The sequence below is a fragment of the Notolepis coatsorum genome (assembly GCF_963971535.1).
Source record: "Notolepis coatsorum genome assembly, chromosome: 17".
Lineage (NCBI taxonomy): Eukaryota > Metazoa > Chordata > Actinopteri > Aulopiformes > Paralepididae > Notolepis > Notolepis coatsorum.
Genome location: NC_140181.1, coordinates 71,397,620 through 71,522,187, shown reverse-complemented (window position 1 = coordinate 71,522,187; position 124,568 = coordinate 71,397,620). Strand labels below are relative to the sequence as shown.

Here is a 124,568-nt window from a genome sequence, read left to right as displayed (position 1 = left end):
CACATTTGAATGAACTGTTACTTTAACGGGAAACACAACGAGCAGAGTAAGCTATTCCACTATACATTAGAGAAAGATCATATAGCTATAACATAGAATCATTGAGAAGATACATTAAGTGTATTTCAATATAAGTTTAATTGATTAATGATATATTCGAAGGAATGCAGGTTTATAGCTATATCAACCCCCTCCAATGTACAGTAAATGACCAAGTATGGCTTTGTCAATGTACAGTTTTGCTTGTAAGTCTATCCCCCACCCACCCCTCCTACCCAACCTCCTCCAACAGTTTCTACGTCAAATGTACTCTCTTTTCTGGACTCTTTTTGTATCACAAACAGTACTGTATTTGCAAATCTGGTATGTCATAAATGTATAGATGTAGCAGTACTGTCTATCTGTGTCGTGTGTGTCATATATGTTATGATGAATTGAAAATGGGGGACCCTGATGTAAACAAAACGAAATTCTTTCTCTGGTCTGCATCCCCTTATGTAATTGAGCTGTACTGTACTGTACCCATTCTGCAATCTGTTAATAAAGTTTTCAATCAATCAATCAATCAATCAATCAAACAAAGGTCTGTCCCATTGTATACCAATCAATGGGATACATTGCATGTTGACCTGCATTCTTTCAAATGTATATAATTAATCATTAAAACAGATGTGTAACAAATAAGAAATACAAATTCCACAGAAGGCATTAAATTATTATTATTTTCAATCATTTCACAATAATTGCATAATTGTGTTTGAATATCTGAGTAATTAAAGTAATTATACATTTGTCCAAAATAGCTGGTTCAGATATGGTTAATCCAGCTGCCCTGTGATCAGAAGAATCCATATTATTTATTTTTCCGACATCAAATGCGTAATTTCTTATCGTACAAATATTGTCATATTTATTTTAATTATGATTAAGTAATTAATTCCAAGGAGGCCTGTAGCGTTGACGTGAAGGAATCACTATGAGAACACAGTCTGTCAAGTTATAATAACATTTTAAATTAGTCAATCAATCATGAGATTTGATCGTGGGCTGAGAGCATATTTAAGTGTGCTCCTCAGCACTCTTAAATCTGCTCTCAACCACGATCAAATAAGATCTCAGGAAAGTTTGGGGACTCCCACTCCCAGCCCTAATATGTCTTAAATGGGCCGAAATCTGGCTAAGATGAAATATTTTGTCGTAACTTCGTTCGGGAATGAGACCCAGTGTCCTTTTGAAAGAGAGGGAGGTTCTACAACGAATGCCATCTAACACCACACTTCCCGCGATTTATATTGTTTCACAATGAGTCATGACCAACCAATTACATAATCCAACATTGTGTAAGCAACTAACACATTTCACGTGACAGAATCGTTTTTGAATGAGTCGTTATGACGATATCAATACATCCATTCATAAAGATTATTGTCCGCCATCTTGGTTTCATTCCTAAAAATACGAACGGCGGAGTGATTCGGAAACAAAGTAATTCGGTTGTGGGTGGGTTCTGGGATCACGTGGAGTGTGTTATGAGAAATAACCGTCTGAAAGAAGTGTTTCAGCCAATCAGAATCAAGAAATTTGCATGCCATTGTATAAAAGACTCTTGACTATGAGGTTATAGGGTTGTCACTTTTCCTGTATAGGGGTGCAAGATGGCCATTATAAGACCGGGTCAAGGATCAACTCTCCAGCCTTCCAGTAGAGACCAAAATAATGTTTCACACCTCAATGTCACTTCTCCTCTTAAGCCCGGAGCCCTATTTTCTGAAAATCCACATAAAATACATACCTAAGTGGCCCATTTGCATGTTCTTGGTATCTAGTGACATCTATGGACCTCAGTGAATACATTCCCAGTGTCAGAAATATTGTGTCTATTACTAGGCCTGCTTAAATTGTGATGAAACAAAGGAGAATATGAATTATGCTTTTTCTTTGCGTCTTTGACGGTGAATAACACCATGCTAAAAATGACCAGACATAAGAAACTGCCATTGAGCTCATTCAGTACCTTCTTGAGATCATGTGTACAAAAGATCTAAGGAAATGAATAAAGGGAAGATGATTAAACAGAAGGTTTTGTAGATACAGTACTGAATTCTGCCATCCGGACCCATGCAATTTGAAATATTATTATAGAATATAGAATATGAGGCCTATAAATGACCTTATTATAGCCAACTTGCACACTATGGATCGGGCCAAAACTACTCTTTCCAATGGCAGATTTCAATTTGGATTTAGTATCACCAGGCGTGCATGAAGAACAGAGAATGAAATCTATTGTATGTACAGTAGGATGTTTATTCTTGCAACAGCTCCGCCATTTTAAACTGATTTCAAATCGGATGGTTGCTAAATGTTCACAATAGGGGAGACAAACTAAATGCACTCCTATACCAATAACGTTCAGTTTTGTGGTATATATAATCCCGAGTAATAAGAGAAATAAAAAAAAATCATAAACTAGTCATTTGCTTGAAGGCAGCTAGAAGCCTTTGGGAAGTGTAGTTTAAAAAAATTCCAACACTCATTGACTCTGTATGACAACTATTAAAGAAACTTGAACTTGAGAGCTCTGGATGTCCTCTTCTCAAAATTGCAATAGTCATCATTCAGCGACTGTCGCAAATTCAAAATGGCGGATCTCCGCGATCAAAACCACATTTCAAAAACTAAAATCTCACTAACACTTTAACCTATTGGTAAACAAACGTATTGCTGAAAATATACATTATGTCTGCTGTTGTGACATGGTTAGGATGTTTACTCTTGAATACGTTTGGGGGAAAAACGATTATGTCAGACAGTAGAGAGACTGATTTATGACGTGATGTCGGACCGCACAGGCGGAAGAGGTTAAATACAAGGCTTGGTACCGATATTAATCCTCTGTGTTGATAAGTAGTGCAGAGGCCCTTGATAAGAAATAAAACAATGCAAGACTAAAAGGAGGAAGCTGTCAACAACAAAGACACCAGTAAGAAAAAAATTGTATTTATTGTATATCATCTATGTACACATTTTGAACTAATCCTGAAAAGATTTGCATGACATGATTTAAAAATTTAAGTATGAACAGGACATCCGATGGTAAAATACCCATGGCAACAACCCAAAACATGGACAGGAGGATTTGACATCTGGTTCCCCTGACAACAGTCCAACCCCCGCCCCCAGCGTCTTTTGCACCACCATGCTCCACCTGCTCCACTTCTCAAAACCCAAGTTCCAGGAGCAGCTACATTACTGGGGTATTACAGGCCCGACAAAGACAAACCAGAAAGGAGAAAACAGACCAGCAGAGACGAGTCTAAGTTATACTGTAATTCACCACCTCAGCAGAGACTGAGGTCCCAGTGTTTGAGACATCATGCATAACAAAGTTCTACCATAACACATTTTATTCTGCTTGTACAAACCCCCCCCGGTTCAAGTGTTAATAACTGTTACATAATGCTATGATAACATTACCCCCCCCGGTCCGTGTGGACAGAGCCGCGCTGAGCCCAAGGCTGACAAACTGCCGCTGTGATGACATTCATCTCGTCTACAAACAAGACTCGTATCACAAGCAGCCATGGCTGCAGACCACAGCGTAGCACGAGAATACGCGTTTCACTTTGCAGCGTGTCGCTCAGACAGCGGCTCCGAATCACGGTTCACATCCCAAGATTATGCTCGCCCTGATTGTAACATTTATCTGACAATCTTACTTTTTTTTTCCTGAATAAATAGCCATTGGTGAGATTAGAGTTTTAAGGTTACATTACACTCCTAACTATTCCAGTGTCAACAAAGGGGACATAGCTACCACCCAGATGACATACAAACGGATTTGGTTTACAGAGCCCTGAAAAGAACTTGGGCAATTAAAAACATTTATAAAAGTAGTTGCAGCAAAGGGAACGGGGGAGATCAGTAGTACCGTCAAACTGCAAGAGAAGTAGCAACTGAAGAAAAGAAAAAAATAATTGTTTAAATCCAGCAGATGACAGACCCACTTCCGAGCACGGTTAAGAAACCATGCTTACAGACCAAACGACAGATTTCTGACAAGTACCATTCAAACAAAGTCACTGGAAAAACAATCAAACTGGTGCTTGTGGCAAAAGAAATGCAACTTTTATATACAAATATATGTACCCATTACTATCAGTAGTGTTTAAAATGAAAGGAAAAGTCCAAACAAAACCATCATGTTGTCTTTACACAAAACACAAAATTATTATATTTAAAAACAAAAAAACAAAGTATTTCTCATTTCATATGCCTCTCATTTGCTCAGTGTAGAGGATGTCGTCTCATCAAGACCTATAAGGTTACATCCATGATTAAATTAAGTATCTTATTGAATGAATGTAATCCATAGTCTTAACTTTTTAATAGACTGTATAATAAAAACATTAAATTCTGATATCAGACACTGGCTCGTAACATCTAGTTTCATCTCACAGTGTGTTCATCAATATGAAGTAATAACTATCGACAAATAAATAAAAAACTAAAATCAAATCCCAAATACTATCCCTGCCACGTCTCAAATTTAAAACGTCAGAGCTGGACCGCATCCAGCATGTGATACTTGCTGGAGTCACATGAACATGAAGAAGCTACAATTGAGTGCAACTTGTTTCCGTTTCGTGGGCTATTCCAAGTGGCGGGAAGCCATCTCGTCTGTTAATGTTCTGATTATCAAAGTAGCCAAAGAAAATACATCAAAATGAAAGATGCGCGCAGAGAGAGAGAGGGGACATCTTGTACTCTCTGGAGAGAGAGAGAGCGAGAGAGCACATCTTGTAGTCTCTTTGGGACATGGTGGTAGCTGTCGAGGCATTGCTTCGTTTTTTTTTTTTTTTTTTTTTAACATACTACAGTAGAAATTCCAGGAAAACAGTGCTTCAGCCATTCACCCGCGCCCCCCCCCCCTCCCACAAACACTCACTCTCAACAACAGCAACAGAAAGAGATGTTGCCTGGACAACAGAGGAGTAATAAGCCATCGTTATATACTTTAGCTCGACACAAAACCCACAACACATTTTGTTTTAGGAGGAGTCTTCCAGACGCAGATAGTCCGTCGTGGGACAATTTCAGAGGTAAAAAAATTATCAAAGAAAAAAATAAAATGATCCTGTCACTGTACAATAGTAATAATTCCTGCTCAGGAAATGAGGAGAAAAAAGGGGTTGGTGTGTGTGATGATATTAACAGTGGTAATAGTGCTGTAGTGTTGTGGCCCATGAGGGAGGAAGAGAAGGAGGTGAAGTTCGGGGGAGGTGGTGTGGAAACACGAGGAGGGGAGGAAGGAGAGAGGGAGGGAGGTTCTCAGTAGTTTTGGCTAAAAAGGTGAGGTAGGCCTCGTCACAACTTGGAGTGTGGCTTTAAAACTGGCAGGGTTTTTGTTTTACAGTCTGTCTTATAGTGTTCGTTTTGCTGTGGGAGTGTGGTCTGGTTGTGCGTCTCCACCGGCGCGGCCTGGCCGCCCGGCTCCGCCCGCTGCCCCCCGCCCCGCTCACATCTTGACATCCTCCTCCACGCTGAGCTGAGACAGGGTCTTCTTGATGCGCAGCGCCGTGAGCCGCGCCGCTCCGTTGGCGTACCAGCACTCCCTCATGATCTTCCCCATCACACGCAGCGCCTGCGGGGGACACAGGGAGACCGTGTTGGAATGACAGGAGAATAGTAGTGCAGTTAAGCTGACTGATATCTTTCAAATGTACAACCATCTACCAGGTAGAGTTCTTTTAGGTTTGTATTCTTGTTAACCCCTATGATGTTGACATGGTGTATCGCCAAATGTGCTGGCCTGATGAGGTGTAATAAAGTGAAAAAAAAATTATAAAGCAGATTTCTGACAAGTCCCTTTCACAATCGTTAGCATCTAAAGTAAACATCTGTATGAAAACAACCTTCATGTTGTCTTTTACACAAATCTGGATGTTCTGTTTAAAACCCTGTTTAGGTGCGGCCGGGTAGCGCAGCGGACTAAGCATCTGTCTACCACCACAGAGCCAGTGGGATCGAATCCGGCTGTGGTGCCTCCGGTTTGGCCACCGGGGTGGGAAGCCGGCGTAGGTGGGTCCTGGTCGTTGTAAACAGCGACTCCTACAGTTCGGTCGGGGCGCCTGCACAGCAAGGGAAAGATCTGGGAGAGGTAGTGTGACCTTCCACACGTTACACGGACAGTGAGAGTCCGCGCTGCCAGGTGAAAAGAAGCGGTGGGCTGGGTACACATGTGTCGGAGGAAGCATGTGAGTGTCTCCGCCCTCCCAGACCGACTGTAGGGGGTAGAGTGTGCAACGACCAGGAAGGGGGTTGGGAATTGGCATACCGACTAACATTGGGATGGGAGAAAAACGGAAAAAGATAATACAAAAAAATAAAACCTGCTTAAAACCCTGTTCAGTGTAGTACAGCTACTGTACCTCATAGCTCTGTTTAAAACCCTGTTCAGTGTAGTACAGCTACTGTACCTCATAGCTCTGTTTAAAACCCTGTTCAGTGTAGTACAGCTACTGTACCTCATAGCTCTGTTTAGTGTAGTACAGCTACTGTACCTCATAGCTGTTTAAAACGCTGCTCAGTGTAGTACAGCTACTGTACCTCATAGCTCTGCCACCAGTTGGGCATGTTGGGCCTCAGCCTCTGGTCACACACCACCTTTCTCATCTCCTCTATGGACGGGTCAGAGGGCACCAGGTCAAAGTAGGGTAACTGGTAGTCCTCGTGGATACCTGGAGGACACAATGGACAGCCTGCTCAATCACTGGACTCGATACACATTCTGTCAAAGCTGTTCACCGATTAATCTTCGAGATCACACTAACCTTCCGTTTTGAAAGAATCAAACTTTGAAATTCACTGACCTGGTTATATTCAAAACAGCGCAAATTATGTTTAAAGTAATCAATAATACAGTGCCTAGTAACATTCAGAAAATGTTCACACAGGCAGAGATGGTATCTACGGGTCAAGAGGGAAACTGCTCCTAAAAACACCCTAGGTAGAGGTACGACCTTGAAGCAAATGGGCATCTCGGTCTGTGGGGTGTCACTATGGAACAGCCTTCATGAGACGTTAAAAATGTGTAGAAATATTTGAAAATGTAAAAGCAGTTATAAAACTAACATTCTTAAACAAATACATGAAAGAGGAAAATCTAGAGGTAGTAATGTTACTTCTTATGATATATTCTATTCCTTGCAAATACTGCTTTCTTTTCTTCTCAGTTTTTTCTTCTTTTCTTATCATTTACTATAGATAGAGCAATAATCTGTAAATTGTGTGAAGGGGCAGGACTAGATAAGCACTGCTTCTTTCTGCCCCTTCTCAAACCAAATTCTATGTTTTGGTTTATTTTTATTTGTATGTAGAGTGTGTATGTAGATATATGCATGTATATTGTTTTAGCTTTTTATAAATTTTTTGTGATAGTTATGCGTGTTGGTTCAAGATTAATAAAGATCAATCAATCTTTCAGCTCTGTTTGTGGTAGGGCTCCTTTAAATTTTTTATTCAATAACATAATGTAATTTCCATGATCAATATGAATATGTGTGCATCAATATTCTAACCGTGCATGTATACATGTAATAATAATATTATTTCCAGGGTATTTGAGTGCTACCTCCAGTGTTGCCGCGGCGTGCAATCTCCCAGTACACCAGGCCCAGCGCGTAGATGTCGGCACACTTGAAGGCGTCAAAGTGTTTCATGTTGATGGTCTCGTCGAGCACCTCTGGGGCCATGTACCTGGAGAGTGGCACGACAAGGTCAGGGATGAGGAATGACACAGTGAGAATGACCGTGTCCTTCAGAGTTGCCTCCATACTTTCCCTTAAAAACGTTTACACGTGATAGATTATGGTGTAGAATAACTACTTTCCAAATAATGGATTGACCAAACGTCGGGTTATAATACGAAAGTGTCCTTTATATAGAAGTTTACCGGTGCATGTTACATTACATTTCTCCAGTTCATACGGTCTCTTCAGTCTGCAACTTCAATCACTATAAATGTACACAGCCGGTTACTAGGCGCAAGGCATTCTGGGACTTTTATTTCTACTAACTAATGTGGCGACTAAAGTAAATAATAGTATCTCTGACTATAATAAACAAACACTCTTCCAACCTTGCTTTCAAATGTAAATAATAATAATCAATATTAACATATATATAACAACATTAATCATGTAACCTGACCTATTAAGTTACAACATACGAGTCATCTCACTGCTTCTCCGTGGTGGATTTCCTTTTAAGAGTTTGCTTTTAATATTCATTATCTTTTAATTGTTCAAGCTTTTCAAGGTCTGAAACGTGTCTAAACCAGCCCTGTGTAAGGAAACATGACTATTGAGACATGTGTAGGTGTGAGTGAGAGAGAGAGAGAAAGAGGTGAGAGTGAGATAACTCGGGAAGCACATACCTCTTAGTGCCCACGCGTTGGTTAGGCGCTATATCGATTGTGTCTGTGATGGACTCATGGCGCACCGCCAGGCCCAGGTCAGCGATGGCACACATGCCATTCTTCTTCACCAGGATATTTTTGGACTTGAGGTCACGGTGGGCGATGCCAGGCTTACCTACACAAAAACACATCAAGTTAGGCTCACATCACAAAAAAGGAAGAGGTAGCATCTAAAAATGCTGAGCTGAAAATGAACAAGCGTGTTTTGTGTTCATTCGTGTGTGTGTGTGTGTTAGATTAGATTAAATGCGATGGGCGGCACACAGATACAGATACATGCAATTTTTTTTTATCTTTTTTGTGTGCGTGTGTGTAATTATGCACTTTTCCACTAAATAATCGTCCTTGTCTATATTACTACCTACCTACTATACTAATAAGTCTTTACTACTATGCACCCAAGACTAGCACCAAAGTTTCAACACAGTTTGACGAACATTGTCACTCAGCATGAAAGAGTTGCACCCTTCCTGCTTCCTGTTGTACAGAACTTGTAAGTCCCTTTGGATAAAAGAGTCAGCTAAATGACTAAATGTAAATATGTAATCATATCCACACTGCGTGTGTTCATTTGCTTCTTGTAATTGCCCCGTCTGAAGACCAGTTGGGAAGCAACCGTTGCGATTGGAGGATCAAGAGAAGAGGGCAGGGGTGATTTGCTAGGCCTGCTGGACTCACCCTGAGTGCCCAGGATCTCCATGTGCAGATGTGCCAGGCCACTGGCGGCAGACAGAGCCAACTTGATCATGCCCTCGATGGTGACAGAGTAGTGGTTCAGGTAGTCGAACAGAGAGCCGTGCTCGTGGTAGTCTGACACCAGCCACAGCTGGGTCCATGTGCCATTATCTGACAGAGAAAGACAAAAGAGTGGGGTGTTAATAGGATTAACAAAAGGAAATGCAGTAAGAAAGAAAACGACAATACCAGAGCATTAAAAGCTCTAATACAGGCGGTTAGGTGGCGTAGCGGAGATTGCGTTAGTCACCAACCCCGGAGCTGTGAGCTGGATTCGCCTGTTCGTTGTAAACAGCGACTCCTACAGTTCGGTCGGGGCGCCTGCTAAGCGCGGATAGGACCTGAGTGGGATAGTGTGATCCTTCCACACGCTACGCCCTCTCAGGGAGGATCCGCGCTGCCAGGTGAAAAGAAGCGGTTGATTGGCTGGACGTGTGTCGGAGGAAGCACGTGATAGCCTCCACTCTCCCAGATGATCTGACTGTAAGTGCGCAGCGACCAGGAAGGGGATTGGGAATTGGCATACGACTAACATTGGGATGGGAGGAAAAAGATTTATAAAAAAAAAAAAAAAAAAAAAAAAAAAAAAAAAAAAGCTCTAATACTATAATACTAGTAATACTAGAGAACCCATTTGTTTAAAGGGATTAGTTTGAACATTAGGGACTGAGTCCAATCATTGAAGTTCTGCCTGGGTTCAGAGCAAATTTGCTGCCTGCCATTTGCTGCCCGTCTATACAAATAAAGTTTATTAAAGCTTCCCAGCATGCTGGGAACCAATCCAGAACTCGCACCACGGGACTCAGTAAGTGAGCAAATAGCTTTGCATCAACTACAATACTGGCAAATAGCTCGGAGCCCACATCAACAACAAACTGAACGGGTCAAAACATGGCGGGCGCCTTCTTCTATGCTGCGACCTGCTGGGGCAGCGGACAGAGCGGGGGACGCAAACAGGCTAGAAAAGCTGGTCAGGAAGACCAGTAACGTGGTGGGGGTGGAGCTGGACTCTCTAGCGGTGGTGGCGGAGAGGAGGAGCCTTGCTATGCTCCACGCCATCATGGACAATACCTCCCACCCACTACACACAGACTTGGCTGATAGAAGGAGCACGTTCAGTGTTAGACCAAGACTCCCTAGATGCAACACTGAATGGCACAGGAAGTCCTTCATTCCGACAGCCATTAGACTCTATAGCACATCACTGTGCCTCACTGAGCACAGGGTGGCGAAATCTTCCTGGACACTTTACTGTATAGTTTATATTTAAGATTTTAGAATGTATATACATACCAGATTATATTCTTATTTTAGTCCCATTGACTACCTAAATGTTTATTGTTCAATGAGAGTGATCTGTAGTGCCAAATTTCCCTCTGGATAAATAAAGGATTTGTATTCTATATTTCATAAAACTTAATGTCCAATAATCAGAACTATCCCTTTAGAATCATATTTCAGCTTTTTGCACACATTTGTAAACCGTGTCCAGTCCAGTCGCACTCGTTCCATCACTCCCATTTCAAATGCTAGTAGTTGAACACTCTTGATTCTTCTACGTTTAAGTTGGCGCCTGGGGACCAACTCCAGTTGTAATACCAGTACCTTGGTCAAGAACAATGGCATGCATGTCTTTTGGTGTGGGAGGAAACCCACGAAAACACAAGGAGAACATGCAAACTCCACACAGAAAGGCCCCCTGCTGGGATTTGAACCCAGGACCTTCTTGTTGTGAGGCAACAGTGCCAACCACTGCGCCACCGGAATGTCTGGTAAACAGCTATTAACTTCTACATTCGAACGTCTCAGGTAAACAGCTGTTAAAACTCTCATCAAAATCTTATCCAGGCTTCAAATGCTATTGTTCTTTGTACCTTTTGTTTATCTAATTTTTCTTTCAACATGTCAAACACCCCCAGAGAGAAGATAACTTGCTCTACGCACGTGAACCGAATTGAAAGTGAAGTGGAAAAATCAACAACACACACACACACTTCCATCAGGGAAACCCTGACAATACAGCAGGAAGTATCGTCTGCATAACTGCAAGCTCCCGAAGGGATCCATTCATTAACGCTAGAGACGCAGTGACGTAAAGAGCGGTGGACTTGAAACAACATTTTTGTGGGGTTAATAAATGAATTGCGCTGGCAGCTCCCAGTGTGCAGACTCCACTTCCTACTCGCTCCAGACGTTCTTTTTTACACGTGTATTGTTGTTAAACTGGGACGCCCCCTGATGCGGGTACTAGTGTTAGATATCAATACCGATCCAGTATCGATACCAAGAGTTAAGATAAGATAGACCTTTATTTATCCCCGTGGGGAGATTCGGGTGTCGTAGTGGCAACAGCTGTGGCAGTGAAGAGGAGAGTTGGGGGGTAATGTGACAAATCAAAAAGGCACTTAATTTTCTGATAGATCTCTCAAATGGTCTTTCCTGTTCAGTAAAACCAACAGATTTTAACTCTGTATCGGCTAATGCTTAAAGTCTAGATTAGTATGCGTCCCACTCCCTAGTTACCAATATGACGGTCCGGGTGATGTCAGGACTGACCTTTATTGTCCGCTGCGATGAAGCCCAGGATGTTCTCGTGCCGCAGCATGATTGTCTGGTAGATCTCCGCCTCCCGGAACCAGGAGCGCTCCTCTCTGGAGGAGAAGATCTTCACCGCCACGTCTCCTCCTCTCCACTTCCCCCGCCACACCTCCCCGAAGCGCCCCTTCCCTATGATCTCCTGCAGCACGATGGTCCTGGCCACCGTCCGTTGCACAAAGAGGGGCAGGCCTGCAGGGGGCAGCAGAGACACAACTCAATTGGCAACTCTTGGCAGTGATACACAGAAAAATACTGTATTGGCTCGAATATGAGACAATGGATTTGGGTCTAGGGGGTTTGTTGTGATTATAATAAGATTACAATCAGAGGGTGTTATGGGTACTGACCAGAGCCTGATCCTGAGGTGGACATGTCGTAGATGAGGTCCTGCAGGGTCTTGTCCTTGGCCAGGTACAGGTGGTCACAGGAGGGGTCCTCCATCCCCAGCCGCTGCCTGTGGCTGTAGGCTCTCTGGTGATACTGGAACAGGAACACGGCCACCATCAGCAGCACACACAGCAGGAACACCGGCCCCGCGATTACCGCCACCAGCTCCACGGGGCCCCAGGTGCCGCTGGAGCCCAGCCACCCCAGCTTTGTTGGGACTGGGGGAGAGAGAGAGAGATTTAAAAGGAGTTGGTTCACCTCCAATACAGATTTAACATAGTCCACATCGGTCCTGTCATATTGACTCATCTCAAACCCCTCCCTCTTTTCCTGATCCTTCAAAATCACAACCGTTGGCTCGTCTTCGTTTTTACCAAGGAGAAGCAATGGTAGCAAATAATTGGAGGATCAGGAAAAGAGGGCGGGGTTTGAGACGGATCACTGGAGGTGTTTGCATGGAGCCTCACCCGGGACCTTGAGGTCCACACTGTTGCAGTAGTCCTGGTAGCAGCAGTGTGTGTTGAGCAGCCCCTCGGCGTCCAGGCAGAAGAAGGGCTTGCCGGGGGGCATCAGGGCCTCCTGGCCGATACAGATCCTCACATGCTGCTCCTTGCCCTGGTTGTAGTAGGTGGAGGCCATGCAGGCCCCGTCCGTCTCGCACTCATAGCCCGTCTTCTCGCAGGTGGTGCAGTTGCACCTTAGAGCTGAGGGAGAGAGAGAGAGATATGGTCAAATGAGTGCAGCTTAATCATATACAGCGGTGAATGGAAGCGGACAGTGCCGGTTAGCCTAGGCATTGTCCAACTAACACCTCTCCCGAAGGCACTGTCCGCTTCCATTTATTGTGCTAAACTAGGCTAACGTGCAGCCAGATAGCTTTCTACTGAACGCACAGAGAGGAAACTGGTATCCATCTTATTGTCTCTCTCTGGAGACTGTAAGCTAAAATGTTGGCGTGTTCCTTTAAAGACACTGTCACAAAAACGATTTACTATTTTCAATTTTGTATGTTCATATACACCCCCCCCCCCCAACTCCCTAATTTATAGCGGATTACAATGGAGGCTAAATCTTGCATGAGGCTGACAAACCACTGTAGTCAATTTACATCATAAAAACACGAGGCTGACAAAACCACTGTAGTCAATTTACATCATAAAAACATGAGGCTGACAAAACCACTGTAGTCAATTTACATCATAAAAACATGAGGCTGACAAAACCACTGTAGTCAATTTACATCATAAGAACACACGGATGACAGACTAGTGTATTCCATTTACATCATGAGAACGATTCGCTTACGGTCTACAACTCCCGGCTGAGCTCCCATTTTACAAATCAAGTGGCATTTAATCTGCATTACATTACCGGTCTGGATAATACAGTGCATTAATTTATAGCATGATATAACAATAGCAACCTACTTTCTGAAATCCTTACAAAACACGCAGTTCTATATTCCGTCCAGCGGGGGGCAGGCGAGCCCCAGTTTCACCCCCCCCCCCCCCCCGGGCCAGCATGCAAACAACCCTGGCTCAGTGGCATCCGTGGCGTGCAGACCAGGGTGCAGACAGAGCCCTGGTGTTCGGCAGCCAGACAGCCCTGAAATCAGATCCTTCACTGCAGATGAACCCAAACACTCTGGGTGGAGATAGACCGGCCCCGCGGGACCGACACGCTGAAACCCAACGAGGGGAGAGGAGGCTCCTGCCAAATCCCCCAATGCAGCATTCTGCTGCCGCTCTCTCCCTCTATCAGGCCGACGGAGAGAGCACTGCCACTGTTGAAGCTAATGAGAGCGTTTTAATAAAACGCACCACGCTCCTGCATGGGGGGGACCTATTAGAGCTGACACAATGAGACTCCCGCCGTCCCCATAATAAACTACGGCGGTCCGCCTACGCGCTCAAAACGAGGTTAGAGTGAGAAAAGTCGGCATGATTCTGGCAGTGGCTTAAAGTCGCAAAACCAGAGCGAGTTGAGGAACTCGGGACAAGGCACACATGGCATGGCAAACTCATTAGATTTGGAGCGAAATGTGATTTTGAGTCATAGTGCTGCATATCATATGCTTCTGATTTAGATTAAGGTCAACACAAAGACTTCTCCAGTCCTTAGGTTCTCCACACACACACACACACACCCCCACAGTAGAGCTCAGACCAGGGTCCGACACCGGTTACGGCGAGACACATTTTCACACGAGATGTGGGTTAGCTCAGCTGAACCCAAGACGGTGCTTTATAGCCCCCATTTTACCCCTTTCACTACCACACTACCAAAGGGTTAACCCTTTCACTACCACACTACATAAGGTTAACCCTTTCACTGCCACACTACAGACAGTGTGGTAGTGAAAGGGTTAAAACAAGAGACCCCACAATATCAGTGTAAAGAAGACCCCTCGTTATGCCGGCTTCACTTTTCACACGGAACCAAACGAATGGGGCAAAGTGCCAACGCCGTGTGACTTCAGACAGCATGGCGGTAGAGTCAGAGGTGTGACGTGCAGAGCCGTCCCGGTTCAGATCCAGATTCGCAACGAGACTGAATGCAACTTGCAGATGAATTCCTCAACGTCCGATTGTAAACGTTCTAAAGACACTGTTGTTCTCTCCTTAATTAGTTTGGTGAAGAAACACAGATTTTGTATCTCAACTCCTTCAGACATTGTAGGCTTGTAGCCTTAAAATACAACGTTTTATATGACTGGAGTTGGGTACCGACCGAACTACATTCACGCTAGACAGGGGTTCTCAAACTTTTTTTATACCACGAACGACCCCATTTTATTTAGGACTTTTTTGGAGACCCCACACTTAACACTTTCAGTGCCAGCAGGGGGCGCACGATTTAGTGCTTGAATGCCCACCATCCACTTCAATGTTAGCGTTAATAACGCCTAATCTATGTTTTAAATTATGGCTATGTGTCTAATCTGCCCGTCGCTTATCAATGACTCGTTTTCCAGTCAACATTGACGAAGCGGATTGTTTTTTTATCGGTTCATTTTCGTGTTATAGCATTTTGAAAAGCCCTCGTTTTCAAGGGAAATAAAAAGATTCCATGATAAACGCCCTGTACTGGAATATTCTAGAATACAAAAACGTTGTAATTTTTCGGCCTATTTATGAATAGTTTTCAAATTAACGCTAGATTATCGATAGTATATGTGTACGTATGCAGGCTATATAGGCGATCTGAAAAATCGATTCTCTGATTTCCTCAAAGCCATCGCCCACACACACACACAGGGCGAACGCTGAGATCTCAGCGAATACAACTCTGATTATCCCAAGACTTGTAAAATAGATTCCTTACCTCAGATGTTCTCCAAAAAGATCATTCCAATTCCTGATCGCCATTCCAAAAATCGATCGCTTTTATTGATCCAACGCTGGGTACTGGAAACACATATTCCACGCTGTTCTGAGGGACCAGAATGACTGCAATCGGCTCGGGTTACATGCCTGAGAAGTAAAATTTGGATTCCGGATTTCTCTTTTCTCATCCATTTTCATTGAGTCCATTCCAAACGGGTGCATTACCATCTGGGAGACGATAGGGGGCGCTTTTTTCACATCTGAGCTCCTGATGGGGCTGGTTTACCAACGAGAGACTCGGTTGATGAAATATGAATTCAGATCGCTAATAAAAAAATAACACGCCAATTGTCATGGTGGGCATTCAGGGGGCGGGCTGATAACACGTGTTATGTCGTGGTGGGCACTGAAAGTGTTAATGTATCGTGTAATTTCAACGTGGAATTAAGGAATATCAAAATAAAAGCACACGTTGTTGAACTTGATCATGCATATTTATTAGTGGTGGGAGTCCTAGGGGTGGACGGTATCAACGGTATACGGTATAAACGGTATGAATTTGCGCTACGGTATGGATTTTGACTATACCTTCATACCTTGTGACCGGTAGACTAGAGCAGCTAGTCACAGCAGTAGCAATGACATTAACGTTACTTGGCGATTCACTCAACGTTTGCAGTGGTCGTTGCAGTGTTTAATTGTACTGAGTTTTTCTCCACTTGTTCATGGACCTTGCCATATAGTTTTGGCATTTCAATTTGGCTAAGGAGGCCGAGAGACTTGCTTTAAAAGCACAGCAAGTCTCAACGTGACTCCGCGGCACCAGTTCCATTAGTGAGGAGGGGGGGGGGGGTTATATTGATGAGGCTTGACCGAGGTTCAAAGATAACTTCACATTTATTCGCTATTCGTTTCTTTAAAGATTTATTTTTTTGGCGTTTTATCGCTTTATTTCTACTGGGCAGTCCAGTAGGGAGAGACAGAGGAGGAATGGGAGACAGAGTGGGGGGAAGACATTCGGGAAATAACGACGGGTTCGGGAATCGAACCCGGGTCGCCCGTGTCGCGGCTGAGCGCGCTATGTGGTTCGCCACTGGGGCGCCCCACACTATCCGTTTCTTATATCACGTTATCCATCTGGCTGCTCCCATTTCCAACTCGGTGTGTTGACAATGACATCCTGGTGTGACATCATCAACTACGGCAACTTAGGACGCTCAAACATCACGCTCTCTCTCTCTCTACGTTGTCAAACATGTACACTAAAGTTAAGTTATGTTGGAGTTTTATTGTGTTTGAGTTGTTTGAGGGAAATAAACATCCTGTCCTGCTGTAGTTTTTATTTACACTTTGTGCTGCTTGATTTGATTGTATTTCATGAAAAAAGTGTTTCAGAGATTGAAGTAACTCGAGAAAAGGTTTTGCATTTTTCTATTGCAGTTTTGCACAATAAATGTTCTTAAAATACCTCTGTACCATGTGAAATATGTCCTAGTAATACAAGAGTACAGTAATAGCTGCCATATACCAGTGTCTTACCCCTTCAGAAGCCTTTATATAGAAATTTTAAGATAAATGAATATACCGTGATATATACCGTTACCATCTATGCTTCAAATTATACCGTGATATACATTTTAGACCATACCGTTCAGCCCTAGGTGGGACTTGATTTAAAAAAAATTAAGTAAAGACTTTATAGTTAATCGAAATTAATCACATTTGAATTGCATATCAATATTTGATGCGAAAAGCAAAATGTTTCAATTCAAATGAATTTTGGTATACGAGTGAATCAATGAATAATATACATTATACATACGTTTAAGCAGAAAAATCCTGTATTAGCTACTACACAGACCAACAGATCAATGCAATTTTTAACAAAGTGCAGCGATTTTAGGAATATATATAGCGCAAAGGACCTTTTGTAAACTCAAGCACTTTCGAGGTAAAAGTAAAACGCAGTACTTTCAAGTACATTCCAGAACAGTTGACCATTGAAAAAAAATATAACTCTTGATTGATCAATAAATTTTTTTATGAGCAAACCAGACTAAGAAAAAAAGTTATTTGCGATTTATTATACTTTATACTTATAGCACATGCATGAGTCTGGTCTCCTTTGAAAGGTAACATTCTTACACAATAAAGAAATATCATCATACGATTAAATGCATGATTTTTTTTATTACTTTTAATACTTTCTGTAGTTAATTAATCTAAATTAATGCGATAAAGTCACAGCCCTAATATTTATTAGACAATTTAATTACAGCACTATGTTATCAATAGTTATAAAAGGAGGCATATTTAGCCAAAATATGTTGCCAGAAAAAATGCCAATGCACAACCCTACTGTCACCTACCTGCGACCCCACTTTGGGTCGCGACCCATAGTTTGAGAACCACTGCGCTAGATCAATCTGTACTAGGGATGTCCGATATTATCAGCCTACCGATATTATCGGCCGATATTGGCATTAAAATGTAATATCGGAAAATATCTGTATCTGTTTTAATAAAAAAAAAAATTATTTAACACATTCTGCGCCACGCAGTATGCCCATCTTATACCACTCTCTGCCAGTGCTGTAACCCTATGGAGTGGCTCACCTTCTTTGCAGGGCTATAACTTTTTAAATATTATAGCTATATCGACATTACTATGGCCTATTAAACATCGGGTATCTATCGTTCCTGATGTGGGAACGTTATATTTTTCCATTCATACATTGTCGTGTTAGTACCGTCGTGAATATAAGTATGTTTTTAGAGTGTATAGCAGTAATTCCTAGAACGCGCATTATAGGCCCCGACGCGTATTATACATAATCAATGCGTTTCGTTCCTATACACGCTATATTAAAAAATTAAAATGCATATGATCGCCATTTTATTTAACCTTTATTTATCCAGGCAAGCAATTAAGAACAAATTCTTAATTCTCCATCATGTGTGAAGGAAAGGGGGGGGGGGTCGTTTATGATTCCTTGATTGTCACTAACGGCTTTCTTTAGTACGACACCATACGTTGATCGGATAGATTGCAATGAAATAAATGGACAATCAAGTAGGGCTGGACGGTATGGTCTAAAATTTATATCACGGTATAATTTGAAGCATAGACGATAACGGTATATATCACGGTATATTCATTTATCTTAAAATGTCTATATAAATGCTTCTGAAGGGTTAAAACACTGGTATGGCAGCTATTGCTGTACTCTTGTATTCAGGGAGCGAAATTAACTTTGACTCACCGGCCAGTGGCGGGTAGATGGGAAGAATCTACCGGCCAAGTATATTTCTTACCTGCCAAATTTTTTTTGATTAAAAAAATATGTATATATATTTTATATACATTTTTTTTTAAATAAAATATATACGGTATTATATAATCATACTTGTAGTTGTATTATCTGCGAGACATCGCCACCACGCAATAAGTCAAAATGCTCGCTATCTGCAAACAGCTCCACTGTCTGTGTGTATACTTGAGTAGCCTCCAGCTCCAGCAAGGATTCTCCGGCCCTGCAGCTAGACCCTATATTCAGCTAGACCCTACATTCAGCATGCAAGGATTCTCCGGCGATGCAGCTGGACCCTATTGGTATAACGTTACGGTTCTTTTGTCAAATCACATTCAACATGCCCTCAGCTAGAATACGCATTCAATCATTGATATCAGGAGCTATCTGTAGCTACTGCTAGCCCGGTAGATAACGTTAAGACAATTTAGTTTACTGGGACAGATGGATCTAACGTGAGCTAGCTAAGCTAGCTAACGAGGGAACGGAGGTATTATGCACTCGAGTCGACTATTGCTGGAGCATTTGTTGATATCAGTAGCTAGCCAGCTAGATACCGTTAGACAATGCCTCGTCATGTATTAAACTAAGTGAATAGTTGACTGGGTCATTGTTTAAACAGTAACGGTAGCTCATGGAGGTCCGATATAGACTAGAGCAGACTGCCCGCATATCGCAATGGTGGCGTTTCAGGAAGTAAACAAGCCAAATGAGAGCTTCCGATTGGTCATTTGCTTTCTTTCTCATGAAACCAGTCACGTCACTCTACTGTGATTGGACCGTTGACTTGAGTGCAATGTGGGACTTGTAGTTTTTTAACGATCTCGCGGCGGAGAAAAAAAAGACGAGAGGCTATAATCTGTACTCGCACAATCAAAATAAGAGTAACGTTATGAACTACACGTCTACACGCCACACGGCGGGCAGCCCTCTAAGTGTCAAGCGCCAAAGGTAAAAACTGAGCGCACCTGGCGGGCGGCGGGCTTTAGTTTCGGTCCCTGCCTCTAAGTGTCAAGCGCCAAAGGTAAAAACTGAGCGCCCCTGGCGGGCGGCGGGCTTTAGTTTCGGTCCCTGCTTGTATTACTACTACTATTACTGTATTACATATTTCACATAGTACAGAGTAGGGCTGGGCGATATAACGATAACGATAAATATCGCGATATATTTTAATAATCGATATCGAATATCGAAATTAAAAAAATATCGAAAAATCGTTTTTTTTTTTTTTTTACCTGCAACAGGGCAGTTTTAAAACCAGAGACAGTGGACAGACTTGTCTTTCTTGCCTGCAACTTAAAGTAATGGCTTTGCTTGTCCAAATGACAATACTGACCAAATTCAGATTTCTTTTTCTCTTGTCCATTTATTTTGTTTGCTTTCTAATTTAAAATACATTTTGAAACCGTCTGTACACAGTAGGCTATGTGTGCTAGCAGAACTAAACTCCAGTCACGAGTCACAGTGCACATGTGCGGTGGTTTGTCCACCAAAAAAGCGCCAAAAGATCGAAAATAAACTAGCAGAGCCAGAACTGTTCAACTCCTCTGGAGCCACAGCCAGCAGAGAAGCCGGTTTACTTTAGCTTTTAAACCAGCTGCAGCCTGAGAACTGGAGTGTGAGGGGATGTAACACTAAAGATGGCGGCAATGACAAAGAATTGCTGCAAAATAAACATACATCTGTTGTTAAAAAAAAAAAAAAAAAAAAAAAAAATTAAATTTTTTTTATACTTATAACAATTCGATAATTATCGATATCGAGAAATAAAATAAAATTATCATATCGTTATCGCGATATGATTTTTTTCCATATCGCCCAGCCCTAGTACAGAGGTATTTTAAGAACATTTATTGTGCAAAACTGCAATAGAAAAATGCAAAACCTTTTCTCAAGTTACTTCCATCTCTGAAAATCACTTTTTTCATGAAATCAAATCAAATCAAGCGGCACAAAGTGAAAATAAAAACGACAGCAGGACAGGACGTTTCTTTCCCTCAAACAACTCCAACATAACTTAACTTTAGTGTACATGTTTGACAACGTAGAGAGAGAGAGAGCGCGAGCAAGCGAGAGAGCGTGATGTAATAGGTTGAGTTTGAGGTAGGAATTCCCCATCGATCGGCCACCGATAGTTATCGGCCGATAATCAGTATAAATATGCGATCGGTGAATTCCGATGAGTCATATTCGCTGATCGCGGAAACCGATCAAGCGGAGATCTCACTCGCTGTCTGTCTCAGACACACAGGACCTGCAAACTGCCGCTCCTCCTCCCTTGCCCCGCCCGCACCCATGTAAAGTTTGTAAACACAGAGGCGGCTCCTCTGCTTGAGTCTATAGTGCATTCGACCATGAGCTAACGTTAGCTACCTAGCTATCGTTACTGTTTAAACAAAATTACCCAGTCAACTATTCACTTTTAGTAGGCATCGTCCAACGGTATTTAGCCGGCTAGCTACCGATATCAACAAATGCTCCAGCAAGTCTAGTAGTGCATGTCGATACCTCTGTTAGCTCACGTTAGTGCACGTTAGTTCACTGTTCAAAACGAAATGTCCCATTGAACTAAATAGTTCACTGAGGCGGTGTCTTAACGTTATATATGTAGTCTCGCGAGAGGTGCAGAAATGGGATTTGACGTCAGAGGAGACGCTCCAGGCTGCGTTTGACTGCACAGACTGGATCGTTTTCCGCGACACAGATAACATTAATGTCTACACGGAGACAGTGCTGGACTATGTTTGTACTTTGGTGGAAGAAACAATCCCCACTACCAAAATGAGAGTTTACCCAAATCAAAAACCCTGGGTAGACAAATCCGTCCGTGAAGCTCTGAGAGAGCGCACCAAAGCATACAACGACGGCCTAGTGGCAGGCAACATGAATGACCACAAGGTGGCGCGATACAACGTAAGGAGGACAGTGTCAGAGGCCAAACGGCGCTACAGGGATAAAATTGAACTCCAGTTTGAACAAGCTGACTCTAGAGCTATGTGGCAGGGGCTCAAAACGATGACAGACTACAAAGGCGCCTCCCTCAAACTGAACAGTGACATCTCCTTAGCAAATGACCTCAATACCTTCTATGCGAGGTTTGATGCTGGTAATAACAACACCAGCTCACAAGCCACGGCAATGGGGGGGGGGGGGGGGGGTCGGCTGCTGATGGAGACGCAGTGTTCAGGGTAACAGAGCATGAGGTGAGGCGGACCTTTAAAAAAGTGAATATCAGGAAGGCAGCAGGTACGGACGGCATCCCCGGCCGCGTCCTAAAAGTCTGTGCCGACCAACTGGCCCCAGTATTTACTGACATATTTAACCTGTCCTTAGAACAGGCTGTCATCCCCACCTGCCTGAAGAAGTCCACTATTATCCCTGTACCCAAAAAATCCAAGCCTGCTTGCCTCAACGACTACCGCCCTGTAGCTCTCACCTCCATAGCCATGAAGTGCTTTGAGAAGCTAGTAAAGGGCTACATCTGCTCCTCCCTCCCCATCAACATGGACCCCCTGCAATTTGCATACCGCCCCAACAGGTCCACGGAGGACGCCATAGCCCATGTGCTGCACACAGCAGCATCACACCTGGACAAGAGGCAGGGGAACTATGTGAGAATGCTATTCATCGACTACAGCTCGGCATTCAATACCATAGTCCCCTCCATACTCATAGCCAAGCTCAGGGACCTGGGCTTGAACTATGACCTCTGCCAGTGGGTCTTGGACTTCCTGACTGGCAGACCCCAGGTGGTGAGAGCAGGCAACTGCACCTCCTCATCCATCACCCTCAACATAGGGGCCCCCCAGGGCTGTGTTCTGAGTCCCCTCCTCTACTCCCTGTACACACACGACTGTGTGGCTCAGCGGAGTAGCAATACAATCATCAAATTTGCTGACGACACAGTGGTGGTGGGCCTGATCTCTGCCAACGACGAGAGGGCCTACCTGGAAGAGGTCAAGGTCCTGGCGGGATGGTGCCAGGAAAACAGCCTCTCCCTGAACGTCAGCAAAACAAAGGAGATGATTGTGGACTTCAGGAGGTCGGGGGTCAAGGACTACAGCCCCCTCAGCATCGACGGGGCACCGGTTGAGAGAGTCAACAGCTTTAAGTACCTCGGAGCCTACATATCCGAGGACTTGACATGGACCACACACATTGACAGTGTTGTGAAGAAGGCACGACAACGCCTCTACTTCCTCAGGCGCCTAAGGAAGTTCCAAGTCAGTCAGAAGATCCTTAAGAACTTCTACTCATGTACAATAGAGAGCATCTTGACCGGCAACATCACCTCCTGGTTTGGGAATAGAATCATTAAAGACTCCAGTCACCCGAACAACTGCCTCTTTGAACTGCTGCGGTCAGGCAAGCGATACCGGAGTCTCAAGGCGAGCACAGAAAGACTCAGAAGAAGCTTCTATCCCCAGGCCATCAGGCTGCTAAACGAACAATGAACACTACACAACAACAACCACCAAACGCACATAGCACACACATCCACACGCACACACTCACTTTAAACAAACACACTGTAGCACCCACTCCACACACTTTATAGCACACACCCACTTTAAACAAACACACTGTAGCACCCACTCCCCACACTTTATATTTATTGATGAAGGATTGCACTACAACTCGTACACCTTACTGTAAATTGTACCTCATCCCATTTCTGCTTTGCACTATATAGTACTGTACATTAGTACACTGCATAGTATTGTATATTATATGGTAACTCAGAACATTGTACATATGTCTATACCGAACACTGTGACCTGATTTGATTTGAAGTCTTTATTTCGAACATGCAATGAATACAACAAACAATAACAAAAAAGAAAAACAACTCAATCTGCATGTTCGAAAAGGAGTAGGAAGAAGTATACACTTATTTAATCCTACCCCTTTTCCACTACTCAAATGAGTGTACTATTTTAAACATAAAAAAGAAAAGAAAAGAAAAAAAAAATATATATATATATATATATATATGCAAAACAAAAAACAAAAACTATATATGTATAAAATAAAATAGAAACAAAATAAAAATGTAAACACCTGTGAATATCAAGTCCCTTCTTCATCCCTGTACCTTGTGAACATAATTTCCTTATACATCAGTTTGAATTGTCTCATGTTTAGACATTGCTTTAACACCACATTAAGACTGTTCCACAGTTTCACTCCACATATTGAGATGCAGTGTTTTCTCATGGTAGTGCGTACGTTTAGCACCTTTAAATTGTGTTCTCCCCTCAGATTATAACCCCCCTCCCTATCAAAGAACAATTCTTGAATGTTTCTTGGAAGTGCATGACTTTTTGCTTTATACATTAATTGTGCCGTTTTAAATTCCACAAGATCATTTAACTTCAATGTCTTTGACTCCAGAAACAATATGTTAGTGTGATCACGATAACCTGCAATGTGAACTATCCTTATGGCCCTTTTTTGGAGTATAAAAAGTGGTTGTAGTGTAGACTTATAATTGTTTCCCCAGACTTCAGCACAGTAATTTAAATATGGTAAAACTAGTGAACAGTAGAGAATGTAGAGTGATTTTCTATCCAGGATGTGCTTTACTTTACTCATGACTGAAATGCTTCGTGAGAGTTTAGATTGAACATGTTTTATGTGAGGTTTCCAACAGATTTTATGGTCTATTATTACACCTAGGAATTTATTTTCATAAACTCTTTCAATAATCACATCATTTATTTTAACTTGTACCTGAGTATCCAATCTACAGTTTCCAAACAACATAATTTTAGTTTTGCTCAAGTTCAATGATAATTTGTTTCTATCAAACCATTCCTTCAATTTCTTCATTTCAGATGTGATGACCTCTAAAAGCTGCTGGACATTCTCACCAGAAAAAAAAAGATTAGTGTCATCCGCAAATAAAATACATTTAAATATATTGGATACTTTACATATCTCGTTAATGTACAAGATGAACAGTTTTGGACCCAACACTGACCCCTGGGGGACACCACAAGCAATGTCCAAACATTCAGATTTATAATCTCTCATTGTCACAAATTGTTGTCTTTTATTTAGATAGCTTCTTACCCAGTCCAATACTACCCCCCTGATCCCATATCTCTCCAATTTCCTGATTAATATATCATGATTAATAGTATCAAATGCTTTTTTTAGGTCAATGAATACTCCAGCTACATGGTTTTTTTGATCTATGGAATTTGTGATTTTTTCAATGAGTTCTATTAACGCTAGTGATGTTGACCGGTGTGTTCTGAATCCATACTGGCTATCGGTGAGTAAATTATGTTTATCAATGAATTTATCTAATCTGTTGTTGAAGAGTTTTTCTAATATTTTTGAAAACTGAGGAAGTAGAGAAACAGGCCTATAATTTGTGAAGTGGTGTTTATCTCCAGTCTTGAACAGAGGTATGACTTTTGCTATTTTCATTTTATTCGGAAATCGACCAGTTTTGAATGATAAATTGCAGATGTGCGTGAGTGGTTTTGAAATCCCAATAATGACATTTTTTACTATTTTCATATCTATTTCATTACTGTCTGTAGATGTCTTGTTTTTACATTTATTAGTAGTTTCTATAATTTCATTTTCATCTACCGCTTCCAGAAACATTGAACTAGGATTTCTTTCAATGTAATTGTCTTTTATGTCTTCAGGAGTCACTGGATCTGGGATTTTTCCCGCTAATTCTGGTCCAATATTTACAAAAAATTTATTAAAGTTGTTAACCACATCATCCATATTGCTAATAGTTTGATCCTCTTCCATAAAATACTGAGGATAGTTTATTTGTCTTGATCCATTCCTGATAATACCATTTAATATCTTCCAAACACCTTTAATATTATATTTGTTGTTATCTAATATTCTACTATAATGATCCTTCTTACATCTTCTCATAATATTAGTCAACTTGTTTTTATATTTCTTATATTTATTTTCTGCCTCTTTAGTTCTATGTTTTATAAATTCTCTATATAGTGTATTTTTCTTTTTACATGCATTCTGTAATCCCCTTGTGATCCATGGGCTGTCTGAGTGTTTATGTTTACTGCTATATTCTTTTATTGGACAATGTTTATTGGACCTCATTTTCTTCTTCTAAATTACATGCTATACTATGTTATTTGATACTATCTTGTCTAGCACAGTCTCTGGAGCGTAACAGTAAGAAGCATTTTGTATGAAAGTATTCTGTACTTCTGTATGACAACTATTAAAGAAACTTGAAACTTGATATAGCCGGCTAGCAGTAGCTACAGATAGCTCCTGATATCAATGTCTTATAACATTGATTCGATGCGTATTCGAGCTGAGGGCTTGCTGAATGTGATTTATACCAATACTAGGGTCCAGCTGCAGCACCGGAGAATCCTGGCCGTAGCTGGAGGCTATTTGAGTACACACAGACAGTGGAGCTGTTTGCAGATAGCGAGCATTTTGACTTGTTGCGTGGTGGCGATGTCTCGCAGATAATACAAGTACAAGTCTAATTATATAATATATATATTTTATAAAAAATATTAAAAAAAAAATTTAAATAAAAGACGATCGGTATTGGATCTGTATCGGCCGATATGGCTCACGGCGATCGGTATCGGTGGCAAAAAACGTGATCGGGGCATCCCTAGTTTGAGGTTTGAGCTTCCTAAGATGCCGTAGGTGATGATGTCACACCAGGATGTCATTGTCAACACAGAGTTAGAAACGGGAGCAGCCCCGATGGATAAAGCGATATAAAGGAATGAATAGCCAAATAAATGTGAAGTTATCTTTGAACCTCTGTTTTCAAGCCACTTCAATATACCCCCCCCTTTCCTCACTAATGGAACTGGTGCCGCAGTCACGTTAGAACGTTAGCTTAGTGGCTAACGTGAGTTAGCTTAGCAGCTAACATTAGCCCTGTTGCTGCACTAAGCAAGTCTCCTCTCAGCCTCCTTAGCCAAATTGAAATGCCAAAACTATATGTCAAGGTCCGTGAGCAAGTGGAGAAAAACTCAGTACAATTAAACACTATGCAACGACCACTGCAAACGCCGAGTGAATCGTCAAGTAACGTTAACGTCATTGCTACTGCTGTGACTTAGCTGCTGTAGTCTACCGGTCACAAGGTATAGTCAAAATCCATACCGTAGCGCAAATTCATACGGTTTATAAATAGCGTATACCGTTTATACCGTCCACCCCTACAATCGAGCTGGAATTAACGTTAGATTAGGCTGTGGCCGATGCGTCTGGAGAGAATTTTCCAATTATTTGATGTCGATCTGCTAGATCCATATTCCGTTTGTATGACGCAATAAACTCCGAACGCATATTGATTCTTGCGTCTCAAAAGCGATCCCATGCACTCGAGTGTGTATCTTGATCCACGTTACAAGATAGCTCTGCCGGAGCTTTCCCCCCGATGCACAGAGCGCCACATCCGGTTTAGAGTGTAGTGCAACTCGCCCAAAATCCACCAGGCGGCGGTATTGAGGCGTTGCAATATCAGACAGGGTCCAGCTGGCTCGCGGAGCCTTCCTGGATGAATTATGAATGCCAATAGCGAATAAAGGAAATAACGATCATGAAAACGAGTTAACTCGTTGTTGGCGCTCAACGATTGGCGGGCAATAACGAGTAAACTCATCTTTGGCGCACAATGTGTTAAGCTTTATTTACCCAGGCAAGCAAGTAAGAACAAATTCTTATTTTATTTATTGTCAAAAGTATGCATAATGTGTTAATTCCACAACAAGAGATATGTAATGTTAATTACCCGAAATTATTCAGTTTTTTGGGGGGGGGGGGGAACCTCGCATATATCGGTATCGGTTGATATCGGTAACGGAAATTAAGAGATGGACAATATCGGTATATCGGATATCGGTAAAAAAGCCAATATCGAACATCCCTAATCTGTACCAAATTTCAGTATCTTTACATGTTTAGTAGAGTAATATACTAGACAAGAGGAAGCCTTTTCCACAAATATATATATATATTACTGTCCCGTCTCTTGAGTCTTTGGAAAGACCAGACAAGGTCAGAGGAGTTTGATAACATTTACTGAGGATGGCCAGATAATGTTGATATTTAAAAATTTAAAAACACAATACATGAGCATGCGATTTATTTTGTGAGGTATGTTACAACAATAAATAACAAAATGTTCTAAATAAATAACAATGTTGAAATTGAGTTTGGACTTATTTCTTTTGTATCGTTATTACAGAGAGTTAAGTAACGGAAAAAGGTACCGCTGGGTACAGATACCGAATTCTAGGAACTGGTACCGGTTCATATGTGAACGGTACCAAACCCTATGATTGACTACTGTTTGAATGACAGGAGGGAATGCTCACATCTAAACTATCCAGAGGACCTTTCATGTGGCCGACTGTGGAGGCCAGGCAGGCCACTGGGGCAGGAGTCACAAGAGCTGAGGGACATAGAAATCAATTGGACACGCATAACTCATGATGACGAGTTAAAACACGCTTTCTCCAGGCTTTTGAAATTTGAACTTTCTGGTTTAGAAAATCACAAGGGGAATCAAATGAAAAGGTGGAATTATATCTCTCTCTATCAAAGTTCTGTAACCCAGTTCTAGCCACAAGTGTTGCCCTTGGATATGTCTGTGTAGGCTGCATCTTAACAGTCGTTAGATGTTATGTCATATAGCCTACGTTTCCAAGTCCCAGAAATGGCTTCATCTCTAAGTAGACGATGCTGTGACGCTGTCTGGAGGCTATTGGACAAGTTACCAGTCAGTCACTGGCACAGCTCTCCGTGTCCAGGGAAGCCAAAAGTTGCGTCTTCCCACGTTGCATATTATTGTAATTAGACATAAAACATGTAGCCTATTATTATTATTATATCATGTGGTCATCTTTTGTTCAATCCCACCTTTTATGTGACAAGTGATAGCTGGACGGAGCAGTATCTGAGCCAGTACTGGTTGATGGTGCGGGACAGTGGCAACTCTCCACAGCTGTGGTGGTTATGATATTACAAGCTACATTAAGGCCTATAACCCCCATAGAATTAAACCACATCATCAAAACATCACACCAGTGACCCGACATGCCGGCGGTCCCATTTACACAGACACCGGGGCTACCCCATACCGGTAATGTGACTACCTCTCCTGCGTTATTTTTTTCCAGTCGCATTTCTGGCAGACGCTCTCTGATTGGCCACCGACGCGTTTGCCCAATCACGTGACGAGCTGCGTCTTTGCCCATTTCCACGTCAAACAGCCTGCAAACTACCTGGTGTTCTATCGCCATGCTCTAAGACAAACTCTAACCTTAACCAACTTCGAAAGAGTGCCTAAGCTTAACCAGTGTAGAAACAGGCGTCGGCCAATCAGAGAGCGTCTTGCCAGAAATGCAGCTACGGAAAAAAAAAAAACGCACCTCTCCTGGCAGCTTAATGCCGGAACAATGCCCGCCTCGTTCTGCACCTTTTACACAGAGGCGGAATAACGGCGCAACATTCCCGTCTAGAACAGGCTGTGTAGAAGGGGCTTGTGATTAACCGCCTGACTGATAACCTGGTCGTGAGGAAGTAACTGATCGCGGGAACAAAGGCCAGGTCTCTCAGGACAAATCACTCTGTACAACACCAAGACCGGGGAACAAGCTGCAACTGGTTCCAACAGAGGAGATGACAAAGTGGGGATTTTCCCTCCTTGTTCTCTCCCCAACGAGGAGCTCAGCACCATCAGGGTTTGGACCCCCTGACGGTCTCCTGTCCAGGAGAAACAAAAGCTTTTTAAAAGAGGAGATGGAGGAACTCAACACTAATCCTCCGTCTTGTTCCTGAGGATCTCCTGTTTGTACTAGCTAGCTCCTCTCCCGTCAGAAACATGTCACCACTCTCTCCTTGGGATCCATTTATCTGTCAAGCGTTACACTTTCAGTCTTACTCACACGAAACAAATCACTCCTCAGTCCTCGCACACAATGACACACACACCTATTGCGCCATCTGTGTGTAACATCCTAGTGTCCAAAGACCGCAAGCCCTGATGTCATAGGAGGTTTCTCACACACAGACTGTGGGAGTTTGCATTTCGTGGGCGTGTTTGCATATAGCGTGTTGGAGAATGTGTGTTTGACGGCGATGTGTTTATGCACGTCTGTTGAGTAGTAGTTGGGAATGTAGGTGGAGTCGAGCGTCTCTGTAGTTCTCCGTTTATTTGGCATGTGTGCGTGCGTGTCACTCTCTCCCAGGGCCCGAGCGGGAAAGTGGCAGGATCTCTCGGTGGAGCACGTCCAAGTTAACTACAGTTCCATGCAGATGGAATTTCCTGCAGATTACGCAGAGGTGAAGCAGGCCGGGCGATAAAGAGAAAAACAAGCCCTGTGCCACTTCCCGCTAATCTGCAGCCTAGTGGAGCACATAGTTTCACTAAATAAGGCAGAGGAAGGAGGACAGGACGTGGGTATATAAAAGCGACATCGCTCACTCCGCAATGTCCAGACGTCCAATTACAGACGGATCAACAAAAGTATATAAAAAAAAAAAAAAAAAACTTGAAAGTAAAATTCTTAAGAAGCATTGTTCAGCGTGAAGAGAATCCCTCCTACACTTTACCCCATTTTCTAGGAGGAAAGAACCCTCTCACGCTTACGCGTGATCACATAAAGCGATCTTCAGCAAGTCGAGAGAAGCGACCTTGACCAGTTTAATTCAATGACAGAATGCATATTTCAACGGATCGAGTTTCCGAGGAGAATTCTCCACACGCCTGCTCACACACGCCATACCCTATGTTTAGCCCGATTGTTATCTGGTGGAGTGAACAGCTAATGTGTTTTTCTCAACGTGTCTCACAAGACTACGGGCTGCACGGAGCCCTGCGGGCAGAACCAACACGAGCAGCCAAAGAAACAGTGGCCCGATCGGAACATTACCAGACAAGACAGACACGTTCTGTTCCGTCTGCTCTCCGCGGGTCTATCACCCGTCTATCATCCCAGCAGCGCTCTGTGTGTGTGTGGGACAGATGGTGCAGACAGACAGAAGCTCAGGAAGGAAACCAAACATGGCTGAAAACACACACACCCCCTCCTTAAGTCTGCTCTTGATGGTTTGTGGTCTACCAAAATGTGGGATTGTGGCAAGGCGTCCCTCTGGTTATGGGCTCTGCTTAACCATTCAATCAGTGGGCTGCTTCCACATCAACAAGCAACATCATCATCATCACGACCACCATCATGTCAAAGAACAACATGGCTTGATTTGATAGTGTGGGCTCACCAAAATAAATTGTCAAATTATAAAAGGCGGTATATTACATTGGTATATTATAAAGCTACATTCATGCTAGAAAGGCCCAGACAAAAACCCAGCGTGATACAAATCAAATAATGCACGAACAGGAGAGTAAAAACCCACTCGCATTTATTCAAATGGCACGCAGTTTGCGAATCGCGCTTGTTTCGATATCCCTTGTAAAAGCTTTCCAGAGCTAGACCTGCAGGAGTCACATCCAGCCTAAACACACATGGATCTGACCAAGAGGCCCGTTGTGTGTTTTTTTTTAGTGAACTCTGTTCTTGTATCCACATAATTGGTGGCCTTACACTGGGCCTTTGTGTGGAGATTAAGGCGACATGAGGAGGGATTGGAACGGGCCCGTCTGAACAAAGAGCAGCACGGAGCAGAGAAGGGCTGCGTGGTGGAGCGCGGGGGGAGGGGTGGTACTCAGGGGGGGATGGGGGTAACAGTAACAACCACCCCCCACCCCGTTTTTGGGGGCTGTTTTAGGGCCAGACAGGAGTGACGGTGGGGGGGGGGGTGTCTCAGATTTGGTGGGACAATGGTGGGGGTAACAAGGGGGCTGAGTTGAGGTAGCCCCCAGCTGAGAGAAGGCTCGGACCGAGTGACCAGCTGCGACCATCATTAAAACCCAGTCTAGACTTTGGCTGGGCGAGGGGTGGGGGGGCGATTACAACTCAAAGGAGTAGTAGTTTTCTGCTGCTAGTGTGTGAAGTTCCTTCATTCCGTTCGTGTTAAGACAGGCAAGGAAGGGATTAATAAAACATAACCAGGCCATAACCAGCACCCACCCCTAACCTGGACCAAACCTGGGAGAGAGAGAGAGCGCACTGTGGGAGACTCTGGAGAAACCACAGGATGACCTTATAAAACAAACTGACCTCTGTGACTCTGTTGTTGAGCATGCGTCAGTCAGACCTACTCACTCGGAGAGCAACTCTGTCCCGACAGAGATGAACCTTCCAGTGTGATAAGATGATGATGGAGTCAGTGGAAAATGCTTTTAAGCCCGTTTGGCACGGGGAGGGGGGTCCGGGGGCGGTGCAGACAAGAGTGTGTACCGGGAGCAGAGCACCATTACCAAAATGCACCGGCTGAAATTAGATCCATACAGATACCAGACTGAGAGCTGATCAAGACAAGCAGACGCCACCAGACAGCGTAAGTGCAACACACACACACACATAGATACATACATACACACACACACACCACTATTCTCCCCTAATCAATGCTGGGGAAGGAGGAAAGTCATTACCTTTGTCTGCCTCTCAGGGTCAGATTACCGATGCGATTCTGAAGTAGAGCGTCTGGGGCCGAGCTGCTCCTACTATCTCCATCAACCAGCACCAGCAGCCCCCAGGCTGCATCCCATCCTGTCTGCGCCGCTGCCCCGTATCAATTCACAGGCAGGAGTGAAAGCATGGACCATATTCACGTGGCAGCCATTTTGCTATTAAGTCACGTTCAGATTGAGATTCCTTTGCGCTAGGGCCGCTCGATTATGGAAAAAGTCATAATCAAAAATCCAGATTATTGAACACGATTGCTCATTGATTTGAGAGCATCATGTGACGACGACTGTTCGTTTTACCTTTGTTCTTGACCAAAGGCTGCCATTTGTAATCTTCTACAAGTTACCAAAGATAACTTCTCCTCTCAACCGCCTCCCTCTCCCTTGGGAACAAGATGGAAACGGTGGAGCGGCACGGTGGTGTAGTGGTTAACACTGTCGCCTCACAGCAAGAAGGTCCAGGGTTCGATTCCCACTTGGGGACCAGGTTTCCGCTAGGGATGCCCTGATCGATCGGCCAGCGATCGGTATCGGCCGATATTCAGTATAAATATGAGATCTGTGAATTCCGATAATGCTTTATTTTCGCCGATCGTGAAAACCGACTGAAAAACATGATCCAATTCTTAGCGGAGATCTCACTCGCTGACTCTCTCAGGCACACAGGACCTGCAAACTGCCGCTCCTCCTCCTCCAGCCCCTCCCTTACCCGTGTAAACACAGAGGCTCCTATTGCCTCGGGCAATAGTCTGCTCTAGTCTAGTGCATGCGACCGTGAGCTAACGTTAGCTACCTAGCTATCGTTACTGTTTAAACAAAATTACCCAGTCAACTATTCACTTTTAGTTTAATACATGAGGCATTGTCTAACGATATCTAGCCGGCTAGCTACTGATAGCTCCTGATATCAACAAATGCTCCAGCAATAGTCTAGTAGTGCATGATAGCTCACGTTAGCTCACTGTTCAAAACGAAATGTCCCATTAAACTAAATAGTTCACTGAGGCGTAGAGCTGCCGCGATAACCGCATTATCGCTGTTGCATCACGCTCACCGCAGAGTTAGGCTGAATACCGCGTCACCGCTGTTTTTTATCATAATAATAAAGTTGGCTTGCGGCTCTGCAGATATACCCTACTCGGTTCCAAGCGACCCTATTGGGTAGAAGTGGTACCAGAAAAGTCATGTGAAACATTGCAGACCACTGACTGGTCAGAAGAGAGACGCGTCACACTTTGTAGCCTCAGTCTGAACAAAAACAGAACGCCGGCGCCGCCATCTTTACTGCCTCGCTAAGGATGCATTTCGTTCAGGATTCGTTTGCGACAGAACCAAGCAATAAACAAAAAAGAATGGATTCACTGTGTATTCTGCCTTATTTATTGATGAAACAAAACCGACATCAACCCAATTTACCACCGAGCGGAGAGTTTAGTGTCACAACAAAATCGCTGATGTGTTAAGTTTGTTGTTGTTAATACTACCGTCAGCCGATATACACGAGAGGTAACGTTAAACCCGGGTTTGCTTGGTAGAATACACAATGAGAGGTAACGTTAGCTTTGGCAGAATAGACGCAACGAGAGTCTGGTTAATGTTGTTATTGATTGATTGATTGATTGAAACTGTGTTAAACTCTGGCTTGCTGCAAGCCCTCGGACATCTATGCCCACGGAGCTTTCAGTGTACACAAGCGAGCGGCCCCGCCTGCATTCCCACACGGAGACAAACGGAGTAGTACCTGGCTGCAGTGGAAAAGGAACGAAGTACCAGGTGCCTAAAGCGGGTCGAGTCGAGTAGGTACTATGCAGTGGAAAAGCGCCATTAGACTAGAGGCAGGCTATAAGAGTAGACTACTAAAAAAAAAAAAAATACATTCAAACTTATTTTTTTTTTGTGCGCACTGTGCGGTAATTACCGCGGCGGTAGGAAATATTTCACAAATTCGTGCGGTAAGGAAAATATCAATACCGCGGCAGCTCTACTGAGGCGTTGTCTTAACGTTATCTAGCCGGCTAGCAGTAGCTACAGATAGCTCCTGATATCAATGTCTTATAACCAGGGAACAAAATAACTAGACGCCCATCGCCAAATGTGTGTAGATTTACAGTCTGGCGTCTGAAAATAATAGTCTGCCCGCCAGCTGGCGTGTAGTTCATATCGATACTCTTATTTTGAAAATCCTGTGCGGGTCTCATTGCCGCCCCAAGCGCAGCTCCAGTCATAATATCTGGGCTCCGGCAGCTAGAAACTTTCCGTTCATATGATACTCTTATTTTGAAAAACCCTGTAGCAACTCCGCGAGTCATATCCGCCCCAGTCCGTGCTTCTGCTCCATTAAAGCCGAGCAGAGCAGCGATACACAGCATGCAGCCATAGAGCAGACTATTTGATTCCTTAAGGGCTCGAAGTTGCCTGGGTTTTGGTCATATGCTCCCGAAATGCTCCCGCTGTTTGACTGCTTCTATGTGCAGTGAAAACTACTATGATTTGCAACCTAGTTATTCATTTAATTCGGGGCAAACTAGCGTTAGCTCCGTGTTAGCCGCGCGGAGCTAACGCTGCTCCGCATAAACACAGAGAGAGAGAGAGAGAGAGAGAGAGAGACAGAGAACAGCAGGCTGACTAGAAGAGGGTGGGGGCTAGCGGGGGAGGAGCCGTCTGTGTGTGTGGTGTGTGCGCGCTGACAGAGGAAAGACGGAGGAATAACGACCAGTTGACTGAGGCCATGGTTAGACTAGTGTATTCCTGGCGTTTTTTTATACGTTTTTGACGACGTTTGATGTCCCTATTACACAGAAATGCGTTTTTTGGCGTTTTTTTGTGGATACGGCTGAAACGCAAAATTGTGTTTGCGTTTGGAGATACGCAAAAAAAACGAACGAATCGACAACAGCGTGTAGTCAGCACGCTAGCCGTTGTTGCGAAAATGCCCATGCGCAGTAGATACCATCTGCGTGCCCTTCCGGTGACAACAGTGTGTGTGTTTGGGACATACAGTAGCTCCGTGTCCCAAATAGCTTCAGCTACCATGTGTTGTCAAGTTATTGTTATAAGGACCCCAGTCCAAGCTACAACAGTCTGCATTCCCTTAACAATTGTTTGTATTGAGCCGTATTGTATTGTACCCATATGCAATATGTTAAATAAAGTTTACATCCATTCATTCTGCTAGCATTACCGATTGCATGAGCAGCTGGCTAACGTGAGCTATCAGGATTCAGACCCTGTTAGCTCAGAGCTCCTCTTTCAACTTAACAAGCATTAAACAAAATGGCCCAGTCATCTATTCACCTTTGTTTAATACACACAGCGTCGTCTCTAATGTTATCTAACTACTGATAGCTCGCGATATCATCAGTTTTGGTGCTGGCTAAGTAGCGTGAGCTAACGTTAGCTTCTAGCCACAATGCTATATTGTTATAATGGCATACTCCATTGACGTTAGCATGCAGTTAACAATGCTACCGATCGTTTTTTAGACTAAACTATCCGCTCTTGGTGGTCACTTGTGTTGATGTTAGTTTTGTTTCATCAACAAATGACAGGCAGAACACACAGTGAATGTATCCGTTTTGTTTATTGCACTTTTATTAGGCTTTGCTGAAAAAGAATTGCTGCATTGAGTAAATAGGCAAGATGGTGGCGCGGCATAGGCGCCTGCCTTATTGACATTTTCTTTGCTGGAGCTTCCAGGAAGTGTATTGGCACATTCGTTCTGATTGGTTGAAATTGCCTTCATGTTTGCCACCTACTGCCACCTACTGCTTTGGCAGTGTACTACATCAGTGTGCTCTGGTGACAAAAACGAAAAAAAAACGAAAGTGTGACTCGAGGCGCACGACGTCGCGGCGAAACGCATATGAAAACAATACGAAGATGATACGAAAGGTGTAACCGCCGCCTGACTCATTCCTTCAGTCCACTCAATTATGCTAATATTAATTATGTCGTTTATGATATTAATTGAAAATAGCATATGAGAGTATTATATAGTAATAATAACACATGGCGATATACTAAAAAGCTATTTATAATTTTTGGCTAGTAAAAAATCTGCCCGGCTGGTAGTTTTTAAAATCTACCAGCCAAATGGCTGGTAAGTCAAAAAGTTAAGTTTGTTCCCTGCTTATAACATTGATTCGATGCGTATTTGAGCCCCGGCTTGCATCGCAGTCACAAACGGGGCTAGCTGAGAGAGTAGGGTATATCTGCAGAGCCGCAGATATACCCTGCTAAGGGCATGCTGAATGTGATTTGACCAAAGCAGAGTATACACACAGACAGTGGAGATAGCGAGCATTTTGACTTGTTGCGTGGTGGCGAGGCGATGTCTCGCAGATAATACAACTACAAGTATAATTATATAATATATATATTTTATAAAAAAGTATATATATATATATTTTATATAAAACCAAAAACGATCGGTATCGGACCGGTATCGGCCGATATGGCTCAAACGTGGCAAAAAACGTGATCGGGGCATCCCTAGTTTCCGCTATGCCAGGTACACAGGTGGGGGATCTCCCAGGCCTTTCTGTGTGGAATTTCCATGTTCTCCCTGTGCTCGCAAGGGTTCAAGGGTTCAAGGGTTCAAGGCTCCCCCCCCCCCCCCCCCCATAAGAGAAACCCAATGGAAAAAAATGCACAACAGATTGCCGACGCTGTCGTGTCCCTGACGAAGACGGGCAGGAGCACTTGGATGGGTCCCCGGGCGCGGTACCTCGCCGACGCCCTGTCTGTGTATTCCTCTGTGTGTGTCGCTCCAATTGCATGACGTTGTGTCGTTGCATGCCGAATAAAGACCTCTCTAAAAGGAGGTCCTGCATTATTATTATTATTAGAAAATAATCCCCACCTGGCCAGTAACACGCTAGGCTTTGGTACACATTCTAACTCTCATACTGGTATATTATACCTCACCTCTGAAATGCCACAGTGAGGAGATATACCCTCAGTTTATACCCTTGCAAACCTACATAAATTCCCTTTCATATTTTGCAACCGTTAGCAGGCCAGAAGTCAGATTTGGCCCATTCAGCCTAAGACACAATTGGAGATGGGCTTCCCACTCTCCAGGACATTTATGACAAGCGTTGCAGGGCCACGGCTATGAGAATAACCAGGGCCAGTACAGAGACTCAGAAGAAGCTTCTATCCCCAGGCCATCAGGATGCTCAATGACTCCATCATCATTCTACACTCATTGCACACACATCCACACACTCACTTTTAAACAAACTCTTTAGACAGTTTAACTCATTCAGCGCCAGCAATTAGTCTTGGCCTTGTAGCTAACGTGCCAGGTTTCAATTACATATTTTCACTGTGCGTCACTATGTTTGGAGAGCTATATTAGGGCTGGGCGATATGGCCTAAATATGATATCACGATATTTTCTGACCTTTCGGCTAGGGATGCACCGATATGAAAATTGGCCGCCGATACCGATACCGATTGTTCAACTAACACTATCGGCCGATACCGATATTTGTATATTTGTATATAAGTATTTGTAATTTTTTTTTTTTTTTTTTAATGAAACTACTGTATATTTGTATGTGTATGTTTGTATTTGTAGGCCTCTTTACTTACTTAAAAAAAGGAAACATCAAGAAATATGTTTATGGTATCACTATCTCTCTCCCAGTATCGTCTGGCAGAGGGATACTATTTTCTCAACCAGAGCTTTCAACCAATGCAATGGAACCATTCTGGCGGCCTGCAGCGGGATACTATTCTCTCAACCAGAGCTTTCAACCAATGCAATGGAACCATTTTGATTGACAGTTGATTCGGCCAATTACGCCACACGGCTAGCACCCACCTCCTGCTGTCCTTACCACCAATCGGCAAGTGTTTATTCATTGCAAGTGTTTATTCATTTTCTACTTTCGGGCATGCCGCCATTGTTCCGTTTGCGAGAGCAGAACACACTTAACGTAGCTACGTTAGCTGCCCGGCGCTCCACAACATGACCAAATGAGACATAATGATTTTACTGCAACAAATGTTATAATAAAACAAAGCCTTTCTATACATTCGTCTGGTTGAAAACTTTATTAACAGATTGCAGAATGTGTAGTTGGGTACGGAATGAGCAACGGAATGGAACCAAGCTATGAACGGACTAACGGAGTAATGCCTTGTTTACTGCTATCTTCGGGTAAATAATATGCTTGTTATTGAACGTGTAACACTAACTATATAACGTTAATGCCACAAAACGAATGTTTGTGTCATTTTAACAGCAGATACTTTCTTAAATGCCATCTTCCCGAGAGAGGGTGTTGACGGGGAGTTGTGTTATTAATAGCATTGAACAGCTAACCGAAAGCTAGCGTTAACTATTGTTAAAGGTTTAGCCATAACGTTACCTTGGCTAAAGTTGGGGCTATTCATAATGCAGCAATAATGGCTGCAGACTAGTGTTGTCACGATACTGGAATTTCGACTTCGATACGATACCTTGAAAAGTATCGATACTATTATAATAATTTTTATTTTTATTAACAAATTTTGCTTTTGTTGCTGGTTGATTCTCCTCAGCTTCTCTCTGGTACTATACGAGAAGATAAATACACTTTTAAAACGAGAGAGAGAGAGAGAGAGAGAGAGAGAGATTTCTCCGGAGCTATGCTCGGAGCATTTATTAACGTTACGCGTGTACTGGTGTAGGATGGGCTCCGGCTCCGCTCGACCGAACGTTGGCAACGGGGTAGTTGTGTCGAGTTCATGCGTGTACTGGTGTAGTGGGCTCGGCTTGACGTTACTCCGTTTCCATGAAGTAATAGGTGGCCAGCTAGCTAGCATTAAGCTAACGGAGGAACGACAGCTAACGTTAGCTAATAATAGCGTTGTTTACAAACTGAAGACAGGGCTGCCTGCCCGGCTGTGAGGGGGAGGAGGAATAGAGAGAGAGAGAGAGAGAGAGAGAGAGAGAGAGAGAGAGAGATTTCTCCGGAGCTATGCTCGGAGCATTTATTAACGTTACATAGCATAGCATAGCTCCGGAGAAATCTCTCTCTCTCTCTCTCTTCCTCCTCCCCCTCACAGCCGGGCAGCGCAGCCCTGTCTTCAGTTTGTAAACACCGCTATTATTAGCTAACGTTAGCCGTCGTTCCTCCGTTAGCTTAATGCTAGCTAGCTGGCCACCTATTACTTCATGGAAACGGAGTAACGTCAAGCCGAGCCCACTACACCAGTACACGCATGAACTCGACACAACTACCCCGTTTCCAACGAGGAGGCTGCAGCAGCTTGTGTCTGTTGCTCTGAGCGAGGAGGAGGAGGAGGCGGAAGGGCATGGCTCTGGCAGCGCGTCTGTCTGTCAACAACTTGCGGGAGCAAGCCAGCTGGTACCGATACTGCAGAAAGTATCGGTACTTCGGGAAATGAGTATTGAAGCCGTTTTAAATATTCAGTATCGATATGTATCGATACTTCGATATTTTTGACAACACTACTGCAGACCTGCAAGCAAAGTACAGCAAGTTGGCAAAGGAGTATTCCAACGCAAATCACATTTTCACCAGTAACGTTAGTCTTGCATCTCCCGGTAGCTAATGAACGGACTCGGAGTAATGCCTTGCTGCTATGGGTAATAATAATATGCTGATGTTATTGTCCGTGTAACACTAACTATATAACGTTAATGCCACAAAACGAATGCCTTGTTAATCATAAGTAGTTACTTTGATGCAGTAGCTTGTGTGTGTGTGTGGGGGACGGCGGGCGTTGTGCAGGTAGGTCGCGAGTGCTTTTTTTATTTTTGCCTTTTGACGCTACACAAATTGATGGGTATTTATCGGCGACTGCTATCGGCACATTTGAGCTTATCGGCCGATAGCAGTCAACAAGGCACTTATCGGCCGATACCGATACCCGACCGATATATCGGTGCACCCCTACTTTCGGCGATACACATCACAATGTTTTTCTTTTTTCCCCCCAAACAATTCATTATGAAGCTTACCAAGACAGTATTTGAGTTTGCAAGCTAACATTAAAGACAAAATAAAATACCCGTGCATTTAGCATTTTTATATTATATATTAGATTATATATTGCATATATTTAGCAATGAGTTTTATATGATTTTGATATGAAATATGATTAATTGAAAATGGGGGACCCTGATGTAAACAAGACGAAAGTCTCTCTGGTCTGCATCCCCTTAACAATTGTATGTATTGAGCTGTACTGTACCCATTCTGCAATATGTTAATAAAGTTTTAAATCAATCAATCAATAGCATTTTAGCATTTTTATGAAACTACTGTATATTTGTATGTCTCTAAATGTTTTCATGAATTGAAAATAGAGGACCATTATGTAAAAAAGCCAAAAGTCTTTTTCTGGTCTTCATCCTCCAGTCCACTGTTGTTGTATTGAGCTGTACTGTACCCATTCTGCAATCGTTAATAACGTTTTCATTCATTCAATCATTCAGCCGGCAACAGAATAATTTTGATCGACAGTCGAGTCTGCCAATTACGTCACACCGCTTGCACCCGCCCTGCTGTTCTTAGCACCAATCGGCAAGCGCTATGCGTTTTTTATTTTCCTGAAAGTCCTCCATTGATTTTGACGAGAGCTCAACGACAACAACAGCTCCCCGCGGCCGACGAGTGATTACCAGCGCACCGCAGCATGACTAAACGAGGCAAAATGATTTTACTGCAACGAATGTTATAATAAAAGCCTTTCCATACATCTGTCTGATTGAAAACTTTATTAACAGACCGCAGAATGGGCACGCACAACTCAGCACGGGCTGAGATATGAACAGTAACGCTTGCTATCTATGTCTTCATCGGATGTTGCTATGTTTGGGTAAATACGCTGATGTTATTGAACGTGTAACTATATAACGTTAATGCCACAAAACGAATGCCGTTGTTAATAATAAGTAGTAACTTTGATGCAGTAGTGTGTGTGTGGGGGCGGCGTTGTTAAAAAGTTTGAACGGGTGTGGACCAGATTGACGCGACACAATCCTCTTGGTCAAAACATCACGAAATTGTAGTTATTTGAAGTTTGGATTTTTTTTTACGACCGAGGTAGGTAAATTAAATTTCTTGAGACTAAAGTACCGAAAAAAGGTACCGTTGGGTACCGGTATCGATTCACAGGTACCGGTACCGGTTCAAATGTGAAAGGTACCCATCCCTAATTGTTAATGAACTTAACTGTACCCAATATTTATATAATATCGTCATATCGCCCAGCCCTAAGCTATATCTATATTCTATATTATAGCTATGGGGACAATACTATGGTCATTTGACAGTGACTTTATTCCGTCCATGCATAAGTTTGTGCGTTATCCCGTGGTGAATATACGCATAATTTCAGAGTGATCCGGGATCATTCCTGGGAAGTAATAGGGCACAACGTGAATTCTACTATAAGCGTTGGCGTTTCTTGCCTGGACACGCTACTATTTCCAAATAGTTTTATGCTTTGATGGCCAGTAAGTTGTAACGGCATTCGTGTTGAACACTACAGAAGCCGATCAGCTGGATGGATATGAAAACTGTGTTGGATCAAGCTGAAATTGATGTCAGATAGTCCACTCCTTACCTGTGGTTGGTGGTATTCCAAAAAGAATATTCCAATCGTCTGATCGCGATTTCCCATTGGTGTCCATCTGGTCCAGGACATAATTTGGCACAACTTATGGATCGAGTGTGCCAGAATGCGTTTCGAAGTGCCCGGATGAAGCGACTTACTCGGCTCCGTCTAAATATAGCGCTCGGAGAAGTTTTTTTTTTGAGAGAACTTTTTTTTCTTCGCCCGGAGACATTTGAGTGTAACACCGAGTTAGGTTTCATTTCAGAGTGATCCGGGATCATTCCTGGGAAGTAATAGGGCACAACGTGAATTCTACTATAAGCGTTGGCGTTTCTTGCCTGGACACGCTACTATTTCCAAATAGTTTTATGCTTTGATGGCCAGTAAGTTGTAACGGCATTCGTGTTGAACACTACAGAAGCCGATCAGCTGGATGGATATGAAAACTGTGTTGGATCAAGCTGAAATTGATGTCAGATAGTCCACTCCTTACCTGTGGTTGGTGGTATTCCAAAAAGAATATTCCAATCGTCTGATCGCGATTTCCCATTGGTGTCCATCTGGTCCAGGACATAATTTGGCACAACTTATGGATCGAGTGTGCCAGAATGCGTTTCGAAGTGCCCGGATGAAGCGACTTACTCGGCTCCGTCTAAATATAGCGCTCGGAGAAGTTTTTTTTTTGAGAGAACTTTTTTTTCTTCGCCCGGAGACATTTGAGTGTAACACCGAGTTAGGTTTCAAAGGGTGGGCGACACTGCCATCTGGCAGGATGCGGCCGGTATTGCACTTTGGCGATCTCAAAATCCTTTCATATGGCAACACCGAGGTCAATGGATGAATAATGAATAAAAATAGCGAATAAAAGAAAAAACGACCAAAACCCGAGATATCTTGGGTCTGGCAGCCAACGCATGGCGAGTTAACCCGAGATATCTCGGGTCTGGCAATTAAAGAGTTAACACTAGATTATATTCATCTATTATTAAAGAGATTTGCACTACATGCATACCTCATTTGCACCTTACCTCAAAGTTTTGTACCTCACTGTTTAAAATGTTTTACTGTATATTCCTCTGTACTTACTTTACTTACTTTGTTTTACTGTATGAAGCACACTCAGGGGCTCATTTAGAACCAAGCATGTCACCGTAAAGTACATGTATTTTATTGTGTTAATTAATAAACAAACTTGAAACTTGAACTTAACCTTGGCCCTCTGTGGCTGGAAGCCCCATTTTATGCCAGCAAATAACTTTCCTAGATTAAGATTCCAAAGTTTGCGAGGAACAACCCACTAAAAATGATCTCAAAATAAATCTCAAATATATGTAAGGGATAATGTATGGCTAGGAGGTCATTGTCGCAAAATAATTGACCGACACGGAGTTTAAAATACCGAGGCGCCGCGCCGAGGTGTTTTAAACGGAGTGAAGGTCAATTATTTTGCGACAATGACAGAGTAAAGCTATACATTATCCCGCTTATTACATGGCTAACTTACTAACAATATACCTAATTCATTTGACAAATCGCAGTTCTGTGGCTCTGTCAGCCCAAATAAAGTGATTATTATTATCGCGAGCAGCAGCCTCTGTTCTGGCTCCGCTGTGTTCAGGCTCCGCTCGTTGCTCCGCCCCCTGTCATCGCCGGCAGCACTGAAACAGTGTGTGTCAGTGGGCTTGATTGCGAACAGCTGCGCTCTGCGGTCATTATTGAAAAATCTGCGGTCATTATCGAAAAATAATGACCGCAGTCGGGGGGCTGTTGACCAATCACAAGCAAGCATTTCGGCGAATGTGAAAACGCCATGTAATAAATATATATATTTTTTTAAACTAAACTTATTATCTTTTACAGTCATTTACTTTGCTACTATTTCTATACTACCATCTACTATACGCATATACTACTACAATAATATTAATATATCAATACTAGTACTACTATGCACTCAGTGTGGCACTCAAATTCGACACCGTTTGAACTTAACTGCCAGAGGTGTACCCCTCCGGCTGACCTGTTGTACACAATTTGTAAGTCGATTTGGATAAAAGCACCAGCTAAACTAATAGCAGACCATGTTATACAAAGCAAAATGTGCATATAGGCGCTCCTAGCGGTTTAAATTCTAACTTTTAAAACCTTTCTGGCATTCCTGCCCTCCATTTTATGACCATTATATATATATATAGGCTACAACTCCAGCACAGAATTGACTCATCTCAATCCACACAACCTTTTCTTGATCCTCCAATCACAACTGTTGTCCAAGGAGGGAAGCAATAGTTGTGATTGGAGGATTTAAAAAAAAAGACAGGTCTTGGGATAGGTCAATTATTTTTAATAAAGACAACAATGAGATGAGAGCTTAGTAGGGTTGGGCACCGAAAACCGGTTCTAATAGGAACCGGTTCCTAACTTCCGGTTCTGGAACCGGAATTTCGATTCTAAATTTCGATTTTTTTTTTTACTTTTTTTTTTATTAATACCCTAGTTACAGTACAGCAACCAAATTAAACTGTATCAAGTCAACTGAAAATGTGAATAGTATGATTTTCTTTTTGAAATAAAAAATAAATAAAAAATCTCCTTCGAAATAAGCTGTGACCTGTTTTGACCTGCACCTCAAAGAATCGGAATCGAGAATCGTTTAGAACAGGAATCGATATGGAGAATCGGAATCGGAACCGGAATCGTTCAAATCCAAACGATGCCCAACCCTAGAGCTTAGTGAGAATAATTTCAGAAAGTGACCAGAGTCCTCTATGGAGATGATGCAATGGAAGCCAATCGCTAGCGTTCTACCATGCAAACCTGTGTCGCCTCACATTGTCATACTCTCTGATGTGAACCATGTCAAATCAAGGAAAAACAACAAATCTAGGATATATCTTTCAAAAACAACAGATCTAATTTGGGTGGTAGGCCTAGGCTAGGATATATATATATCTTTCAAAAACATCAGATCTAATTTGGGTGGAAGGCCTAGGATATATCTTTCAAAAACAACCAACCCAGAGTCGGCAGGGCAATAACACTGAATACCATATTTCAGCCAGTAATAATGGCTCGTCTGCCAGCTGCCCAACCCTGGATCACAGGCTTCAATCGATGCACATCATTGTTGCGAGGTATCAGAGCACACGGAAGCACAGGCTGCCTGAACACCTTCAGGTAGAGAACTGAGAAGCAAAGCAGGTCTATTCTACATTCCAACAGCAGCCAGAAAAATAAAGCAAATTGCAGAGCAGAGGCCAGGTATCAGGTGGAGCCCTATAGACATGAACTCATACCGCAGCTACCGAATCTTTCTAGGTGTGCTGTGTGACAATAGCAACGCTCACCTTTCACTCCGCTCAGGGCGAATATGAAGGAGTACTACTACGGCACTGGCAGGGATCCATGCAACGGTATGGATTGTTAACAACACTGCCGCCCACGACATAGCCTAGATACAGTGAAGAAATATATAGGCCTATACATGACATACCGTATATGAATATATCAATCTTTTTCTTCTTGCGGCAGTAGTTAAAAAATTAACAAAAATAGACCATCTTGAATGAAATTGCATCATGATAGATACATTAAAAATATGTTTTATCACATTAGAATTGAAGACTAAATACAGTCAAATACTGTTATACCGACGAATATAAAGAAGAATATTGTGATTTGATATGCTGGCCACACAATTTTGACCCTAACTCAACCTACTGTAGAAAAGCCCCAAATCAATCCAGCCCCAAGTGGCCATTTTGCTCTTTTGACATGCTCAGGTTGGGTAGTCAGGCACCATCAAGCTCACAAATCAGGACGCACCGACTTTTTCGTTATCGATTCCGATACCCGAGCTTTGGGTATTGGCCGATACAGTACAGTACAGAGTACAGTTCTGATCCATTCATTTTAATGAACAGTATAGACCTGGACCGTCATTTTGGGGCCATTGGACACATTTACAGGATAATGTTTTCGTTTTCTCCATTAGAGAGAGGTAATGTGTCAATTCAGCAAATCAAATCAATTTGCTTTGATTTCTGGTATGTTAAAGTGTGTTTCCCACCATCAGATTTTAGTATCGGGGGAAATTCTCAGATACCCTTAGCCTGGCATCAGACCGATATCAGCACTGCTGCCTCCCTAAGAGTGTGTCCTTGGCACTGGCCCAAGGTCTCTCACTCATTAAGAACACACTTCCCCAAAGCGGTAGCGGTCTGGGTAAAGAGATGGCAGGAGAAGTGGAGCAGAGGAGGGGGTCTGGTTCCAGAGGCAGGGATCCTGTTGTGGTCCAACTGAACAGCAGCGGACGACCTAATGGCAGAGCTGGGTCAGTCAGAGGCCAGACTGTCTGCTGCAGCAATCAGGCCTCCATGCCTCCGGGCCAGCGGAGGTCATTAGCCACGCTGGTCATTACCACCCCGGTCCTGGCCTGACCCAGGTTGGCTCCACGCCACACAGCAGAACATGTTGATGAACAACACACACACACACTCCGCCAAGTAGTAGGACTTTGTGCCAGAAAATAAGTCAAGATATTATTATTATCACTTCTCTAGTCTCAGTTTTACCATTACTTTTTTTTGTTTTACCACAACTTATTGACAAATACTCATTAGCCAAAAGTACACATAAAAGCTTATTTCTCTCTTTCCCAAGGTTACATAAACTGAAAACGCACCTCCCCATGGCCATTTCTCATGATAAAGATACCCATGCGGGGGTGCAAGGACACCCACATGAACACACACACCTTTGAACCCATTAAGTTGCAAGCTTTCTCTGTGTACATTCCCTTGGCTCTGATCTAATAAGACAGGCGTTCACATGTTCCAATCTGATGTGCTTCTCATTACCCCTGCATCAATGTGACATGAAGCAGCACCTCTAGCCTAGTTTAGAGAGGGCTCCGTTTACACGCTGGGAAGTGGGGGGACTTCTCTCTGGTTCTAATAACCTTCTCTTTGATTACACAGAGGCAGGGAAGGAAGACAGGAGACTGGCAGGGGTGGTGTTAAGTGTTTTGGACAGCTACATGAGCCAGGCCTATCTCATCTAGAGATAGCTCAAGCCCATTCAACCAAAGAGTTTCCTTACTCACTCAATAGTCCGTGGTAAAGTTTTTGTTTTTTCTGTCCCCGTGTGGCAGAGGGCAAGCGGAAGCAGAAGTGGGACCACAGATAACAGAGTACAGATTAAATTCTGATAATGTACCCAGGTCCATTGTACGAGAGGGAGAGAAAGGCGAGAGAGAAGAGGGGGAGAGAGAGAGGGACGCGCCCTGCCTGACGGCAGTCCCTGTAGTTCACAGTGCCCATATCACATTGCTGCTGTTCTGTGTACCCATGCACCCGACTGCGTCACGCAGTTATGTCAGGCCCGAGGAACATCAGGCCCGAGACACAAACCAGTCCTCCTAACTTCCAACGGCGCCACCACCGGTGTGTGACAGAGTCCTCAAACCCTGCGAGTACAGATAATTCACATACGGTCCTGACACCCACCCAGACCCCTGGAGTCGGTGCTAGCCTTGCTACTTCGGGTTTGTCCGGTTTCAGCCTCAGCATGGTATAATGCGGCATGCAGTGTGAAACTGTGGTTCCAGACAGTCATGGCCATGGGCCCCTCACACACAGCAGCCCAGGCCAGCTGGACAAACCCATCACCAGCCCCCTCGTCTGCCCAGGGCCACAGACCACCTCCCCCCACCCTGCATCACACCACACTGCTACACTGAGGTGACCCAGTCAAACAAACAGCTCTCACTTCGGTACAAAACCTGCCAGTCATTATATTCCCATCGCTTTCTTACATGACAAACTGACCGGCCATGCCCTTATCTAAACCCAGCGGGGGAGGATTACAGTTCTCTCATTCTTGGAAGGGGGATGAGTCACCCATTTCAGAACACAACATACATAAGCAATGGGTGACTGAGAACTCAGTCTCTGGATATTTACATTGGCAGGCGTAGTCAAAAAAAATTGGGCCTTTTCAAATTCTCATTTTTCTCCCGAGTGGCAAGTTGCAACAAGGCACGACAGCTTCAAATGGAGATCACAGGAAGAGAGCGAAATAACTGGATGCTTGCCCGATTCAAGTCACGGCCCTCCGTATCAGATCAGAATCCTTTTAGACTAATGTAAAAGAGTGTAATGAGATGCTTTGAAGGGACGTCAAAGATCAGTACATGGGGGCTACGGAGACAAACAAGACCATAAGACTAGTACACCATATACGCAGCTATTAATTTATACAGCAGAGTTGGTGATCAGCTGCTCCATGCAGACTGGGGGGGGGGGGACAGAGACTGGATGGGCCACATAACCAGCGCCTGAAAAGACCCCACTTGCTAAATTTCCATCACAATGAAGCCAGACTTCAACTCTGACTTCTGTCTGGCCTGGCTGAATGCAGGGCTGTTGTCACCCTATGCCAGCATTCACTTTCCACTGGAGGCCACTAAACAGCCCCTTCACTCCTTACAAATAGACACCAATGGAGGGCTTCACTGTCTTCACAACTTCCACTGTTTACTCGCACAAACACATTTCGTGCAATGTGAATAATAGGCCCACTCAATGGGTAGTCTTCTCCTCTTTGCAATGGGGACTGGCAGCATTTTGTCTGATTATTTCAATATTGTGAATGCACACGGATATGGCTCTCATCATGAAAACAGCATTATCCCTGGTTACTTTCTACCCACCAGATAACCACGGGCCGACACAAGACTTGCTTTGTAAACATCAAGAACAACAGATAACTTTACCGTCAACAGACACAGACAGGGGAGAGCTTCACATGTTGATACTCTCCAGATAATATTCCAAATCATATTATTAAGACACATGTTTTATGAAAGGATGTCATTACACTAGCTCTGCAATATTGCATTTATAGAGTAGATATTAATGAAGACGGTGTAGTAGGTTAGATAGCGAGCTAATAAGTAGCCGACAGCTTATAGCTCGAAACAAACAAACAAACCCAGACGTGGTGTTGTTCTCGGTGAGCTACATTATCTCCACGTCTACTCGATCACGTTCAGTTAAATTGCCGGTTGTTGCTGTGTCAATAATACGAATGACAGCTATTACTGTCCACGAACCCGGTCGAATGTATTTCGATGTATGCAAAACGTTATAGCCGTTTAACGTTAGCTAGACAACGATAGCCAGTTCCCAGACCAGCGCCATGACGAGGAGCGACACCAGGCGATGCCCAGTGAATGCGAACACACCGAGACAAAAGAGAGGTGGACGAGGAACTACTGACTTACCGTCACCGAGAGCTACTAACCCGAGCAGGGCTAGTAACGTTAGGGCCGTTTGTTTTAGAGACATTTCTTGTTCTGAATTCCCATCTCTTCACGTGAAATGTGTTCAAAGTACGGCGTTATTATCAACACGGCCCGACCTGAAACACAACCACACACCAACCACACACCACACACAGCCACTGCCAGGCGAGTGACGTCGTTAAATGGGCGTGCGTGCTTTTTAAAGGGGAGTGGCTTAGCATTTTCTGTTGTGTGTTGTTGTTGTGTTGTACTCTGAATGAATGAATGAATGAATGAACTTTATTTAACAGATTGCAGAATGGGTACAATACAGTACGGCTCAATACACACAATTGTTAAGGGGATGCAGACCAGAGAAAGACGTTTGTCTTGTTTACATCAGGGTCCCCCGTTTTCAATTCATAGTGACATTTATGACATACACAACATGACATTTATGGCATAGGGACATACATGACATACAGGTATGTACTGCAGTACTATATGTTGATGTTGATAAGGACACATTGTTTGTCATCTGGTGCTCCTTTCTAAAGAAAGAAAAGAGTGCTTCTTTCTCATTTTATTATGAACAACAAAACGTTATTATGGTAAATATTATAATAAGATATTGTTAAGATACCTTTGGAAATTAAGCGGAAAAATGGAACAAAAAGCATTTGTTGTAGGGGTTGTCTGGGTGATTCTTGAAATGTTTACTCAGGGCTCAATGAGTTCTAGTCAATTATGATGCAGCCAAACTCATGATTCTAGGTTGTGTGAGGGCTTGTATGCAAAAACAGCGATTTGAAATCTAGTGTCACATGTTCTTTTAGTGCAAAGAAGAGGAGAAACTCTCTCTCTCTGTAGGAATCCACTGTAACGTTAAAAAATAAAATACAGTCCAGAATACTGCATGTCCTGACATCATCAGATAGGCTACCAGATGCATTATCTGTGCCTGCTGTTGTCACAGTTACTTTATGTCAAGTGTCACAGACCCAGATTCGGCTCAAACAAGGGACTAAACACGTTTCTCAATTATGCCACAACAATGTGGAACGCCCTACCCACAGCCGTAAAATAATGTGAATCCCTACCCACCTTCAAAACCGCTCTCAAAGAGCACCTACGGGAGGCTGCAATTCGAAACTGGCCCCGGTAAATGTCCAAACCCCCTCCACCCCACCCAAACCCCCCCCCCCCAATGTACAGTTTCTTCCCCCTCGAATGTATATATATTTTATTTTATGATCTCTGTCTCTTAAACAGTACTGTATATTTGTATATCTTGTATGTCATAAATGTCTGGATGTAACAGTACTGTAAGTATGTTTATGTCGTGTATGTCATAAATGTCATGATGAATTGAAAAGAGGGGACCCTGATGTAAACAAGACGAAAGTCTTTCTCTGGTCTGCATCCCCTTAACAATTGTGTGTATTGAGCTGTACTGTATTGTGCCCATTCTGCAATCTGTTAATACAATTTTCAATCAATTCAATCAATCAATCAATCAATCAAACCCAGTTCTTTTGAAGCAAACAAAACATAATAATGTGAATAAAATCACAGGAATCCACTGTGACTGATTGTAAAAGCTTGCTTTTCCTCCTCATGGTTTACACTGACTATAAGATCTCCAGTTCAATGTAGAACTCTCTCCAGAACATGGCCTCTCACAGTCCGATACAGGATGCATTTGGGAATCTGTGCCAGCTGTTATCATCACCTGCCTGCCCGCTGGCACCTCTCACCGCTGCATCCTGAAGTGTCTGTTTAGTCTCCACACAGTGCCTTTATAGTCTGTCCACGTGGGACTCTGTCCAACTTTATCTCTGCGTGTCTTCCACCATCTGCTGCTGAAGTTTCAAGTTTGTTGAAATCCCTCTAGTCTCAGTCGTTCAGCCACAGGTTGAAATGAGACAGGGCCAGTCTGCACTCCCACACCGCCGAGTCGTTCAGATTGAACCCAGGGTGGGAAGGGAGGGAGCCACTGGTTGAAATGAGACAGGGCCAGTCTGCACTCCCAGACAGCGAAGCGTAGCAGGCCAAAGAGTTCTATAGAGAGGCGTGGCTTCCCTGATACTTGACCCCCCCCCACACACATAGTGTTCAAAATAACCCACCCTCTTCATCTGACTGACCAGACTGACTGCGGCTTTGAGGGACTATTATCTCTCTGGAGTTTGTTCAACACACACACACACACACACACACACACACACACACACACACACACACACACACACACACACACACACACACACACACACACACACACACACACACACACACACACACGTTTTCATTACTTGTGGGGACCTTCCATTGACTTACGTTCATTCCCTGACCCCTTACCCTAACTTTAACCGTAAACCACTACATGCCCTAACCCTTACCCTAACATAAACCTAACCCTAGAGGGGAGTCCGACCAATGTCCCCACAAGGATGGAAAGATTTCTTGTTTTCCTTCCGAGTGGGGATATTTGGTCCTCACAAGGATAGGAGAACAAAGACACACAGACACACACAGCTGAAGAGAGACAGAGATAGGGGTGAATGAATAGACATTTGATCAAAATCACAACATGACTTAGTGCTATATCCACAGTGCAGAAGGCTGCAGTATTTGACCAAGGCTAATGTGTGTGAAAATACCATTCTAAATTAAATAGTGTGGCGCTGCAGAGGAGGCCTGACCCACAAATCCTGTTCTATAAACATAATAAAACACCTTTGATTGGTATCTATCTACAGAACCCTGCAAAAGCCACATCATTATAATAATTTTTTTCTTCAATGAAAATGTAAATATTGACACAAGAACATTTGTGTCACAAATGCAATATCTGCCCCCCCCCCCCTTGCAAAAAATCACAACAAGATGTATTTTCCCCCCGTATCGTTCAGCCATAGACAGAGAAGAGAGCAGTGAGAGAGAGGGGACAGAGACAGAGCGGGCAAGAGAGAGAGAGAGAGAGAGAGAAAGAGAGAAAAAGAGAGCAGTGAGAGAGGGGACAGAGACAGAGCGAGCAAGAGAGAGAGAAAGAGAGAGCAGTGAGAGAGAGGGGACAGAGACAGAGCGAGCAAGAGATAGAGAGAAAGAGAGAGCAGTGAGAGAGAGGGGACAGAGACAGAGCGAGCGAGAGAGAGGTGAGAGAGAGGGGACAGAGACAGAGCGAGCGAGAGAGAGGCGAGAGAGAGGGGACAGAGACAGAGCGAGCAAGAGAGCGAGAGAAAGAGAGAGCAGTGAGAGAGAGGGGACAGAGACAGAACGAGCAAGAGAGAGAAAGAGAGAGCAGTGAGAGCGAAAGAGAGAGCAGTGAGAGAGAGGGGACAGAGACAGAGCGAGCAAGAGAGAGAAAGAGAGAGCAGTGAGAGAGAGGGGACAGAGACAGAGCGAGCAAGAGAGAGAAAGAGAGCAGTGAGAGAGAGAGAGCAGTGAGAGAGAGGGGACAGAGAGAGCGAGCAAGAGAGAGGGAGAGAGAAAGAGAGCAGTGAGAGAGAGGGGACAGAGACAGAGCGAGCGAGAGAGAGCAGTGAGACAGAGCGAGGGAGAGAGAGAAAGAGAGTGAGAGAAAGAGAGCAGTGAGAGGGGACAGAGCGAGCAAGCGAGAGAGGGGACAGAGACAGAGCGAGCAAGAGAGAGAGTGAGAGAGAGAGCAGTGAGAGACAGAGCAAGCAAGAGAGAGAGAGCAGTGAGAGAGAGGGGACAGAGGCAGAGCGAGCAAGAGAGAGAAAGAGAGAGCAGTGAGAGACAGAGCAAGCAAGAGAGAGTGAGAGAAAGAGAGCAGTGAGAGAGAGGGGAGAGACAGAGCGAGCAAGAGAGAGAGCAGTGAGAGAGAGAGAGAGAGCAGTGAGAGAGAGGGGAGAGACAGAGCGAGCAAGAGAGAGAAAGAGAGTGAGAGAAAGAGAGCAGTGAGAGGGGACAGAGCGAGCAAGAGAGAGCGAAAGAGAGAGCAGTGAGAGAGAGAGAGGGGACAGAGACAGAGCGAGCAAGAGAGAGAGTGAGAGAGAAAGAGAGAGCAGTGAGAGACAGAGCGAGCAAGAGAGAGAGAGTGAGAGAAAGAGAGCAGTGAGAGAGAGGGGAGAGACAGAGCGAGCAAGAGAGAGAGAGCAGTGAGAGGGAGAGAGAGAGAGCAGTGAGAGAGGGGAGAGACAGAGCGAGCAAGAGAGAGAGAGGGGAGAGAGACAGAGCGAGCAAGAGAGAAAGAGAGCAGTGAGAGAGAGGGGAGAGACAGAGCGAGCAAGAGAGAGAGAGAGCAGTGAGAGAGAGGGGACAGAGACAGAGTGAGCAAGAGAGAGAGAGAAAGAGAGAGAGAGAGAGACAGACTGGCACACTGATTCTCAGTCTAGCCCCCACTCATTGTGTCCATATCACACCAATCACTGATTGCCAAAAGCAGAGTTACAGAGTATTGTATCATTTTGAGTTCAGTCTGTTGTTTTTTATTCTTCGTGACAAGAGTCTGGTGTCATTTTACATTTTTATGAAGTTTTGAATAAGTAATATTCTCTTTTATTCCCGTGTTTCACTGTGTACACTGAATGGGGGAGAGAAAAAATACAAAAACAATCAAATGTCATCTTTTATGAATGATGTCAGAAAGAATGCAGTTGTTTTTGAAGAATGCAGGCAGCACCAACTAAAGTGAGTGGGACCCAGCAAAAATACAACAAATTATGTTTGACTGAATATTGAAGTTATTTCTAATAGTAATGTAATAGTTATTCTTTATTCCGGTCTCTAACTATGTGACGTCAGTGGGAGACAGGCCATGGTGGGAAGGGTGTTATTTCAGCAAAGTTTTGTGCATTTTATACAGTAATATCCATGCATAGGCCTATTTGTGTGTGGGAGTAAGTACAGGTCTGGGTGAAATATGATGATCATGATCCATTATTGTTGCATTTCAGTTGATAGGTAATTATCCTGGCTTAAAGGTCTGGCTTGTGAGAAGGATGTTATTATATTATGTTTTTTTATTTAAATTTTTTTTAAGCATTGTCTTATTGCTACCATATCTCTGCAATTGTTTTTATGTGCGTGTGTGTGTTCCGTGTGTGCATGCACAATGGTGTGTACTGTACATATAGATAGGTGATTTAGGTGTGTTATTCTTACATTAGTGGTTAGTAGTTATCTTTACTTCATGTATGTGATTCCTGTGATTCCAGGCTCTTTGGGAACTCTTTTTGAATATGTTTGAATATATGCTAAATAAATAAATGAAATAGATATAACTCTTATGCACTGTGCCGCCTAGACTCATTACATCAACACTGTAATTATTGTATTGTATGAGGGCTATATTATTTTATTGATTTATTGTACTGTAAATGACGAGAACTATTTTGTTGCACTGCATTATTGCATCATTTTACTCTGTCCATTTTATTTTACTAACTATTTTGTTGCACTGCACTATTGCACTGTTTTACTCTGTCTATTCTATTTTGCTCTTTTTATTACTGTCTATTTAAAAAATGCCATAGAATCAGACCGTAAACAAAGAGGCCTATTGAGATGTTAGATCCTAATTATGAATACCACGACCACTACACCAGAGGAAGCTCAACAAATCATGTTAAACCCAGATTCGGCTCAAACAAGGGACTAAACACGTTTCGCAATTATGCCACAACAATGTGGAACGCCCTACCCAAAGCCGTAAAGGAATGTGAATCCCTGCCCACATTCAAAACCGCTCTTAAAGAGCACCTACAGGAGGCTGCAATTCGAAACTGGCCACCGTAAATGCCCAAAACCCCCACCACCTCCTAATAGACAGTCTCCTCCCCACCGCATGTATATATTCCCTCCCCGCCGTATGTATATTTCCCTCCCACCCACCCACCCCCTCCTAATGTACAGTCCCCTCCCCATCATATGTATATACTCTGTCAGGATCTAGGGGTAACAATACTGTATATTTGAATACCGCTTATGTCACAAATGTATCAGTACTAAATACCTATATGTCCCTATGCCATAAATGTCATGTATGTTGTGTATGTCATAAATGTCTATATGAATTGAAAATGGGGGACCCTGATGGAAACAAGACAAACGACTTTCTCAGGTCTGCATCCCCTTAACAATTGTATGTATTGAGCCGTACTGTATTGTACCCATTCTGCAATCTGTTAAATAAAGTTTTCATTCATTCATTCATTCACTCTATCTATGCCTCGTCCTTGACCTCATCTATATTGCTGCTATCTATTTTATGCTCGTTTTATATGTCTGCACTCTGCACTCTATGCATTGATCTGCCAATTCTTTGCAAATTTTATGCCATTTTATGTATTTTCTTTGCTGCTGTGAAGCACTTTGAGCTGCAGTTCTTGTATGAAAGCTGCTATACAAATAAAGTTTATTATTATTATAACACTACTAGCTACATGTTAGATAATATAAGGCCAATCCATATACAAATAATATTTGTATATATTATCTAGGATCATCCATCAAAAACGAAAGAAACCCCCCCAAAGGTAAACACCTCATGGAAGTGTATTGCTAAAGTTGGCAGACAGATCAACGTTTGGCAAGTTTCTGGTGACCCCTTGTGGCCAATAAGAGAATTGCATAAATGAACAACACTAACTGCATAATAGGCTATTTATTATGTGCTGTATTTCTCAACATCATTCGAAATTAAAGTTGAACTCTCAATGATTTTCAAGACTAAATAAAGGTTGAATGAATGAATGTCTCTTGAAACAATATAAATTGTGTTTTATTTCCCTTTTAAATATTGTGATTTTCTAAATTGTCCATAGTGATACAATTCTCTGCCCATACAGAAATGTAAAAAAGAGCTGCATATAAAATGTTGATACAATAAAAATATAATAGGAAATGTATGGTATGCCATCAATGTATAACATAAAATACTATCCCTTTAAAAGTGGTGTCATACTAATTATAAGCCTCAACATGAATATGTACAATGAATATTTGACTGAAGAGCAAGTGCAGATTTCCATAAATGCTGGATTTATAAAAAAAAGAAAGGAAAAGAACAAGCTAAATATGCAGCATTTGTATTGTTACGTGTGTGAATATTCATCTCATAATATTGGCTATATGATAAATGATCACAGTCACTCTCCTCTTGTTATGAGACATTTCCGAAGTGTCCAAAACACGTATTATTAAATGGCTGATGAAGTCCAGTATGGGTTCCTCTCCGAGAAGGACCGCTAACTGCTCCGTGTGAGTTTGTCCTTGTCAGTTTCAGAATTGCTGAGATTTCCCGACAAACGCTTGTAAATGGAAAAAGGAAACAGTCTCAGTCTTTGTGCTGCTGATGCGAGTTCTGGTCCATAACTATCCAGTCAAATTTTTTTTGCAGAAGCATCGTCGCACAGAAAAACAAAACAAAGAATCCATGTGATTTCTTCTTTTTTCTGTGACCTTGTGGATTAAAACACCAGCAATATGACCCATGAATAAGTAGCCTGTGCAAACAGAGTAGCCTTTGAGGACTCTAGTCTAGAGTGACACTGTGAAAGCCAGATGGGTAGAATTAGAAGAGGCCAGTAGCTCAAGCTGTATATAGGTTAATGATATGCACCTAGCGCTGAAGGAACACGGTGGAAAAAGATCTGTTAGTCTTTCAGTCTTTGTGATCCGTTCCTGTGAGTCTGGCTCTCCGGTCTAGAGGTCCTGTTTGAGTTTGCCGATGCTGTAGTCGTTGTCGTGGTCCAGCTTGGAGAGGGTCTTCCTCACCCGCAGGGCTGTGAGACGAGCCGGGGGGCTCTGGAACCAGCACTCCTTCATGATCTTCACAATGGCTGTCATGATCTGGACAGACGAGAGACACGAGTCAACACCTGCTATAACACTCTTACGTCTTTTGATACCCTCTTAAAGGGGCCTTAACCCTTTCACTACCACACCACAGAGGGTTAACCTTTCACTACCACACTACAGAAGGTTAACCTTTCACTACCACACTACAGAAGGTTAACCTTTCACTACCACACTACAGAAGGTTAACCCTTTCACTACCACACTACAGAAGGTTAACCCTTTCACTACCACACTACAGAAGGTTAACCCGTTCACTAGTACCACACTACAGAAGGTTAACCTTTCACTACCACACCACAGAAGGTTAACCTTTCACTACCACACCACAGAAGGTTAACCTTTCACTACCACACTACAGACGGTTAACCCTTTCACTACTACAGAAGGTTAACCCTTTCACTACCACACTACAGACAGTTAGTGTGGCATGTTAACCGTCTGTAGTGTTGTAGTGAAAGGGTAAACAGTCTGTAGTGTGGTAGTGAAAGGGTTAACCGTCTGTAGTGTGGTAGTGAAATGGTTAAGGCCCCTTTAACACTATGTGGACCGTCCACGTATATATACGGGTTTCGGTGCCATGCGTTGTGGACCAGAGCCACGTATATAGCCGTGGCAAGTTGTTATTGTTTTATTCCATATTTATAACGCTATTAACATCCGCAATCGAGATCCATGACCTACCCACATATTTGATTTTCGAAACATGCAATACCGGCCAGATCCGCTTAGGGGCGCCATCGCTCCACTGCAGTATCATTGAGGGGATTTAAAAAAAAATAAAAAATCGCTTACAGTCTGTGGGCGGATCATATGAGCCTCGATTCCAAACGAAGACCCTCCATCTTTGATCACATTACCGAACGCATATTTCAGCCTGGAATAATGGGATTTATGATTAGCCAATGGACATATCGATCTACCAGAATCCGATGACTAATGAAGAAATGCTGCCGGCGATCACATGGCCTGACGGTAGGATACTATTCCCCCAAATTACAGCTGGATTGGACATTGTTTTAAAACCTAACGTGATCGATCAGTGAACATGGCTGATTGAACGCACACTATATTGCTAATAAATAATACTAATCGGCGTTCCCCGTCGCCCCCATTTCATCCATAGATGCTCTGTAATAGTCCGGATGCTACGCAGTTTGTTTTATTTCATTCGTATATATACAGCAGAAATGGCGTTTGATATAACGGCGCCAACGTTTAGCCTATTATCTAGCTTCCTGGAAAAAAGACGAGACGAAAAGCGCGATAAACCTTATATTCACGACGCTATAAAATGACAACCAACCGATGGATTTTTTTTTTTTTTTGTATTTAATTTTTTTATTCTTTTTTAAACAAACACATAAACAAACATGACAACACACAATAAGATATACAAGCATTAGTTGACAGTGCACATCCAATGAAATCACATTTTAGTTAATTGTCTTATATAGGATATACCCTTAATACCTGTTATCTAAAAACCTACACACATATGCTCCAGCTCGTACCCCCCCCCCCCGGACCCCCCATTGGATAATCCATCCATTTTCCCTCGCTCCTAACCAGACATTACCATTATATGCTAGCTTTTATTTTCTCCACCACTTCTAACCACAATGTCATTTTGGATTCATTGAGACCCAAAATTCTTGCTGTAGATATTTCTTGATAGATCACATCGAGATATGTAATAATCCAGACCTTTCGGCACATTTTTCCCGGTTGGAACCATCGTGATGCTATCAGCTTTTTAGCCACTGTGATACCGGATTTTTATTTTCTTTAAGCCATTATGAAGGCACGGTTTATGCACTCAAGTGACAATGAGAATGGACAGATAGCAATACTATAAATGATATATATAGCTCTTAGAAAGTACATCGGTTTGTAAACAAACCTCTGTCCTCTGAGGCATAAATCGCCGTAAGAGTGTGGTCGCCAAAGTGTTAAGAGAGTGTCAACACAGTAAAAATCATCACAGTCATCACAGTAAAAATCCAATGTAAGTGGTGTGCAGATTGTGTATGTGTGAAGTGTTTCTACGCCTATACAGCCTGCTAAACACCTCCACCCAAGAGAGACCAAATCCAGACATCCACGACCAAATTAGTTTGAAAGAAAATGCAGCTATAACTGGGTGTATACAGAGTATCACAAATAACCAGAAATTAAGCTTGTCCAAACATTTACAAGTTATGCAGTGATGTAGTTATCAGAAAAGTAAATGGACTATCTTTTCTGCGTATGGAAACCATGCCTTTATGGCTGCGTTCAGCGTAGTTTCCATGGACACAGTGCATGCACATATGCCGTGAAATTAAATTATTAAAACCTTTTTAGTTCTTATTTATATAAAAAAGGGAAAAATATTATTTATTAAATATGTTAGAGAAAATAATGCGCAACAGTTCGTTTACTACCATCTTTTGGCAGAGATGTTTGACAGAGGAGAATGATATGGTATGTATCATGTGCGTTTAATGGGGGGGGGGGGGTGCTTGCGTGTGTGTTTGCGTGTGAGATTGTGTGTGTGTGTGTATGATCGTGTGTGTGTGATCATGTGTGTTTGCGTGTGAGATTGTGTATGTGTGTGTATGATCGTGTGTGTGTGTATGATCGTGTGTGTGTGTGTATGATCGTGTGTGTATGATCGTGTGTGTGTGTGTATGTTCGTGTGTGTGTATGATCGTGTGTGTGTGTGTGTGTGTGTGTGTGTGTGTGTGTGTGTGTGTGTGTATGATCGTGTGTGTGTGTGTGTGTATGATCGTGTGTGTGTGTATGATCGTGTGTGTGTGTATGATCGTGTGTGGTCGTGTGTGTATGTTCGTGTGTGTGTATGATCGCGTGTGTGTGTGTGTTTGTATGATCGTGTGTGTGTGTGTATGATCGTGTGTATGATTGTGTGTGTGTGTGTGTATGATCGTGTGTGTGTGTGTATGATCGTGTGTATGATCGTGTGTGTGTGTGTGTGTGTGTGTGTGTGTGTGTGTGTGTGTGTGTGTGTGTGTATGATCGTGTGTATGATCGTGTGTGTGTGTGTGTGTGTGTATGATCGTGTGTGTGTGTGTGCTCACCGGGTGTGACTGCAGCCTGTTGTGCAGACTGGGCCTCTGCTGGTCCACACACACCACCTTCTTCATCTCCTCAAAGCTGGGGTCGGACGGCACCATGTCAAAGAAGGGGGGGCGGTACTCCTCCACTATCCCTGAAACAACACACAGGGACAGACCATAATAATAATAACTTTATTTGCATAGCACCTTTCATACAAGAATTGCAGCTCAAAGTCCTTCACAGCAGTAAAAAAGACACAGCCATAAATTAAGCACAAAATGGGCAGATCAAGAGTAATGCATAAAGTGCAGACATACAATTAGGCATAAAATAACCATACAATTTGCATAAAATAGACAGCAGCAAAATAGACAAAGTAAAGATAAGACATAGAACATTAGATCACATAATCTTTCATATTAGGATCTAACATCTTAATAGGCCTTTTGTTTACGGTTTGATTGTCACTGACACACATAAAATAGACGTATAAAATCATGAAGTTGGGAGATGTTTAGTACTGTCAGAGCCATAGGTCTTTCTCATATACTCCTGGTGAAAATATTCTAGGTGGGGCTGTGCCATATTCACTCAGTTTCAGTAACTACAGTATATAACCAGACTTGCAAACTGATAAGAGAGGTGATGTTTGTAAACCAAACCCCTGTAGCGGTGTGTGGAGGCATTGAAGAAGAAAATAGTTTAACATGTAAACAAAGCACTCAAAGAAGAAAATAAAGGGAAAAGACAACATTTATTTCAGGCAAAAGTTATTGGCACCATTGATAACGAGCAAAAAAAGTAATGAGCTATATTTTCTGCTCCCAAATATTTGAAAATTATATAATTTTATTCTAATACAATTGCACAACGATTATTTTAGACCCGTATCCGGGTCTGACAGCACTACAATTACATTTTCATATCATAATATCATAACACAGAGGCTCACTTTTTTTGCTGCCGGTAGAACATCGTGTACGAATTGGAAGAGCGTCGCGTGTCGCACTAACCCTTCCAGAAGCTTTGTGGTCCGGGCTTGAACTTTCCATAAATGTGTCTCCATTTAGTTAGATCCAGCACTGAATGTATCTTGTGATTATTATCAATCAAATCGACGACGACAACTATTAGCGTCAGTTATTTCCTGGTTGACGTGATTCCGGACGTGATGTCACACGAATGCCACGTGCTGAGCCAATAGACAATTTGTTTTATTAGTAGGCAGCTGTAATCCTGTCTCTTGAGTCCCTGCATTCATCATTGTCGTCATCACGCCAGTCCCCACTCCCTAACACACTGACTCTGCTTGGGCCGATAAATTAATCGCCCTTTAGGCATCATATTTGAAGACACTGATTTACGTTGCTACATGCATTTTTCAATTGGCTGCGTTTCAATTGGATGTTTCTATCGCTCCAGAAGAGAGAGGGGATGAACAGGAAGTTTATCAAATGTATATTTTATATATTACACGTCATTGTGCATTTTAAACACAAACATACTTAAAATGAGTAATTATTATTTATTAAAAAAAAAATCCAAAACAACTTTCCACCAGGGGCTGGCGGCGCCCTAGCGCCCTCTAGTGATCAGCCGCCACTGACTCCGCCTTTTCCCCTGCAGTTCTACAGATGGGGTCTAGCTTTCACTTGCTCCCATAGTTAGAGAGTAGTTTAAATTATGCCATCTATCCAGTTGGGCTAAAACCTTGCTATCTCTCATGTTTAATGTTCAATGTTTTCATTTCATCCTCTAACATGTGACTTTTCTATGACCAATGGCCTTGATTACAGGTAAACAAGATGAAAGTCTTTCTCTGGTCTGCATCCCCATAACAATTGTGTGTATTGAGCTGTACTGTATTGTACCCATTCTGCAATCTGTTAATAAAGTTTTCAATCAATCAATCAATCAATCAATCAATCAATCAATCAATCAATCACAAGTACAGTACAACAAAAAGAAGTTTGGCATCCAACCAGAGTGCAAATGTAGCAGTAAAGTGCAATAGTAATATACAATGTACAGGTGATTAAACTGGGTACAAAATATATAAATTAGTACTACTGAGTAATAGTGCTAATCAGATGTATGTGCAGAGTTGTAGTATCAATATGTACAGTCATCCAGGTATAAAAACACTATGGTAGTAAGTCGTACTGGCCAGCAGTGTAACTAGTAAGAGTAGGTAAGGGATATGTACAGATATAGTATCTACAGATATGTAAAAAGGATTATATGCAAGTATGTACAGACAGATGTGGATATATATATTATTTATATATTTAATGCATATATATATATATATATATATATATATATATATATATATATATATATATATATATATATATATATATATATATATATATATATATATGCATTCAATATAAATATATAAATAATATATATGATATATACAGCACTGTTGTACATGCTATCATACAGAGTTATATGGGTAGACTATAGTATGAGGTAGGTAGTGATTATAATGATTACTATGATTACAGTGTAGGGCAGTTGCAGACAGTGAAAGCAGTAGGTAGTTATAAATTGAGTATAGGCAACAGAGTTCAGAGTCTGTAGAGACCGTGGGAAGGCTTGAGAGGAAGAAAGTATGGGGGACACAGAAGAGAAGGTTCTTGTGGGGTTAAATCCTAAGTAACCACAAGAACGGTGAGGGAAAGAGCTTCCAAGCACACCCCCAAAACATGAAAACTAGGATGCTCCTTGAATGCAACAAAATTAATGTATATTAAAACGATAGTTGTGCATAGAATACGAAAGGCACTAAGCAGCTGTAGAAATACATGCAGTAGCATAGCAACACATTTGGAACTAGTGTTCTTCCTTGCATGCTTCCTGAGTTAAAACACTAGTTTGAGATGTGCTGCTACTGCTGCATGCATTTCTACAGTACCTGTGTTCCTGGCTTCTTAGTGTCTTTCTTATTCTGTACACAACTGTAATAATAATAATAATAATAATAATAATAATAATAATAATAATAATAATAATAATAATAATAATAATAATAAACCTTATTTGTGTACTATCATACAAGAATTGCAGCCAAAGTGCTCCACAGCAGTAAACATTTACATTAAATAGACATAGGCATAAAATTTGCCTAACATTGGCAGAATAAAAGCAAGGCATCAAGTGCAGTGTGACGGGGTCCTCTCTTGAACTCCTTTGATTCTCTCCTTAACAGGGCCCTATTCCCCGTACCTGGTTCAACTAAGTCGATCAAGAGTCCCATTATCCAGATTCAATTAACCCGATGTTTGAATCCGGGATGTTCCTGTTCCTCGAAGGTGGATTCAGTCTCGTTCATTTGAACCAGACTTGAGACCCAGGATAATTGCGCGCGCCCGCCTCAGCTGAAAAGACAGCAAGTGTCGATAGCAGAAATCCTGATTTTCTAACGGCATTGATTGATTGATTGATTTAAAACTTTATTAACAGATTGCAGTACGGCTCAATAGCCTCGCCGACAAGTTAAATGCATAATCTATAGGCTAATTTTAAGTCCCTCATTACCCCAATCAATCAGATTATATTTCTTTAAACGTGCCTGCTGGCAGTAGGTTTATGGAATGGATAATCAAATGAGATCTTGCTAGCGAAAATAATTAGTTCAACAGTTTCAGAATAAGGATACGGCTCTCTTATCCATTGATGGATGTATGGTTGATGTTTCGTTTGTCTGGCACCGTGGTGTGATGGTTGGTCATTTTGCCTTTCACGCGGACGACCCGCGTTCGAATCCCCCTTCTTCTAGTTTTCTTTTTCTTTTTGCAATGTAAATACTTCAATTTGGTGCACGTTGAGAGCTATATAAAGAATGACATCCTCAATGCATGTAGATTTATAATATTTTAACTTAAAACTAGGCTACTTTTGCGTATATTCATTAATATTATATTATTATATACTCGGGTCGTCCGGTTGACAGGAGTGAGCACTAGCCGTTGCACCACTGTGCCAGATGGGATATATTCATTGTGTATCCATCAATGGACAAGAGACCCGTGTTTAGAATATTTTTCTTTTGAATGAAGTTTTATCTCTTTATTCTCAAATGCATTAATGTGACGTCAACGGCTCATTCAATTGCTCAAATCCGTCAAACAGCGCATCTCATCAGACATTTTAATCCCAGTTACAATATCACAATAACGTGTGAGTGATGATACAATTCAACAATCCTCAGATTCCTCGTAATTCATAATCCACAAAAACCACAATCCACGCATAGACACTTCAATTTTATGCTTGAATGAAACACAATCCGGGCGCTCCGTTAAGCAAATCTACAGCGGAGAATATATGAAACTAATCAGAGCCAACCGGCCGATAGGTTTCATTCATTAAAAATATCCCCGCGGGATTCACATTTGCAATGCGCCGTTATTAAAATAACCACATGCAGCGTGTATCGCGACTCCGAGCGCCGTATATGACGTGCATTATTTTATTTAGGACAAAGTAAATCTATAGGCTGAATATGATTTATTATCAGCATTTAGTTCTATTATTATACATTTCAAAAGCCCCCTCTAGGAAAACGAAGCACAAAAACATAATTCAGAATGGTATAATGGGATCTAGACTGTGAGAAATATTTCAGGAAGCGAGCTGGCATTTCTTTGCGGGGGCGTGGCCATGGTTCATCCAGCTAACTGAACTTAACCCTGCTCCGGACCAGGTTCAAACTTTCTGATCTGTTACCATGGTGATTTAGAAAATCCGACTTCGGGGAACAGAAAGGTCTGGCTTAAGTCAAGCTATGCTGAAAATTATCCGGCTAACTCAGTTAGCCAGGTACGGGGAACGGGGCCCAGGCGTAGTCGGAAAGATCTCGTTGGTGGGTGTTTATTTCCCGCCTCCCAAAAGTGCAGAGGTGATATAGTTTTACAAAAAATGTGAAAAGTGAAAGTAACGTAAAACAAAATACCCTATACTTACTATATCTAACAAAAGTGGAAAAAGAGAAAACAAATAAACAAAACACAATATACTTAATACTTAACACTACACAAAGTCTAAATACACAATATCCACTACTACTTCCACTACAAGCAATACCAACACGTTTTACTAGGGATTCCGGTTACCTTCACTGTAACTCAGTCCATTCAAGACTGACCTCCCTGGGCCAACGCAGCTCCCTTGTATTCAATAGCCCTTCCCACTAGGCTTTAAACAGGATGTACATATTATTATTCTTATTAACACATTAAACCCATTCCTACACACAAAATAGATATCCTCCACTATATCACATACTTTCCAACTGTTTTAATTACAGATAACCAAGTAAACAGTACAATACATTAATATCGTTCACGTGACGATTACCTTGCGCCAACCCCTCCCATTTAACCTAGCGGACATGTGTGCCTCTGCTTGGCCAAACACGTCAACCTAGGAGTGCAGAGCGAAGCGAATGCATCTTGACTGTGAGTAATAAATGTGATGTGATGAATGAATGTCTTGCTGTATGAACGTCATTCTGCTATAACAACGGAAACGGAATGAAATGATTGTGCGCAATCGGACATCCTACGAAAGCTGACAGGAGGGAATGTTTGGTGTGTGTGTGTGTGTGTGTTGCTCCGCGGCATATGGCGTGTGTGCGTTCCCATGTGCGCTGTCCACATGAAACGCACCACATTACATTATACGGTTATGGCATATGGAAAGACAGACAATGAGTGTGTGTGTATGTACAGTATTGCGCACTGCCCGCAAAGTCAGTGATGGAGCCGCACCGTCACATGCAGACATAGAATTAAGTAAAAATAGGCATAACATTAGCAAAAAATGGACTAGAATAAAAGCAGTGCAATACAATAGCTCTCATTTACAGTAATCAAACCATAATAACAGTGTGGATGTACAGTAATGAGTCTAAGTGGCACAATGTATTAGGAAGATAAGGTGAAGAGGTATGTTTTTAGCTTGCTTTTGAATATATTTAATAAGCTAGCCTCCCTAATGTCCATATGTAGGGTGTTCCATACTTTGGTGTGTAATTAGCAAAGGCTGCATCCCCGATTTTCTTTTGGTTGTTGCTGGGAACCTTCAATAGACCAGTAGTAGATGATCGTAATGTTCTAGGAGGCACATAGTTGACAAGAGAATTGGCAATGTAGCTTGGTCCTGTTCCATTTAGTGCTTTGTATATAAAGTATATAATGTATATTTTTCAATGTCCTTTTGATTTATAAATGGTTGTACTTTGGCTATGTTTCTAAGGTGGAAGAATTATGTTTTTGTGGCCTTGTTGATGTGTGACTTAAAGCTTAGTTATACTGGCCAATAGTTAGCGTACTGGCCAATCGCGTCTCGCTCTTCGCCATACCGAGATATACCTCATCTCCAGTACCTACTGTACTTCATTAACGAAAACAATGCACGCATGCACTTGACCAGGCCCCGCCCCAGTGTCCCCTATAAGACACCGGACATGGTCATACTCGCCCTTCCTCTTTTTCGTTTCCATCATGGACGTTGCAGTGCATTCCATTCCATGAACTAGTTGTTATGAAATGCAGAGAGAAATTTAACAATGTTTGGTTTTCGCCGGAGATTTTCCAGCCCCTGGAATCTTCTCGGCACGTTCCAACGGCGCGTCGGGCCTGTCCTGGGGTTTCCTCGTCTTCTGACAGCGGATCGAGGGATGTCGTGCGGCGGCTAGCTGTCGTGGCTAGGTCGCGCCCAGGTAAGGCTTGCGCCACTAGGCATAACAATGCTGGCGTTAGTGATACTGCTCGTTGTCCCGTGAGACAACCGAGTTGTGTATTGGCGCAAGGGGCAGGATATCTGGGTAAACGTTGTCGCTTTCCCGGCTATCCTGGAGCGCGCTGCTAATGCTATGCTACGATGCTGGGTTACTGTTCTTTTGATTCCCCGCTGAGGGCTGTCTTTTAAAAAAAGGTCTTCCCTCCTCTTAACCATTCATGCTGACGGTCAATCGGTGTCTACTGTTGGGAGTTTTGACTGGGGCTTGTTTACCTTTTTCATGGGTGAATGGGCTGAGGCCTAGGGCTGGTGTGCTTTTTGTGAATCTATGAATGGTGTGCGGGACTGGTGTTTCTCTGGTCTGCATCCCCTTAACATTGTGTGTATGGGCTAGCCCATTCTGCAGTGTGTCGGTGGAGTTTTAGTTCATTTATTCATTTACCCCTTCATGGGTGCACACCACAGTGGAGGTTGCTGGTTGCAACCACCACTGGTGCTCCGTGCTTGTGAAGCAGGTGGCATCAGTCCTTTGCCTCTGGCATGTTGGAACAGTGCCCCGCCCGGCCGACGCCATGAGGTGAGTCGGCCCGGCGGGTGGCTGGTGGGCTGTTAAGCCTATACCGCCACGGTATAGAATTAGCAGCGATTAGTAACATTGTTCGAATTGCAGTTTTTTTCTGTCAAAAATGACAGACCCGTGGCCGTCCGGGATTCTGTACGCTTTTTCCCCCCCTTACACCTGATAGCTCAGCTGTTGGGGCGGGTACGTCGGGAGCGCGGAACTTGGTCCTGGTCGTGCCGGGCCGCCGCTCAGCTGTTTGGTCCCCGGCCCTGATTCAGCTCTGTGTGGCCCCGCCGTGACCTGTTCCGTGGTCACCGCGGGCCCTCTCTCAGGCACGCGGAACTCTGTTCTGCCTTCCTGTTCTGGGGCAGCCTCTAGGCTTGGCTGCTGTCAGTGTGAATTGGTGGGGATGCGTCTTGGCTATTCTGTGGTTAACGCTATCCGGCACGCGCGCGCTCCGTCCTCTACCACGGCTTACGCGGGTAGGTGGCGTATTTTCCAAGAGTGGTGTAGAGTGGGGGGCTTGGACCCGGTGTCCTGCCCCCTGGACGCTGTCCTTTCCTTCCTTCAGTCTATTTTGGGTAGACTGTCGGCTTCGACGGTGAGGGTATATGCCGCGGCTATATCCTCTTGTCATGTGGGGTTTGAGGCCGTTACGTTGTTCAGCCACCCTCTTGTGAAGCGTTTCCTGCTTGGCGCTCGGCGTCTTAAGCCGGTGGAACGTTCTCTGTCTCCGAGTTGGGACCTCCAACTGGTCCTCGGCCGGTTGTCTGAGGCCCCGTTTGAGCCTCTTGAGCAGGTGTCTTTGGAACAGCTGTCTTCAAGACTGCATTCCTGCCGGCCATCACCTCCGCTAAGCGTGTGGGTGAGCTGTGTGCTCTCTCGGTACGGCCTGAGTGCTTGTCTATTCAATAGCGGTGCGACTCTGAGACCTAATCCAGTCTTCGTGCCAAAGAATATCCGGAGCTCTTTTCGCTCCAGGGATGTTGTGGTTCAGGCATTTCATCCGCCTCCTCACGCTGGTGAGTTAGAGGCGAGCCTTCACCTGTCGTGTCCCATCCGGGCTTTGGGGGTTTACCTCAGTCGGACTCAGGACTTCAGGGCTACCGATCAGCTCTTTGTTTGTTACGGTGGCTCTCGCGCTGGTAAGGCACTGTCCAAACAGCGCCTGTCACATTGGTTGTGCGAGGGCATTGCCCTTTGCTACACGTTGGCTGGACTGGCCCCCCCTGGGGGTGTCAGGGCGTACTCCACTCGTGGAGTGGCGGCCTCTGCCGCCTTGTTAGGGGGGGCCTCGGTGGAGGACATCTGTGCTGCGGCCTCTTGGTCCTCCCCGGGTCCCTTCGTTAGGTTTTACCTCATGGACATGACTGGGGGTTCTGTCTCCCAGGCGGTTCTGAGGTCTGGGACCTCCCCTGCGTCCCGCCCTTCGGTGGGTTAGCAGGGGTGTGTGGGTGTGTGCCACGGGGTGATGTGTCACACGTGGTCCCGCCTGTGCTGTGCGTTTTTAAGGGTCTCTAGTTCCCTCTTTTTTCGCACTTTGGTGGAGTTGACTGCCGCCCCCTCTTCACTAGGAAGGGCGGGTGGACGTGACTCCCCTCCCCCCTGGTGGTAGGGCTTGCGGGTCCTCAGGGGGTACATTTGTCGGGCCACGCGTCTGCTCTGCCCCATATCTCGGTATGGCGAAGAGCGAGACGCGATTGGCCAGTACGCTATATAACGAAAGGTTATGACTATAACCTAGTTATATGAGTACTGGCTGAGCGTCTCGCTCTTAGCGCGCCCTGAGGTCCCTTGGTTGGGTTTTCTATGATGGAAACTTTTCCCGAGGAAGGGCGAGTATGACCATGTCCGGTGTCTTATAGGGGACACTGGGGCGGGGCCTGGTCAAGTGCATGGGTGCATTGTTTTCGTTAATGAAGTACAGTAGGTACTGGAGATGAGGTATATCTCGGTATGGCGAAGAGCGAGACGCTCAGCCAGTACTCATATAACTAGGTTATAGTCATAACCTTTCGATCTGAGTCTAGACTCTAGATCAGGGGTTCCCAAACTTTTCAGGCCAGGGCCCAGAAAATAAGGCGTCAGAGAGCCGCGGCCCAATGCACATCGTCGGGCTTTTTTTCTTTTTTTTTTGCCAGGCGACCGATTTTTTAAGCCAAATATCACTTCAATCCTATTAAGTTAGTTCAAGTTAGTTATTCATTTATATGTGCTATTTATGAGAGGGCTAACTTGTTGCAAAATAATAATGATAATAATAATAGCCTCAATAAAATACTATTGTTGCTTCGGTTGTTTTCAGCGTTTTATGTGCATAATCTGTTATTTAGTTTGAAATGTTCGTTGAAATAAGTAGATTTTTCGTTTTTGTTTATTTATTAAGTTAATATAAAACCATATAGTCAGGGTGCGATCCACGAGGGGAGCCCGGTGAGCTATAGCTCCCCTAGATCAGACATCAGCTCCCCTGGGGGTCTCTAAAGCTCCCCTGGGAGCTGTATCATCATCGTGTATAATAATAAACGTATGCTATTTTGGATGTATGATTAATGATTTGCGTGTAGTGGCTACTTACTGGGACATAATTCACGGCATTCTAGCCTTTTGTGGTGTTTACTACATCTCCCATGACCCTTAGCGGGGGATGACGTAGTTAAAGAGAGACAGTGTTTGTGCGACAGTAGAGTGCGTAATAAACTAGCGTTTTTGCATCGGAACACGACTCCGTCTACGCTATCATTACTGCATTCCTACATTTGTGACCCTTGGACGTATTTCGGAGATTATATCGAACATGTCAACTGAACAACAGAACGCAGATCGCAGAACTTTGAACGCAGTTTCACTCAAGCTGCGCAGAGTGCCAACGCTTGGTTCGCGCAAGCCGAAGCCCAATTCGCTCTCAGGAATATTACAGCGGATGCCACCAAGTACTACTATGTGGTAGCAGCCCTTACGAATTCAACGGCAGCGAGAGTGGTGAGTTTGCTGGAAAACCCACCTACACATGACAAATATGTGACTATAAAAACACGCTCTGAGTTTTTTTTCGCTGAGAGGCGCGCCGCGCACCAAGATTTTTTTTTATTTATTTATTTAAAAAAAAAAAAAATTTAAATCATCTCGCGGCCCACCCGTGGCTGCTCGCGGCCCACCTTTGGGTCGCGACCCCGACTTTGGGAACCACTGCTCTAGATAACAAGACTAGTTTTATCAGGCTAGAAGCAATACAGAATGCTAACGATGCTAACATGCAAACCAACACGCAGACTGGACTCTATGCAATACAGAATATTCAGAGGAGCATGGAGGCTAATTCAAAAGAAATAAAACAAACTACCCCCAAAAGAAGGACAAAGAGATGCTGGATACAACCGGACCAACCAGGACTCTGGCACCAGGGTCGGCCGGGCCGTCCGGGATGCAGGCACGGGGGTCGCCCGGGCCGACCAGGATGCGAGCGTTGAGGCCACACACATCAACCGGGAGCCGAGCGCCGAGATCAACCAGACCAGCCAGGATTCAAATAACGAGATCTCACACACCAAACAGGACTCGAGCACTGAGGTCACACACACTGACCAAGATTCAATACCACATATACATATTATTTGATAGTGAATGGATGTTATGATTCGAGACACACTGCAGATAACACACAGACCACTGGGAATACAGACAAGGTAAACACATTAGTTGGGAAAATTGAGACATATAAAATAAATAACATGTACTAGACTAAACTGTAGACACTAACACACATGACGCACAACTAAGACGACGGGGAACATGGGGAAAAACATTCGGAGACCTGACCGGGAGCTCTGGAACTGTACTATCATATGAAAGATAAAAATTCAAAGAAAATGTTGGACAATAATAGGGACATTGTAGAATCCCCATTGGGGAATCTCCGTCGTTATAGGAGGGGCCCTCTCTAGGAGAGCCTTACCCCTCCAGCCCGCCAACGGGGGTTAAACAGGGTTAAAAATAATTACCTGGGAAGTGCCAATTGTCTTTAGTTTTTTTTCTCTGAGTTATGTTAGAATAGCAGTTGCTTTGAATGTGCACATGGACAATTGTGAAGGACAATAATTCAAAATGTTGGACATGAAGAGAGGCTTGGAGAATCTCCTTTGGGGGATATCTCCGTCTCTAGGGGGGGGGGGCTTCTTCAACAGGAGAGCTGATTCCCCTCCAAACCGCCAACGGGGGAAAGAGTGCTAACGTAACGTAGGCCAAATGCGTCCAAATGTTTATAGGATTCTATCACATTTTCATAACAATAGCACCCTGCGCCGTTTTCATTGAGGTTTCTTAGAAATTAACGATGCTTTATCTTGTCCTTTATATGCCGATTATCATTAGAATCTTAAATTGTACCATATGTCCCCCTTTAGACAACATATGTAACGCTACCAGCGCACTTTTGTTAAGATAATTAGTTGACCATTCTCGGTCGCTATACCGAGGTCGCAGTATCGTTTAACGCTGTTCAGATCACGTCGGAGAATATAGACACATCCCAGTGACCTGCGACCTGTGCTAACGCTCTTGGGAAATGCAGTGTTGTAGTTCTCAACATTTTCAGCCTTTAATTTTAAACCAATGCTGCCATCTACTGACAACAAAAAAGTGTTGTCTAATCGTCACCTTGAGAGCTACTTCCGTATACAGCGACGCCCCAAACCCATTCTAGAGATTCCCACTTTTTGCTGGGAGTGGGGCGTGGCCGTATTTGGTCCCAGACAATAAGAGTGGCCGCGATTGGTCACCGTGACGCATATGGCTTATTTTATAATTTTTTCTTATTGTGTTGTCAGTGCTATTTTTTCATAAATGTATATAGTGATATCGGTAACATGGGAGGTACAGAGGCGGGCAGGCTGAGTTCGGTGGGGGGGAATGCCGGGGGGAGTGGCCATCGTTCCGGCGGTTCGACCCGGGGGAGGGGGGTCCTTGCGTGTTGTGGGATCGGTATGGGGGGGTGGGGTTTCCTCGGGCCCTCGGACGCCGTGGCCCGAGTGGTATGGTCACCGGGCCGGGGGGGCACCAGGCTTGGGGTCGCGGGGGGTCGGGGGACCATTGAGGCGTGGTGCTTAGGCCTTCTGCGGGCCTGGGGTTCTCGTGGGCCGGGGGGCTGGCGGTCGGGGCGGGGGCGGGCTCTGGGTGCTCGGCTCTGTGCATGGTGGACCAGGATATGGGGGTGCTCTGTTTCTCGGGGAGGGCGGGAGGGAGGGATTTATCTTGTGGGGGTCAGAGCGGCTGAGCTTTGCCCAGTGGGGTCCTGTATGTTGCGGGGTTGGTGGGCATGGGGTGGGGCTCTCGGTGGCATGGGAGGTAGCGGGCTTGGCTCGGTGGGGGGCAGAATCTGTCCCTCTCCTCTGCTGGGCCTGGCCCAATTAATTCAAGGGACCCGTGTCGCTGGGGGCCCGGCTCCGCACGCATCGGCCTGGGATATGGGGGAGTTCTACGGGCTTAACTCAGGGGGGGGGGGGGGGATGTCGGGGGGGGGGCATCGTTTCCACGGTTTGGCCCGGGAGAGTGGGGTCTCGTGGGTTGTGGGTTCGTTGTGCGGGGGGTGGGCTGCTTGGTGACATGGGAGGTAGTGGGCTTGGATCGGTGGGGGGGAGTACCACCCCTCGCCCCTCCACTGGGCCTGGCCCAATTAAATTCAAGGGACCCGTGTCGCTGAGTGCTTGGGATGTGGGGGAGCCCGATTTCTAGGGGTGGATGGCGGGAGGTCCCTCTCATGGGGGTCTGGGAGGCTGAACGCAGCCGAATTCAAGGGGCCCATGTTAATGTACTGTTATGTTATTGATGTCATTGTAGGTATTGTATAAGTGTTGTTTGTCTATAAATGTTAATAAAAATTTAAGTTTAAAAAAAAGAAATATGATCATGTCATTATACACCTGTGTTACAATAAGTATTCTATCATAGAGGCCCAGACTATAGGTCACATGATGTGTGTCTCTTCAGAGCCATAACCCAAGGTTATGGGAACTGTTAAACAAAGCAGTTTTCCTTCCAGGATATAGCCATAACATAGTTGTATTATTGATTATTCTAACCAGCCATTTTGTCCTTTTCCTTCTTCTACGTCATTTCATGTATTTAATTGTATGTCTGACCAGAGTTCGTTCTCACTTCTCGGTCAGACATTTGTGTTACAACGTTTCTGATTGTGAACTGAGCATTTCCTTGTGTGGCCATTCAGGGAATAAATCTATGATAATTTTTATTCAACTTTGGACTCAGAAATTGTTTACTGCCGCTCACTTATCTGCTCTTATTATATTTTTCCACCACAGGAAGTATATATCCTTCTGCCCTCAGATTCATCACTAATGATAGATACAACACTCAGCACTCATTGTGTCCTTTATGAGAAGCTTGGTTGGCCCTCTCTGATGGAGAGGTGCATCAAACACTGGTATTTGTTCATTTTTAAGACCCTTATTGGTAAGCTACCTCCTTAAACTACATCAGCGGTTCTCAAACTACGGGTCGCGAGCCAACACATTGGCAAACAAAATAACAAAAGAATCAAGAGAAAAACCGACGAGCCCAACTCAGATAGTTTTCCACCTGGCAGCTGTGTGTATTTGCCATGTCTCGGCCCTTCATCAACGGAGGCCGACGCAATATTCCAATACACATCTCACTACATCCTGCACATTTATAATTGCGGAGGCCACAACTGGTCTTTTGTGTGTAACCTGGACTCGCAATGGATAGGTTAGTTGTCAGAAGCGGTGCCGGTTGGCCACGATGAAATGGACTCTGCGCATAACCAGCTGCTATACCACACTGAAGTGAGGTGGCTATCTCGAGGCAGAGTATTAAATCGCCTTTTTGAACTCAGAGAAGAAGCAGGGATTTTCCTTGCAGACAAAAACCGACAGAAAAAAAACAGACCTGTTTGGACTCGCAGCTAAAATGGAGAGCTGGATTAAGAAACTCCGTTAGTGGCACTCCAGGATAATCAGCGGAGATTTTCGGGTATTTACTCAGCTTGATGGCTTTTTGGAGGAACAGAATGTTGCAAAAAATTATTTGAAGCCCATCATCTGTAGCCACTAGAAGGGCTCATTGAACAATTTCGGAGAGAGTGTGGACAATTTGGACAACTGGATCAAAGATCCGTTCATTACGCATGACGCAGCAGGCCACTGTCTGAGCAGGAGGCGCTCAATGATCAGTCAAGTTCACTGGACAGGCCCTCGCAAAGTTCTGGATATCAGTCTGGAACGAGTACCCAGTGTTGTGTAATGCTGCGCTGAGAAAGCTTGTCCCCTTTGCATCAACATACCTCTGTGAGGCTGGATTTTCGGCACTGACATTAACTGGTTCCCGGCCAACCACGGACATGTCCGTGTTTTGGATCCAACGGTAGAGGGCCAACGTGGCAAGGTTGTTTTGGCTTTTATTCCATTTTAATAACCTACTCAATGTCACCGAGCGGCACTGCAGATTTACCCCACTCTTGGAATTCTGAAAAGTGCATTACCGGCCAGATCCTCGTAGGGGCGCTGTCTCGATAATGCAGTGTTCCCTGTGGCAGAACGGTGCTTTCTTTTTTTTGACTTTGAATGGAGTTTACTGTTAGCTGGAATCTATACGTGTAGCCTGTAGCTTGGAATACCTTTTGCGACGCCGAATTCACTATGCAGTAAAGAAATATATCATCAGCCAATGGACATATCGATCTACCAGATGGCGATCGATAACTGGGAAATCCTTTTGGGGATCCAACCGGCCCACGGTAAGATTTCTTTCAGGTAAATTACATGCTGATCAGGCCTTGTTATCATAGCCAACCAGGCGACCAGCGAATGTGGCTACTGAGGCTAACGCCGTTATTGGTAATCAATAATCAGAAACGACATCCCCCGCCCCCCCCCTTTCATGCATTCATGGTGGACCATGAATACAGACAATATGCATTTTGAGTTTTAGCTCTAGCTTCTGTAGTGCCGAAATGCTGTTCGATTTAATGTTATTAGCTTAGCGCCCTGTATATCGCCTTCCAGGAAATATACTAGACCAAATCCCATATAACGCTTATATTCAAGACGCTATAAAATGAGAACGTATTGATGAATTATTTTTTTCTTTAAGCCATTTTGAAGGGACGGTTTATGGTCTCAATTGACAATGAGAATGGACAGATAGCAATACAAACAGCCTCACACACAATGCAAGTCTGTTTTGAAATGCTGGCCTTATAGAGTGAGATTAGACGGCCCCCAGTGGCCGGGAATGTGTTAATAAAAAATAAATACAGATCTCACCTCAGAATAGAAGCGGATCTCCGCCTTTTTTATGTCCTGGCAACATATTTTGGCTAAATATGCCTAGTTTTATGAATGTGTATACAGAAACAATTCCGTTGCTTTTGTTGATAATATTCATTAATTTCATTGATAACATAGTGCTATAATTAAATTTTCTAATAAATATGAATGATCAAGTTCAACAACGTGTGCTTTTATTTTGATATTCCTTATTTCCACATTGAAATTCCACTATACATTAAGTGTGGGGTCGCCAAAAAAAATCCTAAATAAAATGGGGTTGTGGTATAAAAAAGTTTGAGATACCCTGCACTACATCAGAATTTGAATGGAATTTTGGAACCTATGGAACCCGTTCTAGTGACTGGCTGGTTCTTAAGGTCCCTCGAGTTTGCTCAGAACAGGGTAAATCTGCATTTTGCTATGATGCCCCTCTAGCTCATGGAATGAACTCCAACAGTCCTTAAAGCTTGAGATTCTCCCCTCTGTTGCAGAATTTAAAACCTTGATCTCCAACCACTGTAAATCAAGTTGTACATGTTTTAATTGATTTGTTATCCTTACTTTTGTCTCACCTTGTTGTCTTATTGTTATGATTTTATATGCTGTGTGATTTTATATGCCTTTTGTTTTTTTGTTGTTTTTGCTTATTTCAGTATATGCACTCGACGTGACTGTAAAAGAGGGAAACCTCAGTTGCCTTTCGAATTTAAATAAAGGTTTGAAATGGAATATGGTGGTTCCAGAGCCAGGGGTTTGATTTATCAAATGGCGGGTGTGAAACAAACGAAGCCCAGAGGGTCTAAAGAGAACAGAGAGAACACACCGTGTTAACGATACCTGGACTGAGAAACTCAGTTTGATGGAGAAGAAACGCCAATATAAGATAACACAAAGAGTTAAAGAACAGAGACAGAGTCTATACCGTCTACCTGAGGATTAGATAAGCGTTGACCTGTTCATGCCCTCCTCCTCATATATATGCAGAAAGCGTTCTTTCCACTTCATACAGGACTGAAAATAGCACACTTGGAACTCAGTGACTGAAAACAAGAGCAGAGAAAGTGGCGCCCTGGGGACGTAATGTGATTGATTGATTGTTCTGCGGGGGCCAAGCTGTGTGTGAGTACACGTATGTGTGTGTGAGTACACGTATGTGTGTGAGTACACGTATGTGTGTGTGTGAGTACACGTATGTGTGTGAGTACACGTATGTGTGTGTGTAAATTGTACCTAAAATTGTACCTCATCCCATTTCTGCTTTGCACTAGATAGTACTGTACATTAGTACACTGCATAGTATTGTGTATTGTATATTATATGGTAACTCAGAACATTGTACATATGTCTATACCGAACACTGTGACCTCATTTTCTTCTTCTAAATTCATGCTATATTATGTTATTATGTTATTTGATACTATCTTGTCTAGCACAGTCTCTGGAGCGTAACAGTAAGAAGCATTTTGTATGAAAGTATTCTGTACTTCTGTATGACAACTATTAAAGAACTTGAGAACTTGAACTTGAACTTGAACTTGAATACACGTATGTGTGTGAGTGTGAGTACATGTATGTGTGTGTGTGTGAGTACACGTATGTGTGTGTGTGTGTGAGTACATGTATGTGTGTGTGAGTACACGTATGTGTGTGTGAGTACACGTATGTGTGTGTGTGTGTATGTGTGTACACGTATGTGTGTGTGTGTGATTACACGTATGTGTGTGTGTGTGAGTACACGTATGTGTGTGTGTGTGAGTGTGAGTACACGTATGTGTATGTGTGTGAGTGTAAGTACACGTATGTGTGTGTGTGAGTGTGAGTACACGTATGTATGTGTGTGTGTGTGTGAGTACACGTATGTGTGTGTGTGAGTACACATGTGTGTGTGTGTGTGTGTGTGAGTATGTGTGTGTGTGTGTGTGGGTGTGAGTACACGTATGTGTGTATGCGAGTACACGTACTGTATGTGTGTGAGTGTGAGTACACGTATGTGTGTGAGTGTGTGAGTACTAGGGTTGGGTACCATACACATTTGAATCGATACCGGTACCCAACGGTACCTTTTTTCTGTACTTTAGTCTCTAAAAATGTAATATATCTACCTCAGTTATAAAAAAAAGATTCCAAACTTCAAATGATTTATTATCATTATTTATTTAGAACAATTTGGTAATATATATATATAATATATAATATTGCAGCGAGCGTTGTCTGCATTTAGCTTTCTAAAGTGTAACAACACTTGCAACCGTTTTCGGCTTGCCATTGCCCCGACTGCTTTGTTGTTGAATCAAGTCAAATCCTAGGTAAGCGTGTATTGTGCGTGTGAACGTTGACATGAACGTGCGGCACACTTCATAGGTTTCGTTTCGCGGTAAACTAAACGTTGACGGCATCGGACTTAAAAAGAAATATAAAAAATATATATATATATATCTTTACAGTACCGAAATGTAGCACCGGCGGATCTCACGTGAATCGGTACTCGGTAGTACCGACGTGATTCGGTCGGTACCCTTAAAAGTACCGGATTCGAGCGGGCGGCTGGGTAGCGCAGTGGAGAATGCACTCGCCTACCACCGCAGAGACTCTGGAATCGAATCCATTGGTCAGTCGTCCCACTCCCTACTAACACAATTGGCAGTGTTAGCGGGTGGGAAGCCGGCGGGGTATGTGTCCTGGTCGTTGTAAACTGCGGTTCCTAGAAGAAGTGGTCCGACCAATCAGAGGCCACGCTACAGGACGCACTCTCGATGACGTCGACTGGGGGATGCTTCAGGCGAGCTCCAGTGACGTCAGTGAGTTTGCTGATGTTGTTGACAGTTTCATAACAACACTAGCCGATAGCATTGTACCCACGAAAATGGTTTGGATCTTCCCGAACCAGAAACCGTGGGTTGACAATACTATCCGAGTGGCCCTGAATGCTCGCACCACTGCTTATAACCTAGGCAGAGCGTCAGGAAATATGGATGAGTATAAAGCTACAGTCTAAGTCCGTGGTCCCTGCCTGCTTCAAGGTGTCCACTATAATCCCGGTACCAAAAAAATCCTCCCCAGCAGGTCTTAATGACTACAGACCGGTGGCACTCACCTCTGTGGTCATGAAAGGTTTTGAGAGGCTGGTTAAGGATTACATTTGTGCCTCCCTCCCCAGTGATATGGACCCTTTGCAATTTGCATACAGGTCAAATAGGTCCACTGACGATGCATTCTCTCAGGTACTACACAACACCCTCTCTCACCTAGACAGCCAGAAGGGGGGCTATGTGAGACTGTTGTTCATTGACTATAGCTCAACGTTCAACACCATAGTCCCCACCAGACTGGTGGACAAGCTGATCGAGCTGGGTCTGAGCTCCGCTCTGAGCGCCGCCCTGGATACTGGACTTTCTGAGTGAAAGGCCTCAGGCGGTCAGGGTGGGGGGTCAGACCTCCAACACCATCACCCTGAGTATCGGGTCCCCCCAGGGCTGTGTTCTGAGCCCCCTGCTGTATTCACTCTACACACATGACTATGTGGCCAGGTTCAGCTCCAACTCCATAGTGAAGTTTGCGGACGACACAGTGGTGGTGGGGCTGATCTCTGACAACGACGAGACGGCCTACCGGGAGGAGGTTGATGTACTGGCACGCTGGTGTCAGGACAACAGCCTGCTCCTGAACATTGGTAAAACCAAGGAGCTAGGGCTGGGCGATTAATCGATTTGATCAATTAATTCGAATGAATGATTTAGAACGATTTTGAAAAATTTAAATCAATAAAAAAAATAAAAATAAAAATCATATTTTTTTTTTCAAGAGTCACCTTTTATTTGACAAAAAGTGATGTTTGGTGAAAGTTAGATTTGCACTTTATTAATCCCAATAGGGAAATTCATTCTTGTTTGATGATCAAGAGGTTAAGTGAAGTTTGGTGAAAAGCAAGTTATTGCACTATTAATCCCAATAGGGACATTCATCTTTGTTTGATCAAGTGTAACCTTTTATATATATATATATAAAAAAAATGTAAGTGAAGATTGGTGAAAGTTAGGTTTGCACTTCAATCCCAATAGGGAAATTCATCTTGGCTTGATAATTTTTTTGTGTCAAAGGTTATTTGAACGATTTCCTTGCCGTTTCTAGTTTTCAAGAGAGAGGCCATATCGCCCAGCCCTACAAGGAGCTGATTGTGGATTTTAGGAGAACACAGCAGGGGACACACACCACTGTGGATAAACCGTGGACAGGGTGAGCAGCTTTAAGTACCTGGGGGTCCACATCTCAGAGGACCTGACATGGACAACACACATAGACTCAGTCGTAAAAAAGGCGAAGCAGCGCCTCTACCACCTGAGACAGTTAAGGAAGTTCAGAGTATCGGGGAAGATACTCCAGTCCTTCTACTCCGGAGCTGTAGAGACCATTTTGACTGGAAACATCACTGCCTGGTATGGAAACAGCAAGGCACAGGACAAGAAGGCCCTACAGAGAGTGGTGCGCTCAGATGAGTGCACTACAGGTATTGCACTACCACCCCTGCAGGTCTTATATAACAAGAGGTGCAAATCCAGAGCCTGCAGAATAATGAAAGACCCTCACCACCCCAACAACAGCCTGTTCAAGCTGCTGTGGTCAGGCAAACGCCTGCGCACACCAGCAACTAGGACAGAGAGACTTCGGCTCAGCTTCTTCCCCCAGGCCATCAGAGTCTTGAACACTGAACTCTCCACACACAAGCACACATGAGCACACACACAACATACTGTATACGCTCACACACTAACAGACACTTTAGCACGAACACACACATGCTGCACACGCACACACTCAACGGTCACTTTACACAATGAAAAGGTCACTAAAGAAAATAAAAATAAAAAAAGAACAGGAGTGGTTCTTGTATAGTAAATAGATGGATATAGCAAGATAGCATAAGGATAGGCCTGCCACGATAACACATTTTGCTGGGCGATTAATTGCCCCCGAAAATATCGCGATAAGCGATGTTATTGCGACCGGTTAGAGAATTTTTTTGAGAAATTTATTTCCCAAAACTTTTATTTTGAAGCCCACCGCTCCGTCTTTTCCGGTTTAAGACTTTTATTTTGAAGCCCACCGACCGGACCGGAAGTATTGTTGTGATTATCCTAGCCGACAACTTGTCTCGTCCGGTTGTGTTTTTTAGTTTTAACGTTAGCTACTAACGTTAGATGCAGCTACTACAGGCAATCAACGATGAGGACGAAGCGTCAAAGCAGTATATAATAGAATAGCTGTGGTGCGTAGGCACTGCAGCACGACTCGAAAACGACCCGTTATAATAAATTAATTCATGTTTAACTTGTCCCCGTCTCCAGTGCTTTGACTAGCCCCACCCGTTCATTGTAAACAATGATGCATGTAATTGTATTAACGTTATTCTGTGTTATTCTAACGTTACACTACAAATAACGCTACTTGGTTAAAAGGAGCAACACTATTGAGAAATGTATTAAGCTATATGTGGCGTTGCTACTGCCCCACGGAGCTCCCGTGCTGTGCTCTGTAGTAACGGCAGCGGCCAACCCACACGGAGAGAGACTGCAAGGGGCACTGGTTCCGCCTCATTAAAACAAACGCGCAAATAGCAATTAATCGCGCCCGTCAAAATCATTGCATTCATTTTAATTATCGCAGCAATTAATCGATTTATTGCTTATCGCGGCAGGCCTACATAAGGATATATAGTATAACTGTATATTGTATAGTATTGTATAGTAGTGTACATAAGACCCAGTGCCTCATCTGTAGCTATCACTTTATTGCACTATCGCATGACCTTAGCATGTCTTTACCATGCTTTTGTAAACGTTATGTACATTATACCTGTTATGTCTCATTCTATGTCTTATTCTTATTTTATTACTTGTATTATTGCACAATCGCTGCGGGCATGACCACCCGCATTTCACTGTATGCTTGTATGCCGTGACAAATAAAACTCTTGACTTGACTTCCTACTGGTCGGTCGGGGCGCCTGTTCAGCAGGGAGGGGATCGGGGGGAAATAGCGTGAACTCCTCGCTGTCAGGTGAAAAGAAGCGGCTGACTGACTCCACATGTATCGGAGGAGGCATGTGATAGTTCTACACCCTCCCTAGGCCGACAGTGGGGCAATGCGCGCAACAACCAGGAAGGGAATTGGCATAACGACTAAATTGGGATGAGAGCAAAAAAATAGACAGAAAAAGTGAGAACAAAAAAATTATAATAGAAAATGAAAAGTACCGGATTCTGTACCCTATAGTGAGTACACGTATGTGTGTGTGTGAGTGTGTACTTGCATCTGCATCTGGACGGCAACAGGCATCTGGACTGTGTGAGGGCGGGTGCTGACACCAGATAAGACTGTTTATAATTACTGGAGCACTAATCACGAGAGAGGATAGTCGAGACAGACACAGACATGCAGCTAGGAAAACACTGTAGCGCTGAGAGACGTGGGGCCAAGCTGCTCCCTCCTACACACGTGGTTCAACATGGACCAAGGCCGTACAGTGGAGCCAAACATTCTTCACCATAATACTATGCTTGAGTGGACGGGTACTATGTCCATGTGAATGAGTGTACAGTACACATTCATGTATGGTGATATTCATACCAAATTTGATACGAAATTTTGTCTTGCTACAGAGAGATCCCGGGGTCAAATATCTTAATTCTGAATGACTAAAGAAGAATGCCAAAATTGCCTGAATTAACTCAGCATCATATCTGGTATAATTCCCATAGACTCGCATTTGTAACTACAAATGTTACCGTTTTTTACACAGAGTTGAAAAGCAACCACATCATTGAGACGTCAGTGAAACAGAGCCGTGTGGCTTTGACTCTCATTAATCCCACATCACCGATACAGAGTCTACGAGGATCTGCGTTAACCCATGGCTAACGCTAACACACCAGATCGCATGCTAGCATGGCTAACGCTAACACACAAGATCACGTGCTAGCATGGCTAACGCTAACACACCAGATCGCATGCTAGCATGGCTAACGCTAACACACCAGATTGCGTGCTAGCATGGCTAACGCTAACACACCAGATTGCGTGCTAGCATGGCTAACGCTAACACACCAGATTGCGTGCTAGCATGGCTAACGCTAACACACCAGATCACGTGCTAGCATGGCTAACGCTAACACACCAGATCGCGTGCTAGCATGGCTAACGCTAACACACCAGATCGCGTGCTAGCATGGCTAACGCTAACACACCAGATCACGTTCTAGCATGGCTAACGCTAACACACCAGATCGTGTGCTAGCGCATGGCTAACGCTAACACACCAGATTGCGTGCTAACGCATGGCTAACACTAACACACCAGATTGTGTGCTAACGCATGGCTAACGCTAACACACCAGATTGCGTGCTAACGCATGGCTAACGCTAACACACCAGATCGGCTCGAGAGCTATAGCCTTTCGCTTGAGTTCCGTCTCCATGAACATTCATTCTCATTGGCTGCTCTGTCCGGTTACCGTTGACGATGGTCCTGCGAGTGATCTCCCAGAAGACCAGGCCCAGGGCCCAGATGTCCGTCTGCTTGTAGGACTCGAAGATGTCCATGCGGATGGTCTCCTCCAGCACCTCGGGGGCCATGTAGCGCTTGGTGCCCACTCGCGGGTTGTTGCCCACGTCCAGGTAGTCGCTGGTCTGGGAGTGGACCACCGCCAAACCTGTCGGACGAGTGGGGATGAGGCCGGAGACACATAGGGCACGAGAAATTAAATGCATTAGAACTTTGAAAATAGACAATCCCACAAATACATCTTTTTAGCTCTATTTTCTTTCTGTATTTTTCACCCATCCCAATTTAGTCGTTATGCCAATTATCTTCCTGGTCGTTGCGCGCATTGCCACACTGTCGGCCTGGGGAGGGTGTAAAACGACCACATGCCTCCTCCGATACATGTAAACGTGGAGTCGCCAGCCACTTCTTTTCACCTGACAGCAAGGAGTTTCACTGGGGAACGTAACGCGTGCGGAGGTTAAAGCTATTTCCCCCAGATCGCCAGATCCCCTCCTTGCTGAACAGGTGCCAGACCGACCAGTAGGAGTCGCAGTTTACAACGACCAGGACACATAGCTACCCCACCGGCTTCCCATCTGCGAATACTGCAAATTGTGTTCGTAGGAACGACTGACGAGCAGCTGGATTCGATCCCAGAGTCTCTGCGGTGGTAGGCGAGTGCTTAGTCCACTGCACTACCCAGCCGCACCTTTTCAGCTCTGTTTTAGGTTCAGGTGTGGGGTGTGATGTCTCCTGTGAGGTTAAAGGGGCACTTCACTAAAGAAAATCAATGCTGATTTATTTTGCACATATTGATTTAGATTGACAGTTTTTTGAGAGTGAATGAGTTTGAATATGGCCACCAGTCATCTGGGCCATTGAATCCTTGTGTTAATTACAGCTCAATGAAATGATCAGGTAGCAGTCCCTATAAGACAAGGTATTGCTATTTTTCCTCTATGTCTCTATTTCACAGAGCTGTAATTTACACAATACAATGATTAAATGTCCCAGATGACATCCCTGGTGGCCATATTCTAAATGATTTACTCTCAATAAATGTCAAACTAAATGAATTAGTGCAAGTTCAAGAAGTTCAAGTGAGTTTTTGGATGTATAAAACAAATCAGCATAGTTTTTAATGGCAAAGTGTCCCTTTAAGGTTAGGGTTAAGGTAAGAGTTTCTAAACAATTTCAAGGTGAAAAATCTACGAAACGCGTATGTATACCTTCTAGCCATGACCGACAGAGAGACCTTTGTATTACATAACCTACTTCTGGCTTGAATGTTATTGTCTGCCGTGGTAATTAAACTAACGACTTTAAATTAAACATCGGCAGGCTATTACGTCTCTACAGATTCATCTCAACCATCCACAGGGATTGGACTGTAATGAGGCCAAAGGAGCCTTAATCTAACCACAGAGCTCTTCTTCCTCCCTCTCTCCTCCCGTCCGCCTCCTCCTCTCACCCAGGTCAGCTATGCAGCACTGTCCGTTCCGCTTCACCAGGATGTTGCGGCTCTTCAGATCCCGGTGGGCGATGGCCGGCTTGCCCTGGGTGCTGAGGATCTCGGTGTGCAGGTGGACCAGGCCGCAGGCTACGGACACACACATCCTCAGGCAGCCCTCGGGGTCCATGGTGCTGTACTGCAGGAAGTCGTACAGGGAGCCCAGCTCGTGGAAGTGGGTGACGAGCCACAGCTGGGTGCTGGAGTTCTTGGAGGTCATGTCCGAGGCGATGAAGCCTTGGGGAGAGATGGGGGAGGGGAGGCGTTCATGTCACGAGTCAGTCGTCCTCGCTGAGAGCTTTCAGAGAGTTTCATGTTTCAAGTTTTGTTTTATTTGTCACATATAATATTATTCCAATATCTGAAATGAAGGAGGGAAAAAAACGGGGGGAGGGGGGGGAACCTTCATACAGTCTTTTACTATCATGCACTTTTCCACTAAATAATCTTCCTTGCCTATATTACCACCAACTATGCCAATATGTCACTACTATGCAGTCAACACTGCAGCACCCAAGTTTCAACACTGTTTGATGAACATTGTTACTCAGCTGAAAGAGTTTTACCCTTCCCGCTGACCTGTTGTACACAACTTGTAAGTCGCTTTGGATAAAAGTATCAGCTAAGTGACTAAATGTAAATGTAAAAGGTACATGTACAATATAGTGAAATTATTGGTTCTGTATGACCCTCCTGGGAGGATACTTTTTTTTTTAACTTTTACTTTTGACTTCATACAGTAAAAAGTAAAAGAATAAAGACAAAACACTATACAAAATACAAAACTAAACTACAAAACTAATATACAAATGTACATTATAGTGAAATGCTTGGTTCTGTATGACCCTCCTGAGATTGTGCTTCATACAGTAAAAAAGTTAAAGAGTAAAGACCAAACACTATACAAAATATACAATATGCAAAAAAACTAAATGCAAACATGAGCTAGAAGAGGTAGTGCGAATTTGTAGGAATACATAGATAAAATATGGTGTAATGTTTAAAAAGTGTTTAAGGTGAATGTTTGAAGTGAGTGTGTGCATGTGGATGTTGTGTGCAGTGAATGTAGAATGTGTAATGAATGTAGATCAAAGTTATAGCGCTGCTGTCAGGTGAAAACGTGCCGATACGGTCGCTCTTTCAAGGCCGTGGCCCCCAAGCTGTGGAACCAGCTACCTCTGGAGATCAGAACTGCCCCCTCGCTGGAGACATTTGTCCCGACTAAAACACACTTTTACTCCCTAGCCTTCAATAAACCCTGATTTTTCCACACCCTAACTCACACTCCCATGCAATTGATTCTGCCCCTTCCCCCTTGTATCTGTGCTTGTGTTCTATTGTCCTATGTGTTATATTGTACTTTGTATCTGTGTGTTGGCTTACTGTCTTATTATTGTCTTATTGTCTGATTGTACTGTTACTGTCTTGTCCTGCTGTGCCTTTTTGTATTATGAATCTTGTTATGCTTTTGACTGTACAGCACTTTGGTTGGCTCTTGAGTTTTTAAATGTGCTTTATAAATAAATAAATGACTTGACTTGACATACTAACTACGCACCCAGGATGTTGTTGTGCCTGAGCTGCACCGTGTTGTAGATCTCTGTTTCTCTGAACCACGACTGCTCATCCCGGGACGAGAAGATCTTCACCGCCACGCTCTCCCCCATCCACGTGCCTCTCCACACCTCCCCGTAACGCCCCTTACCTGGGAGGGGGGGGGGGGGGCAGAGGAGCACAACCGTCTCACACAAGGGGTACATGTACATATGGGGTATTATCTAATACAATCTTCAGTATTTTCTATTTGGAAGACATGGTATTTTTTTGGAATACAAACTCATATTTCACTGCTGTCAAGTATCAGCTGTATCAGGAGCTCAGTCAATCAACTAGACTAGAGAATGAGAATGTTTTTTATAAAAACATTTGGTGATGGGGTATATACATTTATTTAAGTTTGGATGACGGATTGGGCCTTTAAAGATGACAGAGATGGTTTTCTGTACCTCATGCAGCCATGCAGGACGTGTTTGATTATGGTTGATACAGAGACAGAGAAGGATGGTGGTGAAAATGCACTAATAAATGACTGACCGACACATTCCACCAGTGAGATCTGTCTGGCCATAGTCCTCTGGACCAGATAGGGCAGGCCTGTCCCACTGCCTGACGTACAGAACTCATCAAAGATGTCCTAGAGAGAGAGAGAGAGAGAGAGAGAGAGAGAGAGAGAGAGAGAGAGAGAGAGAGAGAGAGAGAGAGAGAGAGAGAGAGAGAGAGAGAGAAAGAGAGAAAGAGAAAGAGAGAGAAAGAAAGAGAAAGAAAGAGAGAGAAAGAGGCGTTACAAATGAGAACAGTCAAAGAAATCCCATTCCCCTTTCACAAAAACACCCTCTAATGACCTCACTCTTACCCCGTAGGTGGGGTCCTCCCCGCTGGGCACCTTGAGCATAGTGACGTCATGGTCCTCAGCGTGGCCCAGTCTGGAGTGTGTCCGTCGGGAGTGCAGCCACAGCGCCAGGACACACAGCCCCACCGCCACCACGGACAGCAGCAGCAGAGGCACCCCTACCAGCAGGATCAGAGGGTCCCCAGGAGGGTCCACCACTGGAGACCCAGACGCATGCATGCAGGAACACAGACACACACACACACACACACACAGACACACACAGACACACACAGACACAGACACACACACACACACACACACACACGCATTTAAGGTATTTTTGTTTTGAGATATCGTGTGAAAATTGTCATATGTTTGTGTATGGTTGTATTCTGTCTCTTGGTCTTAATCTGCTTCTTGTTTTTTTTCTGCTTCTTGGTCTTAATCTGCTTCTTGGTCTTATTCTGCTTCTTGGTTTTAAAAGGAGACAATCAAGCGGCATTTTAATGCCATTGACATACTTGTAGCTCCATTCAGCTGACATTTACAACAGTTAGCCACTAGGGGGCGCCAGCCGCTGAGTTTCCATAGTGAAGCCTTGAATAAGAGAGTTCTCTGAGTAGTGGACCATGTGCATAAGGCATGACTGCCTTGTGGAGTGATGTCATCCAATCTCCCATTTCATCCCAAAGTTCCGGTTCAGAGCAAGACCATTGAACCAGAAACTCTGGGTGCGTATTACACTTTTCAATGAACCAGGAGGACATATAAATGCCAGAGTATGACATGCTTTACGTACACGCTGTCATTATCAAAGTCAAGTCAAGTCAGTTTTATTTATATAGCACATTTCCAGGCAGTGGCAGCTGACACCAAAGTGCTTCACAAGCAAGTTGATAAAAACAAAATAGTGTGATGCAAGGTATAAGATTAAAAAAAACATAGCAAAGCAATGAAAGCAACAAAAACAAAACAATATGGTGCAAGATATAAGATTAAAAACATAATAAAGCAATGAAAGCAATAAAAACTTGTAGGACACAGTAAAACAAAGAGGATAGAAGGGCCAGGGGTCTAGTGGTGATTCAATGTTATCATCAAGTATTGACATTTTAGCCTGCTGGCCTGTAGCTTTTTCTTTGGAGCAGGCCAGTCCAAAATTGTCCTGACTAGCCAGAATTTGAATCGGGCCTAATGGTAATGGTATGGAGATAGCAGCCAGGTTTCATGGCTCTGTTGGTTCCCCCCAAATTCTTATGTTCTATCCTTGATTATCATGATCTGTCCATGAATGACTCTGACAACAAACCATATAATTACTGTAGGAGGATACAGAGACTGGGAAGCCTGGCACCTCATAACGTTTTCAAACGGGAGTAAAGACATGTGACCATGGGTCTAAAAACACCAACAGACATTGAGCTGCAGCCCCTGTGCATTGAATAAACAGAAGCCATCTTCTCAGCGTCGATGTAACTGAGATCTGGAGAATGCAATGTGCATAGGGGGGTTACTGCCCGCTCTGAGGCCAGGCTGTGAGAGGTGCTTCCTGCCCCCTCGCTACTGACCTGGGACCTGTGGAGGGGCTGTGGTGTGGGCGTTACAGTGGTGCTTCCTGCCCCCTGGCTACTGACCTGGGACCTGTGGAGGGGCTGTGGTGTGGGCGTTACAGTGGTGTTTCCTGCCCCCTCGCTACTGACCTGGGACCTGTGGAGGGGCTGTGGTGTGGGCGTTACAGTGGTGCTTCCTGCCCCCTGGCTACTGACCTGGGACCTGTGGAGGGGCTGTGGTGTGGGCGTTACAGTGGTGCTTCCTGCCCCCTGGCTACTGACCTGGGACCTGTGGAGGGGCTGTGGTGTGGGTGTTACAGTGGTGCTTCCTGCCCCCTGGCTACTGACCTGGGACCTGTGGAGGGGCTGTGGTGTGGGTGTTACAGTGGTGCTTCCTGCCCCCTGGCTACTGACCTGGGACCTGTGGAGGGGCTGTGGTGTGGGCGTTACAGTGGTGCTTCCTGCCCCCTGGCTACTGACCTGGGACCTGTGGAGGGGCTGTGGTGTGGGCGTTACAGTGGTGTTTCCTGCCCCCTGGCTACTGACCTGGGACCTGTGGAGGGGCTGTGGTGTGGGTGTTACAGTGGTGCTTCCTGCCCCCTGGCTACTGACCTGGGACCTGTGGAGGGGCTGTGGTGTGGGTGTTACAGTGGTGCTTCCTGCCCCCTGGCTACTGACCTGGGACCTGTGGAGGGGCTGTGGTGTGGGTGTTACAGTGGTGCTTCCTGCCCCCTGGCTACTGACCTGGGACCTGTGGAGGGGCTGTGGTGTGGGCGTTACAGTGGTGCTTCCTGCCCCCTGGCTACTGACCTGGGACCTGTGGAGGGGCTGTGGTGTGGGCGTTACAGTGGTGTTTCCTGCCCCCTGGCTACTGACCTGGGACCTGTGGAGGGGCTGTGGTGTGGGTGTTACAGTGGTGCTTCCTGCCCCCTGGCTACTGACCTGGGACCTGTGGAGGGGCTGTGGTGTGGGCGTTACAGTGGTCGTGGCTGTTGCAGCAGGAGACGAAGAGGCCGGGGAAGGAGGTGTAGCACTGCTCCTTGTAGTGCTCCCTGGAGAAGCAGCCGCTCTCCTCTCGGCTGAACACCTTGATGTAGAAACAGTGGTCCCCTCTGCAGGTGCCGTTCACACAGGTGTTCTTCTTGTTCTCACACGTGCACACCAGCTTCCCATCGTCCCCGGGGCCTGGAGAGAGTAACATGCACACGAGTATTAACCTTATAGTTATTATAGGAACCACAGAATTATTAAATTAATCATATAGTTATTATAGGAACCACAGAGTTATTATAGGAACCATAGTTATTATAGGAACCATAGAGTTATTATAGGAACCACAGAGTTATTATAGGAACCATAGTTATTATAAGAACCACAGAGTTATTATAGGAACCATAAAGTTCTAGAGGTATTTATAGACAAACATCTTTATGAGAATCCATACACACACACACACACACAGGTGTGTGCACACCCACACCAAACCCAGCCACCGACCCACACACGTGCGCACACGCACACACACACACACACACACACAGGTGTGTGCACACCCACACCAAACCCAGCCACCGACCCACCCACCCACACACGCGCACACACACACACACACACACACACACACACACATAAAAAGAAACATACCTTTTGATGGTAACACCAAAGATGACTGATCTGGGAAAAGTCAAGAAGAAAGCAAAGTCAAGAACAAGTGAGTCTCAAAGAAAAACAGAGCGGCCACATCTCTCTCACAGGGATCAGAAGTCCTGTGATATGCTCTACTGGAGATGAGACCTAGGCTTCCTCAGGGGGAAACCCTGCTGCAATACAGAGATATGTTAACTACTTTTCCTGTCGGCCGCGAGATAGAGAAGAGAAGAGAAGAGAGAGGCTAGTGTGGTTAGCAAAGAGATGCACTTTTGGTGAAATATTGTGTGTGTGCGTGTGTGTGTGAGAGAGAGAGAGAGAGAGAGAGAGAGAGAGAGAGAGAGAGAGAGAGAGGGTGTAACCTTGAAACTAGACTGGAAATGTAATGTAAGCAGCTCGTTTTAGTTCCGTCAGAGCTTCGCATTGCTTCCATCATCAGGCAGTTTTTAATTAGAGGCGGTGGTCGTCCTGCTGTCATCTGTACCCTCTAGTTTGAAGGCGACTCGCGTCCTCAACTAAATAAATAAGGTGGGAGGACTGGAGCGCGTGCAGAGCCACGTGTGAACGCTGCCAGCGGAGATTCTGTCCATTAACTCATTGACTGCCACGCTGTTTTCCCATCTTTAATATCTGGTGGCAGCATTTCAGACAGTTTTAACGATGTTTGTAGACCCATCGTATATTCCATATTATAGCTATGGAGACATACATCATCCCTGTACCGAAGAAACCCTCCCCAACATGTCCAAATGACTACGGACCGGTGGCACTCACCTCTGTGGTCATGAAATGTTTCGAGAGGCTGGTCAAGGACCACATTTGTGCCTCCCTCCCCAGTGATATGGACCCTATGCTCCACCAGAGGGAAAAACACACTCGACCACTGTTATTCCCCGTTCAGAGCCGGATACAAGGCAGTAGCCGCTCCGCCATTAACGGGGTCCACAAGCTCGAGCGACCACGACTCCATTTTGCTATTTCCGGCATATCAACAGAGATCGCGTGACGCCGTCGTGTCACGTGAGACAAAGAAGTGGACCGACGAATCAGAGGCCACGCTCCAGGACGTGCTTGCAGACACGGATTGGGATGTATTCAAAGGAAGCGCCAGTGACATCAGCGAGCTCGCAGACACAGTGGTGTGCTACATTACAACAATAGCCGATGGTATTGTCCCCAGGAAAACGGTGCGGATTTTCCCAAACCAGAAACCGTGGGTGGATAGCACTATTAGAGCAGCTCTGAACTCTCGTACCACCGCCTACAACCTGGGTAGAGAGTCAGGAAACATGGAGGAGTATAAGGCTTCAGTCTATACTCTACGTAAGGCTGTCAAACTTGCTAAGAGGACATATGCTGATAAACTGGAGACACAAATGGCACAAAACGACACAAGAGGATTATGGCAGGGACTGAAGACAATAACTGACTATAAAGTCAGCGCCCCCTCAATGGGGAGCGACGACGCCTCCCTCGCGGACAAGCTCAACATCTTCTACGCTCGGTTTGGTGTAGACAGTGGCGCTGCTGGCTCTCCGGCTAGTGACGTCACTGGCGCGCCGGCTGTTGTGGAGGGGGGGGGGCAACCGCGGGGGGGGGGGGGACGCTCTCTCGTTGTCGGAACACAGTGTGAGAAGAGCATTTATGCAGGTGAACACCAGGAAGGCTGCTGGCCCAGATGGCATAACAGGACGCATACTCAAGACCTGTGCCAACCAGCTGGCCCCTGTGTTCACCGCCATATTTAATCAATCACTGGCGGAGTCAGTGGTCCCTGCCTGCTTCAAGATGTCTACCATCATCCCTGTGCCGAAGAAACCCTCCCCAACATGTCCAAATGACTACAGACCGGTGGCACTCACCTCTGTGGTCATGAAATGTTTCGAGAGGCTGGTCAAGGACCACATTTGTGCCTCCCTCCCCAGTGATATGGACCCTATGCAATTTGCATACAGGACAAACAGGTCCACCGACGACGCGGTCTCCCAGGTACTGCACAGCACCCTCTCGCACCTTGACCGTCAGAAGGGGGGCTATGTGAGACTGTTGTTCATTGACTACAGCTCAGCGTTCAACACCATAGTCCCCACCAGACTGGTGGACAAGCTGATCGAGCTAGGTCTGAGCTCCGCCCTGAGCGCCTGGGTACTGGACTTTCTGAGCGAAAGACCCCAGGCGGTCAGGGTGGGGGGTCAGACCTCCAACACCATCACCCTGAGCATCGGGTCCCCCCAGGGCTGTGTTCTGAGCCCCCTGCTGTACTCACTCTACACACACGACTGTGTGGCCAAGTTCAGCTCCAACTCCATAGTGAAGTTCGCAGATGACACGGTGGTGGTGGAGCTGATCTCGGACAACGACGAGAAGGCCTACCGGGAGGAGGTTGAGGTACTGGAACGCTGGTGTCAGGACAACAGCCTGCTCCTGAACATTGGTAAAACCAAGGAGCTGATCGTGGATTATAGGAGAGGACAGCAGGAGACACACACACCACTGAGGATTAACGGGGCTACCGTGGACAGGGTGAGCAGCTTTAAGTACCTGGGGGTCCACATCTCAGAGGATCTGACATGGTCAACACACATAGACACAGTAGTAAAGAAGGCAAAGCAGCGCCTCTACCACCTGAGACAGTTAAGGAAGTTCAGAGTATCGGGGAAGATACTCCAGTCCTTCTACTCAGGAGCTGTAGAGAGCATCTTGACCGGAAACATCACTGCCTGGTATGGAAACAGCACGGCACAGGACAAGAAGGCCCTACAGAGAGTGGTGCGCTCAGCCGAGCGTACCACGGGTATTGCACTACCTCCCCTGCAGGTTCTATACAACAAGAGGTGCAAATCCAGAGCCTGCAGAATAATGAAAGACCCCCACCACCCCAATAACAGCCTCAAGTCAAGTCAAGTCAAGTCAAGAGTTTTAATTGTCACGGCATACAGGTATACAATGAAATGCGGGTGGTCTTGCCCGCAACGATGTGCAATACAGTGGTACATATAATAGAATCAAAAGAAGAAACAACATTGTGCAGTAACAGATAGCAGGTAACATGGAGTGACATCTCGGTATCTGTACATAGTTATTTACAGCGCATGTGTGACATGCTAGTTAGCTTTGGTAGTGCAATACACTGTTCCTGTTATTCTAATTTAAAGTGTCCTTTCCTTTGGCCATAAGTGTGCGTGTGTGCGACATGAGTGTGTGCCCGCTCATGTTAAAGTGTTAAGTGGCTGCTCGTGTGTGAGCGTGCACAGTGTGCGTGTCGTGTGTGTGTTCATGTGTGCTTGTGTGTGGACAGTTCAATGTTCTGAGCACTCAATGTACATTGTTCATGGCTCTGATGGCCTGGGGGAAGAAGCTGAGCCTAAGCCGCTCTGTCCTAGTAGCTGGGATTTGCAGGCGTCTGCCTGACCTCAGCAGCTGAAACAGGCTGTTATTGGGGTGGTGAGGGTCTTTCATTATCCTGCAGGCTCTGGATTTGCACCTCTTGTTGTATAGAACCTGCAGGGGGGGTAGTGCAATACCCGTGGCACGCTCGGCTGAGCGCACCACTTTCTGTAGGGCCTTCTTGTCCTGTGCCGTGCTGTTTCCATACCAGGCAGTGATGTTTCCGGTCAGGATGCTCTCTACAGCTCCTGAGTAGAAGGACTGGAGTATCTTCCCCGATACTCTGAACTTCCTTAACTGTCTCAGGTGGTAGAGACGCTGTTTCGCCTTCTTTACTACTGTGCCTATGTGTGTTGACCATGTCAGGTCCTCTGAGATGTGGACCCCCAGGTACTTGAAGCTGCTCACCCTGTCCACGGTAGCCCCGTTTATCATCAGTGGTGTGTGTGTCTCCTGCTGTCCTCTCCTATAATCCACGATCAGTTCCTTGGTTTTGCCAATGTTCAGGAGCAGGCTGTTGTCCTGGCACCAGCGTTCCAGTACCTCCACCTCCTCCCGGTAGGCCTTCTCGTCGTTGTCCGAGATCAGCCCCACCACCACCGTGTCATCTGCGAACTTCACTATGGAGTTGGAGCTGAACTTGGCCACACAGTCGTGTGTGTAGAGTGAGTACAGCAGGGGGCTCAGAACACAGCCCTGGGGGGACCCGATGCTCAGGGTGATGGTGTTGGAGGTCTGACCCCCCACCCTGACCGCCTGGGGTCTTTCGCTCAGAAAGTCCAGTACCCAGGCGCTCAGGGCGGAGCTCAGACCTAGCTCGATCAGCTTGTCCACCAGTCTGGTGGGGACTATGGTGTTGAACGCTGAGCTGTAGTCAATGAACAACAGTCTCACATAGCCCCCCTTCTGACGGTCAAGGTGCGAGAGGGTGCTGTGCAGTACCTGGGAGACCGCGTCGTCGGTGGACCTGTTTGTCCTGTATGCAAATTGCATAGGGTCCATATCACTGGGGAGGGAGGCACAAATGTGGTCCTTGACCAGCCTCTCGAAACATTTCATGACCACAGAGGTGAGTGCCACCGGTCTGTAGTCATTTGGACATGCTGGGGAGGGTTTCTTCGGCACAGGGATGATGGTAGACCTCTTGAAGCAGGCAGGGACCACTGACTCCGCCAGTGATTGATTAAATATGGCGGTGAACACAGGGGCCAGCTGGTTGGCACAGGTCTTGAGTATACGTCCTGTTATGCCATCTGGGCCAGCAGCCTTCCTGGTGTTCACCTGCATAAATGCTCTTCTCACACTGTGTTCCGACAACGAGAGAGCGCCCCCCCCCCCTCGCGGTTGCCCCCCCCCCTCCACAACAGCCGGCGCGCCAGTGACGTCACTAGCCGGAGAGCCAGCAGCGCCACTGTCTACACCAAACCGAGCGTAGAAGGTGTTGAGCTTGTCCGCGAGGGAGGCGTCGTCGCTCCCCATTGACGGGGCGCTGACTTTATAGTCAGTTATTGACTTCAGTCCCTGCCATAATCCTCTTGTGTCGTTTTGTGCCATTTGTGTCTCCAGTTTGTCAGCATATGTCCTCTTAGCAAGTTTGACTGCTTTGCGTAGAGTATAGACTGAAGCCTTATACTCCTCCATGTTTCCTGACTCTCTACCCAGGTTGTAGGCGGTGGTACGAGAGTTCAGAGCTGCTCTAATAGTGCTATCCACCCACGGTTTCTGGTTTGGGAAAATCCGCACCGTTTTCCTGAGGACAATACCATCAGCTATTGTTGTTATGTAGCACACCACTATGTCTGCTAGTTCACTGACGTCACTGGCGCTTCCTATGAACATGTCCCAGTCCGTGTCTGCAAGCACGTCCTTGAGCGTGGCCTCTGATTCGTCGGTCCACTTCTTAGTCTCACGTGACACGACGGCGTCACGTGATCTCTGTTGATATGCCGGAAATAGCAAGATGGAGTCATGATCGCTCGAGCTTGTGGACCCCGTTAATGGCGGAGCGGCTACTGCCTTGTAACCCGCTTTGAACGGGGAATAGCAGTGGTCGAGTGTGTTCTTCCCTCTGGTGGAGCAAGCGATGTGCTGGAAAAAGGACGGCATCACTTTCTTCAGGTTGGCCTGGTTGAAATCGCCGGCCACTACCATCGCTGCGTCTGGGTGTTTGATCTGGTGTCTGTTGAGATGATCGTGTAATTCGCCCAGCGCTTTGCCCGTATTCGCGTGTGGGGGAATATACACGGCAGTCATGACGACTGCTGTGAACTCCCTCGGGAGGTGAAACGGACGACATAGGATAGAAAGATGTTCCAAGTCCGGCGAACACGAGTTTGAGAGGACCTGCACCCCCTCGGGATTAACCCAGGAATTGTTCGTGATGAGGCAGACTCCGCCGCCGATGGTCTTTCCTGAGCCAGCGTTGCGATCTGCACGTAAGACTGTGAAGGCATCCGAGGGAGAGACGCTTTTGTCTGGGGTCGTCGACGTGAGCCATGTCTCTGTGAGACATATAATGTGCCCCTTTCTATGCAAATGAGCCTCATTGCAAAAACACTCCAATTCACAAAGATCGGCGCTAATTGCCTCACAAAGTTAAAGTGGCGCTATTTACGTCTTCAGAGAATTGGTGGTAACTAAGCGCATTAGTGGCCAGCGTCTCCGGAGATCCGTTGGGTTAGGTAATAATCACAATAAAGAGAATAGAACCCGCACACTCATATACTCCAGAATAAACCACTACACGAGCCACCTGCACTGACAGATATGAAGACAGAGAGAGCGCATAAGACAAAGTAAGAGAGAGAGAGAGTAAGAAGACAGAGAGTGTCTGTTTTTCTGTCTACAGCCTGCCGGCTGTGGAACTCTCTGCCCAGGGCCATCCAAAACTCCCCCACGATTGCTGTCTTCAAGAGGGGTGTGAAGCGACATCTGCAACAATAGGTTGCAGAGGGTGCTTGGCCACCACTCTTGAAGAACAGGAACATGACATGCTGTAATGAGGCTCTTTCAGAAATGTTGTTGTCTATTTTATCTAGTATCTATCTTATCTTCTTAACCCTTTCTTTGTGATTTATTGTATTCTTCTTGGGACCATGTTGGAAACAAGTCGACAGACTATCACATGTTATCCTTGTACCCCTTGTTTTTATACTATTGTATAAATTGTATGTACTAAATAAAAATCAGTGCATAAGACAAAGTAAGAGAGAGAGAGTAAGAAGACAGAGAGAGTGCATAAAACAAAGTAAGAGAGAGAGTAAGACGACAAAGAGAGTGCATAAGACAAAGTAAGAGAGAGAGAGTAAGACGACAGAGAGAGTGCATAAGACAAAGTAAGAGAGAGAGAGTAAGAAGACAGAGAGAGAGAGAAAGAGAGAGAGAGTAAGAAAACAGTGAGAGTGCATACGACAAAGTGAGAGAGTAAGAAGACAGAGAGTGCATAAGACAAAGTAAGAGAGAGAGAGTGCATAAGACAAAGTAAGAGAGAGTAAGAAGACAGAGACAGTGCATAAGACAAAGTAAGAGAGAGAGAGTAAGAAGACAGAGAGAGTGCATAAGACAAAGTAAGAGAGAGAAAGAGAGAGAAAGAAGACAGAGAGAGTGCATAAGACAAAGTAAGAGAGAAAGTAAGAAGACAGAGAGAGCGCATAAGACAAAGTAAGAGAGAGAGAGAGAGAGAGAGAGAGAGAGAGAGAGGCCTGACTAAGGAGCTGTGCCTTTTCTTTGCTTAATTCCGTACACTCGACTGTAAATGAGGGAAACCTCAGTTGCCTTTCGAGTTTAAAAATAAAGGTTTGAAATTAAATAATTTATGATCGCGAATGTGACTTTTCATCTGAGCGTGTGTGTATGTATGTTACACACGCTGCCATTACCACCACGAGTCGAACAGGGCAGTCTGGCTACAGATGTGGAGAGATGGAGGTGCCGTAGTGGGAACAATAGGAGGGGGGGGGGGGCGGGGGTCTCCTCTCTTCGCTCTAGAACCGCATATCCCAAAACCACCTTTGGTACTGAGATCATCTTTCTCTCGATTGGCTCTTAGAACAAGTACCTTAGATGATCTGAGTGCCAAAGATTGCTTGAAGGAAACGTGGCCCAGGTCATCTGAACTCCTGGGCACAGCAGGAAGACCCGCGCTTCCTCCCTCCTATTGTTCCCACTACGGCACCTCCATTTCTCCACATCTGTAGCCAGACTGCCCTGTTCGACTCGTGGTGGTAATGGCAGCGTGTGTAACATACACACACGCTCAGATGAAAAGTCACATTCGCGATCATAAATTATTTCATTTCATTTCATTTCAAACCTTTATTTTTAAACTCGAAAGGCAACTGAGGTTTCCCTCATTTACAGTCGAGTGTACATACGGAATTAATCAAGGAAAAGGCTTATGAAGTCATACAGCATATAAAGTGATACGTACACAAGCGCAAGCACTGCTCTATCACAACACACACACGCACGCACGCACGCACGCACGCACGCACGCACGCACGCACGCACGCACGCACGCACGCACGCACGCACGCACGCACGCACGCACGCACGCACGCACGCACGCACGCACGCACGCACGCACGCACGCACGCACGCACGCACGCACGCACGCACGCACGCACGCACGCACGCACGCACACACACACACACACACACACACACACACACACACACACACACACACACACACACACACACACACACACACACACACACACACACACACACACACACACACACACACACACACACACACACACACACACACACACACACACACACACACACACACACACACACACACACACACACACACACAGGGATGTAACCATTGGACACAGACATGAAGAGAACAAAACAAACACAGCCCTACCAGCTCCCATACAGATGTTTTCAAACCAGCAGCCACACACACGTATAGAAAGGCGTAATTAGTGGGTGACTGGAATGTGCGGAATGTTTCCTTACTAAACATGATCTGTGTCTAATGTCAGGACCCAACAGGCTGGCAGTGTGTGTGTGTGTGTGTGTAGGTTAACTCACCTGCGTGGATGGCAGAAGTCCACAGGAGCGCCCCAGCAAGAAAAACCGCGAGCAGAGCGGAGCCTTCCATCTCTGTGACAAACAGCAAAACAAAACAACACAACCATGTCATCACTGTGAGTTATATTTCACCCAAATAAAACTCACCTAATGTGAGAAGTTTACCTGACCATCAGGGGGAGAAGGTCTCTAGGCACCACCTCTGAATGTGGGGAACAAAGTCGGAACACTTCTGCAGACTACGGTCTTTGTACGGCTTGTAACGCGAGCGGGCAGCCAGTGGTGGCTGGGTGGGCAGCCGGTGGTGGCTGGGTTGGCATCTCTGCTGCCATGCAGGGAACACACGGACACGGCAGCAGCATTAAAGCACCAACCACAGTCCTCCTGGCCCTTCAGCGGAGGAAGTTATGAGGTCAGAAACAAACACAGCAGCACCCGGGCCCAGTCTGTCTGCCTGCACTGTAATTGCAGTGGGTGGGAGAGGGGGCTTGTAGGAAAGTCACTCCAACCACTTAATGTGTGTGTGTGTGTGTGTGTGTGTGTGTGTGTGTGTGTGTGTGTGTGTGTGTGTGTGTGTGTGTGTGTGTGTGTGTGTGTGTGTGTGCGTGCGTGTGTAGTGCTTGTCCCGTGCTGCCCAGTCTCCGGGCCTGTCGACCACTCGGCTGTTCTGTTGGCAGAGTAAATATTGATGGCTATGCTTCCTGCCATTGAGAAGCCGCGCCCGGCCAGGCCGCGGCCAGATTCAGGCTTGCTCATTGTTTGGGCCCCGCGCTGCCAAGGGTCACGCAGAAATGCAGGAGTACCGTGGAAAAAAAGGGTGGACTCGAGAGGTCGTAGAGCCGGAGCGGTGCGCTCTATTCCTGTGCTGCTGGGGATGCCGACATGTTCCAACTTCCAAGCCTTTCGTAATCAAAATGTGAATCATACATGAATCACTGGCGAGTCTGGCGACAATGTGATTTTCGTTGAATACTTGAGTACTGACTGTGCGATAAGATAAGATATTCCCTTATTGATCATATTGGGGAAATTCAGGATAGAAATAGCACAGCGACTGTAGTGAATACACAGCTATTATTACCATTTCTATAATTATCTTTTTTCCTGCCTGCACTTCCCCTCCCCCGCCCCCATGCTGCTATGACACCTGCATTTCCCACAAGGGGAAGACTTGACACTTGATTTGAATGCTAATAGTATTTTTACTAAAGAATCAGTTTATTAGATAAAGAACAGTATGATGTAGTAAATATAGCACCATACGAGAGGCCTACGTGTTAAATGATAGACGTCGTAAAAACCTTTCCCCCAGCTCAAAACAAAAGAATCGTGTGGATAGAAAGAGAGCGAGAGCGCGATATGGAAAACAGGCCTCTAGCACTCACATCTTCCTAACCGACACCGCAGCCTTTTTGTTTCGCAACTCGTGTATGATATCATGGAAAAACACTGTAGCCTGTGTGTTTCTGAAATGGCTGAGTAGTCAGAACGACAGGCTCCCTTGGTTCAGCTCCACTCTCCATGTGGCGAAGTGTATAACTCAATCAATCAAAGCTCAAAACTCGCAGAGATGTTGCGTGTGATAATGACGTAATTACGTGCCGTGAATATCTGTGTATATCTGTGTTAGATTACAATACTCTGTGAGGAGACAGCACATGGGTTTTTGATCGCTTTGATTAGCCTGTTTTACAGGTTTAAAAGTGGCAACTTGGTCAAGTTGATATTATGTTCTCGACGCTCAAGTCCAAATTGTCTCAAATAATTGTTTAGTGTATATTAGCATAGTAGGTAATACTATAGGCAAGGTAGATTCCTTAGTAGCATACTAGTAAAAGACAGTACAAAGGTTAAAATTTTATTTCAGATATTGATTGAAGAAGTGTGTTTTTAGTCGATGACGAAGTTGGGCAGATTTCTGACTGTGGTGGGAAGTTCGTTCCACCATTGTGGAGCAAGGACCGAGAATAGCCACCTTCTCTTCACTTGGCTAATGTGGACATAATGTGTCAATACTAGACACATCTAGCTTAAAATCTCTAGGTACTGTTGGTCACAGTGTGTTGTGTTGTAATAAAATGTGAATTCTGAAGTGGTTATTTCACATTAGTCTAACATGTATTTTCTCTACACACTGTGACACACATCAATGTGAGCTCATGAACAAAAAAATTAGGGATGCACGATAATTATCGGGCCGATATCAGCAATTATGACGTCATCCCAATAAACTCGATAACGTTATTGATAGCTCCGATAACATATAATACATTTTTTGGTTAAAAGAAATCCGGTGTGGGTGGATTTGGATGAAGGGCGCTTGTTTTTATTATAGCCTCCTCCCGTTTTGCCAGTACTGTGGTAAAACTGATAGCGTGTGGTTTAGGAACAGGGAGTTTTTCACAAATCCAGCGCTCCCTTTCTTGGCTGTGACGTAGTCACGTTACATTCGGAGACAGACAGTCGATCTGCCAATTACGTCCCACGGCTTGCACCCACCTCTTCTTCTTACCACCAATCAGAAGCTCTCGTTCGTTTATTTACCTCCGGATTGTCAGCCATTACTCTACTCGGAGCTAACGTTATCTCCCCGCCAGCCACATTGACAAGTACCAGCGCTTATACATTACTGGCAAATGTCTTGTTGCACTTGTGGCAACGAGCGTTGTCAGCATCGACTTTAGTAAAATAGACCCAGACTTTTGAACATTTCGTTCTGTCCGCCATTATGAGAGCAGAACTGTCTGCACTCGGCAGCGCAGCACCCGTGTCTCTGTGTGTGTGTGTGTGTGTGTGTGTGTGTGAGTGAGTGAGTGTGTGTGTGTGTGGGAGGGGAAGAGAGGAGAGCACAGCAGGCAGAGAGCACAGAGCTCCCGGCGCAGGCAGAGACAACTGCCAACAAGATTAGTTTGCAACGTTTAAATTCCTCAAAAAAAACCTCCATAATTTCTCGAGTACCGATAGCAGTACCGATGACGTCGGAGCTTATAAATACTAAAAAAAAAAAAATTGGATTAAAAAAATATATATATAGATATATATATATATATACAGTTAAAAAATATATTATAATACAATAAATATCGGTTATCGGTATCGGCTTGAGGAGCATAAAGTTATCGGTATCGGTGTCAAAAAATCAATATCGTGCATCCCTAAAAAAAAAATTATCAAAATGTACCAATCTCATGTGGGCGGCCGGGTAGTGCAGCGGACTAAGCGTCTGTCTACCACCACAGAGACAGTGGGATCGAATCCAGCTGTGGTGCTTCCGGGTTGGCCGACCGTCCATACTAACACAATTGGCAGTGTTAGAGGGTGGGAAACCCGGCGAGGGTGGGTCCTGGTCGTTGTAAACAGCGACTCCTACAGTTCGGTCGGGGCGCCTGCACAGCAAGGGAAGGATCTAGGAGCGGTAGTGTGGCCTTCCACGTGTTACACTCTCCCAGTGAGAGTCCGCGCTGCCAGGTGAAAAGAAGCGGTGGGCTGGGTACACATGTGTCGGAGGAAGCATGTGATAGTCTCCGCCCTCCCGGACCGACGGTAGGGGGTAGAGTGTGCAACAACCAGGAAGGGGATTGGGAATTGGCATAACGACTAACATTGGGATGGGAGAAAAAACAGAAAAAGGAGGAAAAAGATATTATTATTTTTTTTTTTCTTTTACCAATCTCAAACCCTGCCCTCTTTTCTTGATCCTCCAATCATAATCGTTGCTCACTTGTCAGAGGGAAGCGGCAGTTGTGATTGGAGGATCGAGAAAAGAGGGTGGGGGTCAAGAGAAGTCAACTGTCTGCGCTCCTCAGGTATCAATATTCAACTAATCCTAGAAGTTGGTAAAAAATATTCTACCAAAATTATATATTGGTCTTTTATTATATATTGTTTTACACAAGGAGAGAACAACACCATTGCCTATTATTAATTCAGAAAAGACAGAAAACAATCATACTATCTCACATTTGTTTTTTATAACACATGAACAACTTGATCACAAGGGTATCGTTACACATGTAAAAACAGAACTAAGGAAATGAGTGACCGTTTAGCTATTATTACTTACTATGTCCCAACAGATGGAACTACAGGAAATAATTAAACTGTTTGTTCCATTGTCACCATTCAGCACTAGTAACTGAATGGTGGCCAGAGGACTGCACCTGTTTGGTGTCAGAGATCACTGATGGAATCATCATTATCTGTGTTACAAAACAAAGCTTGTCAGTTTCGCAATTATGCCACATCAATGTGGAACCCCCCTACCCACAGCTGTAAAGGAATGTGAATCACTACCCACTTTCAAAACCACTCTCAAAGAGCACCTACGAGAGACTGCAATTCGAAACTGGCCCCTGTAAATGTCCTAACGCAACCCCCTCCAATGTACAATAAATGTCCTATTAAACCCAATAATACACGAGTCGAGACCCTCTTCTTGGGACCAAGTAAGGTTTCGTCGATAATCCAATGTACAGTTACCCCCCCCCCCCTGATGTAAACTAGACGAAAGTCTTTCTCTGGTCTGCATCCCCTTAACAATTGTGTGTATTGAGCTGTACTGTATTGTACCCATTCTGCAATCTGTTAATACAATTTTCAATCAATCAATCAGTCAATCAATCAACCAACCAATCAATCAATCAATCAATCAATCAATCAATCAATCAATCAAGTATGACAACAGCCAGAGTTTATTGCCCTGAGGTTTTTCTTCTTCATGGGACACAGCAATGAAAGAATGTCTGACAAGCGAAAAATAAAAAGCGACTGTAGTATTTTCGTGGCCTCAGTTCAACTTAAAGGAACACAGCAACATTATGGGAAATGGGCTTACTGTCTTCTCCAGAATCAGACAAAAAGATAGATACCAATGTCCTCCCTGTGCGTTCAGTATAAAGCTATTCGGCTGCAAGCTAGCCTAGCTTAGCACAAATGAATGGAAACGTATGCGGACAACTGATTGATTGATTGATTGAAAATTTTATTAACAGATTGCAGAATGGGTACAGTACAGTACAGCTCAATACATACAATTGTTAAGGGAATGCAGACCAGAAGACCAGAGAAAGACTTTCGTCTTGTTTACATCAGGGTCCCCCATTTTCAATTCATCATAACATGACATACATGACATACAGATAGACAGTACTGCTACATTTATACATTTATGACATACCAGATTTGCAAATACAGTACTGTTTGTGATACGAAAAGAGTCCAGAAAAGAGAGTATATACATTTGACATAGAAACTGTACATTGGAGGAGGTTGGGGGGGGGGGGGGGGGGTTGGGTAGGAGGAGTGGGTGGGGGACACTGTACAACTGAACAAGCAAAACTGTACATTGGAATATTGACAAGACCATACTTGGTCATTTACTGTACATTGGGGGGGGGGGGGGGGGGTTGTGTTAGGACATTTACAGGGGCCAGTTTCGAATTGCAGTCTCCCGTAGGTGTTTTTTTAGAGTGTTTTTGAAAGTGGGTAGTGATTCACATTCCTTTACAGCTTTAGGTAGGGCGTTCCACATTGATGTGGCATAATTGCGAAACGTGTTTAGTCCCTTGTTTGAGCCGAATCTGGGTTTAACATGATTTGTGGAGCTCCCTCTGGTGTTGTGATCGTGGTATTCACTGACCTTTGGGAAGTATTTTGACATGTACATGGGTACCTTGGTCGTGTAGTGTATCTTGTAGACCAAGCCCATTGCAAGTTGCTGTACTCTGTCGTCTACTCTAAGCCATCCTAGGTTGTCAAAGTGGGCAGTGGTGAGGTGGGTTCTAGGAGTAAGGTCAAGCAGTAGTCTGACCAGTTTGTTTTGAGATGTTTGTAATTTTGTTTTTAGCGCCTTTGAGGTGCTTTGGTACCATGAGGTGCATGCATAGTCGTAGTACCCTTGAATGAGTGCTCCTGCCAGAGTCTTCAGGGTATTCTTGTTTACCAGTGAGGAGATCCGGTACAAGAATCGTGTTCGTTGGTTGACTTTTTTTATTACATTGGATGCCATTTTGTCACAGGAAAGATTTGCCTCTAGGATGGAACCCAGGTAGGTAATATCTTCTTTCCTTGTGACAATATTGTCACCCACTGTAACTGAGAAGCCGTCGGTCTTGCTGAGTTTGTTATTTGAACCGAAGAGAATGGACTCTGTTTTGCCCATGTGTAATGATAGTTTGTTATCAGCGAGCCTAGCTGTTGGTTTTCAGCCTAGTCTTAAGCTAGGCTAGTGGTCCGTATCTGCTTCCATTCGTTTGTGCTAAGCTAGGCTAGCTTGCAGCTTGATAGCTTTTTACTGACCGCACAGAGAGGACATTGTTATCTTCTTGTTTGACTCTGGAGAAGCACATTTCCCATAATGTTCCTTTCAGAGAACAATCCATTCTGGTCAGCTCTAGCATAGAGGCCTACTACTGCAAGACATATTCCACAGAGTAGCGACGAGGGTTTCCTGTATCATGTAGCTTACATGTCAGAGGAGGGTAATCTGTGGGCTCAGTGGTGGAGCAACATAAACACAACTCCACCCACAGAATTGCACAATTCTCAATGGACAAAAGCACAACAGTGTCTCAGATTCCTCACGATTTCCTACTATCTGCTGTGGGATCAAGGCATAGAGAGCAGAGTTGCAATCACATTCTCCATCATAGACCCGATGACAACCTAGACTCCAACACATTTCCTCCCCCCCCCCCCCCTCCCCCCTTCTTGTTTATCGTCATTCAGTCCTGCGCTGCCCGTGTGTGTGTGACCCATGGGAAAAGACAGCCATTGTCATCTCTTCCTCTCATCTAGAGAGCTCTGACTTGGGAGGCAGATCTCTCATTCCATCTGGATGACTGTGTGTGGTTTGGTGGTGGGGTTCATGCATGGCTTTAGCTCTCGCTGTAGCAGCCTCCCACAGCCCCTCCACCGGGCCTCAGAAGGCATTTACACCACTATGGCTGCCTGTCTGGGAGCACATCACTGTGGTGATTGTACTGTGTAAAAATAAATAAAAATAAAAGTGCACTTTTCTGTGGCAAAACTAATTGATTTTCCTTCTGTTTTTTTGGATGATCACGTATTGTGTCTTTAGAATCGTTTTCCTTTGTAATGACTTAAAAGTCTGTAATCCCCCGACTGTTGTGACTGTCTGCTTGTGATGATGAGAGACTGGTATGTGTGTGATGGTATCTTCTTCACTGCACAAAGCTAGGCTTAACCCGCTTTATGCCTCAATAACTATTATGCATGCTCTCACATGCGCTGCGAGTTGCACTACATTGAATGAATTTCCATGAAAGAAAAGAACAGATCTTTTTGACTACAAGTCAGTGTCACTTGATTTTACGCAACCATGCACAAAATTGGGAGTTCATTCAGAGATGCGCATGAATGGTTCTTTGGTTCTAAAGATCTGAAGCCATAAGATACACATGTTCCATTTGAAAATGTCTGAATGTGTTTTAAGACAAAAGACATGGTGGTTTGTGTTTGTTGTGAGGGTGAGTCACACCTAAGCGAGGAGTCTCTCTCCATGTCTGCATTCTATCAGGAGCACCTGACTGCAACTGCCCAGGTGACCCTCATCGTGACTCACACACACTGTGTGTGTGCCTCATATGTGAAAAATCAGGTCAATTTCAAGACTCCACACTCAGGAAATCAGGATTCGCTACCAAATCAGGACATTTTTTACATCCTGATTTAGTTTGACAGGCTATTGTGTGATGGTTATGGTTATGGTTATGGTTAGGGTTAGTTACAGAATGCATGTAAGTCTATGTAATGTCCCCATATTTCACAAACAAACTACTTCTACTCTACAACCGTAGCCATGCCTTATCACAGGGCAAATACTTCAATTCAGAAGTAGTGTTTACCCAGCAAACCTTTTCTCAGGCCAACTCTTTTCTCAGATGTTTCTGACAAAGGGCACAGTAGCCTATTACCCTACATTATACAATACTACATAACAATTATTCTAATTGTTTATCATGTCCATGCAGTCAATTTATCTTTGGACAGGTGAAATGAAACCCATAAAGAGATGAGACAAAACAGACAGGAACGTAAGAACAAAATAGACAAATTATATAAGCCATTTGTAGATTTTGTCTGTAGATAATACAATAAACGAGGATTTATTCTATAATTACCGTTGCCTTGAGTTGTGTTCAATTAACGCATTGTCCATATAGGTCAGGTAAAGCGCCAGACGACTCAAAAGTGAACACACCTGTAGTTGGCATTCACACCTGGAGACACGTGGACTGACTGTCAGACACTTCTCAAAAGGCAATAAAAATACCAGGTTAAATATTATAGACCACATTATAACTAAGCCGTCTATTACAGAAACAGTCGTGCCATCACGCTATACTTTACCTCGGCTTTTTCCACTTGCTTCAAGTTGACAGATGCACGCGCCGCACGTCTTCCATATCAAAAATAGGCTCGACTTATCTCCTGTAGCCTAATAATGGGAAGTGTTTCCAAAAAACAAAGCAAAAATCGACATTTAAAATACAAACGTCTTCATCTCACGAGTGAACCTTTTATGTCGGCGAACTTCAATTCCACATGTTGTATCCAGAAATCTGACATCCTTTCCTGTCCGATGGGGATCAGTCTTTACGCGCCACTGACTACGCAGACTCCTGGCAAAACTATTCGGGGGGAGAAGAAATCTTTTACTCCGACAAAATAAATACACCTCGTCGCTCTGCCGCGTTTGCAACGAACTCAAACACGTCTAATGTGATCCGAGCAAACCGAGATTTTCAACCACCGTTACCACGTATAGAGCTGTATCTGGGTCACACATCTCCACTGATAAAACCAAAACTAAAGCTGCGGTTTGGAACGAGACCAGACGTCTTCCGCTTCGAGAAGTTCACAAATAGCAGCCCCTTCTCTTAGCCCTATCTCGATAAGTATACGAACAAACGTTGCGTTCTTGATCTAAAGGCAAGATTACGGATTTTAAATATACAATTTGTCCCACCCCTTATTGTCTCGGACGGGGTCTGCCTGGAATGTGTTCTCATAGAGCGGTTTTCCTGTTGCCACTAAACCTCTCATTTTCCCTTTCCCCTCTGTAGACTGGCGTCTGCTGCAGTTTAGAGGGATATAAACACCACGATAAGATAATGCTTTGTGATACAAGTTATAAGCAACGTGTAACATATAATCTGCCTGAATTTACAGTTTCATTAAACATCACATGTATTTCAGAATATATAACTTTACTATAGCCCACTATTTTGGTCCAATTTAGAACTGTAGCTCAGTCCATGATTAAGCCAACCTGTATGATTGTCACTAACTATATAGGGCATAGTAGGCCTACTGGTGCCTTTATCCGATACTCTACTGTAGTTTTTGGGCACTCGAGGCCCCTGTATTTCTAACATGGTGCTAGATTGTTCTGTAAAACTGAACTGCCTCCCTGAGTATGGACAATGTCGATGTCAGCTTCAGTGACCTGAAGTTGTCGTTCTCACTGGGAATAGAGGAGAGCACTGTTCCAAATGGCGCCTATAGCTCCCAAGGATGCTGGATGTCAGGACAACAGTCCTCTCTCACGTCAACCATACACAATGATGTTAATACGTAAATCCTGTATTAGGTCAGCATCTTTCAGCTGGTGTGATGAAGATGAAAATCACCTAACCCACCATCTCAGACCTTCATCAAAGGAATCAGCATTGAATTCACAGAACAATAGGAATATCTAAAGGTAATTGAAAAGAAGCTGGAATTTGATGCAAATTCTGATGTGGTCTTTAATTAAGAAGGGGCAACAGCATTTGTACTTCATCTAAATGCTTTTAATACCAATAGAACAATGGTGTAATTTATTGAATTCTGTTCTAATTATTGCCATTATTGCTTGGTACGGTAACCTGAACACCAATAACAAGAACCACCCAGCTATATTCTGGTAAAAAGATAGGTGTTCCACAGACCATTGTGACTGCAACTTGTTCCTGTCCACGGACGACTCAGCCCTGCTGGTCTCTGACAGGGACAAGTTGCAGGTTGAAAAAGCCTTCAGCTCTGAACTCGGCAGAATCTGCACCTGGCTCGCTGATAAGAAACTATCCTTACACCTGGGTTAAACAGAGGCCATTCTCTTTGGATCAAATAACAAACTCAGCAGGGCCAACGGCTTCTCTGTTACAGTGGGTGACAATATTGTCACAAGGAAAGATGAAATTACATACCTGGGTTCCATCCTAGAGGAAAATCTGTCCTGTGACAAAATGGCAACCAATGTAATAAAAAAAAGTCAGCCAACGAACAAGATTCTTGTACCGGATCTCCTCTCTGGTAAACAAGAATACCCTGAAGACTCTAACAGGAGCACTCATTCAAGGGTAGGCCTACTACGACTATGTTTGCACCTCATGGTACCAAAGCACCTCAAAGGCACTAAAAACAAGACTACAAACATCACAAAACAAACTGGTCAGACTACTGCTTGACCTTACTCCTAGAACCCACCTCACCCCTGCCCATTTTGACAACCTAGGATGGCTTAAGCCGACCGCAGATGGTGGGCGAGCGACGTCACCTGGCGATGCGATCGTCTGTTGCTCAACGACAATCGCTTAGCACCCCACACCAGACCCGACCGTTCAGGACAGGTATAATAAGCTAACGTTATATGTGTCGCTCTGTTTAGCTGGGGGGGGTGTTGTTTCCCTCCGGGAGATATGGGAGGACGGACCGGACGTTAGGTTGTCGTGAAGCGAGCGTATTAGCAGGTAACATTGTCAATTTATTAGTTAATGACAAGCGGCCAGTAAACCTTCTCCAACAACGCCTCGCTTAAAAATTGGGTCACCTGGCAAAAATCGCCCACCGTGTGCGGCTCACTTTAGAGTAGACGACAGAATACAGCAACTTGCAATGGGCCTGGTCTACAAGATACACTACACGACCAAGGTACCCATGTACATGTCAAAATACTTCCCAAAGGTCAGTGAATTCCACGACCACAACACCAGAGGGAGTTCCACAAATCATGTTCAACCCAGATTCGGCTCAAACAAGGGACTAAACACGTTTCACAATTATGCCACAACAATGTGGAACGCCCTACCCACAGCTGTAAAATAATGTGAATCCCTACCCACCTTCAAAACCGCTCTCAAAGAGCACCTACGGGAGGCTGCAATTCGAAACTGGCCCCGGTAAGTGTCCAACCCCCCGGGCCCCCACCCAACCCCCTCCAATGTACAGTTTCTTCCCCCTCAAATGTATATATTCTCTTTTGGAATCTCTGTCTCTTAAACAGTACTGTATATTTGTATATCTTGTATGTCATAAATGTCTGGATGTAACAGTACTGTATATCTGTATGTCGTGTATGTCATAAATGTCATGATGAATTGAAAATGGGGGACCCTGATGTAAACAAGATGAAAGTCTTTCTCTGGTCTGCATCCCCTTAACAATTGTGTGTATTGAGCCGTACTGTATTGTACCCATTCTGCAATCTGTTAATAAAGTTTTCAATCAATCAATCAAACTCACTTCATGGTTGTCTTGGACCAGCATGTTCTCCATTAGGCCAGGTCCGCATAGACCATCACCTTCACTCACACCTCCCCTCAGGCCATAGATTTAGAATAGGTACTCAAGTAGGAGTATGCAGTATGCAGTAGGAGTAAGAATGCCTCTGTTCCCTATGCAAAAAACCTGCTTGTTTGGACATGTAACCTATTACTTTTGCATACTGTATATTGTATGCCTATGTTATTTTTGGTCTGTTATGTTTTTCACACTGTACCAGAGAAGGCTTCTATGAGTCAACAGGTGAAGCAGTGCTTCACCAAAAAAACAGACAAACAAAAAACATACACATATTACATAAAACATCTTTTTTAGATGCCTGTTAGAATGACTATTTCCTCTGTGAATCATACCAAAAAAGTGTCACTGGGTAGAAGATGCGTCGTGGGTATCGTGCAAAACAGCGCCCCTTTCAGGTGACACAAGGGAGTGTTCTGCCTCACTAAGCCAATGTAAGTGAATGCGAGTCGAAATAGTACCTTATACGTTGTTGATTGGACAGTTATGGTTTATGACGTGTTTTAATGAACGCCTAGTGAAGCACAGCTTCACCTATTTGTTTGAATCAGGCTTGTGCTTTCGAATGATGCACGTTCTCGACCTGAACATGATTGACACCTTGTCTAACGATTCAGAGAACACACTGCCATCTATTGATTGATTGATTGAAAACTTTATTAACAGATTGCAGAATGGGTACAATACAGTACAGCTCAATACACACAATTGTTAAGGGGATGCAGACCAGAGAAAGACTTTCGTCTTGTTTACATCAGGGTCCCCCATTTTCAATTCATCAGGACATATATGACATACATGACATACAGATAGTCAGTACTGCTACATCTATACATTTATGACATACCAGATTTGCAAATACAGTACTAGCTAGTTACAGTGTAAGTGGGCACTTGTCTCGTCTTGCTCCGGCCAGCGCGTCACAGTTTGTCAATATGAGCGACAATTCGCATATTTCCATAGAATCGTTACGTTCTGTGCTGTTTTCTCTGAGGACTTTTGAAGAGAAAAGGATTATTATTGCAAGAGGACGTCCAACTCCTGAACTTGTGGCGTTTGACTGGCCTGGCAATGATGTCGATTGAAAGAAGAATGCTGCACAGAATGAAGATATCCGACAGCTTTTATGACAAAGTCATTGCAGAATTCACAAAGAAGGATCGGAGGATGGACTTCATGTACAAATAAGGTAGGAAATTGTGCGTATTTTACAGCATTATTTTGTATCATGTTAAATAGCTGCTGCGGTTTGTTCTGGTCCGCCGAGGCCGCCACTTATGCTCTGGTCCGCTGTGGCCTCATGTTTGTTTATTATGTGCAAAGTGTAGTGTGTGTGTGTGCTGTAGCTGTAGTCTCCCTAATCAATGCTATTGGGTCTGTGCTCAATGCTATTGGGTCTGTGCCTGCTGTAGTTGTCATAACCACACTGTGTGTCTGTGTACTACTAGTGACTGTTGTCTTTACTGTAGTGCCTGTCTGCTGTCTTCATAACCACACTGTGTGTCTGTTAGGGATGGGTACCGAATTCGGTACTTTTAAAGGTACTTACCGAAACACGTCGGTACTACAGAGTATCGATTCACGTGAGATACAGAAAAAAAAAATGTGGGTACCCCGTTGGGTACCGGTATCGATTCACAGGTATCGGTACCGTATCGGTTCAAATGTGAACGGTACTAGTGTCTGTGTACTACTAGTGCCTGTTGTCTTCAATGTAGTGTCTGTCTGCTGTCTTCATAACCACTCTGTGTCTGTGTACTACTAGTGCCTGTTGTCTTCACTGTAGTGTTTGTCTGCTGTCTTCATAACCACTCTGTGGGCAGGATCCACAAAGAATGGATTGCGGCTGCTAATTGCACCCGCGGATTCTGCTCCGTCTTTGCGAGCTATCCACTAAAGCAGTGGTTCTCAACTGGTCTAGCCTCGGGACCCAACATTTTCCTTAGTCATTATGTTGCGACAACATTTTTTTTCAAATGTCTTTTTTGCAGTAGGTTAGTAGGTAGGTCTTTTAATTAGGTTAACGTTACCCACACCAAAAGGATTGTCAAACGGCTCATGGATAGACACACACACCAATCTCCCATCTACTTCTTTAATGTTACTTATTCTGGTTCGCTACAATGATTTAATAGAAGTGACCAATTGGACTGAAGTCCCACTATAGTGCTGCTTGTAACTCCATATCTCATGAACACGTATATTATACACTCACCCCTGGGTTACTGTCAGGGATAATATACTTCAATGTGTTTGACTCATCGCCCACGTCTGGGTCTTCACTCTGTATAATACCTCAAAAGGCTTTAATTATACGGCAAGAGTAATACCTCTCTAGGCTTTATTTATAATACACCAGGTCTGTAACTTCACCACAGTGAAATGGTTAACTAGATGGGAAAAAATTATTAAACATCAACACGGTATCACACTCAAAGGAAATAAAAAGAAAGCAAAAGGGTGGGCCCACAAAATACCAACAAAAGTCCTATCTTAATGTCGGCATATACTGTTTGGGGTTCCCCTATTGAACGGTAGTAGCAACGTTAACTTCGCCCGCAGGCTGCACCACACTGTATACTGTATAATAGCTCGGGAGCATCAATGCCCATTTGTACTCATCCGAAATGGCCGCCTCGCCACGCCACTGTCGTCCGGAAGGCAAGATGGCGTCGAACGCTCTCGGCGAGGATACTAGCAGGCGGAGCTGGAGCAGAGAGGCAGCGCCGGCTGAGAGCGTGTGCTGGGCGATGACGACCTCTGCTGGACGGGGCGAACTCCCGTAGGCTGCAGGCAGCCAGGTGCAGATCTGGTCGCAGGCAACCGGGGCAGACTGATTGCAGGCAGCCGGAGCAGACTGGTTGTAGGTCCACGCGCGTATCTGGGCTCGCACTCTATACCGTCACACTGTAACTACTATAACCCGACTACTAAGGACTCAGATATGCCATTAGCCGCACGCTACTTATACCGCACACAGTAACTACTATAACCCGCTAACGTTAGTGCTTTGTTCTGTACCGGTTGCTCACACACTATCGCTGGTACTTCGAGGATATCACGTCAACTAGCAAGTACTTTCTATCACCCGTCGCTATCCCACGGGGCCCTCCAACATAACTTCTGCAACAGGGCTCTCCCAGAGCACACGCCCGTTGCGACTGTTCGTGGTCAAGTTCACTGTCGAAGAGGATCTCCTTCCGCCTTCCGCCTCCATATATCTCGTCCCATCTCTCTCCGACACTCTCTGCCTGACACCGCCCCCTGCTGGTCCCGCCTACTAGTCACACAGGGAAGGATGTTGAATATGGTCCAGCGATACTGTTTGTGTATGGTCCATACTCCAGCCGATAGAAGGAAGAGAAACTCACATCATTGCTCGTGGGAATATCAATGATGTCTTTGTGTACAAAGGGGATATAAAACACAAGTCAGCAGTTCTGAATAATAGACAATATTTTCAGGCTGCTACATAAGCAAGCTCTATACATTACGAAGTAAACAAAATACAATACAAAATGAACGGAATACTAAAGAAAATAGATCTTATGAACAGTATCTAATTTGTTCGAGAAATATAAAGCCACATGCCGATAGCCTTCGCAACACGTGATTTAGAAATAAAATATATAGATAAGGCTAAGCACTAAAGGTAATTTCAAATGCTTGGTTCTGAGATGATCAATACAGTAAACATTTATTTGTGATAGGCGTGCTGATCAGCAGTAATGCAATGTCATGATTATTATTATTATGAAGTTATTATTATTATTAAATAAAAAATAACTCCTCTCCTTCACTAAAATTTAATATAATTATGAAATCAAATATAGGCCAGGGCTTTACAACTTAACACATTGGACGCAGACCCGAGATAAGTCGGGTTAACTCACCAATGCTTGGGCACCAAACCCGAGAAAAGTCTGGTTTTTTATCGTTATTTCTTTTATTCGATATTCCCATTCATAATCCATCGCGGGAGCCTGTGTTATCATTGGGGATGGGTCTGAGATCGCAAACATCCAATACCGCCACCTGCCACCTTGCGGCCGGTATTGCACATCCTTGGAAACTCTCTAGCTTGGGCTGTACGTCGATCTAAAAAGTCCGGTCCGGGTAACGTATTCCGTTGGTGACGATCGAAGCATAGAAACCCCCCCCCCCCCCACCCTTTCATGCATGCATGATGAAGCATAATACCGATAATATAGCGTTGATTTCAGATTGATTGTTGATCCAGGCGAGGAATGCCACGGTTTCTAGTGAAATGCACTAAGGTTTCGAGTTTTCTTATTGGCCCGAGGGGTATGCCCATGAGTTGGGGCTTGCATGGTTCAGTGAATGTATTCCCAGTGTCAGAAATATTGTGTCTATTACTAGGCTTGCTTAAATTGTGATGAAACAAAGGGAAATATGAATTATGATTTTTCTTTGCATCTTTGACAGTGAATAACACCATGCTAAAAATGACCAGACATGAAAAACTGCCACTGAGCTCGTTCAGTACCTTCTTGAGATCATGTGTACAAAATATCTAAGGAAATGAAGAAAGGGAAGATGATTAAACAGAAGGTTTTGTAGATACAGTACTGAATTCTCCCATCCGGACCAATGCAATTTGAAATATTATTATAGAATATAGCAGGCTTATAAATGACCCTATTATAGCCAATTCGCACATTTATGGATTGTGCCAAATCTTATCTTTCAAATGACCGAGTTCAATTTGGATTTAGTATCACCAGGCAGGGGTGTACAAAGTACCCAGAAATTATACTTAAGTGAAAAGTCAAAGTCAAGTAAAAGTCAAAGTATCTGGCTAAAAACACACTTGAGTAAAAGTAAAAAAAAATCCTACTTTTAAATGTACTTAAGTACTAAAAAGTTAAAGTAATTTTTTTTAAAGGGATAGACCAGGGGTCTCAGGCCATGTTTAGACCGAGAGAGTCTCAACAGAAACCGCAGAAGTCGTCTTGCGGTCTCACTTTAAATTTTGCGTTTAGACTAGTGTTTTGGGAGGGAATTCTTCATGCAGACGAGGCTGTAAAGTCTAGTTGACTCGAGACGACGGAGCCCCGCTACACTGCCTCAAGTCGTTGAGACAACGAAGCATGCTGTGAAGACCCGCCCTACTCTGTCTCTGATTCGCAGACTGTGGGTGGGGGAATGTTCAGTTCAGTTCAGAGTATTTATTTGCCACATGGAATCATACAATCAGAGTTTCTTCATTACACAATCATATATCATTCCATGGACAAAAGGACATTGGACCAAAGCAGAGTCACACACAGACAGTGGCTCCAGTCACTAATAGTTGTGATAGCCGCTGCACTGATTCTTGTGTATTTAAAAGTACTGTCAACGTAGCCTTCAGGTGATCTCCGTGGATAGAATCAGTCATGCTTGTTCGTTTTGTTTACGCTTCTAGGCTACTGGCGCATGCCTGTGACGTAAGCAGTACGCAACGAGAGCCTTGAGAACCCTTTCATCATAGTTTTATGCGGTTTGACTGTTCAGATGATAGCACGAAGGTGTATCGTTTCTAGGATTTCCACCCAGGAAGGTGGTTTCACTTTTTTGCGGATTCTCCCCGCAAAAACGCTGTTGCTGTATGAACAAAAGGCACATCCGAAGAAAAAAATATTCCAGATTCACCCGCGAGCGTTTCCGTCTAAACATGGCCTCAAACTCATTCCATCGTGGGCCAAATTTTCATTTTAACTATACATTGCACCAGGTGAGTTAGTTGAAGAGGTGAGCCAATTAGTGAAATCATCAGCTGGTGTTTAGGCAAGGCTGGAATGAAACCAAGCATACACTCTGCCCAAATTATTTAATGCACTTCTCCATTGAAGGTAAACTAACATGGACGGCATTCACATCACAGCATGAATAATATCACAATATTAAAAACAGAATGGTGTATCCTGAATAATATCACAATATTAACCACAGCATAATGGATTATCCTGAATAATATCACAATATTAAAGGCAGAATACTGGAGTACCCTGAATAATATCACAATATTAAAGACAGAATACTGGAGTACCCTGAATAATATCACAATATTAAAGACAGAATACTGGAGTACCATGAATAATATCACAATATTAACCACAGCATAATGCGGATCTGACTGTCTATTCTTCTGATAGCAGGTGTTTAATCAAAGATCCCCGCTTTCTAGTGTTGCACAAGGACCAATCAGCATGGGTATGGGCGGGTTCATTTTCCATTGATGGGGATTTGATTGGCTGTTTACGGTTGCAGGATTAATAACGTTAACGTTAGTTCGGCCAGATAAACAATTAAAATATACTAATTAAAATGGTTGGACCTGTGAGATTTGTACTTTGTACTGTGTAGGTCTGCATTTTAAATGTAAGGAGTAAAAAGTATGTTTTTTTTCTCTGAAATGTAATGGAGTAAAAGTACAAAGTATACAAACCTAATAGTAATCCCCCAAAACAGTACTTAAGTATTGTAACGAAGTACTTTACACCCCTGTCACCAGGCGTGCATAAGACCAGATAATGAAATCTACTGTATGTACAGTAGCTTTCTTATCTTTGCCAGAGTGCCACCATTTTGAAAATAATTTCAAATCTGATTGTTGCTCAATGCTAAAAATAGGGGAGACAAACTAACTGTGCTCCAATATATGCCAATAACGTTAAGTTTTGTGGTATATTATCCAGAGTAATAAGAGATATAAAAAAAATGCATACAGAATTCATTAGCTTTTTTTGACCTAGAGGCCTCTGGGTAGGGTGTTTCTGAAAAATTCCAATGCTCATTGAGAGCTCTCGATGTCCTCTTCAAAATGGCAATTACAGACGATTTTTCCCCCCAAATGGCCGACTTTCGCGATAAAAACAATACAAAAACTAATACTAAAATCGCACTAATAACACTTTAACCTATTGGTAAACTAACATATTGATGATAATATACATTATAACTGCTGATGTGACATAGTTATGATGTTTATACTTTAATATGTTTGACAAAAAAAAAGATAATTTTGTCAAACAGTCTGGAGAGATTGATTTATGATGTGATGTCATTTGCGGTCCTTAGCGGACCGCACAGGCGGAAGAGGTTAACCTGAAGGACCCTGTGCGTTTCTGGGGGGAAATGCCAGGGCGGACCGGACGCCACAGGGGCTCTACCCCCCCCCCCCCCCCCGCACTCGGCGGGGTACTGGCCATCGAGGTACTGTTTTTTAGCAGTCAGCCCCTCTAAGCGCTCCTGTGTAGCTTACGGTCCTCCAGGCACAGGTTGAGCCATGCTCTTGCTATCTGTCGGCCTGGGTTAAGGGAGCAATTTTCGGAGCCTCCCCCTCAGTGAGAAAAACTCATGTAACTAGGGTTATAGGCAGTAATCGAGTTGAGGGGGGATGAGGGGGGATGGTATCCCCCCTGAAATAAAAAGGGTCAATATCATCCCCCTTCTAAAACGGCCATCCCCCCTTCCCATCCCTTCCATCCCTTATGTAATTTGTTCAATGATCATGAAAATGTCCGGGTTTCAAAGACCTGCGGTGCGTAAAAAGACGCTCGCCTGACATATCATCATGTACCTCGAGAACCAAGGCACGGAATTGGTCGAGTGAGGTGGCATTCGAACGGCAACAAATAGATCTTTCTAACGGTATAGTATATATTCGGCAAAAAAGTGCAGCCCCGAGCCGCTAGACACTCGCAAACGGCCCAACGCGGTACCCCAACTGTTAAGATTAAAACACACATGGACACAGAAAAACATTTTTAAAAAGCTGTGCAAGGTGAGAGTTCCTCTGCAAAGTTGACAGAATTCTTTGTTAGACCCGGGAAAACAGAGGATACTGTAAATGCGTTTGCATTTCATATGTGAAATAACATCAAAGCCATTGCTTAGCTAACGACCCAAAAGCAAGAGCCAGAAAGATTGAGGACAAAAAGCATGATCTTGGCATCTTTGGAAACGTCTATGACGTTTTTTTTTTTTTTTACATTAATATTGGGTTAAAAAATAGCAGTGTTAAAATAATTGTGGGTTAATGCGTTAATAAAGCTTTAACTTTGACAGCCTTAGTTATTACACATTCTTACACATACATGTATGTTGAACATCTGAGGTAACAAAGGAAAAAAGCCAAAAGCACTTACTCCTCAGACATTCTTTGACAATTTTACAGCCCAAAATACAAAAAAGATCCAGGCGGAATAGGTAACAAAGGGTTGAAGAAATATTGTCTGAACTGTCAGATGCAAACTGGCTGTGTGACATAACCGAGCATCTCGCTCAATTGAATAAGAAGCTGTAGGGACGCAAACAAGTCCCACCCAAAACTTGACCAATATAGTTGTGAACTGAGACAACCCTTATTTTGTTATTTTTGAGTACAGTTACAGTTGTGTGTTCATGCAGACACATAATAGCAATTTCATTACGAATTGAAAATGGGGGACCCTGATGTAAACAAGTCGAAAGTCTTTCTCTGGTCTACATCCCCTTAACAATTGTGTGTATTGAGCTGTACTGTACTGTACCCATTCTGCAATCTGTTAATTAAAGTTAATTAAACTATCTTCCATTAGTTGGATGTATGGCCTCTGCAAGGTTGTGTGCAGCCATTTGTTTTTGTAACATCTGCTACATCTGTCCCACGTGTTCTTTGCAGCTCACAGTTGTTAGTTCTGCCGCTCTTGACTGTGACAAAAAGGTTTTGAACAAACTTAATGTCATAGCTTGTATTTGATGATATTCTTCTTTGTTATTTACTTGAATGGTTTGATCATTGATTGGTGGAGTAATATGGGGTTCTGATAAACTAAAATTATTTGTTAAAATAACATAAGCTAACATATATTTTTACATTTATGCAAATTAATATGCAATATGTATAACTTGAATAAGTAATAAATACAGAAACACCATGTTTAACAATATGTAAATGTGTAGCTACATTTATTTTACATTACATTAACATTTATACGGTCTTTGGCCCTTTGAGGGCAACCATAATGCTGATGTGGCCCTCTGTGAAAATGAGTTTGACACCCCTGGTCTATGAGATGGGGGAGAGTGGGGTAGGCAGCCATTGACACGATTGGTCCTATTTTGTATTTTCTGTATACTTTTGAATATATTTTGATATCTGTTTTTCTAAGCAGTTTCAATTAGCATTTGATGCCCTGTTAAAAAACGAACTTTATGAATGGTAAGATCAAATATTTGTATTTGAATTGCAATAAAATGATGATGGATCAATATTTTTCTCATTCTTTTCCTCCTTTTTTTCAGAAGGGGTTATCGTTAATTTACATAATGATTTAATTAATCACAATTGAAAATCAACCCTTTAGATACCAGTTTTGATCATATACCAGTAACTGCTTTTTTAAATACACTATAATTCAATATTCTAGAAACACATTTGACTTTGTTGGATTGAACAAAATGGTAAATTGGGACTGTTAACCTATACAAGACCATAGACTTCCATTACAACCACTTTTGACCCTAACTGTAAGATCAGTGGTGCAATGGCAGCCTGGGCGGGGACTGACTCCAATTCTGAGGTGCCAAACATCCATAATAACATCATGCATGTTGTTTTAGAAGTTTATTATCTTTGTGCTTACAATAATCAAAAGGTACGGTACACAGTTGGAAAAATATGAATTGTACCCCCCAATAATATGTGCTATCAAGAGTAGTGTATCTACTCCCGCTCTGTAATTCTAGTTTCAAAATACTCCTAAAAGCTTAATTTTTTCATATTAAATCATTCAAATGTTCTACCGCGGGACGATGCCCCCGGACCCCCCTACCCTGCGTCCCCCCAAAACTTGTCATGAGATCTGCCGCCCTGACCATCCCCCCTGTCTTTTATTCACAACTCGAGTACTGGTTATAGGATAACCTTTGTTATGTGCTCCAAGACTTGTTTCTGAACAGTTTCCCAGCCAGAGACATTTTGCCTTTATGAGAACACTCACTCCAGCTGAGCCTGAGTGAGACGTCTTCATGATGTGTATAGTAGGTTCTCAGGCTGTGTAATCTCTGTGCTCTTGGCCTATGGCTGCAGTCAGACACAGCTGGGAGTTCTCACATCACTAGTCTGGTAGAGCAAATCGTTTTCTTTTTTGGATCAGCATTTATTTTTCTTTCCCATTAATCTGTGTGATGCAAAGATCCGGCCTCTCTCTGCATTCTTCCAGCACCAGACAGCCCACGCAGTCCTGTTCCCTTGAGGCTATTCATTTAGTTTTTTTTAAGTCGTTTATTTTTTTTTACGGAGAGTGGGCAGTCCACTCCCCACAGTCATTTCTCCCCATCAAGACAGCAGGAAGGCTGAGAGGGAGACAGAGCAGGGGAAGCACAGGAGAGACGGCTCTGGCGGGACTTGATCCCAGGCCAGCAGGGGTCCTAACCATTACATCATCCCTGCCCACCCTCAAGCTTTTCTAAACTCCTTTTTTCTTTGTTTGCTGTGCCATCGCATAAAGCACACACCAGGGGAAATTAACTGCTGTTTGATTAGAACCATTCCTAGAACCCACCTCACCCCTGCCCACTTTGACAACCTAGGATGGCTTAGAGTAGAAGACAGAGTACAGCAACTTGCAATGGGCCTGGTCTACAAGATACACTACATGACTAAGGTACCCATGTATACGAAACTGGTATCTATCTTCTTGTCTCGCTCTGGAGAGACCAGCTGCGAGACATCACATCATAAATCAATCTCTCCAGACTGTTTGACAAAATTATCTTTTTTTTTGTCAAACATATTAAAGTATAAACATCATAACTATGTCACATCAGCAGTTATAATGTATATTATCATCAATATGTTAGTTTACCAATAGGTTAAAGTGTTATTAGTGCGATTTTAGTATTAGTTTTTGTATTGTTTTTATCGCGAAAGTCGGCCATTTGGGGGGAAAAATCGTCTGTAATTGCCATTTTGAACAGGACATCGAGAGCTTTCTGCGAGAGCTTTCTGCGACCAGCAGCTCTATAGGTCACCCTGTGGGTTGGTTCAGTTGATTGGTTGGTTGGTCCGCCAAAAGATTCTCCACCCTCTAGTGGCCACAGGTTTCGCCCTGAAATTTGGCATGGAGGTCAAGTGTGTGTGTGTGTTCATGCCAATTGGCTAAAAGGGGGCATGGCAATGGGGCTGGCCTATCGCAAAAAGGTTGCAGCTATTGTGTCATATTCAGTATGAGGAAGTCTGTCACGTGTTACTGCGCCCTTTCACTGAACTCTAGAAAGACATTCACTTCAGAGTTAACTTTATATTGACGCATTGCCCTGCTGCAAAAGTGGAAGTGAGTTAAAACATCGAGGAGAAGATACCATGAGAAAGTTTCAATCGCTGTGTCTTTCTTGGTGAACTAATTCATTGACAGTGTTAAGTGTAAGTAATAATATGATTGTATGTAACTGCACTTTAACTGTTCCACAAGAGGGCGCTATAGGCATAAGGAGACGCAGCTATTGTAGCTGACGTCATGTATCACATATAAGGGAATGTTCCCTCCCCTTCTATCTCTTACTGTCTCTCTCTCTCTCTAGCTCTCACGGAGAGCAGGTCTCGTGGTGGAAATGTACATATGAAATAAACCACACCAGTTAAGGCTAAAGAAGACCTCGTTGTCATGACCAGTTATTGCTCCCCATGTGACTCTGTCAACAGGTTATGGGCCCAGATCACGGAAGAGCAAAAATAATGATAGCTAGTTAGCTGAAAAGTTTAGGCTAGTTTAGCAGCGGGAGAACCGCGGGACGCTAAAGCTAAGCTAACGGGCAGCTAAGCTAAGCTACAATCAAAAGATGGCGACCAGAGGCAGAAGCAAGTGGCCCACGTTTAACGGAAGGGCAGAAGAATACGAGCTCTGGGAAGAGCGGATGTTGTGCTGTATGCACGGAGTGGGGCTGAAAAAGACAATTTTGACGGGCCTCACGGGAGAAATTACGGAGGCCGCGCAAGCCCTGGATACTAAGCTGAACGCCGACGCATACGGCGAGCTAGCACCACTCCTAGACAACAGGAGTTTGGGGCTGATATTCCGGGACACAAAGGACAAAGGCAGAGAGAGTCTAAAAGTGTTAAGAGAACACTACATCGGCAGAGGTAGGCCCCGGATTGTATCCCTGTATATAACTTTGACCGCGCTGAAGAAAGCTAACAGAGACTGTGACTGAATACGTCATCAGGGCGGAACAGATCATCACGGCGCTCAAGAGTGCAGGAGAAACACCGAGCGATGGACTAATGATGGCGATGGTTATGAGGGGACTACCGGAGATGTATAAACCATTCACACTGTTGGTGACACACAGTTCAGCAGACATGTCGCTGGGGGAGTTCAAGGCCAAGCTGCGGAACTTCGAGTCCTCAGAAGACTCAGACCCGGTCGCCGAAGAGGCGGGAGAAAGGGTAATGAAGGCCCGGGCAGCGCCAAAGAAAAAGACCGGACCCCTGACGGAGATGGCGTGTTGGCGATGTGGAGAAAAGGGTCACCAAAAAGATAAGAACTGTACCATAACCATAAAAACTGTTTGGTGTAGTTTCTGTAAAACTTCGGGACACGCAGACAGAGTGTGTAGAAAGAAGCGCGAACAGAGCGCTCGGTACGCGCACGTGCAAGATGGCGGCTGTGTGCAAGATGGCGGCAGCGGTGGACGTGAGGCGAGTCGAGACGACGCCCGGAGAGCAGCGGGAAGAGAGGACTTCACCTTCGGAGCGCAGACAGCATACGCCAGCCAGTCAACGCAGCAGCAGCAGGTCCAAAGGAAGGGACTGATCGTGGACACAGGTGCGTCGTCCCACATTATCAATGACAGGAACCGATTCAAGAACTTTGACAGCACCTTCGAGCCGGAGAGACACAGCATGGACGGGAAGCTCACTTTCGGGTTGGCGCAGGGGAGAGGAGACGCACAGGTATGCCTCATAGACAGTGAGGGGCGCCGGTGTACAGTGACGTTGAAGAACGCCCTCTACATACCCTCGTTCCCCCAAGAACTATTCTCTGTAAAATCTGCTACAGCAAATGGTGCCAAAGTGTTCTTCAATGAAGGTAACGATGTTCTTGTGGAGCAGGGGCGTTTTTAGGGTTAGAAAACATTGGGGGCTTCAGCCCAGGGGGGTGGAGGGGGGTTTCCCCCCCCCCCCTTTTTTTTTTTTTTTTTTTTTTTTTAAACACAGTAATACGCAATTTTAGAGTAATTAGAGATGAATACTGAAGAACTAGAATCATTAGAGGTTCTCAAAGTGAGGTCCATGTCCATGAGAGGGATCTGGGCAGTCCCCATAGAAAATTCAAAGTTAACAGGACCAAATCATCAGTTTCTTATTTATTTATTTTACCTTTATTTAGCCAGATAAAACATTGATCTGGTCCAAGAGGCCCCAACAGGAGTACAAATATACATATATACACATATATATATATATATACATATACTGTACATACATACACACATATACACCAATAACAAAATAAAAACAGTTAAGAATCATACACATAAGCAAATAAACAAACAAACAAACATATGCACAGCCTATGTACAAAAGAAATAAACAGTTAATCTCTAGTCTTTACAGTTTTCTTCAATTGCATAAACACTCAAATCAAAAGTATTACACAATTATCAAAACATTACACTCAAGGAGCAAAACATAGGCCCAGATTTGCACCTCTATAAGCACAATGTCAGCCTCACACTTTTTGCAAAACAATACACAGAGCAAAAAAGTATCTTGCCAGATCCAGCTAGGCAAAGAGATAATGTCTAGTATTTTCTGTACTCTATTTAAATTTTTTCAAAATTGTTTTTGTTTTACTGTAATTTTAACCTGTAGGCCTACTGGATACAGTATTTTATGTTTGTCTGGTATTTGCTGAGCTTACAGTGTTATGCACATAGTAGCATGAAAACTGGGACATGTTTTGTTGTGATTCTCCATGTTGAAATAAGATAAGATAAGATATTCCTTTATTGATCCCCTTGGGGAAATTCAGGCATCATGGCAGCATGGGGGGGAGGGGGGGAGGGGTACAGGTAGTAAAACAACACAGTATACAGGTAGTAAAAGACAACACAGGCAGTGTAAACAATTTGATCAATATG

At 44.1% G+C, this 124,568-nt stretch overlaps 2 protein-coding genes across 4 annotated transcripts; both read right to left on the bottom strand.

Annotated features, from left to right (window-relative positions):
- Nucleotides 1-2,984: 2,984 nt before the first annotated feature.
- acvr1ba (activin A receptor type 1Ba) lies at nucleotides 2,985-49,442 on the bottom strand. The gene is made up of 9 exons (XM_084334016.1): nucleotides 49,277-49,442; nucleotides 12,667-12,903; nucleotides 12,160-12,417; nucleotides 11,771-12,001; nucleotides 9,158-9,325; nucleotides 8,438-8,594; nucleotides 7,634-7,758; nucleotides 6,610-6,740; nucleotides 2,985-5,644 (listed from the first exon to the last, which is right to left on the bottom strand). Exons 1-9 carry the CDS (start codon nucleotides 49,338-49,340, stop codon nucleotides 5,519-5,521), a joined length of 1,497 nt encoding a protein of 498 aa, XP_084190142.1. The 5' UTR covers nucleotides 49,341-49,442; the 3' UTR covers nucleotides 2,985-5,518.
- Nucleotides 49,443-56,002: 6,560 nt separating this feature from the next.
- acvrl1 (activin A receptor like type 1) lies at nucleotides 56,003-107,784 on the bottom strand. 3 transcript variants are annotated; one of them, XM_084334085.1, is made up of 11 exons: nucleotides 107,223-107,784; nucleotides 98,853-98,924; nucleotides 90,417-90,446; nucleotides 89,715-89,957; nucleotides 87,244-87,437; nucleotides 86,925-87,024; nucleotides 86,389-86,535; nucleotides 84,792-85,067; nucleotides 83,289-83,486; nucleotides 60,181-60,311; nucleotides 56,003-57,094 (listed from the first exon to the last, which is right to left on the bottom strand). In XM_084334085.1, the coding sequence occupies exons 2-11, from the start codon at nucleotides 98,920-98,922 to the stop codon at nucleotides 56,948-56,950; spliced, it is 1,536 nt and encodes a 511-aa protein (XP_084190211.1). In that variant the 5' UTR covers nucleotides 98,923-98,924; nucleotides 107,223-107,784; the 3' UTR covers nucleotides 56,003-56,947. The 3 variants fall into 3 exon arrangements, with proteins under 3 accessions (XP_084190211.1, XP_084190212.1, XP_084190213.1); XM_084334086.1 differs by lacking the exon at nucleotides 107,223-107,784 and adding an exon at nucleotides 106,994-107,037; XM_084334087.1 differs by lacking the exon at nucleotides 107,223-107,784 and adding an exon at nucleotides 99,018-99,188.
- Nucleotides 107,785-124,568: the final 16,784 nt, after the last annotated feature.

Excerpts from the sequence above, each read along its gene's own strand:
- acvr1ba (XM_084334016.1), bottom strand. The coding sequence starts at position 49,340 with ATGTCTCTAAAACAAACGGCCCTAACGTTACTAGCCCTGCTCGGGTTA. Across the intron at positions 12,002-12,159 it reads CACCTCAGGATCAGGCTCTG|GCCTGCCCCTCTTTGTGCAA; the intron begins GTCAGTACCCAT and ends TGCCCCCTGCAG. Across the intron at positions 8,595-9,157 it reads GGAGATCCTGGGCACTCAGG|GTAAGCCTGGCATCGCCCAC; the intron begins GTGAGTCCAGCA and ends GTTTTTGTGTAG.
- acvrl1 (XM_084334085.1), bottom strand. The coding sequence starts at position 98,922 with ATGGAAGGCTCCGCTCTGCTCGCGGTTTTTCTTGCTGGGGCGCTCCTG. Across the intron at positions 90,447-98,852 it reads GACTTCTGCCATCCACGCAG|ATCAGTCATCTTTGGTGTTA; the intron begins GTGAGTTAACCT and ends GACTTTTCCCAG. Across the intron at positions 86,536-86,924 it reads CTCACTGGTGGAATGTGTCG|GTAAGGGGCGTTACGGGGAG; the intron begins GTCAGTCATTTA and ends CCCCCCTCCCAG.